General features: G+C 33.8%; 17 protein-coding genes and 2 non-coding genes across 38 annotated transcripts; 11 read left to right on the forward strand and 8 right to left on the reverse strand.

Annotated features, from left to right (window-relative positions):
- The first annotated feature begins 1,491 nt into the window (after nucleotides 1-1,491).
- Nucleotides 1,492-7,073, forward strand: RGLG2 (RING domain ligase2). Of its 5 annotated transcripts, XM_022034670.2 has the most exons (13): nucleotides 1,492-1,607; nucleotides 1,704-1,810; nucleotides 2,622-3,030; nucleotides 3,936-4,020; nucleotides 4,113-4,253; nucleotides 4,337-4,450; nucleotides 4,543-4,640; nucleotides 4,804-4,883; nucleotides 4,960-5,065; nucleotides 5,152-5,279; nucleotides 5,370-5,553; nucleotides 6,573-6,629; nucleotides 6,724-7,073. In XM_022034670.2, the coding sequence occupies exons 3-13, from the start codon at nucleotides 2,707-2,709 to the stop codon at nucleotides 6,802-6,804; spliced, it is 1,398 nt and encodes a 465-aa protein (XP_021890362.1). In that variant the 5' UTR covers nucleotides 1,492-1,607; nucleotides 1,704-1,810; nucleotides 2,622-2,706; the 3' UTR covers nucleotides 6,805-7,073. The 5 variants fall into 5 exon arrangements, with proteins under 5 accessions (XP_021890362.1, XP_021890365.1, XP_021890364.1 ...); XM_022034673.2 differs by lacking the exons at nucleotides 1,492-1,607; nucleotides 1,704-1,810 and adding an exon at nucleotides 2,216-2,340; XM_022034672.2 differs by lacking the exons at nucleotides 1,492-1,607; nucleotides 1,704-1,810 and adding an exon at nucleotides 2,230-2,368.
- Nucleotides 7,074-7,795: 722 nt separating this feature from the next.
- LOC110808999 (uncharacterized) lies at nucleotides 7,796-8,533 on the forward strand. The gene has a single exon (XM_022034696.2). The coding sequence runs from the start codon at nucleotides 7,938-7,940 to the stop codon at nucleotides 8,376-8,378; it is 441 nt and encodes a 146-aa protein (XP_021890388.2). The 5' UTR covers nucleotides 7,796-7,937; the 3' UTR covers nucleotides 8,379-8,533.
- A 638-nt stretch (nucleotides 8,534-9,171) lies between these two features.
- On the forward strand, nucleotides 9,172-17,609 carry LOC110808987 (Pentatricopeptide repeat (PPR) superfamily protein). The gene is made up of 13 exons (XM_088214538.1): nucleotides 9,172-9,326; nucleotides 9,471-9,606; nucleotides 9,700-9,862; nucleotides 10,610-10,675; nucleotides 10,797-10,894; nucleotides 11,548-11,665; nucleotides 11,769-11,972; nucleotides 14,651-14,727; nucleotides 15,707-15,800; nucleotides 16,394-16,459; nucleotides 16,555-16,632; nucleotides 16,795-16,896; nucleotides 17,180-17,609. Exons 1-13 carry the CDS (start codon nucleotides 9,299-9,301, stop codon nucleotides 17,294-17,296), a joined length of 1,347 nt encoding a protein of 448 aa, XP_088070664.1. The 5' UTR covers nucleotides 9,172-9,298; the 3' UTR covers nucleotides 17,297-17,609.
- A 3,239-nt stretch (nucleotides 17,610-20,848) lies between these two features.
- On the forward strand, nucleotides 20,849-24,746 carry LOC110808972 (RNA-binding (RRM/RBD/RNP motifs) family protein). Its single transcript, XM_022034656.2, has 8 exons — nucleotides 20,849-21,193; nucleotides 21,626-22,411; nucleotides 22,512-22,575; nucleotides 23,198-23,265; nucleotides 23,575-23,664; nucleotides 23,744-23,874; nucleotides 24,304-24,453; nucleotides 24,556-24,746. Exons 2-8 carry the CDS (start codon nucleotides 21,628-21,630, stop codon nucleotides 24,571-24,573), a joined length of 1,305 nt encoding a protein of 434 aa, XP_021890348.2. The 5' UTR covers nucleotides 20,849-21,193; nucleotides 21,626-21,627; the 3' UTR covers nucleotides 24,574-24,746.
- An 848-nt stretch (nucleotides 24,747-25,594) lies between these two features.
- GB2 (GTP-binding 2) lies at nucleotides 25,595-28,278 on the reverse strand. Its single transcript, XM_022034643.2, has 6 exons — nucleotides 28,092-28,278; nucleotides 27,829-27,968; nucleotides 27,189-27,271; nucleotides 26,624-26,828; nucleotides 26,449-26,517; nucleotides 25,595-25,813 (listed from the first exon to the last, which is right to left on the reverse strand). The coding sequence occupies exons 1-6, from the start codon at nucleotides 28,135-28,137 to the stop codon at nucleotides 25,721-25,723; spliced, it is 636 nt and encodes a 211-aa protein (XP_021890335.1). The 5' UTR covers nucleotides 28,138-28,278; the 3' UTR covers nucleotides 25,595-25,720.
- An 820-nt stretch (nucleotides 28,279-29,098) lies between these two features.
- Nucleotides 29,099-33,903, reverse strand: LOC110808959 (proteasome subunit beta type-7-A). Of its 4 annotated transcripts, none has more exons than XM_088214563.1 (10): nucleotides 33,675-33,903; nucleotides 32,380-32,397; nucleotides 32,064-32,221; nucleotides 30,546-30,687; nucleotides 30,299-30,395; nucleotides 30,129-30,198; nucleotides 29,920-30,024; nucleotides 29,702-29,800; nucleotides 29,511-29,598; nucleotides 29,099-29,383 (listed from the first exon to the last, which is right to left on the reverse strand). In XM_088214563.1, the coding sequence occupies exons 3-10, from the start codon at nucleotides 32,202-32,204 to the stop codon at nucleotides 29,307-29,309; spliced, it is 819 nt and encodes a 272-aa protein (XP_088070689.1). In that variant the 5' UTR covers nucleotides 32,205-32,221; nucleotides 32,380-32,397; nucleotides 33,675-33,903; the 3' UTR covers nucleotides 29,099-29,306. The 4 variants fall into 4 exon arrangements, with proteins under 4 accessions (XP_088070689.1, XP_088070683.1, XP_088070680.1 ...); XM_088214557.1 differs by having other exon boundaries at nucleotides 32,064-32,216; nucleotides 32,336-32,397; XM_088214554.1 differs by having other exon boundaries at nucleotides 32,336-32,397.
- A 585-nt stretch (nucleotides 33,904-34,488) lies between these two features.
- CYP724A1 (cytochrome P450, family 724, subfamily A, polypeptide 1) lies at nucleotides 34,489-41,847 on the reverse strand. Of its 3 annotated transcripts, XM_088214580.1 has the most exons (11): nucleotides 41,760-41,844; nucleotides 38,793-38,873; nucleotides 37,798-37,944; nucleotides 37,087-37,411; nucleotides 36,800-36,952; nucleotides 36,395-36,643; nucleotides 36,110-36,196; nucleotides 35,909-35,990; nucleotides 35,517-35,623; nucleotides 35,186-35,304; nucleotides 34,489-34,675 (listed from the first exon to the last, which is right to left on the reverse strand). In XM_088214580.1, exons 3-11 carry the CDS (start codon nucleotides 37,887-37,889, stop codon nucleotides 34,576-34,578), a joined length of 1,314 nt encoding a protein of 437 aa, XP_088070706.1. In that variant the 5' UTR covers nucleotides 37,890-37,944; nucleotides 38,793-38,873; nucleotides 41,760-41,844; the 3' UTR covers nucleotides 34,489-34,575. The 3 variants fall into 3 exon arrangements, with proteins under 3 accessions (XP_088070706.1, XP_088070698.1, XP_088070701.1); XM_088214572.1 differs by having other exon boundaries at nucleotides 37,798-38,856; nucleotides 41,760-41,847; XM_088214575.1 differs by having other exon boundaries at nucleotides 37,798-38,873; nucleotides 41,760-41,828.
- LOC110808957 (S-adenosyl-L-methionine-dependent methyltransferases superfamily protein) lies at nucleotides 40,720-42,482 on the forward strand. The gene is made up of 2 exons (XM_022034633.2): nucleotides 40,720-41,247; nucleotides 42,105-42,482. Exons 1-2 carry the CDS (start codon nucleotides 40,720-40,722, stop codon nucleotides 42,423-42,425), a joined length of 849 nt encoding a protein of 282 aa, XP_021890325.2. The 3' UTR covers nucleotides 42,426-42,482.
- Nucleotides 41,598-56,552, reverse strand: LOC110808956 (bromodomain testis-specific protein). Of its 7 annotated transcripts, none has more exons than XM_088214590.1 (11): nucleotides 56,409-56,552; nucleotides 55,465-55,786; nucleotides 50,480-50,677; nucleotides 45,208-45,351; nucleotides 44,969-45,058; nucleotides 44,479-44,568; nucleotides 44,310-44,368; nucleotides 43,681-43,831; nucleotides 43,400-43,451; nucleotides 43,204-43,294; nucleotides 41,598-41,844 (listed from the first exon to the last, which is right to left on the reverse strand). In XM_088214590.1, the coding sequence occupies exons 2-10, from the start codon at nucleotides 55,765-55,767 to the stop codon at nucleotides 43,251-43,253; spliced, it is 1,131 nt and encodes a 376-aa protein (XP_088070716.1). In that variant the 5' UTR covers nucleotides 55,768-55,786; nucleotides 56,409-56,552; the 3' UTR covers nucleotides 41,598-41,844; nucleotides 43,204-43,250. The 7 variants fall into 7 exon arrangements, with proteins under 7 accessions (XP_088070716.1, XP_088070724.1, XP_088070727.1 ...); XM_088214598.1 differs by having other exon boundaries at nucleotides 41,598-41,847; XM_088214601.1 differs by having other exon boundaries at nucleotides 41,598-41,869.
- A 627-nt stretch (nucleotides 56,553-57,179) lies between these two features.
- Nucleotides 57,180-60,873, reverse strand: LOC110808950 (protein SIEVE ELEMENT OCCLUSION B). The gene is made up of 7 exons (XM_022034608.2): nucleotides 60,386-60,873; nucleotides 60,178-60,282; nucleotides 59,350-59,798; nucleotides 59,145-59,254; nucleotides 58,893-59,038; nucleotides 58,278-58,781; nucleotides 57,180-58,127 (listed from the first exon to the last, which is right to left on the reverse strand). Exons 1-7 carry the CDS (start codon nucleotides 60,776-60,778, stop codon nucleotides 57,468-57,470), a joined length of 2,367 nt encoding a protein of 788 aa, XP_021890300.2. The 5' UTR covers nucleotides 60,779-60,873; the 3' UTR covers nucleotides 57,180-57,467.
- Nucleotides 60,874-63,241: 2,368 nt separating this feature from the next.
- SEOR1 (sieve element occlusion amino-terminus protein) lies at nucleotides 63,242-71,154 on the forward strand. 4 transcript variants are annotated; one of them, XM_088214642.1, is made up of 9 exons: nucleotides 63,242-63,328; nucleotides 64,668-64,770; nucleotides 65,210-67,427; nucleotides 67,878-67,979; nucleotides 68,126-68,574; nucleotides 68,714-68,823; nucleotides 69,184-69,326; nucleotides 69,595-70,098; nucleotides 70,210-71,154. In XM_088214642.1, the coding sequence occupies exons 3-9, from the start codon at nucleotides 67,062-67,064 to the stop codon at nucleotides 70,867-70,869; spliced, it is 2,334 nt and encodes a 777-aa protein (XP_088070768.1). In that variant the 5' UTR covers nucleotides 63,242-63,328; nucleotides 64,668-64,770; nucleotides 65,210-67,061; the 3' UTR covers nucleotides 70,870-71,154. The 4 variants fall into 4 exon arrangements, with proteins under 4 accessions (XP_088070768.1, XP_088070769.1, XP_088070767.1 ...); XM_088214643.1 differs by having other exon boundaries at nucleotides 63,249-63,328; nucleotides 64,675-64,770; XM_088214641.1 differs by having other exon boundaries at nucleotides 63,249-64,811.
- An 83-nt stretch (nucleotides 71,155-71,237) lies between these two features.
- Nucleotides 71,238-71,309, forward strand: TRNAT-UGU (transfer RNA threonine (anticodon UGU)). The gene has a single exon. It is a non-coding gene; the product is annotated as a tRNA-Thr (tRNA).
- A 5,706-nt stretch (nucleotides 71,310-77,015) lies between these two features.
- On the forward strand, nucleotides 77,016-81,447 carry LOC110808728 (alpha/beta-Hydrolases superfamily protein). Its single transcript, XM_022034318.2, has 5 exons — nucleotides 77,016-77,613; nucleotides 78,321-78,357; nucleotides 78,505-78,741; nucleotides 78,844-78,891; nucleotides 80,804-81,447. The coding sequence occupies exons 1-5, from the start codon at nucleotides 77,312-77,314 to the stop codon at nucleotides 81,281-81,283; spliced, it is 1,104 nt and encodes a 367-aa protein (XP_021890010.1). The 5' UTR covers nucleotides 77,016-77,311; the 3' UTR covers nucleotides 81,284-81,447.
- A 156-nt stretch (nucleotides 81,448-81,603) lies between these two features.
- Nucleotides 81,604-85,276, reverse strand: GPDHP (NAD-dependent glycerol-3-phosphate dehydrogenase family protein). Its single transcript, XM_088214644.1, has 11 exons — nucleotides 84,845-85,276; nucleotides 84,321-84,397; nucleotides 84,160-84,232; nucleotides 83,472-83,689; nucleotides 83,276-83,383; nucleotides 83,045-83,108; nucleotides 82,930-82,967; nucleotides 82,736-82,856; nucleotides 82,605-82,659; nucleotides 82,483-82,531; nucleotides 81,604-82,119 (listed from the first exon to the last, which is right to left on the reverse strand). Exons 1-11 carry the CDS (start codon nucleotides 85,092-85,094, stop codon nucleotides 81,937-81,939), a joined length of 1,236 nt encoding a protein of 411 aa, XP_088070770.1. The 5' UTR covers nucleotides 85,095-85,276; the 3' UTR covers nucleotides 81,604-81,936.
- A 1,170-nt stretch (nucleotides 85,277-86,446) lies between these two features.
- LOC110816022 (Ku70-binding family protein) lies at nucleotides 86,447-88,678 on the reverse strand. 2 transcript variants are annotated; one of them, XM_088214645.1, is made up of 5 exons: nucleotides 88,519-88,678; nucleotides 88,137-88,258; nucleotides 87,697-87,834; nucleotides 87,491-87,574; nucleotides 86,447-86,823 (listed from the first exon to the last, which is right to left on the reverse strand). In XM_088214645.1, the coding sequence occupies exons 1-5, from the start codon at nucleotides 88,625-88,627 to the stop codon at nucleotides 86,689-86,691; spliced, it is 588 nt and encodes a 195-aa protein (XP_088070771.1). In that variant the 5' UTR covers nucleotides 88,628-88,678; the 3' UTR covers nucleotides 86,447-86,688. The 2 variants fall into 2 exon arrangements, with proteins under 2 accessions (XP_088070771.1, XP_088070772.1); XM_088214646.1 differs by having other exon boundaries at nucleotides 88,137-88,283; nucleotides 88,519-88,662.
- A 1,735-nt stretch (nucleotides 88,679-90,413) lies between these two features.
- Nucleotides 90,414-91,047, forward strand: LOC110816001 (uncharacterized). The gene has a single exon (XM_022044000.2). It carries the CDS (start codon nucleotides 90,551-90,553, stop codon nucleotides 90,980-90,982), a length of 432 nt encoding a protein of 143 aa, XP_021899692.1. The 5' UTR covers nucleotides 90,414-90,550; the 3' UTR covers nucleotides 90,983-91,047.
- Nucleotides 91,048-95,095: 4,048 nt separating this feature from the next.
- LOC110816012 (pectate lyase-like) lies at nucleotides 95,096-97,916 on the reverse strand. Its single transcript, XM_088214647.1, has 5 exons — nucleotides 97,743-97,916; nucleotides 97,332-97,667; nucleotides 96,788-97,192; nucleotides 96,547-96,685; nucleotides 95,096-95,816 (listed from the first exon to the last, which is right to left on the reverse strand). Exons 1-5 carry the CDS (start codon nucleotides 97,853-97,855, stop codon nucleotides 95,595-95,597), a joined length of 1,215 nt encoding a protein of 404 aa, XP_088070773.1. The 5' UTR covers nucleotides 97,856-97,916; the 3' UTR covers nucleotides 95,096-95,594.
- A 6,349-nt stretch (nucleotides 97,917-104,265) lies between these two features.
- On the forward strand, nucleotides 104,266-104,337 carry TRNAP-AGG (transfer RNA proline (anticodon AGG)). Its single transcript has one exon. It is a non-coding gene; the product is annotated as a tRNA-Pro (tRNA).
- A 950-nt stretch (nucleotides 104,338-105,287) lies between these two features.
- Nucleotides 105,288-108,319, forward strand: LOC110816033 (CCT motif family protein). The gene is made up of 3 exons (XM_088214648.1): nucleotides 105,288-106,197; nucleotides 107,330-107,533; nucleotides 108,147-108,319. Exons 1-3 carry the CDS (start codon nucleotides 105,385-105,387, stop codon nucleotides 108,168-108,170), a joined length of 1,041 nt encoding a protein of 346 aa, XP_088070774.1. The 5' UTR covers nucleotides 105,288-105,384; the 3' UTR covers nucleotides 108,171-108,319.
- The last annotated feature ends 2,342 nt before the right edge of the window (nucleotides 108,320-110,661 follow it).

Consider the following 110,661-nt stretch of genomic DNA (forward strand, 5'->3'; position numbering starts at 1 on the left):
GCCCATTATTTCGATAATGAAAATAAATTAACTAAAATACAATTAAATAATAAGAATTTAAGAAATTTGGTTGTTGATGGAGACCTCAAGCTTAGGGAATTATGACCAAATTAGATGATAATGATATAAATATATGTGTAGAAATTTATTTTTTATTTGAAAAAATTGTATGAAAATTATTCAATTAGACCAAATTGACATTCTTTTTGTTTGTTGAATTATGGCAAAAAAAAAAAGTCAATTAGCACATTATTCAATTAGATTAAAAGAAAATAACTTGAAATTGGAGGTCTTAATTTTCTATTAATTATCAAAATTTTGGCTTAATTATCTTAAATGGTTATATTTAACAAAATAAATAGATAAAAATAGAATAACGAAAATTATATTTAAAAAATTTAAAAAAATTATTAGAATCTTGTTTACAACTTACACACTTGTAAAAAATAATTAAATAACTAAAACCTTGCATGAAATGATAAAAAGATTATGTTATTTACAAAAATTTATATGAAATTCAAATTTAATTGTTATTTTATTAATTTCATGTTTTTTTTAAATAAAAAATTTCAATGACAAATACATTATTTAAAAATCAAATCAAATCAAATATAAATTTCAAAAATAAAATTTCGCACAAATTTCTAAAAATTTACTCTTGAAAATAGTATTGAATGGTGCCAACCCATGTTATATATATATATATGTATATATATATATATATATGACATGATTCATCACGAGGTGATAAACTTTGACCTCATGTGAAAACCTTTCGAAATGGGAATCCTAATTGTCTCCATTCCTTAGGCAAAAAACAAAAGTAGATCTTATCCAAACATGGAATAAAATTGTATTTATACATTAATTTAAAGTCTATTATTATACTATATTAATTTTATAAATTTAAATTGTTAAATAATTACTTTTCTAACTAATTATTAAAATGTTTATAATAATTAAATTATTTTACCATTTAACTTTTTATATTACACTCAATTATTAATATATTAAAAAATATAAAGAATATATTTCTTAATTAAATACCAAACGTGTGACGGTTGAAAGATTTAGTTAATCTATTTGATAATTTTTGTTTGATTTGAATTTATGATATAAAATTAATTTTTGTTCCTTAGGTAAATCATACAATATTAAATATTAAATTTTAAATTTTTTTAAATATTTTAAATAAATATAACAATTATATCTCACAAAGGGTCTATTTTTAATTTAATTTAATACTAACACTTAAAAAAAATAATGTGAATTTATAAGAAAATTGAAGATCATGATAAAAAATACATTTGATGAAATTTAATATATATATTTTTTTTTATTATTTGTCTATTTTAATATTTTTTTTACATCAATTTATGGCATATAATCTTAAATAAAATTACTATTTTGCACTTTAATTAACTTTCTAATCATAATTACGTATGTAATTGATTTGAATTAGATGATAGGAAATATAGTACCCTTCGTGCGTATCTATTAGGCACCAACTCGGGCAAAAGCAAAAAAGAACCCTGCAGCTAAGATTCCATTTTCCATTACCATGAACCTTCCATGTGATACCCATTGAACCAAAATCACTCAAAAAGGTGTCTCTTTTCTTTCCCGTTTTTTCAACAAAGTGTACGCATAAAGTTTTGCTGCTTTTAATCTGAATATTTTTGTTCATAAATTAATTTTAAAAGGGAAGAAGAGGAAACGGATCTGGTAGTTTTCTTGATTCTTCTCCGTTGAAGTAAAGCTCTCCCATTTTGGTTTACCATACTGCTGAGTCCATCTTCTTCACATACAGGTACTCCACTCATTCTCCTTTCAATTTGTGTTTTTGAATACATAACCTTTAATTTTTGGGGAAATTACGATATGGGTCTTGGATTTCTATGAAAATTATGAGAAGGGCCGTGGTTTTCTAGTTTTATCGCTGTTTGAATCTGGTGGGGTAGGGGGTTTGACGGTGCGTTATTAGTTTGGAATGGCTATATCGACTTGTCTTCTTGGTGTCTTGCACGACTTTTTCACGCGGCTGCCAGCGTGAGTTTATTAAAAAGTTATGAAAAATTAATTTGGCGTGTGTTGATTTTTTTTCCTTTTTGAGTTGTTTGGCATGCATCATTGTAACTTACCGAAAACATCAGCATGGAATTACTTGGAGATATGTACACACATATATATCTATATGAAGTATATTTGTAGGTTGATATGGAATTTTACAATGTGCTTAGCGTAGAAGGTTTTGGTATAAGGCGGCGACGGTTTCGTGAACAAGTCTGTTTCTACTATCTAGAGGCTGATGCAGCCTCTTTGATATTTTCTTTGTTTTTGGTAATCAACAAGTCTATGAACCTTCTTGGTAACCTGGGTGTCCCTTCTCTCTTTTTTTTTGGCTCATTCAAATTGTGTATATCACTGTAAATTGTGGTTTTCTTTGGTTGATTGGGTACTGGTTGTGGAAGGAGAGACCTGGGTTTGGTGAATATTGGAGATTTGGGATTTTCTTGGTCGGTGGTTGGTTTCACTTCTTGTATTCATAGCCATTGTCTTCTTGGGTTTTTGAATAGGCTCTTATATTGGTGCTTGGTCTTCTTTTGGTGTTTCTCCTGCAGGTGTTGATTTGGATTTGTTTGATTGAATTTGTTGTCTTGGGTAAGTAGTTGGATTTGTTTTGATCTCCGTTGATTGCTTTATGTGATGGGAGGCAAGAGTTCGCGGGAGGGGAGTTGGAGGCAGACTTCGTCTCTTCGTTCAGATTCTCGTTCAGGTTCATATTCATGGGGATCTCAATATGGGTTTTCTCAATCACCTTATGGTTATGAACATCAAAATTTTGCCCCTGAGACAAGTTATGGGCCACAGCCAAGTTATGCTTCACAACCAAGTTATGCTTTGCAGCAAAGTTATGCATCACAGCCATATTATCCGCCTCCTTCCACTTCTCAAGATAACAGAAGTGGTAATAAAACATTTGAACGGAAGTATTCAAGAATTGCTGATAACTACAATTCCTTAGAACAGGTAAGATCACATGGTAGAGGCACCAAGGAAGGATAGACTATATATCATCTCCTGATTGAGATTTTAACCTTTAATCTTAAAACCAAATGCAATCCTTGCGTTGAAATGGTTGACAATTTTCAAGAATCATGACTTCTATTCAAAAGAAAAAGAAGAATATCGATGTCTGTTCTGCAGTGTCTTTTTACATTCGTGGTGATTCTCACTTATTTTTCCATGGTTTTGAACTTGCGATCACTTTTTCCCCTGGTTGTTCTTTGAAAGTAGTTAATGATTTTATTACTGATTGTTCATGCTTTGTTTCACATACATAACACATTTTCCGTGTTGTTCACTTTATATTTTTAATCATAGTTAAAGAAGCTGGTTTTATGGTATTGTTGAAGAGGTTATCCAGGAGCTCAGGATTATGCAGCCTGAAGTCATCTGGCTTAGTGATAATGACTAATTTTCAACATTGTTATTTTTCAGAATAATTATTATTTTACTCCCACAACAGCATGTGGGGTTGGAACTTAGCCATAGATTTTCTTTTCACTGCAATTATGCCCTCAAATTATAAGAAAACTTATGTAGTAGTCTTTTTTCCTTAGCATTTTATAAGACCTAACTATAACAAAAAGGGAGTATATTCTTTCTCGTTTTGACATCAAATTGTAACAGAAAAGATTGGGACCCCTGTGCAATAGTCCTATAACTATAGGACTAACATGGTCATTAGTTCTTTTCTTTAATACATTAAGTAGTATTTTGTAACATGCTCTCATCTTTTTCAAATGCATATCCACTTTAGCACTGTAAGTTTTTAAGATGCCGCTTCATGTTCCATGTCTTTTTTTTCTGGGCATAATGAAGCTAGCCAAAACATTGAAGTTGAATAAGTTGACTGTTGTTCCTCTCTGCAGGTGACTGAGGCTTTAGCACATGCTGGTCTTGAGTCTTCCAATCTCATTGTCGGCATTGATTTCACAAAGAGTAACGAGTGGACAGGTTAAGTTTTTCAGCCTCATCTTTCTCCAGCACTTCAACCAAGGAGACAATGTTCAATATACTGATTTTTTTCTTTTTAATATTTTGATCAGGGGCAAGGTCTTTTAATAGGAAAAGCTTGCATTACATCGGAAATGGTCTTAATCCATATGAGCAAGCAATATCTATTATTGGTAAAACCTTAGTTGCCTTTGACGAAGATAACTTGATTCCATGTTTTGGATTTGGAGATGGTAAGTTTTAGTTATTATCCTTTTCGTATTTATTTATTTCAAGTATTAGGATGGTAACAATCATCACTACTGTATGTTGGCAGCATCAACACATGATCAAGATGTTTTCAGTTTCCATATAGATGAGAGATTTTGTAATGGGTTTGAGGAGGTTCTAAGCCTCTACCGTGACATTGTGCCTTGTTTAAAACTTGCAGGTTTCAGTTGTTTTCTCCAACCTTGTTCTTTATTATTGCTAAGTTCATTTGGTTGATTCTTGTAGCTTATCCTTACTGATATTTTCTTACAGGACCAACATCCTTTGCCCCCATTATAGAGATGGCCATGACAATTGTTGAGCAAAGTGGTGGACAGTACCATGTATTGTTGATAATTGCTGATGGACAGGTACTTTGCATGGGAATTAGGATATAATGCTCTCTGTTGATTTATAATGTTTTTCTTTTTGTCTACGAAAGCTTTTGTAGTGTAGCCTGTACAGAAGGGGTTTGATTGCTGCAATTTTATTTCCTCTAAGGATTAAGGCTTTTAGAATTCACGGTTGTTTCAGGTAACTAGGAGTGTTGATACTGAGCGCGGGCAGCTAAGTCCACAGGAACAGAAAACCGTAGAAGCAATTGTAGAAGCTAGGTGAACATTGCATCCCTGCTATCTCCTGCAATAATTTTTGTCTATACATGTTTTTTAATTTTTTTTCCGTTAACAGTAAGCTTCCCTTATCAATTATATTGGTTGGGGTTGGAGATGGACCTTGGGACATGATGAAGGAATTTGACGATAACATTCCTGCTCGAGCGTTTGATAATTTCCAGGTGAATGTTACTAGTAATTTTGTTGCTCTGTAACTATAAAGAGAAATGCCGTCATTAATAACGTGTTTTTGGGTTTTTCTTTTTAGTTTGTGAATTTCACGGAAATTATGTCAAAGAATAGAGATCAATCACGGAAGGAGACAGAATTTGCGCTTGCTGCTTTGATGGAAATTCCTTCTCAGTATAAAGCAACAATAGAGCTTAATCTATTGGGGTGATATATAGTTCCCTCTTTTTGTTATTTTTAAAGATTCTTAGATCTCTTTTATCCTGTAAAATCTGACAAATCTCATCATTTGAGCAGTCGTCGGAAAGAGAATATTCCTCAGAGGGTTCCCCTTCCTCCACCTCTATATGGTGCTGCGTCTTTTAGTAGCTTGAAACCTTCTCGCATCCCTAGTTTTCAACCAAGTGTGCCTTCCTATCCAAGTGAGAGTAGACCTGTCAGCAGTGCCCCACCAGCTACAAGTTCTACCTATGATAACCAGGTATTTTGTTTCCAAAAAGACCTCTTTTTTTGTGAGAGCATAATCTTATTCAATTGTCTATTAAGCTGCTAGCTTAAAATGTATAATTAAGATCACGATAGTATCGACTACGGAGCCATGGGAAACTGGAGGCCATATTTGACACTCTGTTCTTAATTTCTGACTAGAAACTGTGAAAGAAAATAAAAACTAGTGACTTGAGCATGCTATGTCTTGTTGATTGGAAGGTATCTTTTATATTTATGACGAATGAGTGAAATGTCAATTTTGATTTCAATTCCTACCATTTTCTAGCTCTGCAAAGTTATTTATACTCTTATACTTGCTAAACGAAGCCTTCCTAGCATTTGCAACCAGCTTATTATATTATCTCTTGGGTTTAGACTAATACACAACCATTTTAGGGCCCGGGTTGGTTGTAGAAAACTACTTTCTATTTTCACTCATTTTATTTTTTTTATGTTTCCATGGAAAAAATGTGGTCAATTGTTGAAAATGAGGACATGATTTGGAAAATGATTATGAAAAGATGGTGTAATTTGGAATACATAATTTTGTTGTCTTTTATTCATACCATATTTTTACTATCTGTTTCCAAATCGTAGCTTCATTTTTAACATGCGTACATATTTTTGTATAAGAACATTTTAGATAGTGGCAACTCAAGAGTTTTCTACAATTAAATGGTGCCTGATAAATTCTGGAGAGATATGATCTAAGGCCGACAATAGGTGTGATCTAGAAAGTCGATCTTTCTCACCATTTCTATTTGGTACACCAACAAGGGGTGTTCTATATTATGTTGACGTGTTCATCCTCCTATCCTTGAGGTTCCATATAGTTACTAGTTCATCTTATCATTTTGAGCGGATATGATCTAAGGCCGACTGATATGTTATATTGATATGTCCTACAATTTTGTATATTTGGTTGCTTATGAGGTTCCATATCGTTACTAGTTCATCTTGTCATTTTGGGTGAATATGATCTAAGGCTGACTTTTATGTTGTTTTTCACAGCTTTGTCCCATTTGCCTAAGTAATTCAAAAGACATGGCCTTTGGTTGTGGACATCAGGTCTCTATTCACTTTCCCTCATTCTTTTATGCTATTTTCTTCCAAAATTACCAAAGACTATATCAACTTATTTGATGATACTTTGTTTTGTCAGACTTGTTGTGAATGTGGACAAGAACTTCAGTTATGTCCCATTTGTCGAAGCCCGATTGAGACCAGAATAAAGCTCTATTAACAAAGCAGCAGCCTCCTTATCGTAACTTCGACCAGAAATTCTTTATATTCGTTAACCTAACAGTGATGGTGATAGATGTTGATATATAATTATCTGAATGGGAAAAAAATGGAATCCATCTTCATCTGCTGTACATTTTGATCCAATTCTTTTGTTTGTTTCCTTATGATCTATTGGTTACTCTGTGAGGGATATGTACATGCAGTCAGCTAGTGCATGGTTGTGAATATGTAGTCATTCAAAATTATCTGGTAGATTTACTTGTTTCAGGAGTTGGAAGTTATGTTTGCTTGAGAATTTTCTTTAGCATTTTGTAGTAATTTAGTTGTTTTTTTTTTTGTACAATCACCTTTATTTAGTAGTTATTATAAAAATTTTGCTAAATTACTATAAAATATATATAAAAAAAGAAGGTTTATCAGAGACATGATGTCTATTATATACTCTACCCTTAAGCAAGATAGTAGTAAATCTGTGTATATATATATATATATATATAAGATAGTGATATTGATTACTAAAGTTATGAGGACTTGAAAAAGTTTGATAACTAAAAATTTGACAATAATAATTGAGGTTCTACCAACATCAACAAACTCCTCAAGCTCTTGAAATAAATTGCTGAAATAAGCTGTTGGGACACCCAGAAATATTCATGACAAGATTGTCCCAAATGGCTTAAATTGATTACCCAGTAGAAATCTTTATCTAACTCATTTAATATATATATATATACAAATTTGCATACTGTGATTAAAATAGGTGAAAGTATTTATTTACACACAAAAAATTAGTATTATTAATAATAACAAGTAAGAAACTTGATTCCATGCCAACTGTGCTAAAAACCATATTGATGAGAATAAACTTTCTCATCTCCCAAACAGACAAATCACAGGCCTTCTTCAGTCTGCTTTGCAATCAATGCACGCACCCAACTGTCTCCATTGCAACCCCACCTTCTCATCTTTTTCTTCATATTCATGTGAGCTTCAGAAATCAACAACTCATACCAATAACAACCAGAACACCCATTTCTCTCTCAAAAAATCCTCAACCCATCTCAATTCTCTTCATAAAAACACAAACCCAGAGAAAAGAAAGGAGGAAAACCCATCTTTTTTTTTTTTGATATGGAAATGACCTGTTCAACCAAGTTTGGATACCAGCGACTGATACCAGAAGCTGGGTGTGATTATGAGCATGATGATTGTGAAGAAGAAATAAGCGAAGCGAGGAGACAAGTGGGTATTGGAAAGGGAACAAGATCAAGCTGGTTCAGGTCCAAGAAGATGCCATCCGTGAGAAGGGTTAGGGTTAGAGTTAGGGTTAGGGTTCCAAGTTTGGGCAGGTTCTTGAGGAGGAAAAGTAGGGTTATGGCGTCCTCTGTTAGGATTTCAATCGGGAAAGTGGTGAAGAGGTTGAAGGAAAGTCAATCTCATTTTGGGGATCTATTCGCTGGGAATTATCTTTTCTTGCAGGTCAATCCAACTTCACTTAAATATTGCATTGAGAAATCTTGGAATCATCATAATTTGGGCTCTAAGTACTCTGTTTCTAGGGTTGCTTCTTGAGCATTTTTAATGTATTGTATTTCTAAGATTTTCTTTTTGGGTTTTGTTTCTTCTCCAAAGTTCATAGTGCTTCAATGCCAGGGTATAAACTTGGCCTTTCTTCTTTGTAATATCAATACACTAATAAATTAAATATTTATTTTTATTAAATTAAATATTATAAAATAATTATAATTAATCTACAGTATATTTAAATACGATACAAAATATTAAAGTATATGATTACTTTTATATTGGTTAATTAATTTCATAACTTATATAGTATTACACTAATATTTACTACAAAATAAACATACATAATAAAGATAAAAATAGTTACAAATTATATTAATATTTGAAGAAATATTTTTCTCGTTTTATAATTAAATTAATATCGAGTTTTATTTTAATTTAAATTTCATTAAATATATATAAAATTATATTTTTCTCGTGTTTAGTTGAAGTTATTTTTTCTGTAATAAGTGAAAATACATATTATATAATTTTATAATTAAGTATATGAATTGAATTGATTTAATTATAAATTATAAATAATTTATAAAAATCAAAGAACTAAAAATTTATGAATTTAATGAAAAAATATAATATATTTAAATTAAATACGGTAAAACTATAAATTGTTAAATAAATTCCACTAAATGGCTACTTTTTTAAAGTTGGGCTTTAAAGGCCCAGTCCATATAGCACACCAGCTACCCAATATCCACGCCGACCTTATTCTGCTCTTTACAAAAAGAAAAACGGTGCGTTTTGGTCTCTGGCCATATTCTGCCATTTACAAAAACAATAATAATAAAAAACGGTGCGTTTTGTTCACGCAATTCAGAGCAAGAACTGGAACTGAAGAAGGGTTTACCAGCTTCTCACTTCGAAGGGATTGCAGTGAAAACCTTCTTCCCTCTCTTTCATTCTCTTCCGCCATGAAAGTCCTCATTCAGCTCGTTTCTGGTACCATTTCGTGCTCATCCAGTTCTCTCCCTCCCTCTCTCTCTCTCTCTCTATATATATATATTTATGTTTGTTTAGACTGTCACAATCTGATATTTGAACTTCTCCATTTTCATGGGGTTTTTCTCCGTGTTCATCACACAGGGAAAAACAGGTCCCTGCTCCGAGGTTTGGGTCGGAGGTACTTTGCCGCATCAACTGAAGACTATGCTAAGCGAAACTACGCCAACAATGTCTCTGAGTACAACACTGTCGTCCAATCTCTCACCGCTAAACGCAGGTTTCCTTCGTGTCTTTCATCATTATATTGACTGTATATGCTGAATGTTTTGGTTCAATGTCTGGGTTAATGGGTGGGTTGTGGGTTTTCCAGGTATTATCTGCTGAGGGATGTTTACGATGATATGATGCTAGACGGGGTACAACCCACGACGGATGTATTCCATTCGCTAATGGTTGGGACCATGAGGGGGGCTTCTTTGGAGGATGCTATGTTCTTCCGTGAGGAAATGAAGACCATGGGGATGCCACCAGATGTATGTTTATTATTGTCGTTGCTTTTTTTAATCTTTCCCAGTCTTCTAAATTGATGGTATTTTATACTGGGAGGTCTAACCAATGATGGACTTTAAATATGGAATTTAGGAATTTAAGGCCCTTGTATTGGCTCTTGTTGGTGTTTCCTAGAAAATCATTTGGATTTCTCAAGTTTAATGTTTTGATTGGTTGCTGGCAAGTAAGAAATAAATACGTATATAAGGGACGTTAGAACCTTTTTTCTCTTTTTGACGGAAAGTTCTGTTTCAAGAACTGTTGGATTATACTGTTCTCGTGATTAATGAGTTGGGTTTTGGATATCTTAAGAATTTGGTGACTGGGATTTCTTTTATTTGCATCTCAGTTTATTGTTTCTTGCTGAAATTGCATCAAAGAAAGAAAAGTTTATGGACCCGGAAAGTTGGATTTGCAAGTATTTTAGTGGCTGTTAGCCAACGGTTTCAGTGTTTTCACACATTTGGTCGTGTTTTTAAATGGGTTTTCTTAAACTATAAACTTAATTGCTTGTTAGATAATACTCGATAAGCCTCGTGAGAAGTTAAGGTAAGTGGAGTTCAATTCTTATTTTTTTCTCAGTTGTAGCTTCTTTCTTTTTTTTTTTTTTTTTGAAATATAGTTGTAGCTTCTTTCCATAGGTGTATGAGAAAAAAGTCAAGTGGTAACTTGATTGCTTTCAAAATAATTTGGTTTTGGTGTCTGGATTGATTGTATATTTGTACGTATAGGTTAATTTGTACAATTTTCTGATCTCAACATGTGGTAAATGCAAGAACTCAGACCTGGCAATTCGGGTATGTTACCATATTCACTTTTCTAGAGCAAAATTGTTTCCTTAACAGCATTCTTTCATGAGCATTACAAACTATATTTACAAGTATTCAAGTTTCAGACTATCCTTCTTGTTCTTTGAAGATTTTGGAAGAAATGAAGAGATATGAAGTAAAACCGAATGGACAAACTTATATTTGTCTACTTAATGCATGTGCAGCAGCTGGGCGATTAGATCGAGTGTATGCTTCTTCCTCATTTGTCTAAAGTCTGCCTTGATTCATTTGCATGTGGACTAAACCATGTCAGCTATGCATGCACATTTTCTGCTGGCTACAATCCTATCTTTTTTATGGATGATTCATAGGTATCCTAAATGATTTGCCAAAATATTAATTGGGAATGGTGCTATAATATTGACTGAGTTGATTGACCTGTGATTTCTGAAATTTTATTACTCAACAAATAATTGTTTCTTTTGGAAGACATATCAATGTCGTTGTAAGATGATCTTGAACATGTAACCCATCTATGAAAGCAAATAATAGGAGCCTGTGTAATCATAGGAACCTGTACTTGTAGAAATCAATGTTGAATGAGTTGACTGACGTGTGATTCTTTCTGAAGTTTAATTGCTCAATAAATAATTGTTTCCTTTTGGGGGATATATAATTGCTTCTTGTGAGGTGACCTTGAATATGTAAACCATCTGCCAAAGCATATCAAGAGGCCAGGGTGATCACTGGAGTAACTGAGCTGATCATATTTCATTTGAGTGAAATTTGGCTTTGTGGTTTCTTACCTCTTCAAGTTGTTTCTGCAAATAAGTTGCCCTAGTAAGCTGCCTGATATATGCAGGCTTAACAAAAATGTCATCTGCCTTCAAATGCTACAGGTATGCAATTGTCCGTGATATGACTGCAGCAGGTGCTGGTTTGAACAAGTTCTGCTATGCAGGACTTATAACTGCGCACATGAACAAGATTCCTAGAACTGAGGATGTAGCAGCCAAAGTAACTTGTAGCTACTTTTCTCTTAGTAAAATGTTTTCAATTTTATGTTATTTGTTTATATCTTTAAAATTTATCTAACATCAGCCTTTTGTTTTGTCCAAAGATAATTGAGCTTATAGAGCAGTCAAAAGGTTGGTCTGTTGACCCTACACGTAGCAATGCTGAAAATGTGATGCTGGGTGTTAGCGAAGAAGAGTTGTATAATATGCCAACTGCTGAATATGCTCACAGGACTCGATTTTTGAATAAGCAGCTAACTGTATATCATGTTGCACTCAATGCCTGTGCAGATCTTAAGAATGTAGAGGTATCAACTCGCCCCTCTAAACCTTGAATTACCTTCCATGAATTGTTCTTGTAGCTTCTTTATTTGTGTTCATGTACGGGTCTCTAAACGTTTGATTTACTTTAATTTTAATAATTCTAACAGTTTTTCTTGACATGTTTGTCGATGCACGCATGTTTTGTGGCATTATGCATCTGGGCATCTGGATGTATGTAAGATAGATGTTATTGACTAATACATGGCAGTTAATGTCAAACCTTCTTTTGTGCATTGGAAAATATAGATAGATATCTTTTTATGTATTAAATTTTAAATGAACCTAAGTAAGACAAACTAAGTGTTCATAACAATAATCTAGCCTTGAGCCTTGACATTCAGTCAGATGCTTTTCCTTGAAATTTTAGTGTATCGTATATATTATATTTATACTCAACCAATTGCCTGCAGTCTCCAGGTTTCTTTTTTTGATAGAAAAAGAAACTTTATTAAGAAAGAGAATGGAACAGTACGAAAACTGTGGATAAGATACCCAACTGAAAAGAAGCTAAAATAAAACAAAAAAACATATAAAATAATGCCAAAGGCAAAAAGGAACCAAGGGTGATGATTACGTGATTATTGTTTCCCAATTCCTGTGAAGAATAGTGAGAGAAACACAAAAGAATAGTCCATGTGCCTTGGCTCATAGGGAAGCCAAAAAAATCATTTTCTCCCACGTCATATCAACTGGAAAGGGTCGATTATCAACAAGCCGAATGACTTCTTTCCAACCAAATAGTCCATAGACCTGTCAATAGTCTCTAGATTTTTCAACTCTTTCTTTACACTCAAAGCTTTCGTTTTTCTTTTTGAGTAAAAGAGTATATAATGCTATAGAGTGTTGATTTCGGAGAGAAAAAATATAAATTTTATTTCTCATACCCTTTGTATTGTTACACTTAGAGTATTTATAAAATTTCTAATCTACTGATTGCAAAATTCTTATTTTAATAGAATTCTATTTATATGAGATTACTATTTTTATGGAATCCTAATTATTTCATAATAAAGTAATTAAATAATAAATTAAAATAATTAAATAATAAAATATGGTATTCAACACTCCCACTCAAGTTGGTGTGGGAATATCACACATGCCCAACTTGCAAACCAAGTTGCAAATTGGAACCAGATTTTTCACGCAGTGAAACGGCTCGGGCTTGGCTCAAAATGGCTCGGGCTCCACCGGAGTACCACACGACCTCTCACGCGCCACCATACACCGCCAGGCGCCCTGCCACCGGACCACCACGCGTTGCCATGTGCCTCCGCCGGAACTACCACACGCCATTGCCGTGCTGGTTCGTCTTCTCTGGCTAGTCATGCGTTCTTTCTCTGGTTTTGTGGTCGTCAACCTGCACAGATCTCGCCGCTCGTCTTTTCCTCTTCCTCTTCAGTCACGCAGATCTAAGCAAATCATCTGTCGCACGATTTCTTTCCGGCCAGCCAAGATCTTTCGTTTAATGGTTTCATGCGGCCGCGCTTGGACAGATCTCCCCGTGTTGCTCTTCTAGTTTCGCCGGTCGACGCTCTGCCTTGCTGGTTGATCACCGCTCGCGCGCGGATCTGGTCTGATCCGCCCGCTCCCTCTGTTTTTAAATGTTGGTCGGGATGGAAGGAAAAATACCAGATATGTTTTTCTTTGACTCTCTCTCTCTTGGCTTTCTAGGGTGATAATGTGTGTATATCTGGATAAGTGGGTACCGACCATTCCTATTGTGCTATTTAAAGGATTTAAGGAAATCCTAGAATTAGAACCCTAAAATAGCTTTATTTGGCTATGATACCATGTTGAATTTGGAGAAAAAAAAATATAAATTTTATTTTTCACACCCTTTATATTGTTATATTTAGATTATTTATAGAATTTCTAATTTACTAACAAGAAAATTTTTATTCTAACAGAATTCTATTTATATGAGATTATTATTCTTATATAATTCTAATTATATCATAATAAACTAATTAAATAATAAATTAAAATAATTAAATAATAAAATATGGTACTCAACATAGAAAAAAGCTGCAAGGTGGTTCTGTCCATGTACAGGAAAGAGAAACAAAATATACTCAGTTAAAATGTCAGAAAGGTCCCAAGATTTTCTCCATTTTGGATTTGGATGAATTTTAAACAAAATACACAAGGTTTGGAACCAAAAGTCTCCAAACCTAGAAACAGTAGATACAAACCCCTAAAACCTCTACTCATTTACGTTCAAACAGTCCATGAGATAGAATGAGGAAAGATGGCAGTGAGGTTCTTCTTGCTTTTAGCGATGAGGATATTATTCCAGGTACTAATCTGCCTTCCCTGGACAAAAGCCATCTATGCTTCACCGACCATACATGCCACTACCTTAAAAATTCTAGCTGCCAGAACCTTTGTCCATCAACATATAGATATAATCAGTTTGGCTGATGGATCTGGAATGTTTCATGTCTCAGGCAACTTGGACTTGGGGATGAGGACCAAAAAGTGATGAATGAATTGTTTCTCCACTATGATCAAAAACTTGGACCTTGTGCTTGAAGCTGTTGAACTTGCATTTGTTTTCCTTTTTTGCTTCCATGAACACTTATGTTTAGCATCTGCTTTGATATGCTCTATTGTATCTCACTACTATTTGTTTCTTTCTAAATGTTAATCTGGGTCATGATAGGCAATGGAGACTATTTTGGAGATGCTTAAGAAGGATGGAAAAGATACTGATGGTTTTATTGCCATGCAAACTATGAGGTATAAAATCATAACAACTACTGCTTAAAAGTGATATTGCTCAAGGGATTAACATTAGTATATGTGTTAGTCAGATGACACTTTTTATGTATACATTTTACGCATCTTCAAGATGTGGATTATCAAAACCATTCTTTAATTTCGTGTATTTGTTCCCAAATAACTTGGAGCTATCTGTAAGTAAACGTTGTGTTGCTTCTTCAGCCAAAATGTGGTGCAATCATGTAATATGATCTTTCTTGAGCATTTTGTGCATGATTTCATAATCAATGACTTTTACCATGCACTTGATTCAAGTGTGCTGTAGACAAACATGTGGTCCATGATTTGCTGTATTTTGCATGGCTCTATGCATATGTGCCTGCAAGTATGCCATTATGGATAAGTTCTGTTTAGTACTTGACTTCTTTGTTTTGGAAGATTTCTTGGTTGCACCAATTAACTGCTGTGTGATTAGAGGGGAGACTTTGCATAATTTAGATGCTTAGTATAGTGTTTGTCTATACATTTTCCTCCAAGCATGCTATTCCTTTTCTGCACATGCTTTGTTATATCCTTTTCTGGGAGACTTTTTATTGCATTAATTATTTTGCTGTCCTGTGCTTGGATGGTAGATTTTGCACTATTTTAAATTCTTCCAGTGGCTGATTGATTTGGTCCGCTGGCTGCAGGCTGTTATATGTTGTCTATTTCCAGTTCATTGCATTTTGGGACTACAAAGGAGTTCTTTCACTAAGATAGAGTGGTGTATTACACAAAATAAGTTTGCAAATTAGGTTTATGATCTAAAATCATGATGACCTCTTGTAGCAACTATATTGGCTACTAGTTTCCAAACTTGCCATCATATTTTGCTTATTCCTGCTTTACTTCATGCACCCAAGAACTTGTTTTGTACTGTCTTTTATCCACTATTTTGATTAATCATTGATTTTGCTTTTTGATGTGTAATCTGTATTCAATTTTCGTTTTCATGAAGATGCTATCTACATTCTGGAGATATTGATCGTGGTCTTAAAACTTTTGAAGACTACATGAGTTCAGGGAAGATCCCGGCTGCAGAGCTATATGTGGTGAGTTTAGTTTCTGATGGTGTCAATTTTTTTTTTTCAGATAAAATTGATGGTGTCAATCATATCACATATCTTATTATTTGGTTGAATAGTTAAGGGTTTTCACACTGCAGTCTGAATTCTGTTCCATTTAATGGATATATTTAATTTTGGTTTTGCGTGGATAAATATTGCTGTAGTATCTGATTTAAGTTGATTTTTCACTTGCTGTTAAACTGCACTTGTCTCGAAGTTAAAAAACCAGCTTTTTTTTTTTTTTTTTTTTAAAAATGTTCTCTTAAATGTTTTAATAATATTTCCATTTCTTGCATAAAAGAATTTAGATGTCTCTAGGATGATCTTTAGGTTTCAATCTAAATGAATCAGTGTTGACCAGTTTCCTTATTAGTTTTTTTGTTTAAAACTTTCTTTAGTGAAGGGGCTAACTCCAACAACACCAGCAGAGTACAGATTGTTCCGTCTTGCTGGAACTTAATTTATTCTGCCATGATTTGGCAACCTTTTCCACTTGCAGGATGTTTTTTTTTTCTTGTATTAAGCTGTAATTTAAGATGATTATAATACTCCGAAAATCTTTTTAATTGTGGCTGTAGACTCTAATTGAGGGAGCCATGGTTGGATACACTCCAAAGGGAATGCAACTTGCTCAAGACATGCTGGTATCTTTTATTCTGTTATATTTGTTGTCAGCTTCTGATATTTAGGTACTCTTTTATCCTTTCCATTAATTATGTCGATTTCTTGGCTAATGCAGGTACAAATGAATTCTAGGAGCTTCTTCTTGACTCCAAGAAGGGGAAGTGATCTACTTCTTGCTGCAGCTGGTGAAAAGGTGAGCAAGCAATTAGTTTGATCCTCGTAAATAGCTTCCAGCAAGAAGTTCTTTTGTCTAGTTTTCGTCTAATCTTCATAATCCACTCTATGACACAATAATAGAGCTTGAGATTTTTTGGTTAGAACATCCATATATCTAATCTTCTTTATAATTTGACAGACTGGTGGATATACCATTGCCAATTATATATGGGACCTGATGCAAGCTCGCAAAATAACCCCAACTCTTCCTGCAGTGGAAGCATATTACAAAGGCTTGAAAGTAAGTTCTCATCTTAAAAATACACTGAAATCTATTAAGAATTGTTTATTACATAAACCAAATTGCACTTTCTCTGCAGAGTGCCCTGCTATCTGCATTCATTTTTGTTGCTGAAAAGGGTGTCGATGTTGGCTTGTTTAGACTCAAAAAATTATTTACCCTCTGCCTTGCAATCTGCATTCAAATGCTTGTTGATATCTGCTTAAGTTGATGAGAAAGATGGCTTCTGCTTTTCTTTCCAATTCTAAACATGTTTTCCCTGATTTGTTGTTGGAAAATGCAGGACCGTGAAATACCTGAGAACGATCCAAGACTATTAATAGTTTCTCGCACATACGACAACCTGCGTTCGAGATTTGGACCAGCATCGAACAACTTTGATCGGAGCACGAGGAAGTAACAAATTTTCATCTGGGTATTTATGGTGAAACTTTGCCATCATAGGGAGCAACATTTCTATTTTCGCTTGACTGATAAATTTTTACCGAAGGATTAAGAAGATGCTGCAGATCTGTGGATTTCTTTATAAGTGAAAGATGGAGGTTAATGAAGTAAGATTTTCTTTTTCTTGCAGAGAAAGTAGCTTTTATTTTCTTTCTTGTAAGTGGAAGTTGAAGGTTCATTAAGATTATGTACCATAACTTTCTGTTTAGGAAAATGTTACAATAAATTTGAGCTTACAAGATTAATTATAAGCATTTTTTTCTAGGTTATATATGTTTTATTATTTAAGTAATAGTATTTGAATAAGCTCAAATTTGTGTAATAGTCTCGAAATTTAGATTGAATTTGCATTAAATTTAAATTTATTGTTATAAAAATGAGATTGTATTATAACTATAATAGATTTGAATTAAAAAATTAATTTTAATTCAATTTTATGTCTAATAGTTTTTCATGGACAGATGTGATTTAATTATATGTTAAATATATATATATATATGTTATAACAAGCTTGACACTTGTTATAATTTAATTTTAATATTTTTTATTATAATTTAATTTTAGACAGATTTTTTATTTATTTTTTATTTACTAACAAAAAAATTAAAATAATTATATAATATTTAAGTTTGTCAAAAAAATTTAAAAATTATTTTAACTAATTAACTAAATTAATAATAATAAAAATACACTTTGTAATACCTCGACTTGGAGAATTTGGTTTAAAAGGATGAATTTTAATTATTTTTTAAATAATAATAATATACAAATTTTAATTTTAATTTTTATTATTAATATTTTTAATATATATATTTTAAAAGTTTTTAAAACAATTTTCAGAAGTCAAAACTAAATTTTAAATTAAAGGGGTATATTTAAAAGAAAAATTTAAAAACAAGGGTCAGATTACAAAAAGAAAAAATACGGGCTACGTGTACTGTAACAACTCCAGAAATATCAAAGGAAATAAGTTATAAATTAAGTGCGGAAGTGTAATAAGAGTTTTAGGTTTACATTTCTTACACAATGACTTAAAGTACCAAATAGTGTTACATAATTCATTTTCTTGAAAGAAATACAATAAATAAAAAAATGAACGGAAAATAAAAAAAAAACTAGCATCTACTCGCAATCTTCTTACGGATCGGGTTTTGGAACCTGGTTCTTTTAATCTGAAATGGTTAAATAAGGGATGAGTTATACTAATTCAGTAAGGATATCACACTATATCACCGACACAGAAATAAAGATTGGTATAAAATCAAAAAAATACTAATGGAGTACTAAATTGACAAATTCATTTATCGATCATAAAAATCATTTACCGTTCACTTACCGTAGTGAGATTCATAAAAACAATCTATACAGACAATAATATTATACAGATCATGGTTCTATGTATAATCAGCAATCATATCACACATTATAAATCTATGTCCATCATAAATAAATCTACAATAACTATCACTCTTTTTACCAGCCTGCTAGTATCTATGAGAGTTCATAGGGATGTCCCCGCTACATGTGAACCTTTTCATTTAACATTTCCAAATAACGGGTCGTCTCTATACCCCGTCCAATATGAGCGCTAATTTACCAAACCTCAATACCTCGTCCGGTATGAGGGTGAAATAATGCCATTTCCATACCCCGTCCGGTATGAGTGTCAAATTATCAAGTCTCCATACCCTGTCTGGTATGAGACAATGTTCATGGTAGGGTTCTTTATGTACCCGGTCCGTCCACCATCTCCCAGAATATCCAGTAAGGCTGTCGTTTCATCTATTCATTTCATCACACAATTTTTATCGTTTAACCTTTAGTTTTTTCGATTCAGCAGTAAACATATAGAATAAATCATACATGCATTCAAAGCCATAAAATCAATTAATAAGGTACTATCATATATTTAAACTGTAAAATAATCAACAAAAAAAAACAGCATAGAATTTCCGGTTCTGGCTCCATTAGCAATCCATAATTAATTATGCATATTTTCTAAATTCACAAAAAATATCATATTATTATTTATTTAGACTTTAGTCTATGATAGGGAATAGAGTGAGGGATCCTTACTCGATTTGATGCCCGAAAAGCTTAGCTGTTCAACTATGCCTATGGGCGATTCTTAGGTTCTATGAATTTTTCTTCGAGAATTAAAACGCGCTAATAGTACCTACAAATGTCCCAAACAAACCCAAAATTAGTCCCAGGGCCTACTTGGCCAATTTTAAAATTCTGGTACGGTGGCTTCACCGTGCTTCGACAACAGTACCGCCGCCCACAGCGGCGGTCCGCCTCGGTTCGACTGTTTTCGGCCAAATTCTACCGATTCTGTATCGATCCCTGCTAAAAAATACATTAAAGGGCATCGGTTGGCCCAAAAAATACAAAAAATCAAAACTCATCGACGGTGAGGCTCTCCGGTACGGTGACTCCTCCGACCTATGTTGCGGTTGAGTGTTTTGATCCAGTCAATCTGTACAGAAGGAAACGATGATCACAATGGTAAAAAAATTACGCAGAACGAGAATTGGGAAGGGCCTCATCGGAGGCGTTTTGTGAAATTTTCTATGGCAGCACCGCTCGGCTTTGCCCATATTTTTCAGCAATCATCTAGTTCTTTTGCTTTGATTTGGTCATGAGTGTGTTTAAAATTGAATTTCGAGCCAAAGAAAATTTTTTTACCTTTTTTGGCGGAGGAAAGGGCTCCGGTGCGGCGACGGGTGGCGGCGGTCTCCTTCCCGGGGGCTGGGTCTTCTTCTCCAACAAGGGGGACTGGCGGGTAGGGTTAAGGTTTGGTGTAGATGGGGGTTATTTACATCCGTCCGCTTTTGATCTAGGCCGTTCATCGCGTTTGATCTAGACCGTCCGATGTTGATTAAATAGGGAGTGAATCTGGACCGTTCATCGTGATCCAATCTGTGTCGTCCATCGCGATCTAATCTGGGTTGTCTGATTGCATTCAAATTCGGTTGTCCGATCGCGTTTGGGGAGGGAACGCATTTGGATTGTCCATGCGCGCAGGAATGGATCTGGGCCATTCGATCACGGGCACGCGGATCGCCTATGTGGCCTCCCACGTGGCACCACGTCAGCGTCTGCTGCCACGCAGCGCGTCCTTATTCATCGGAGCTGCTGACCGTGCATCCCACGCGGCAGAACTTTCTTAAATTGTATTTTGACATCTGATTTCTGATTTTTCTTTCAAAAATACTTCAGTTAAACAAAATATTAAAAGTAAAATACACAATAACTAAAAAATTAGTCTTGTTTTTACTTTCATATTTTAATATTAGTATTTATTTTTTATTAGATAAAAGACATAATAAGTAAAATTAATTTAATACATAATTATTTTACAAAATATATAATTTCTTTTATATATATCAAATATTTATTACTTCATATCATTATAAATAATATTTTTAATAAATTAATTAATTTTCCTTTAAAAAATTATATATTATTCATAACTGAGTCCAGGGGAGCGTCGAAGAAGGGCTTGAAGACCTGGCGGGCTTCCTCGTTTCGGTTCAGAGAAGATAGAGAGAGAGAGAGAGAGAGAGAGAGAGAGAGAGAGAGAGAGAGAGAGAGAGAGAGAGAGAGAGAGAGTGAGCTCAGAGCGGGAGAAGCATTCGGCAAGAAAACCTTAGGCTTTTCTTTTTTCGGTTCAGAGACAAAAAAACGAGGACAGAGAGTGGGACGGTGGTCGCAGGGAAGGAGACTGAGAGCTATTCTCAGGGGAAAGCGGAGATACGTAGAGATAAAAGGATCGACGAGGATAAACAAAGTCACCTGAGTTGTGTTCGGGTCGATTCAAACTTGCAGCGAGAGGAACTTTAATTTACAGGTGAGTGAGTCGTCCTCACCGAGTTCTGTTTTTATTTTCAAATATTGTAGTGTTGAGAAGAATCAGTTGGTTTTGATTGAACGGTGATGACAATGCCATCCAAAGGATGAAATTAGATTGATGTTAGAACTAATCTGTTGATTTGTTGTCGTTTGTTTAAATGGAATTATAATTTGACGTTCTTTTAGATTTTTCTTTTCATGTATATTCCATAGTTGTCAATTTTAGGTCAGGAGAGAAGGTAGTCTACGTTGTGTTTATGCAGGTTTTGTTGAAGAATTTTTTCTCCTGGCGTTTCACTTTCATCAGAATTTAATTACTAATAACTGTGCATGCTTTATTTTTTTTATATCTTTTCCTCACAAGAAATCTTGAACTATTTTAATTGCTTGTGTTCCTTATTGTTGGTTTTCCACGTTGATTCATTGGCAGGGATGGCTGAGGAAGAGCTAAGCGTCAATGGCATCAAGTCTCCACGAGGGGGCAAACAGAAATCAAGCAACAAGAAGGCAAAGAGGCGAGAAAGTAAAAGGGAAAGAGGATTGTTGGATAAAAGTTTAGATGCTGTAGAAGAAGCAGAAGAAGAAATTAAAAGAAAGGGTACCATAGAGGGACAAGATACAGATATTATTGTTGAAATGAGAGAAAATAAGGGAGATAGTGGCAGCGGAAAAAAACATAAGAATAAAAGGAAAAAGCATGTGTTGATTGAAAAAGATGATGTTGAGGAAGAACTAGAGGTTGATACAGAAGGGGTCCCGGGAGAAATGAAATTGAGCTCTAATAATGGAATTTTGGAATGTGGAGAAAGCAAAAGGAAGAAGCAATTATTAAACCAAGCTGCTATTTGTGAAGAAGGAAGAATAAGTGGAGCAAATCCTCTGCCGGAAGGAAACCTGAAATTGAATGATGGAAATGCAAAAGGACAGAAAGATAAAGGGGAAAATCAAGAGGTTGATGGAGAGAATCTTGCAGGAGATAGGAATAAAACATCTATTGATGAGGGTTTGGAAAGCTTGAAAGATCTAGAATCTTGTGGTGGAAAGACAGGTAGTAAGAAGAACAAAATGAAAGAAAAATTATTGGAAGAAGCTACTAAGGCTAATAATCGTGGGGTTTGCTACCTGAGTAGAATTCCTCCACATATGGATCATGTGAAACTTCGTCAAATTCTTTCTCAGTTTGGAGAAATACAACGTATTTATCTTGCACCTGAAGGTGAGCGGACCATAGTTTCACTAATGGTTAGCATATCCTAGCTGTGAATTTGTTGCTTTGTCCTAATAAATGAAAATGCTCTGATGATATTGCATAACAGATCCTTCAAGCCAGGTACACCGGAAGCGAGCTGGTGGATTTCGGGGACAAGTATTCTCAGAAGGGTACGTGTAATTTCTTCATTTTGCTTATAAATTTTGCTAAAAACCATCTGTAATGGGAGCCTGTGAATTATGTGGAGATTTTGTTTCATATTTTCTGAAAGTCACTATTCTTCATTAAATTAGGGGGAGTTATAGTTTTTAGTTCCCTGGGGTTTGAGTTTTCTCATGTTCAGTCCATGTGACAATTTATATTAGATTTTCTACAATTTAAGAAAACTATTAAGTTTAAAAAATAAATTTAAAATACAAAAAATTAAAAAATAAATGTAGACTAAAGAACTTTTAGTGGAGCTTGTATGTATTAAAAGTGATACACTTTTTAGATTTTTTGTTTAGTTTTTAATTTTGGAAGGTCTACTCTGAGTGATCCATGCTTCAAATATTTTAACATCCAGAAATTTCCTGTGTTTGAACTAACAGTATTGTGCTACCTTATTAATGTTCAAATCATGAATATTGAAACTGTTAAAATTGAACGACAAGTATTGGATCTGAAATGACCCAAATCACAGGGTATCAAATTTACTTGCTCTTAAATTTATTGTCTCATTTACTTGCAAAGATGCCGGCATCCGTTTATCATCATTTAGTCATATGGTTTTCTCACTTTGTTTCACCGTAGGTGGGTTGAGTTCACCAAGAAAAGCATAGCGAAAAGGGTTGCTAACATGTTAAACGGTGAACAAATTGGTATGAATCACTATCTTGTATGTTACAAGCCATAATATTTCCTTTTATCCTTTGCTACTAGAATTGCAGCTTCTTTTTTTTTTTATTTTATTAGTTTGGCTTTAATCATGGCGTAAAGTATTTCTTATGCTTGAGATAATGCAATGAGGTAATAGGTGGCATGAAACAAGCATATTGTGCATTCTGACAAATTCCGCATTGCTAAATGTTATCAACTTCTGGTGTCTACTTCATTGCCATTTCTTTTATTTTCACATCGGGGTTCTTATGATTTCTGTGTTATAACCTTCTAACCTTCCCCATATTCAGGTGGGAGAAAGAGGTCAGCATTCTATTATGATCTCTGGAATATCAAGTATTTGAGCAAATTCAAATGGGATGATCTTACTGAAGAAATTGGTATATAATTGATAGCCTTCTGTTGACTCTTTCTACAAAATGGTAAATCACTTGCCTAATTTCAAAATCTTTGTTGCAGCTTATAAGAATGCCGTCAGAGAGCAGAAACTACCCTTAGTACTTTCTGCTGCAAAGAGGGAAAAGGATTTCTATCTATCTAAAGTTGAAAAATCCCGAGCTTTGAGTGCTATAGAAGAACGAATGAAGAAGGTGAGCCATATATACAGTGGGGTTGAGGGGGTGGTGATATTATTGTCAAAGCCAACTGCTTCCTGAAATGTATTTTTCCTGGACATAGTGAAGTACTTCCTGAATTAAAGAAAATCCATCCCTCATAGAATTAGCTTGGTTAAATTGATAGTACCAATACATTCGAAGAAAGATACTAGGATTTTCTCACTGTGCAGTTATTTCTTTTCCGTTTTTTCATAGTGTATAGGATGGGTAGATAACAATTAACAAGTACCTTCCTCTCTTTCTTCCTACAAGGAATCTTTCCTTTGATTGGTGTCTTATCGTTCGAAAAGTTTGTAGTTTTTGTTTCTGCCCTTATGATTTTAAGGAGATATTCAGTTCTTGCTCTCAAGTGGCACTGTGGCCCATGACTTTAAATGTTTTCTTTCTATGATGTATCAACAGAAGCAAAAGTCTCAACAAGAAACAGGAACCGACAATGAACCCCCTGTCGGCCAGCCAAAGGTGATTCGACAATTCCCGCAGACAAAACCAGTTAAGAAAGAGGATCCATCACAGGGCAAACCCAGGCTCTCCAGAGATATCCTGGCTGGGGTGAGTGCCGTTTCTCATTGGATAGAACTTAGCAGTGACTCCTCAAATTGCATCCTTAGATGCTTATTCACCCTGAACCTTTGGCTCTTCCTTCCTTCGCAGATATTTGGTGGATCTTGATTACCACATTATGAAGGTACGTTTTCTTAATGAAGAATTGTTTCTATTTATGGAAGAAGAGCTTCTTTGTTTTAGTTCGCGAGATAGTAGATTTGTAATCTGAATATTACATCACGGTTCTAAGCTCTACCGAGCTTTAGATATTTTGGTCTGAAACGATAATTGCTTGAGTACGTACCATCCATGGTAGTGAGGAGTATATAGCATTGACCATAGAACTTATAGGTTTCAGTTCTTCCGTCGAAACAATGCCATTGACTTCATTATAGTAACTCTGGGAAGAGAAGCCTCGGTCTTGTCTTTTTGGACCAAGTTCAACTTTCTTTATCTAGAAAAATTTTATAAATTGGATCAAAACTTCCTGATTTCAAGCCCTTTTATTGTATTTAAATCCTGTGACATCTAATTGAAAAGTGAGTAAATTATGGTGTTTGGAGAACTAAACAATAATATTAATAAAATTACAACTTTAAAATTATAAGAAAGTGGTCTACAATGGTACTTCAAAATTTTAAAAGACTGTAAGAAATTAAAATTTATAATTCATTTAGAGTGGATTTTCTTAATCCAATGTATAAAATATATTCTTAAAATTTATGAAAAAACTATTTTTAGGATAATAACTCTGAGATATTTAAAATTAAAAATCTTGAAAAAGTTTATCTTTACATTGAAATCAACAATTTTGTATAATTCTTTTAATCTGTTTCAACCCTTTGTGCTGACATTTTATACAACCAATGTACGCACATATATATATATATATGTATATATTGGAATTTTAACATGTTTTTTTAGTCAATGGAACTCAAGAGAAGCATAAAACTGTTGGTTTTCTATCTAATGATTCTTTCAACTTTTCTAATTATAAGTATTTTTTGTTATAATTTATAAATTAAACATTTTAAGGAATACAATATTTATTTTCAACTAAATTTTAATCTCCACTTATAAACTAAAACCGAGCAGAAAGGTGGGCGGACGATGTGAAGGAAGAACAGAAACTCATCCAAACAGGGAATGAGAAAGGAAGAAACTAAAATTAGATTTTTACAGTCAATGTTGTTCAGAAGTGGCACAAAGATTCTTCTTTTTTTTTTTTTTTTCTTCTTCTTAATAAGCATCAGGAGATCAAGTCTGTTCAAGTTCAACCGCAGCAGCCACTTCTCTGAGCAACTGCTCCATCTCTTGCACCCGCTGTACCTTGAGGCCGCCCATAACCGAACTTGATGCCAGACGACTGAAATAATTGCCAAAAAACGAAAACAAGAAGGTTTCTGTAAGTGGATTACATCGTGACTTTCTTAAAATCTCTTGTCATCTATTCATTACCCAAATTAATTTCTCAAATCAATTTTTCAGTGCACATTTCGAAATCTGTGCTTTTTTTTTAAATAGATCCAATAATGACCACAACACCTAATATTTTAAAACTCCACTCCTAGTTATTATGCCATTTTCGAGTTTTACTTGGAATGCAAATACACGGTTCTAACAAGCGGGACATCAATAGCTAACGCACCCATTTGAGAACTAGAAGGACAATAACTTACAAGTTCCTAAATACAAATAGAGATTACGAAAATAAAAATTTAATGTGTGACATATCCAAAAGCTATAGTCTCGGAGATGTTATGGATGTTAACGGTAAAAAGAAGACATTCTACAAGAACTAATAATTAGTTGCTTCCACAATTTGAGAAGGAAACAACCTTGTGAAAGTAAGGATTTGTCAAAAAGGTCAGGCGTGCTTTCCTAATGCAGATTTATAACGGATGACTGACTAGAACCAAGGACATAAAGGTAAGAGCTAATGATGCAGTGCTTCCTAATGCTATAAAGTGTCCTTACAACAAAGGGATAGATGATAACTACCTCGTTGGATACATCAATCACGCCTTCCTGAATATTCTGAAGGATCTTTGCAGCAGTCCTGATGAAGGCCTATAAGATAGTTTTTACTATGTTAGCTGAAGGAAAAATTAAACATGTCAAGAAAAACCTTAAGCCAAACACCAAAGGCCTAGTCATAAGTTGTTCACGTATATACCTCCTCAACGTTTTGAGCTGTTCTTGCAGACGCTTCCAAGAATAGAAGCCCATGTTCCTTTGCAAATTGCTCACCTTCCTCTTTGCTGACAGCCCTCCGATGAGAAAGATCAGACTTGTTACCGATGAGCATGATACTCATATTGGGGTTTGCGTGCTGCCGAGCATCCTCCAACCAGCTTGCTAGATGATTGAATGTCTCTCTCCTGGATGAGAAAACCGTTTTTAACTTCAGATGAACCGAGACAAAAATTACATGGGTAACAATTAATAGGTACTTTTTTAAGTAATCAATGAGGTCAGCCTTCAAAATTACTGTAAACTGGTGATTAAGCTTAGTGGTTACCAGACAAATTCACACAAAAGAAAGAGCTCAAGCAGGAGAGAAAAATGGTAAGAAAAGCATTACATGTATATATAATACACTTAATTACTGATACACATTGCCTTAATATCCTAAGGATTTCTATTTCCACATCTACCAAGTTAGATGAAGTTTACAAAGCTCAAACTCGACATTGTGGCTTTTAACATTAAGAGAAAGTGGTACAGAGACTTGCACTGACCTAGTTATGTCATAAACCAGGAGTGCTCCAGCTGCTCCTCTGTAGTAAGATCTGGTAATGGATCTGAATGATTCTTGACCTGCCTAAAAGACGACAAATGTCATATTCTTAATGGCACATTGAACTTAGAGGGCGAAACCGTATTTAGTGAAAATCAGAAGGAAGAAATTATTAGGGAAATGATGGAGTGAAATACTGGTTAGAGATGCTGAGATTTCCCGACCATCAGAATATGAAGGAAAAGTGAAATAACATGATTGACTAATCAAATTTTTAGCTCAATACCAGAGAGTCAGAACACATTAAAATTAATACAAAGGAAATTAAGTAAAGATTTGAATGAGATTAGTGTCCTAAATATATGTTCCAGTTCAAGCTAAATCCAGCAAAATGGGAACAGAAATACGTCACAGACTCAATATAGGAGTGGAAATCCGCTGTGAAACAAATTCCCTAAAGTACATATTTCTTGTAATTAAGGTTAAGAAATAGCATGCGAATCGAATACGAACTTAACCAAAACCTAATCAAAGCAAACAGCAGACAACATTAAACCTAAAATTCGAACAAGCAAAGCAAGTATATCATGTAAGAATATAATCAGCAGACAGATTCCGCAGAAACAACAAAATAAGCTTACTGTGTCCCATATCTGGAGCTTGATGGGCCTTCCATCTATAGCGACCATTCGAGCACCGAATTCGACGCCAATAGTGAGATCATGCACAGGCTGGAACCTCTTGTCAGTGAATTGCAGGAGCAGACATGACTTTCCAACACCTGAACCGCACACAACCAGCAATCCACTCCATAATTGTAAGAATTCTCGACAGAACTACTCCCTAGGGTTTAGACAAAACGGCAGAGGGAGCAAGAAATAAACAGAGAAAGGGAGAGAGGAACCTGTGTCGCCGATGATTATGTACTTGAAGAGATAATCGTAGGACATGTCTAGACAGACGACGACGTCGCTTCAGGTTAGAGGAAGGTAGAAGAGGAAGATAATAAGTTCTGCGTTTGGAGTTGTGGGTGCTCTGGTGTTTGTTGTTTATGAAAATGGGGAAAAGCGCCGGGAGATAAAATGGAAGAAGAAGAAAGGTGAGGTTTTTATAGAGCGACACGCCCGAAAGCCAACGCGGCGACGTTACGGTTACGTACTTTCACCGACACGCTATTAAATAATAATATAATAATATTTAATTTTATGTTTTAAAAATTCAGAAAGAAATTAAAAAAACACTTGAGTTTCTAGTTTTTATTTTTTATTTTTATATAAATAGATATGATTTATTTTCTTGTTGTATAAGGTTTATAATTAAAAAAGGCGGATACCCTCGTGACATTGTATTTATAAAAGGAATATATTAATTAATGTTAGCTTAGCACGGAATAACACTAATAACACTCAACCTTATAAATAATAATAATAACACATTTTATATTTTAATATATATATATATATATATATACATATACATACTAAAATATGTAGCTTAGGAATGAATGAAGGTAGACTTGGACGCATAAAAGAACTCTTCTCCCTAGTGTCTTCTTGGAAAAGATTAGGTACCAAGAAATATGTTTTTGCATGTTGGTTCTTTGGAATCTTTCAAAATCAGACCATAAGAATTTCTTCTTTTTGAAAAATCAGACCAACTAGAGCCACACAACACAGTAGAATATGGCTCAAAGCTTGATGAGAAGCCATTGTCTAGCAAATGGTTATAAACCAAGATCCAGAAAGAAGGTAAAAAAATGAAAAAAAGAAACACTAGTAAGATTCTATTTAGTCCTACCGAACACAACCTTTATCATCCTTCCTGCAAAAGAAAGACAACTAATCGACACAAACCTTCCATAATTTGCTAATCAGCTTAACATTATCGGAAACACAAGGACCCATCTGGCAGTTCATTCAAAATAATTCTTAAACTGATAAGATCATTCGGCAAGGTTGAATACATATTCCTCATGAAAATGCTAACAAAGAGCCATAATATCTCCATCTAATGAACACAAGGCATTTGTGTCGAATAAAAAGTAAGGTCCTGCGGGTCTTGATAGTGGACATCGTAAGATATACCAATTTCAACCGTGTTGCTCTTAAGACAGTGATCTCTACTCTTCCATGGCATCTCCTGCTTCAATCACTTCCACTTTTTCCTTCAACGGAGTGATCTTCGTTAGGAGGACCTCTGCAATCACAGAGAATAGAGCTGAATGAAATAAGCTCATACAATTCTCAGGCTATTGTTTTAGATGTTAAAGTTGAAATTGGTAGAAGCAAAAGAAAAAAGGATAACTAAATCGGATAGCACTAACCAGTCTTCTTAGGAAAAGAGTAGCCTTTAGCACTGATGTAAGTGCGTGGATTTGGCAACATATGGTTCCTCAGGTACTCCTTCTGGCCCTGTGCCATTGTACACCAGATGAGAAACTGCTATATAAAAAATGGAGCGCAAAAGGTTTCTCATGTTCTTTCTGAAAATAACAAAGGCAGAAAGGTATCGAACCTTGGTTATAACACAAATATCAACATTGCTTCCACTTCCCAAGTCATTGAATATACCAGAGCATATAGCCTCGGATACGAGACTTATTCCTTCATCTCTCTGGAAAGACAACATAAAGAATAAATCAACGATATGCAGAGACATCTTTTAAGGTATTGATGATATCCATAACTAACACTGAGGTTATTATTTCTTCATGATAATGCAAGCAAACTTACAGTTAGACCTTCTCTGTACTTTGACTCAAATATAGCCATTGCAGCAAGAGAACCAGAACCCATAGTAGCAAAGGGTAATGTGTCCGTTGATCCATGAGGATATATCTGCAAAGAGCCCATTTCACACATAAGAAGTTCAGAAGTGGAACGACTAAACTAGCAAAAAGAACCTCGTAATGCCAAAAACATATGCAAGCAGAAAAACTCACTGTATGCAAATGGGGCCCAGTGACATCAACTCCACCAAGAACCAGAGCAGCTGAGACATAACCTTGATAACTTTTAAAAACATTTAACAGTCAGTTTCATATGCTTACCACAAAGAGATGTTGCTTATCAGCGAAGAGTATCTACTATAAGGGCAGAAAAAAACCTTCACCTGAAAAGGTGTCTCTTGAGGAGAGTCAGTGCTGTAACAACCCTAGACTCTCGGCCAGTGTGATACCTATGTAACTGCAGCTGTGAGCTGACCATGTCTTTAGATAAGCAGGCACCATAACAATGCATTAGCTATACTTGATAAAATGAAATATACAAATAGCCTGATTCACATGTTCTAGCATGAAGAGCTAAGTTCAACTGCAAGCTCACACTAATACATTAAACATAAAAAGAGAAGTTGATACCTGTAACTGCTTCTGTATCAGCAGCAGTTCCTGCTCCACAGCAATATATGTTTGGTGCCATATAATGAATTTTCTCACAGTTCTTATCACAAACAATGGGTCCCTCGGTTGCCCTAGTATCTGCCCCGAGAATGACACCATCCTATACAAAATCACAGAGTTTAACACTTTATGTAAATCCTACCATATTTGCCAGGAAGAAAGACAAGCAATATCAAAAGGGAAAAAGGGAAGGAGCAGCTAGATGGATCAATGTGTATATTTTCTGAACTTAAATTTTGAAAATGCAGCAATGCATATCAGTAGAGTTCCTGCTCCAAAGTAAGTGTTGAAAACTAAGAAAGATGTCAAGGACTTCTTTTTATTAGGCAATTCCCATAACTCAAAATATAGACAGAGAACAACTGATTATTTTCCTGAAAGTAAAAAGGAACATTTATGGTTAAAGCCTGTTAAAGGATCCAGATTATCACCACTCTTAATCTAGCTTTTCCCAATTTATACCGGCAGTTTACAAGTAAAATCCACCTCCATTGCAGCACTAAGTCTGTTAACCTAATTTTTAACAACACCATATGCTTAAGAAATGAGCATTATGCATTCTTTTAAAAGCAAAAGTTGGCATGAAAAATTACAAGAATATGTAGGGCAATCACCTCACTTTGGCTGCAGAGACTAAAGCAGCAAAGCGGCTATGGCGCCCCAGTTTTAATGTGCGCCTATCGCACTATTGTGCGCCACGATTTTTTATTAAAACCTCTCTCGTGGAATACCACGCCACCCCTAACTCAAGAGGGAAGCGCTCGGCCTTAGGCGCTCATTTGTTGATTATTTACCATCTATGCTTGTCATTTGGACCGGATTCAAGTAAATGGATAATCTAGAAAAACAAATATTGCATATGAAAACAATGATAGGTTATATAGTACCTGGGACATGAAAAAAAAAGGAGGCAGTGGGATATCATGCCTGGAAAAGCAACCCGGAAATGGTTTGTCTTCTGAATAAAACTTGTCCTTTAAATAAAATTCGGCATGAAATATTAAAATGATGTGTAGGGAAATCACCTCACATTGGCTACAGAAACTAGAGCAGCAAAGCGGCCATGGAACCCAATTTTAATGTGCGCCTATCACACTATTGTGTACCACGATTTTCAATAAAAACCTCTCTCGTGGAATACCACGCCACCCCTAACTCAAGAGGGAAGCGCTCGGCCTTAGGCGCTTATTTCTTGACCGTATACTACCACCACATGCCATTTTGACCAGTTTCAATTACCAGCTAGTCTATTCATATGATTCTATAGCATTACCTAACGTGTCATGATATTATAATTTCTAGCGCCCTGCCTTCACACTTTACACATCAAAGAGAGTATATAACTCGGTACAGAAGCAGCTAATTATTAAGTTCTACAAGACGTCAGGCTCAGAATAGCTCAAGCCCATATAGAAGATATTCAATGTAGAAAGGAAAAAAGGAAGATGATGGGGGTGGGTGGCAGGGGTGAAGTACCTGGAAAATCAGCCCAACAATTGTTGTACCGGTTTTCCGATAAGATGGGGGTTTGGCACCCTTCTTTGCAAGCATATCATTCCTTCTGCAGAGATCAAAACTAAATCCACCCTTGGGGGGAACTTCAATTGCTGCAGGCATTTTCAAACTAAACTAACCTACATCCAACAAAACATTAGTGGCTTCCTGCAACCAGTAACCATGTTCTAAACCATACAGTTTAAACTAAAATTATTTTAAAACAACAATAGCAGAATTGTAAAAAGACATGCCAAGACAATCGTGTTCACAAGAAACTGATGGTCACTCTGAACACCTGAAAAAACTTCAACACCTGTGAAAAACAAAACAAGAAATTGCCACAAATTAGGCATTAGCAAAACCATAACTCAACAATATCCAGCATCCATAGAACAGAGAAACCTGACAACAAATAAATCAACATCCCTAACAGATTAAGGCATTGAAATGAAACCAGAACAATGGGAGAAAACATGAAAAGGTTTACATTAGGTTTCTGTTCATGTTTACTATATTCTCCTTCCGTTTTTAGATCTTAATAATTTGATACTTCATGTAGAATTAAATGAAATTGATTTATATATTCAACCTTATAACAAAAAATTTGTATTTTCACTTGCCAAGAAAATAATCACAAAGCCATTTAACTTAAATTTTTACATGAACAACTTAAAATTAGAATAATATTTGTATTTTGTTTTATTTGCATTGTTTTCCCATTTGTATTCCATGAAATTAAAATTTGAACCAAAGTCATCACTTAGAAACTGATGAAAGGAAATCCCTCCTTGTTTGTGTAAATCCAACATTCAAACAGATAACAGGATCTAAACACATTTACAATTACGGATAGAACCAACCCATACAGGATTCAGGAAAATCAAATGCTAGTGTGAGTATAACTAGGCATTAGCATCTAGCAAACCATCCTCATTTACCGAAAAATTTTCAGTTGCTTTACTTCATAACAAAACCCAAAACTTTTGGAAGCAAAATTCAGACTATACCCAAAAACCAAATAACACCAGATACAATAACAACTTTGAAAATCAAGGAATTATGATCAAACACCACCCTTATCAGTCAAAATCTCAAATCTTTGTTTTTTTTTTTTTTTTCTGAATGCGTAGTTGTAAAACAATTTCCACCATAACCGGGCAGAACAAGGTAATCATACTTGAAACCGCCAATAAGAAAAAAAGAAAGAAAATATAATATGCAAATAAAACGAAAGAGCAGAGAGAGAATTAATCATTTCAAGATCAACAACCCACATAAAACGAACAATTGAAACGAACTTCAAACTTGCTCATTCAGGCACGGAGATGGAGAGAATATTCATACATTCACTTTATTTCGACAATAAACCATTGCAAACAAACAAACAAACAGATCCGTGGAAAGGAAAAAAACGAAAGACAGAGAAAGAGAGCGAGAGAAAGGAAATCGATACCAAAGCGAAAATGCACAAGCCACCGACCAGGAACTCAGTTTGAGTACAATCAACACATAAGATCCCTAAATAAAAGAGAAGCTAACAAATACGCGTAACAGAGAAAGAGGATCAAGTGGATGAGGCATTAACTTTACCTGGCTGATGAAGACCGAACCCTATCTGTTGGTGACGTCGAGAAGCACGACGATGGAGAAGAAAGCTGGAGATATTTCTTGCTTCTGAGCAATCCAGATGCTGTAACCCAGAACTGGAGTATTCGGATGAGTAAAGTAGGAGGTAATGGAGAGGGGGATGAGACGAGGGCTTGAAAAGGGGAGAAAACCAGAGAGACTTGGCGACCAAGAAGGCTCCAAATGAGAGAAGAGAAAATTAAAAAAAGAAAATCAAGAAAGGGGAAGAAAGTGAAATTGGGCTTTGGCTTGGGCTTTGGCTTGGGCTTTTCTAATTGAGCTTTATGATAAACATACATATACATATATATATATATTAAAATCATTTTTTTTATATCAAACATTAATTAATTTTTTACCGAGAGGTAATTTAACAACGGGAGTTACCATAACTTTCAACTTATAACATTAATTATAAAAATTGTTATTATTTTTTTTTAATTTGGAATTTTATATTATTTTTACGTATACATTTATCAGTAATTTTAATTTAATAATATATTTACATTTCCATTTGTTAAGAAAAATGTGGTAAAACATATAACTATGAGTTGAAATAAAATTAATTTTAATTAGTATATTATTTCATCTAAATATTAATATTATTTACATATAAAATATTTTTAGTACGAATTAAAACAAGACTTAATTTAATAATTAAATCACACTAATAAATTAAAAATTTAAATATTACGAAATTAACCATTGTTGATATACTAATAAAATGGTGAATTATTTTGGTTGCAAATAAGAAATTAAAAAATTAATTAAGAGGAGAGAGGGGTACGAATTAATATTTAAATTTTGGAGAATTAATTTTATAATAATAAGGTTAAATTACATATTATTGAGTAGATAATTAAATTTAATTAAGGTTTGTTGACGGTTCAATCTCCAAAAGTAAGCCTTGTCGAAATTCCACGTAAGGGTATGCAAGCGGGAAGTCATCTGATTTTGTTTTCCACCTTGTCAAAAAAAAACAACACATTTAACTTAATTAATCACCATTAAATATATATATATATATATTAACGTACTTACAAATAAAATACAATATTCAGATTTTATATTTTAAAGTTAAATATTTAATAATTTAAATATTATACTACCGTAAAAATGTCATTACCTATGTTTTAATGACATAAATTATAAACTATGTTGCAAGTATGAATATGCATATTATTAAATTTATATATATATATATATATATGTGTGTGTGTGTGCATGATGAAGGACCATATTAATTAGAGAGAACATTAAAACAATTAAAAGAAACATATTGGGTCTAATTATGTTGGTTCCTAAATGGGTTACAATTTCATATGTAAATTTGTAGGTTGGTCTAAATTAATTAATAATTTCTAATCGCACATATATATATATATATATATATATACACATATATACATACATATGCATGATGTATAATGAAGATTAAGTATTAGGCCATCATATGTGTGTGTGTGTGTATATACCTATAAGTTAAGACAAGATGATGAAGGAAGAAGGCAATTTCAACTTTGGCAAGTTCTGCCCCAGGACATAGCCGCGGTCCACCACCAAACGGTGTCACTCTTTTGCTCATTCCTTTATCCTGTCTCAACATCAATTTACACAACTATAATTAAAGCTTAAGTAATATACATATATATATCTTTTCACCAAAAAAAAAAAGATCAAACGTACACATAAGATGCACAATTTGACTCACAATACGCTATTATTAATATGTATTATGTGCATGTATATGTGTGTGTGTGTGTGTGTGTGTATATATATTTTGTATGGATATGATGAGGCACTAACAGTCCATCTCCAGGGATTGAACTCTGAAGGATTTTCATGAAGAAATGGATTAAAGTGTGCTGCTGTGAAGACAGGAAGAACCTTCCATCCAGAAGGAATCACAAATCCTGCAATATTATGATAATTAACCAAAACTCATCTCCACTGACTATGAACATATATATATATATATACATATAAGAAACTTTTCAATAAATTAATAATTAATTTAGAATATTTCTTAATGAATCTATTATAATTTCGGATAAACATAAGATTACGTAATTTTTAAATTTTTTTAATTTGACTTATGATAACACGTTGAAAACTCGAATTAATTTTTATTTTTTGAGACAGAAATAATTATATATATATAATTACAAGAAAAAGTAAGAAGAAGAGAAATAATTAACCTTTGAAGTTGATGTCTTGATCAAGAGCTTTTCGGTGAACGAACTTAACTACATTCCCACATCTCATGGCTTCACATATCACCTACATATGTATACATACACACAACATATATATATATATATGAAAACAGCTGGTTATTAATTAAATAAAAAGAAGATATATATTAAAAACAATTGCTGTAAAATGGGTATAGTACTTACATAGGAAGTGAATTCCATTTGCTGGTAATCTTCCCAGTTTAAGGGTTCTCCATTTTCTTTCTTTTCTCTTATTGCTTGGTGTTCTTCCTGCATATATATATATATATATAGACTCAATAAATTATCAAGTGTTTGATAAAATTCGAAGTTGGAGTTGAAAATTTGATGAAGTAACATAAAAGAGAATCAATATTATAATGGTTTATTTATATGAATGCATGTAAAAACGAAGGAAGAGTTTTGTGTGTGTGTGTGTATATATATTATATATATGTATGTATATACCTTTAGTGTTTGAAAAGCATTAGGAGATTGGGCCAAAAAGTAGACAATTAAAGCAAGTAGAGTAGCAGTTGTTTCATATCCTCCCAGTAAGATGTCCAACACAATGCTTACTGTCTCTTCATCACTTAGTTTTCTCTTGGACATTAGCACATCTAAGAAGTCTTCTTTTCTTCTTAATTCCATCAAATCCATCTTCCCTTCCCTTTCTCTCATTACCCCTCTTACAATTGATGAAAGCCTTCTTCGAGCCTACGTTTTAGAAAACAAAAGCGGGGATGAAGACAACGAGAATCGATTTCTTCTATAAACGTGTTATTTTGCCGGAATTGGCACATACCCAATTATGGTGGGATCAAGAGAAATGATCAATATAATTTATATATGTATGTCCATATATATGTATACCTTGACTGCATTGGAGTAAGCTGTCCCAGGGATATTTATTGGCAATGACACAAAACCATTCATGTAAGTTAGGAAATCTTCCAATATGTTTAAGGCTAGTGGATCTTCTGGTTCAATGCTCAACAGAAGCTTCACCATGAGATTGAGAGTAAACTGTGTTTTGATCAAAATAAATAAGTTGTGTTCTGAAAGTACTAACTGTCTTCTATATATAATGCACGGATAGAAAGAAACTAAATTTACATATGAATATATAATTGATATTATATAAAAGATTATATATGTACCCTTTTAATTTCTTTATGGAAGGCAATTTCCTTGCAATCTTTCCAAGAGTTCATCATTGAGATTGAAAGCTTTTCGACATAAAGAAGGAAGTCTTGTGTTGATTTGGCAGTAGCAATGAAAGATACAGCAATGTTTCTCAGCTTCTTGTGAAGCTCTCCTGAAATGGTGAGTAAAGAGAACTTGCCAAGAATGCCATGGATGGGCTTGGGATAGCTCACCTGAAACAGCTTCTCTTCATTCTGGAGTATGAACATGTTGAACTCATGGTCACAGGAAACTATGGTCGGGGAACCAAATAGATGTGACTTAAAAATCTTCCCATACCTATACATATATAATACAGATAAAGGATTAACCTATATATGGTCCGATAAGTTACATACTGTATCCTACTTTAATTGTTTCCACCACTAAAATCCATTAACACATAGTCCTTTCAAATTTTTTTGAATGTGATTTACGATAATATTACAACCAAATGGATTAAATTCTCAACAAAGGAATTACAGCATCATCTGATTTAAGCGTTACTAAATAAAAAAGATAAAGATACAAAATAATAAGCGAAAAGAGAGGAAGTAGTATATATACTTTCTGCGTGGTATTTTTGAAGCACTAGTGTCCGAGCTATATATATATACATACATACTACCATGTTGTTTCGATTTTGTGTAAAAAATGAGGGAAATAAGGGGTGAGGAGAGAATTACCTAAGGCAGTGGTCTTGCAAGAAATAGCCAACTGAATTTGATTTATGAGGCTTGAGGAAGGCAAGAGTCTCTCCAAGCAAGGGCCACCCCATGCTTCCATGAGGTAAATTTTTAGGTTCTGATTCTTGCTTCTTGGCATAAATGGTTCTGGTAAATGTAAGAAGAAAAGCTAGACCAACTAATAATAGAAGAAACAATAATCCTGCCATTATCTCTGCAGAATACATATGTATATCTATTGTATGTATAATATCTATGATAATATAAACATATATATGACATGTATTTACAATGCTCTCTCCTTCGGTTCTCTGTGATCCTTATGCCCACAATTTATAGAAAATCCATTTGACATAATCATTCTTATAAAAGGGCAGATTTTTTTTTTCTTTTATCTAAACAAATCTACTAAATTTTCTGGGTTACATTTAAAATTGGATTTCTTTTTTTTTTTATTTTTTATTTTTTCTGAATAGAAGTGATACTTTGTATTTATTTGTTAAAGTTTGCACATTATACCTTTTCCAGGATTGTCTTTTATAGTAGTACAGCATTTTTACTAATAGCATAATAAAGATTTCATTCTATAAATTATATTGATTAATTTAAATTTCTAATAAGTTATTAATGAATATGTACTCAGTAAAAAATTAATCATAAAAAGTTAAAATAAAAAAATAAGCTTAAGAAATATAGTTAGAATAATTACTTATTGTGTTATTTATTACTAATAGTAATATGTTACATATAGAGATGATATTGGAACCAATATTTCACAAGGAATGGACTAAATAACTATAAACACAATAAATAAATTGCTTAAATTACTAAATTTATCTTTGTATTATTTATTTTTAGTCTAAAGAAAAAAAGAAAACTTCTTTTTTGTGCACAGAGCATATGATTTTTGTCTTTTATATACATGATATATTTACAATATGCATGTTGAAAAGAATCTGAAAATTATGTAACTATTATGGAATAATTATGATTACCCGAATCGGTATCATTATATTGTCTTCTTCAGGAGCACGAACATATATAATTGTGATACTGAATCTGATATGATCAAATCTCTAAAATTAAATCAATAGATAGGTGAATATGAAAAGTATATCACGAACTAAAAGATCAAAATTTTAAAAGAGGCAAGTGGATGACATGCTCAATTTGTCACTCTACTAAACACAACAAGCAATGTTGTCTTGCAAAATCGAATGAGGTTAAACAACTTTGTTTATTTTTTTAAGCCAAGTAACATGGTTTTGGGTAAGATTTTTTATATATCTTTTTAGCAAAATTCATGTTTGGTGTACTGTGTAGATGATATTAAACACGTAAAAATTATTTAAATATTTTTTTTAAAAAATACAAAAGTAGTGTACTTAGTCATTTTTAAATAAATAAATAAATAACACACAAGTTATCTTCCTTCACAATGATAAATAAATAATAAAATTTTTTTCTATGAAGTCAAAATTTTTTCCTTCACAAGTTATATATTAATTTTATTGTGTTCGATCATTTTTTTTAATAGACAATGCATAATTATGTATATATATATATATATATATGTACACAACAATTATAATAAAACATAAATAATTTTCAAATGAGAATATAAATGAAACGTAGTGCGACTTTGAAATAACAATATCTTCAGCAGGAATTATAAACACACATTCACGTATGACAGAAAAAGAAATGAACTACTACTGAGTAGTCTCACCAAAAAAAAAAAAAGAAAGGAGAAAAGGCAACTTTAACTTACTTTGGATGTCCAAAAGCAAAATATGTTTAAGCTTAAAAATCAATTAAACTCCCAACACCGACAAAAAATTTCTAATGATGAGTGACCCTCCATGTCCAAAGAAACTTAAATCATGTGTTTACATAATGACAAACACTAGCCTATAATTAGCAATGCAAATGGGTTCCATAAAGGAAAGCAAAAGGGGAAACACAATTGGGCAAACTCTTCCTTATTCGGCAACTTTTGAAAGTTTATAGAGAAGAGAAAAACAAAAATAAGGTTTTGATGAAAGGGAAGGGGGTCTTTTACTTTTTGTTTGTTTTGATGGGGATGGTTGCAATAGAAACCCCGACCCAAATTGTTTTCTTCTACCACAGGATATTCTATTTAATTTAATAACTCATGATTTCATCTAAAGAAAAGCTTAATCCTATCAACTGAAATAAATGGGTTTTATGTATAAAATGTGTTTAGAAACTCGTCCACAACTACAAGAAATCTTTAGTAAAACATTTCAAATTGATTTTACGATTATGATGAAACCAACCAAATTTTGTTCTTCGTGGTTTTCCTAAAGAAAAACACACATACATATATATACATCAGACAAGAAAAAGTAATAAAAAGAAAGTACGGCCATTTGATAGAGGCAAAATACAGGAGAGCAACAAAAGAGTAATTGGGCCTGTAATTATTATGCACGTGCAATGGGTTTGGGACCCCGAAACAATAAGTTTGTTGGCATCTAGAAGAAAAGGAAAATACCAATTATCCTCACCTTAATAACTTTTTTTATTTTTTATTTTATTTTTCTTTTTGTTTTTTTTTTTTCTCCTAATTTTGATCTATTTACTGTTAAAACTTTTACGTGTTTATATTTAAAATTCCAAAAACAATTCGTGTAAAGAAATGATAAAAGAACTAAATCAGACACTTCTCTTTCCATATTGAGCTGAAAAAACAGACTCCAACACGGCCCAGTTTCCCACTTTTTTATCTTTCGGATCCCACAAAGGATTCAACAAATGCTCGGTCATCAATCCTGGCCCGCCAAAAGAACCAGCAGAATAGGCACAACCACTAGTAACTCATCTAAAATTTGTGATGAATGCTTATGGTTTTCCTTCAACTTCTTCTAGCATTATTGTGACTGGGGACATCAGAACCACATGCCTTCTGTTCAAACCAAACCCAGCCTATGGCACCCGTCTATTCGGCCACCTTCCTTTCTATTCAAGACACAATCTCTTCCACCAAAGATTCTCAACACCCTAAATGGAAACGACGAGACCAAACAGTCCTCAGCAGGCAAAATCAAACGCCTGGTACTCACCAATGAAGGTAGAACAAAACTCAATACATACCCAGATAGAGAGTTCTATGAATACCCACGGTTCGTGACTCATGTTGATGACAGATTCATTTCGACATTGACCAGTTTGTATACAGAGAGGTTGAGGCCTGGCTCAGAGATTCTTGACCTCATGAGCTCATGGGTCAGCCATCTACCTCCAGAAGCTGAGTACAAGAAAGTGGTGGGGCATGGCCTTAATGCCCAAGAGCTGGCAAAGAATCCTAGGCTGGACTACTTTCTTGTTAAGGATCTCAATCAGGATCAAAAGCTAGAATTGCAGGATTGCTGCTTTGATGCTGTGTTATGCACTGTTAGCGTGCAGTACCTTCAACAGCCCGAGAAGGTTAGATTAGGTTACTTTGTTTTTGCTTCCCGAAGGATCTAGTTAATTCCTAAACATGATAATGCCTGCTAGGCATGTGGTTTCATGCTAGACTACAAATTTAAGTTGTCTTTTGATTCATTTCATATTCAAAGTTTAGTTCTCATTCTCGTATTAATCTTAAAATGCATAATTCTAACATAATTTTTTGTATTTAAGTTATCATCGCACCCCATTTTGAATTTTTTGACAGTAAGGTGAACCTAAACTTTCACATTAAGAAATTCAAAGTCGGGGTGGAGTTAACTCAACCACAAGAAAATAAAGTTCTAAGCATACATGATCAAGTTCATATAATTAGAAGTACAAACTGAATGAAAAATGAATCAAACACAACAACAGTTAATGGGGGATTTGAGGTGCACTGAGACTTTGGTTTAGGTAATCAACGGAAGAACATCTTTTGACAGTAACAGCATCATAGTTATGGTTCTACAAAAATGCTACTAGCGTACTGATAAAGCTCAGCTAACCTGGCTATGCACTTCACTAGATAACCCTTGGAACTTATATGAAATTTGTGGAGCTGTCAAATCGACATCTTCAGCTAGGCCTCACCTGCTGAGCCCCACCAAGAATCAAACTTAAAAAGCCAGAAAATGCAACATAACTTAGCACTTTGTAAGAAAAAGAAGAGAGAACTAACAAGTTCTTGATTATAAATGCTAAAGAAAAGCAGGAAAAAAAGTGAGGTATGATAGTGCAGCAAGGAAAGATGTGGTCCTGGTTCAAATTAGAATAGCAGAAAATGATTAAAGCAGTCAATTTATCATGCAACTAAAATTTAACAATTCTTCATTGATTATAATAATCTGCAGGTATTTGCAGAAGTTTTTCGGGTGCTAAGACCAGGAGGTGTATTCATTGTGAGCTTCAGCAATAGATTATTCTATGAGAAAGCTATTGCTACATGGAGAGATGGGACTGCATATAGTCGCCTACAACTGGTTGTGCAATATTTTCAGAGTGTAGAGGGTTTCACTCTACCAGAAATTATACGCAAGTTACCCAATGCTGGTGGCGCTCAAGAAGAAAAATCACCATTTAATCAGATCATGAGTATGTTGGGATTACTACCCAGAGCAGACCCCTTTTATGCAGTGATAGCTTACAAGAACTTTAAGCCTGTATACGAATAAACAAGAACTGAACCCCCCCAAGTTTGAAGATTTGGTGCATTTATTGCATTTTGTCAATTCTGGAGAACGTCAAATTATCTACCACTTGTGCACACAAATTTAAAACATTTTATCCTGTAAAGATCATATAACTACCCAAATCTTGGTCTTTCAAAAGCCAAAACAACAATTACTAATCATTTCACATCGAGTACAACATTGTATAAGAACTTTGGGCTTAAAACTTTTAAAATTTTATTCAAATCATGAAATTCGTTTAAGATTTAGAACTGTTCCAAATATTAAAATTTAATTGCAACTGAATTCAAGTCTGACTGCAACAATAATATATATCAAATTCTACAAAAATTGATAAACTTGAGAAGTAAAAAGTAGGTCAGTTTAAAGAGAAATAAGTATAAACCATAAACATATATGATATACATATTTTTTTTTTTCTAATAAGAACCATAAACACATACCTTGACATACCTACTGGACTATAAATGCATAAAAATATGTATTAAATTTCGTAGAATGTTTAACAGGTCCGTGGCTCATTGCAAATGAAAATAAAACATTTATAATGGAACTCCCTGCAGAATTCATCTGGAAATTAGATGAATTCAATTGTTTATTTCTTCCAAACAAGCCTTACTCTAGGCTTTGCACATCATACTGTGCAAAGCATCATGATGAAATCCATCAATCAGCAAAACCAACAACTACCAAACCATTTGACGTCAACAACAAAATTAAGTAAAAACTTTGGGCACAAAGCTTTTAAGGCTTTACTTACTCTACAACATATACATCATACTGCACAAAGCATCATGACCAACCCCGTCAATCAATCATCAAAATATGCTTCAAATAAAGCCTCGGGGTACCTAGCCAAAAAATGCCGTCCATGTAATTGCTCCAAATATCACGTGTTAGATCTGTCCAAAATTTTTTATATTTAATTAAATGGAAAGACCATGTCGAATTAGTACCTTGAGGAATCCTGAGCCACAATAGACTGCTTACTTTAGGCAAGTTGAGGATCTGAGACAACCCAGACATATTAAGGTTACAGGACTTGTATAAATTATAGTAAGGTTAAGATGTCATCATATTGAGATTCTCTAAACACGCGAGGGTACAAGTTTAGCAGCTTTCTCAACTGCTTTGACATAAAAATATAATCTCCAGAGTGTTACATTATCCTGAAAAACATATTCCAGATATAGTCAGAAATCCTAACAATCTTAAAAAAGTTTATGACTGCCTCTACCTGTTGCTCCAAGTCAACAGAAACTTCATCACAAGATCCTTCTTCTGCTTGCTTATGACGTTTAATGATTTCTACTACCCGGTCAAGGCTTCCAGATGGTAACTTCTGAATCAAAGTTTTAAGATTCTTCTTCTCAGCAAGAGTCATAGGCCTGTCAGTTGGGGGTTCACATTAGGAAGCAATAGACATGATAACCAGTACAATGAAGAATCTCAATGTGATGAATTTTTCCTTATGTTGACAACACTGTGCCAGTATTACTGTTACTGACATGACTTAACCACATTCCTCTTCTCCTACCAACAGAAGTTTAATAAAAGTGATGATATTATGACTAAGATGAAAATAACTTAACAAAACTAGAATTTCCAGATAAATTTCATAAAATTAGTTTCATTTTTTTTACTTTCCATCAAAAGTGAGATATTTATTTGTGAATCCGCATTTTTTTTTTTCAGAACATGGATAAAAGTAGAAATTTGCAAATGCATTTAGCATTTTTTGGGTGGAATTCACTTGTTCTAAACAAAGCCTAAGTTTAGCCTCATCATAAACCATATACTTACTAGTTAATAGTTTGCTTTCATGCAACAAATGACAGATCTGATTTCCCACAAAACAAAGAATACCTGCACTTGGACATCACAGTATTAAGAAGTTCTTCAAGTTGCAGTTCCATGTGCCCTAGCTTGAGGAAAATAATCACAAAAGTTCAGTAATCCACTGAAAATGAGCCAACATGACACTCAAGAATTCGGAAATTCTGTTGCTATAGGACAAAGGCTTTCAGAGAATTACTGTTGCAGAAAGCTCAGCAGAATATTTCTTCATTGCCTCCTCAACCTGATGACCATCATTCTCCAGGAGGAATTGCAAATCGTCATCCAACTAAACAGAATGTTAAGAGAGAAAAAGCCACATGTGTTGGTAATATCAAATGCAAGCAACAACAGAGTCCATGAAAAAGCATACAAGACAGTTATTAAAATAACAAATAGAAGAAAACCTAATTATATATACAACAATAGGCATTATAGAATGCTGCGAAAAGGAAAACTAAAATAGCTTATCATGGTCATCTTGTAGTTAATGCTTGTCTGGTATATTCATGTGCAAGTATGGAGTGTATGGTTGTCCTTGCATGCATATTATGCATGACTGCATGCATGAGAGCATCTAGGATTTCTTCAACTTTTTTCTTCCAATAATTGCAATAATCAATAAACACCAACTATAGGTCCAGTTGCAACAATGTTGTCTTGAAGCAAACTACATGCGTCGTTCTTACCTCTCCATTTTCTTCATCAGCACCAAGGTGCATACCGGAATGAAATGTTTGTTCCTTTCTGTAATCAATTCCACAAGCATCACAGAGATACTGGAAAAGGGAAGCATCAAAATTAAGATGTCAATAACTTGCACTGGCATGCATGTGAGAGATCAATGCATTGAAGAGAGGGTGTGTGCGTGCGTGTGAATAACATACCAATTCACAGAAGATAAGTAACCCACATATAGACCAGTTACCTTAGGCCCATCTGAACCATTCCCCAAATGGAAGGTTTCTGTCGACCGACAATGAATGCAACGCTTCTGAACAACATTGGATCTTCCTTTGTTTGACAAGGGTACATCTAAAGATTTGAGATCACTGTGTTTGGAAGTTGAAGCCTGTAGTTGAAAGTAAATTCAAATGAAATTGTTCAGCATGGAAGATAAATAATATGTGCAGAGACATGGTAGTTGACGGAAAAGAAGTTCAACCATAACTCTCCTATGCATATGATGCAAAATGATTACTTGGGATTTATGGATTTTCTGTAATATTTTTTAATTTCTTTCTGTTTGGGAGTACTAATTGCTTTTCTCTTCCCTAGTTTCTTTGATGGGGGCCGAGGCTGTTACTTTTACCACTAATCCCTAAAATTGAGCATCAGGAGGCAAGTTAAAGAATCTAAAGCATGGAGTGTCATTTTGAGCTTGTCATTGCTTATTTAGCTTAGCTAGGAGTTTTTCTTGCCACTGTGGAGGCATTTAAAATCGGAACGTGTGTTCTTTTAAGGCAGTTTAGCCACTTGGAGAGAGCAATGTTTTTTTAGTATTTTGTGCTATGCACATGCAGCTTCGCAGTTAACCGTTACAACAATAGTTATTAACTATGACCCGATGGAGGTAATTTTACATTTGGAGAGTTTTCATAATGATTAACAGTCTTCACTTTAGAGTTCATGGATCTTTTGGCCCTTCAGCTAAAGGGGATGGTTTGAGGACCTCGCCATTATAGAGCTAGTGGAGTTAGGTGGTGGTCGTTTAAATGTAAAAGTTCCTGTGTAAATTTTTCTTTGTGCTAGTGAAAGGTTTGTGGCCCTCTTGTTGGATGAGCATGTCTTCTTTCTCTTTTGCTTTTGACTCATTCTTTCTATCTAATTTTTTGCATTTACTGTATACTCTCCTTTTTCCACTTTTGTTTGCTTGTACGCATCTTAGATTCTCAAGTGCCTATAAACAAATATTGCAACCTATTAATAATTTCCTTTTACACTCATGCCCACAACAGATCTTGATGTGTTGCAGCCCACTGACAGCTGTGAAGATACCAACTAATCTTCAACTCGACTAATTACATCATTAGAAACAAATAAGAAAGTTAAGCAAATAGAATTGGCATCAATTACACCTGGGTTGAAATATTTGCTATTGTCTCTCCTCCTCAGGAACCTTGTTCTCAAAGTTGAACCATGCTTTCTGTTTGAGAGTACATTAAAGCTTTCCTCTCACCTAGTTTCTTTTATGGGGCCCGAGGCTGTTACTTACACCACAAGTCCCTAAAATTGAGCATCAGGAGGCAAGTTTGAGAATCTAAAGCATGGAGTGTCATTTTGAGCTTGCCCTTGCTTATTTAGCTCAGCTAGGAGTTTTTCTTGCCACTGTGTGGGCATTAAAATTGGAATGCGTGTTCTTTTAAGGCAATTTAGCCATTCGGAGAGAGCAATGTTTCTTAGCATTTTGTGCTATGCACATGCAGCTTTGTTAGTTAACCATTACAACAATAGTTATTAACTATGATCCAATGGTTGAGAAGCAATTTGTCATTTGGAGAGTTTTCGTTATGATTAAGAGTCTTCACTTTATAGTTCATGGATCTTTTGGCCTTTCAGCTAAAGGAGATGGAAGTTAGAGGACCTTGCGATTGTAGAGCTAGTGGAGTTAGGTGGGAGATCGTTTAAATGTAAAAGTTCCTTAGTAAATTTTTTTTTGTGTTAATGAAAGGTTTGTGGCCCTCTTGTTGGACAAGCGTGTCTTCTTTCTCTTTTACTTTTGACTCATTCTTTCTATTTATTTTTTTGCATTTTCCCATATACTCTTCTTTTTCCGCGTTTGTGTGCTTGTACGCATCTTAGATTCTCAAGTGCCTATAAACAAATATTGCAACCTATTAATAATTTCCTTTTAGACTCATGCCCATAACAGATATTGATGTGTTGCAGCCTACTGACAGCTGTGAATATACCAACTAATTCTCATTTCAACTAATTGCATTATTAGAAACAAATAATAAGCAACAGAATTTATGCTAGATTTAAGCAACAGAATTTATTCTCTCCTTGGCAGTGAGAAGGAATTTGAAACTCTCTAAGTTCTAGGGAACATAATTGTCTATCTAATTTTCACCTCTTGGTATGCTAAGTTCAATTTTTCTGAGTTCAATCAGTTTTTTGCCTTTGACCTTGTCCTCATATTTGGTGAATCGTGGGTCTTTGACTTTGCAGCTTCTGATAAGCTGATTAACAATGAGCGTGGAATCACTTAAGACCTTGGCAAAAGGAGGTTGGATCCTTCTTTATTCCTTAAGACTTATGAGCAGTGGTTCAAACTCAAGTTATTTGTAACCAAGAAGGTGATATGGATGGTGACGTCAATCATCTTTCCTAAGGAACTTGAGAAACCATCCATATAAAATTGCCATGTATAGGGAGCGTTTGACTTGATCCAAGTTGCAGTGTGGAAAATCATTTTTCTCGCCACTCCCTGAAGAGTTGAATGGAATACATGACACGGGACGATATAGGGAGCCTCATGGAGTAGCATTTTGAATTTGAAGTTTTCCATGCAGTCAACAAGATATGTGATCTCACCATAGTTAATTTTTTTTGACATTTTTAAAGTCTGGGGAAGGAGATAAAAAAGGGTAACAGGGATAACTAGGGGATTAATGGCCATGTTATCTTGTTTGAGCTTTGGCAATGTCATCAAGAGTCTTTTTTTCATTACCACCTCTATTTTGTGATCCCATTCCTCTCTTGCTTGAGGATAGGAATGGTCCTATCTTGTTCCCCTTGGGTCAAGCTTTCTATCATCTCCATCAGTTTGCTGACTTCCGCCAAGCCTTATATGTGATTAAATTTTACACTGGGTGACATAAATAACTAGGGATGTCACTCGAGTTCCCTAGTGTTCGAGGTTACCCATTCACGACTCACTAGGACCGAGGTCCTAGCAAGCCCCGTGGTGACCGGGGTATTCATCTTGCTCATAACCAAAGTATTCCTATGGATTGTATGAATTTCCTTCCTGAGACATGGTAACCAGGTTATCATATAAGATCCTCACCTCAAAAAAAAGAGACAGGGGCAAAGTGCGATGCCTAAGATGTCTCCAATAGGAACTTTAGATAATCAAGTGGTGGTGGAAAGAAAGAAATTAAGGAAAATTTAGTAGCTTAAAGTAGTGTAGGTAGCAAAAGATTTCATTTATCTTACTCTAACAGAGCATTTACAGGTACTTGATCATCGGGCCATGGCTATTCAATAATAATTTACACTAGTCCAAGTAGCTCCCTGTCGGCTAACAGGACACCCGATAGGCGGTTAACTTGATGTGAAGTCAAGACATCATGCATCATGGGATATCACATGTTTGTGGATGTGTGTAGGGATGTGTGTGGACTTGTCAGTTGATTTGAGGATTGAAGCTTTGCCAAGTCTAGAGCATACCTCCAAGAATTTGGCCATGGGATGGGAAGGAGAATCATCAAATGATTTTAGCAATCTGGGTACGTGGATTTTCAAGGTGTAATTCTGATTGGATGGTGGATCCGATCTAGACGGTTGACCATCACATAGGGCCAGGGATGGTTGCCACTATTGTTTTTCTTTTCTCTTATAGAGAACAGTTTCTCTTTTGCTTAGTATTTTTTTCCCAGGGTTAGTGTTAGGGCACTATAAATATGTAAGGCTATGACCAAAATTGATTCAATTTATTTGAAGATACAACAAAAACTAAAGGATTTTTCTCAATAAAATTCTGAGGGGTTTTTCTTTAATTTCTTGCTGCATCATAAGATCTCTTAATTGATACTAAGAAATATTCTCGAACAATATCAAACTTTTGTCTTACACCACAGAAATTTGCAGGTAATATGTGCACATAAGAAACCACAAGAAAAAGAAAAGAATAATTAGTAAGGTTTTACATCCCAAAACGAACTTGCTTTCTAATCTGATAAATTCCACACTTATGTCAAATCCTAGAACATGATTACACCTACATGGACCTCTAAATCTCATTCTCGATCATGAGGTGATAATGAAAAATTTCCGTGAAAAATAATGCATTAAAAGTTCAATTCAGACCTCAGGGAAGACAAACAATAGATATACTTGTAAATACAGTAATTAACTTAATGATCATCCCTCCTTAGACAGGAGCAATAAAATTCTAGAGCATCTTGCCCTGATAAGTATAACTGTGAGTATTCTACACGAGTTTACAACACAGACCACAAGCATAACTGCAGCGTATCTAGGCCACTGTGATTTTACTCTAGCAGTTAAGGGTAATTAATGGGAACACGGTTTGAGTCATTAATACCAAGAGGAATTTGAATGATTGGGAGGTTGCTGAGTTTGGAGATTTGATGTCTACTCTTGAGTCTGTGCAGGTGTCGAATAATGATGATCAGGTGGTTTGGAATCTGACAAAGAATGGAATATTGTCTGTGACATCATATTATAAGTTCTTAACTGAGATGGGTGCTGGAAACAGAAGAATCTTTCCTGCTAAGCTGATTTGGAAGACAAAAATTCCTCATCGCATTGCTTTTTTCGCATGAGAGGCATATTGGGAAAAAATCCTTACTTTGGACAGGCTGAAAAGTAAAGGCAAGATTATTGTAAATAGTTGTTACTGCTGTCTTAAGGCAGAAGAAACTTGTAATCATTTACTTTTGTGGTGCTCTACTGTGTATAACCTATGATGCAGGATTTATGGTTTGTTAGATATTGATTGGTTAATTTCGGGTTCGGTTGGGGGAGAGATTTGGGCTTGGGATGGTTTATATGTTAAAAAAAAATTGTTAATCTCATCCCTTTAACTGTATTTTCGGTCATTTAGAAAGAGTAGAATAGAAGGGCTTTTGATAGTATAGAAAGTAGTTCTAATAGATTAATTGATTGGTGGATATATTTATTTGGGTCAATTGTGGTAGGTCATGACATCATTAACGATGGAGATTTTGGGGATGTCATTGATACATTAACTTCATTGTAGATGTTTTTATATATGGGTAGTACCCTCTTTTTTTTGGTACCTTGTGAATAATACTTTACACTTTTTATTTCAAAAAAAAATTACTACCAGAAAAAAATTTCAAGAATCATATTCACTAGTTTCTTACTCCTCATGAACTAATATACATATATATGTGCGTGACTCTGTTAGATACTTTTGAATATGACAATATACTGAAACACAAACAACAGTAAGAAAGATGATAGGAAGGGAATAGTAAAATATTAACCTCTTTACAAGATCTAGACTTGTTGGGACTAGCATGTTCAGGATTGCTGGTTGAAGACAATGATGAAGAAGTTGTCTTGAGTTTCTTAGATGGAACCTGCCTATCACTGTTAGATGCTATACTAGCATGACTTGAAAAACCAGTTTTGCTTCTGAGCCGAGATTGCAACTGACGAATAGACAGAACGGGATCTAGCATCTGCATTAATCACATGAGAGCATTATCCTCCTTTCTAAAATCTGGAGAAACCAAAAGATATCTTCAACAGATTGGCTTGCTCCCAAAGATACATGCAGCAGGAGTAAAGAACGAACAAAAAAAGCACATAGCCAATTAACAGAATGCATCTTACTAATAAGATACATAACACCAAATTGAATTTGGAAAACAATGACCTCACTTTTTTTTTTTAAATTAAAAGTGTAAAGTTTATATTAGCAAGATACCAAAAGGGGGTACCGCCCATGTGTAGCTTTACAATGTAGTTAGAGAATCAATGACATACCCAAAATTCTCATCACTAATAATGTCATGACCTAACAAACTAATCCTAAAATAATGAAACCATCTATCCCTTAATTTATACAAGTTCAGGTTAATGTCATCAAAGGGTCTAGCATTCCTCTCTTTCCAAATAACACAAAAGATGGTCAAAAGAATTAAATTTGCTATTTTCCTGTTGACACCAATCCCTTCCCAAGCCCATAACTCCCTACGAACAGTTCTAGAAATTACCCAATTTATTCCCAAAAGTTCATAGATCATGCTCCAAAGTTTGTATGTCACAGGGCACTAAAGAAGTAAGTGATTACAAGACTCTTCCACTCTCAAATAGAGGTAACAACAATTTACTATGATCTGCCCCTTTTTTCTGAGTTTATCAATGGTGAGTATACATTCTCTGCAGGCTTCCCACGTGAAAAAAGCAATTATTGGAGTTACCTTCACATTCCAGATTTGTTTCGTCGGGAAATTTGTAAAACCTCCTCATTGTCATCCACCAGTTGTCTGTAATACGAACCCACAGAATATTTACCACTCTTTTCCAGCTTTCACACCACCTTATCCTCACAATCTTTTATTTCCTGGGCCTCCAAAAGTGCTAATAATTCAGCATACTCATTTATTTCCCAATCATTTAAGTTCCTTGAAACATTTACCCGCCATTCAACATTATTGTTGCTCCTTCGATAAGCATCACTAACCAGCATCTGTTTAGATTAGGCAATCTCATAAATCCTTTGGAATTTCACCATAAAAGGATCAGTCCCAATCCAAACATCAAGCCAAAAACAGATTTTGCTACCATTACCAAGTTGCCATTTAATACATTGCCTGAATTTTGACCATTGCAGCAGGATTTTCTTCCAAAGACCTCCATCGTGCGGTCTGCTGGTGTGAGATCTGATTCTGCCAGAAGGCAAAACTGCAGTAGACAATTCTCCCCATCTTGCAGCAACAATGCTCTTCCATAATCTATTACCATCCACCAAAAACTTGCATAACCATTTCCCTTGTAGGGCGATATTCATGCTAGCAGTAGATCTTAAGCCCAGTCCACCACTAGCTGTTGGTTTTTTAATTTCCTCCCATTTCACCAAATAATACTTCCGCTTGTCTAACTCATTACCCGAAACAATGACCTCACTTTAACTAACACTAAGACTAACACTTAGTTAGGATAGAGCCTAGTAAAAGAAATGAAAGGAAATATGTTTCCTTTGTTTGAATAGGTAAACTTGAGAAAAAAAACAGGATTCTTATAATCCTCTGTTTGGTTTAGGAATGAGAAGGAAATGAAAAGATGTATTATAAGAAAAGTTCAAACTATGTTTTTTATTTAAAAGTTCCTGATCAATAAGGACAATTAGTCTATAGTGGACAAATTATATCAAAAGCTTCAAATCAATCGTTTTCTCTTCCTTTTCTCATGTTTAGAGAGAGGCAAAAAAATGAGTATTTTTCAGACGAAAGTAAGCATGCTCACCATCCTTTCTCTTTCTCTTTCTCATCATCCACTTTTCTCCCAACTAAAGAAAAGAATGATGAGTAAGAATGCCAAACCTGCCTCTCTAGGAAAGTAAATTGTAGTCGACCAATGTCATAGACTTCATCTATATTTACTTCATAAAGAAATTAAAACTTCAAGAATAAGAAATAGTCAAGAGATCATTGGTGAAACAGGATGCTTCTCTTCTGTTGTCTCTCTAAAAATAGGGTGGCATAGGTGATAGGGTTGCTATGCTCGAGGCCCTCCAAGAATCAATCCACATGAATTTCATTCACTCCTTTTGGTATAGACTTGTTTTAAGAGGGCTGCTCCACTAGACCTTCTTGAATAAAGCCACATGCTCCTTTACTCAAACTAAGGCAACTCCATTTAGCCCAGAAACATAATTAAAAGAGTAGATCGGATTTTTAACCCGTTGTGCCCACCTGAATTGGTCCACCCAAACTAACCACCAAAGAATGTTCATTTCATCCCAAAACTTAATTCGCTCGCTGAAATTTAGTTCAACTTGATCATTGCAATCCCACAATGTATCAAATTTCATATTGAAACTATTCATTTGATGGATCATTTAACCATCTGTAACAGGTAAAAAGAGTAGGTTTGGGACAAATGATAGTTTTTTTTTAGATAAAAGATAAAAGTATTATTATGAATATAGATATCAAGTGGGTACCGCCTGTATATAAAATAATTATATGTCAATCAAGTGGTCAATAACTACCCCAATATATTCTCAATCTAACATGTCATGACTCAACAAAATAGAACCAAAAGTGTGCATCCATTTATCCCTAATGTTTACAAAGTCAGTTTTAATTCCCTCAAAAGCTCTTGCATTTCTTTCCTTCCGCACTACTCAAAAAATGGTAAGTGGAAATAAAAGTAATTGCTTTTTCTTTCTACAAATACCTACCCACACCCACAACTCTTTACTTACATTACCCGCCATGACCCAACTCATCCCCATTATCCCAAACACATAAATCAAAATACTATGCACAGCCAGGCACCAAAGTAACAAATGGTTGCAAGATTCCTCATCAGCTTTGCGCATGTAGCACCTGTTAATAAGAATATTGCCTCTTCTTCTTAGCATATCCATGGTCGAGATACTTTCTCTAGAGACTTCCCAAGACAAGAAAGTCATTCTAGGTGGAGCTTTGGACCTCCATATTTGCTTGAAGGGTGTTGCCATACCATCCTGCCAGAATCTAATTCCCCGGCCATTACCCAGCTGCCACCCTATGCAATTCAAGAATCTGCTGCTGTCACCACATATTTTCTTCCACAAACTCACCCCATATGACTTATACTTCCCTCTTCTCCCCCCATCCCGCTCCCAATCACCCCATCTTGCCTCCACCACCTTTCTCCACAATTTTCCTTCCTTATAACAAACCTCCAAAGCCATTTGCCACGTAGTGCAGAATTCAGCTCCCCAATGGATCTTAACCCAAGCCCTCCCCCGTAAAAGGGTTTATTCGCAGCCTCCCACTTCACTAAATGATATTTTCTATTCCCCTCTTCATCTCCCCAAAGAAATCTACATTGTTCAGATAGAAAGGTGATAGATTGGTAAGTTTGTTAAGGTGCTTTTGATCAAAATAAGCCTCCCTTCTTTAGATAAAAAATTTCTCTTCCATCCCGCAAGCTTTTTCTCAAACATTTCCACAATAGGATGTATGGGACAGGTGATAGTACGTGGATAAAAGAGATAAATCATCTCCTTAGGCCAGTCCATTCTATGTGGTCAGAAAGCTACTCAAGAGAAAGAGTAAAATCCACCTCTTGGAGGAGACAAAAATTGAAAAAAAAAAAAAAAAAAGCTCAAAAGCACTTCTGAAAAATTAAAAAAAAAAAAAAAGAAAGTTCTGAAAAATGAAAGCCAAAAAAGCAAAATTTAAAAGTATCCAAGGTATATTAGTACGCTTAGGTAGACAGATATAAAAAAGAAAAAATAAATTAAATTAAATAGCTAATAAATGTTTTACATAGTTCATGCTCAAGAAATTGTCGTCCTTCAATTCCTTGGAACTTCATTAGTCAAAGCAGGAACATATGACACAGCCAAAAAATTCAAGATGTGTTGAAGAAAACCATGTGAAGCATGTCCCACAGAGCATATGGCAATATCAACCTAGGAAAACAAAAGTTCCCTAGACCTTAAAGAAGGCTGGACCATTCATTCCTCTACCATCCGTAACTTGACCATTACCCTACTGGCAGTTATTTAGAGTCAGGTCATTACTCATAGTTGTTACAAAGCATTGACTGTTAAGTTTATCCAATGTGCTGATTAACGCTAAAGTAGTTGTATATTAATCCTGAGATGATGCAAAAGGTTGCCTTGAGGATTTTTAGGTTACAAACTTTTTGCAGTTTTCAATTTTGTAGTTACAGGAGTTCTAATACTTGTACTGTCTTTAGCAGGTTTCTGATACTCCCCTGGTTCTGTGTGAAGATACTGCATTCTCAAAGGTGTTTTCTTTGGATGTTATCCAATGCCAATAGAAACATACCATTATGCTACGCCAGTGGGCATAGACTTCTATAAATAGGAAAAGAAAGGTGTGGAAGAATCACTTTCCACTCTTGAACACTCGAGTTGTCAGTAACCCCTCACTATCTTCTCTATTAAACTGAACTTAGTTGTACATTGGAGTAACCTTTAGAGATAAAAATCATGGTTGTGTTTGTTTCTATGTGCATGCTACTGGACCATGATGCAGAAGCTCTATTCTCAACTAGCCATCCTCCAATAAAAACAACATCACCATATTCTTTTCAAACTCCAAGGTCATACGATGTGGAAAGAAAGACATTAACAAAAATGATAATACAATGGGAAAAGTGATTAATAAAGAATAATTGAAATTTGAGTAAATAAATCAAAAGCCACTGAGAACTGGTGACCATAGATGTGATTCACCCATTAATGGGCAAATAAGATGCTTGAGAAATAAGTAAATACTTCATCAACTTCTGGTGTAAGGTCATTCACACTCTGCTGAAGTAGTGTCTTCAATCTATCTCTTGTGACATCTGATAACCCAGCTCCTATAGCGTTGCAAAATGAACCATCACCACTATAACAATAGTCATCTGCCTTCTTTTCTCTAACCTCCACACTTTTTCCCTTGGAACACCCAATGGTTCGGGAGCTGGGAAGTGAATTCCCATCCTGCAATAATAGTTCTGATATTGCAGATGTATAGTAACCAAAATAATCAGGTCCTATTTTGCTGTTTTCAGTCGGAGCTGGAGCTTCTGACATAACAAAGCGCGGAAGCAAACTGCATATGCCAACAATAATTCACGAGCATTCACACGGTAAATTGAACAAAAACAGACTCTTTTTCAGAAGTATGAGAAACAAATACAGAATGTCAAAACATAATGTCATAAACAAAACACAAAATGTCTTAAAAAATAAAGAACGCAGGCTACTTATGCACATGAATATAAATATACGTAATCATATGATATATGTATATACCTAAATTTGAAAGCAAAAATAGCATGCTGCTAGAAAATCCACTTTAATTTAAACGCAATGAGACGATATGTAAACCTTTTTCTTTATTCGCAGTTAGCACTAGTTCCTTGGCAACTAAGCAGAAAAAGAAAGAAACCATATCCAAATCCGAGAAAAAACACAAACAATAGTGACAACTGTGATATTACAAGTGAGTTAGTGGAAGGAGACGACATCTAAACTCCATCTCAATACCTTCGAAATTTAACAGAATGAGACGACATCAAAAAACAGTTCTCTCTATTTACAGCTCGGATTAGTTTCTCAGCAACTAAACAGAAATTAATGAAAAATCGAATTCAAATCCGAGAAAAACCAAATAATGAGCGAGTGTTACACGTGAATTTGTGGAATGAGAGTATCGAGTTTGTTTGGAATACCTTCAGTCCCGCAGCAAAAACACCGGAGATCGCAGATCCAGTACGAACTCTGGTTCTCTGGAGAGAAGAAGGGCCGGGAACTGGAAAGCTTCTGGATATATTTAACCGCTCCTGGGAATCCCCGTTATTTAGATAAAAATGGGTTTTTTTTTTTTTTGCGTTAGATTCTTTTAAAAAAAAAATAAAAAAACTTAAAACATAAAAAATATTTATTATAATTTAATTCTTTATATTTTTTAATAAAAAATAAAATAATTAAATTAAATTTAGATGCTCTAAAAAAATAATTTTATTATTATTAAAAAATTAAAGTTATTAAATTAATATTATTAATAAGTTAATATCTAAATTGTTCAATATAATAGAATTATTTTAATTTTTTTATGAAGAAATTTTTTTATTAAAAAAATAAATATTTAAAATAATTAAAAAAAACATCCAACATTAAATTATAATAAAAAATATTAAAAATAAAATTATAATAAATGTTAAATTTTCAACACTAATTTTTAATTTCTTCTTAAATTTTTAAAAGATTTATATTAACAAATTTACCAGGCACACTTTATGCACGAATTTATTTAAAAACAAAAAAAAAAGATAATTAGTAATAAATACTAGTGCACCAAATCTAAATTAATAAGGATTATACTTGTGTCAATAAAAACTAAATTATAACCAATTTAAAATATTTATACCCAGAATTAAAAAAAAAACAAGTAATATAAAAAAAAACAGAGAATATATGGAAATCAAAAGATGCCCTCAGTGTGTGTGTATATATATATATATATATATATATTATCAAATATGCATCATCATCATCATAACGTATACAAATGATATAGAATCTGTCAAAAATGGCTCATAACCAAACAAGGTCTTATTACAGCCATTTGCAGATTTATCTTAACATTCTCATACAAGACATAAAAGTAAAAAAAAAAACAAGCACAAAACAGAAGTAAACCCAGTTCATCTTTATTTCATTCAAGCAAGTTTACCATAAATGGAAACTCTGTATGCAGCATCACCATCATCATCATCATCTTCAGAGTATCAGTATTCAACATTGGTTTCTGGAACACCCTCATGATCATGGCAACATGTGAAAGTCACGTGCTTCACCATCATCCTATTGCACTCAGCACACTTCATGCTCTGAGGAATCCTCCCGGTGCCGGCCGTCACAGGAAAATCAAACCGGCTGCAAGGGTTCGCAATGCCGTGGAGCATGCTGTGGTAGTCTTTAATGGACTCGTCAAAACCTTTAATGATTACTTCTTTCTTCCATGAATTCTCGTAGTCTAACAGAGTTGGCAGAGCTGTGCTTCCATGGCCGACGATTATTAACTCAGACCCTTTGGCCAAGACTGCCCATCCGCCTACTTTGTCGTAGCTGAGGAGCTTCTTGATTCCTTGCATGACGGCGTCGTGTTCATCTGCTTTGTCGAGCTGGATCTTGGAGAACAACATGCTTTGTAGCCTGGTCCAGAAGAACCAGACCATGGCAGGATCTTGCCAGCAATGGCTGATTTTTTCTGCTGCGATCGTCGTCGTTACTTTCCTTACTTGCTCTCTATGGCTGCTCTTCCCTACATAGACCATCTCTAGTGGAATGTTTGAGTCTCTGGCCACAAATCGAGCTGCGCTGGTGAACTTTCTTATCCATTCTATGTCTTCTCCTCCATAGAGAAATATATATCTGCCTTCTCGAATCTGATCAGACCAAAACAAACAAAGACGATTACCCATATATATATATATATGTATAAGTATAGAGTGATTGGAACAGATTTGAAGGTTTTAGGGATATGGGTTTTGTTTCTTGATGAATTTAGAGTAATGGGTTTTTTTTATTTTTCTTACCCAGTTGAGGATGACTTGATCAATGCCATTAACAAGAAGGTCAAGCCTCCATGTTTCTTCTCTCCATAGAGTTTCTTCTTTCAAGCTGGTGAAAGGGAAGGCTGCACTTCCCCAAATCCACATCATGTGGATTGCATTAGGGCTAACTACTTTGCCTTGTGGGTCAAGCACCACAAGAATTGCCTTGTTCCTGAAGTGCCATTCCTCCTTGACGAAATCAATTACCGGCTTCTGAATTATCTTCGGATGATAAACTGAGTACCATGGCATTGTTTGTTGCAGAGCTTCAAATCTGTTCTGTAATGACTGCTTTTCATTCCATTCGACTGCAGGATCAACAATTGGAATCCAGACAAGTTCAAATAGTCCATCCCTCTCTGGCCTGGTTAAGTGCTGTCTTGATTCGGTATAAATGTGTTCAAGAATTGAAAGCTCATCTTGGGAGATGTTTAGGCCTGAAATAAGCAGCAATACATTCTTCCTCCTCAAGACTTCAAGGTTAACCTGTTTAGAAACTCGATTATTAATTTTGACACCGATCTAGAAAAGAAAATTCTGATAGAAGTTACGAATATGTTAATACGAATTGAAGGCGAAAGTAGAATTGTTCTTCACCCTTTTCATATTAGCTCCACCATCTACAAGAGGCTGTACGTCATCCTTGGCATAGATTATAGCCTTGAGGACTCTCATGTTATCGATATGGGTCATACGAAAGAGATCATGAAGCATCTTTAAGGCTTCGAGATTCTTCTTCTCCTCTGCAATATCGAGTAATGAATTACTTACAAGGATTCTTAGAAGTCACTTGTATGATCTTTATGTGTAAATCATGCTTATATACAATTGAACTGGGAAGAAACGAACCAATGAATCGATTGCAAAGCTTCAATCTCTCATTTAGATGATCATGTATGGTGTTGAGCTTGTGAGCTAAGGTGGATAATTCCCATGATTCAGTTGGTGAATAGGCTAGCCTGAAAAAGATTGATGCAAACCAAATTCGATCATGTAAAAATATCTTTATCAACTGCAATAATTGAGTGAAGTTATACAGTAACAAGCTGCATACTCATGGCTCATGCTGGTGATCATTGTGATCTGAGCTGCACAAGCCACAGCACTCCTTATAGTCCAGTAGACAGCAGTTGGAATATGAGCCATGGCAGTGGAGAATTCCGGGACTTCTTCCGAAATGTAAGCATCTGGTAATTCTCTGAACTCGACAATACACCTGGTTACATCCATCATGACCTTGATCAAAGTGTTAAGTGCGTTGAACTTGGATCTCAATGCAGCCGAATGCTCCAAAATGTTAGGCACTTGTTTCAGGATTGCCATTGATTTTGCAAGCTGGTTCGATGAGTATATCTGGGCAAGCAGCCAGAATTCTCCGTAGTTAAGAGCAAACGCTGCAAGAGTCAGGACTAGTTTCGCATCCCATTGATAGTTTGATAGGAGATGACATAATGACATTGTTGTTGCATGAACATCTGATCCACTCAGTGCCTTGTATGCTATCTGATCATTGTCAATCAATACGTACACAGACGTACACATTGTTAACATCATATATTTATGAGCGAATACAAATATACAACTGGGTTTATGAAGTAATGTTAAAAGTAAACAGCAAAATAAGAAAAAATACAAAATTTAATATTATTTCGATAAATATACTTACATTCATGAGTAAAATTGAGAAAAAACTTTTTAGTATAATAAAATAAAATTATATCACTAATAAAATTATAAACTCTTTTATAGATAAATTATTAAAATTTTCTCTCAATATATTTTTTAAAATATATATAAAATATTCTCTAAAATATACACAATATTCTTATAATCAAGCTACATCAACTAGTAATTTGCTCAGTAAAATTGGAAACTGACTAACCTCACAAGCAATCCTGTCAATGGTGAAAGAAAGTGCCTCAAGCATATCAATGAAGCTGGCTTGGTCGGACTTATCCTCCAAGTTCTCCATGTGTTTCTGAGGACCCTGCAGCATATACATACACATATATATATCAAGTAACTAACCAAGGGGTAATATTAATCATCAAATTTTACAAGAACATTCATTTCAGAATCAGATCATATACCGCAAGAACAGCATCAATAGGAAGGGTAGACCGATTAAGGATATCCTCAACAAGCCCAAAAAGGGGACGGACTTCAACTTCCCGGCCATCCGGAGTATGAGTTGCCTGAATTTGCTTCATCATCATCGTGTCATCCGACATGGTTAACATGCTCCTATGATCAGTACTCTTCACAAGTTTCTGGCTCGAACTCGGATTAGACCTGATCAAACCGAGAATATCCCTCGGAGGGGATACAATCTTCCTGTCACTCTCCATCAGCTTCTGGTCAGCTGCAGCAGTTGCAGGCTTATTGGCAAGGTTTTCATTGGAAGCTGTTAACATGCTTTTGCCATTACTGGTAGCTGGTTTCTGTTGGCCTGCAGTGGCAACAGATTTCAAGAGAAGATCCATTAGAGAGCAGACACGGGAAGAGTTTTCCTGGCGGTTTTAAGAGACAGAAGAAAGAAGATTTAAGAAAATGGTTTGTGTCTTTGTTGCAAATTTGACAGGTATATATATATATAACATATATGTTTCTGTGGATGTATAATCATATGAAGGCGGAATATTACTTCCTTGTTTCCAGTTAAATTGTTGGGACGTTTACAAGAAACTTAAAACCTTTATGCCCGTCCTTCTCTTCACTTTAGTGCACCATTTCTGTGACCATGAAGCTTAATTTGTCTTACTCACCAAACCATTCCTTGACTGGATACTTAATGTCTATACTTTTTCTTACAAGAATATAAAGGTTAATTGTGTTAATGTTAGTGTGCAAATATGTAGTATTAAGTGTGTTAGATATTATTCTTGAGAGAAATAATCTGATTTGGCTTTATGTCTTTCAAAAAAATTCGTCCTTTTTTTCAGACAATATATACAAAGAAATCCTCACTTAATTATAAATAATTATGAATTTTCACTATAAAAAATTTAAATAAATTTATATTAATATTAATCTAAATAATTAATGGGTTAAAAAGTACCAGTAAAAATTTAATTTATTTAAATTAATATAAGATGAGCTTGAGTTCTCGTTGTCTATCAAATAATCAATTACTATGAGAGAAGTAATACCTCAAATATAACAATAAGATTAATGGGAAGATTATAATAACCTACAAGATAATATATGTTTGATCTTTATATCAAATTAACGAGTTTTAATTCATTGGTTAGCTCATTTTTATTAGGAGTTGAATGAATTTTAGTCCTAACTTCATTTTTAGTACGTGAAAGAAGTGATTTGTTCGATTAGTTAAATATGTTCTGTAATATTTAGAGACAGATATTAAAGGGTAATTATTCGCTAATCTATCTCAATTTATTCTAAATAAAGAAAGTAAGAACTCACATTTATGAGATATTGTACGAATAGAGACAATTAGTACAAATCTAAAAATGGGTATACGATAGATATGAATTTAATGTACCTCATACCTACTTTGATATGCTCTACTATGTATATGATTAATAAAATTTTATTTTTTATGTCTAATTCTAATTAAATTTTATTAAATAAATATTTAATATTATTTTATTGGGTATTATTATGTTTAACCTTTATTTTAAATTATATTTCGCTTCGATTGGTATTGAATTTTCTAATTAAACTATAACTAAGGTGTATAAAGGATAGAAAATTCTACCCGCGAGATGGATGATCGGTAAGAAACTTTTTTATCCACTTTAATACGGGACAAGTATGAATTTACATTTTCGCCAATAAAACTTAGGTATAAAAAATTTACGTAGCCACTTCATGTTTGTTTCGTACTCACGTCGTATCTATCCGTAGTAATTTTTATCAATAAGAAATTATCAAATAGTATAATATTACTAACAAATCTAGAAAATTTGAAGCATAATTTATTAAAAATGAATTAAAAACATGTTGGGTTAGAAATAAACAATGAGAAGCATGTGTTTGGTTCCTATTTTCCTTCTTTGATTCCTTTTCCTTTCTTGGGACAATGACTAAGAATTTAATGTTGCCACCAGACAAAACCCCCCCCAAAAAAAAAAAAAAGAAGGAAGATTTGATTCTTTGCTTTTCAATGTAAACCTTAACATGATGTGTGTTTTATTTTGACAGTGAAGCAAAATAATATTAATTAAATTAATTAATCAAGGGGGGGAAACAAAATCACCTTTTGTAAGATTTGAGCTTTCATTGTTTATATATTTATGTTTGGTTGAGATTTTCTTTAAGAGTTATGTTTGAAATTAATTCACAAATAATGGGAAATTTATTTGTAAATTTCATAAATTAAAGAAATTTAATCGACACAAAATGTTTATTTCGCTCGAATATGTCATGATTCGTTAAAACTAAATTCAATCTGGTCATCGCAACGGCAAATTTTATGTTTCCATTGAAGTTTGAGCTTATGACTGTTTACTTAAGTAAAGGGTACGGATCTTAACTAGTAAACTATTTATACATTCTCTTAGCTAAACTGATTGAAATTTGATATAAATTTAATTTTGAAATATTTTAGATGTAATTTTTATGATTTTTTAATTAAAATAAGTATAGATTAAATTAGACGGTCTGTATATTATTTTTTTTATATCAAAGATCACGTGACATTTAACAAAACCAATAAATAACTAAAAAAATATTATATGTGGAGATGATGTTAGAGGTTAATAACAAGGAGGAAGTAGTTTTGAAAATACATGAACTAATAATTTAGTGTAAAATACAAGTAAAGATTAAATTTGAATAAAAAATAAAAAATATTTAAATTAAAAATATATTTTAGTCTATAAAATATTATTTTTAATTATATACCTTATTGATTAATTTTTTTTAAAAAAAATGTTTTATTTATATGATATATTTATACAATTATTAATTAGTAAGTTTTGTAATGGTCCCATTCATCACTGTACGTTTACCGTTGGGTCCTTCTTCCCCGTTTCTGTTCGCTCAACGATTCAAATCCCTTAAATTTGGTAACTTCGCTCTTTTCTTCTTCTTCTTCTTCTTCTTCTTCTTCTTCTCATGTACTCTCTTTTCTTCCTTCTACATTTAATACGCCTCGAATGATTCACTAATTTTCAAGTGTGAAGTAAATTCTAGGTTTTATTTGTCCGTACGGTTTTTCTGTGAAAAACTGAAGTGGAAATGGCCTTTTCTTGGTGCAAATTTGAATGAATTATTAGTGTTGTCGATTAGGTTTCATTGACAGAGTAGGAATTTGATTCATAGCTGAGAATGTAAGTGGAATCTATAGGCGTGCAAAGAAAGGCTGTGGAGAAGTTAATTCAAATTAGGAATACCAAGGGGTTTTTATGAGTCCACTCTGTTTCTTTTTAGAGAAGAAAGTGAAAAAGAAAAGAAAGACTACAGTAATAAGCAATATTATTTTAGAAGGATTTTGTCAGCTTTTGTGCTTGATAATGTAATTGGAAAATTCACAAGGAAAAATCTACTCCTACTAGCTTTTAAGGAAATCAGATTCAAAAAGTAGCATATAAGTGGATGCTTACTTGGTAGCGGACCCGGTATTTTTTCAAATACTTTGAGGATTATTAAGTTAACAAGAACGCACTTACATGGATTGATTGGTTTATGTTTAACAAATAGAGCTTTTATCTTTAGACTTCTGTTTCTTAATATGTAAAATTTTATGATAAACTTCGTACTTTACTTTATTTATACTTGAACTAACAGTTCTGCTGTTTTGAATTGTAAAATGATATGTTGTTGTTACTTTTTGTATCAATGTAGATATTACAAATTTATGTCATTTAAATTAAACATGAAATTAATAACTATTTTTGTTCAAAAAATTTTCTCAGTTCGATTGCATTTTTATTTCCATTTTAAGAAAATTATCATTTCAATCCTATGTAATTGCTTCAGGGCTTCTGGCTGTTGTTCTTTTTTGTATTGGATATTGGTCTGCCAAATCCACAGAAAATTCTCTCTCATTTTATCCTTTACTTGTCTCCTTACATTGTGTTTCACCATTTTTTTCTCATTCTATCAGGAATGAAGCATCTTAGGCTTCATTTAATATAGGAAAGTTTTTACTCTTTGTTTTTTATTTTCTAATCCGTCTATTTTTGTATTCGTTTATTTAGTAAAGTATGTAAGAAGTGTGTTTTTGTAGAATAACCAATGGCTAATAACAATTAACTTTTTAGAAAATACTATTAAAGCAACATTTTAAAATGTTCTTACTTCATCATTGTTTTTATTGTTATTTTCTTGATTACTAACTGATTTAAGATTTGTTATAAATAAAATACATATAAATATAGAAAATGAAAATTAAAACATTTTCAGTATCCAGTTCAAAGAGCTTGCCAAAGACTTCTAAGACAGGAAAAGAATGCTACAAGAAAGACTAAGTCACTACACTTTGCTGTGGCCCAGCCAGTCTTCCAAGGTTGTTCTCTATTTTGTTTCTTTTCGTCTTGTTGTTAGCAGGTATGTCATTTATCATGAGTGTTTACCTTTGAATAAATCTCACTTGTCCTTGGATCTAACACGAATATTTACATGATATGCCAGTGGTATTCTTTAGGCAAAAAATATTCATGCCAATCTGGCTATAATTATTATGTTCCTTTGTCTCATCCTATATGCCACTCTTATTTTCCTGTATGCTTTCATCCAAATGCCACAGTTTTTCCCACCCAAATTATTACATTAAGTTTATTTCAAAGTATTATCCTGTGAAATAGGAATGGAAAATAATAGGATACAAATATAATATAAATTTTAATGAAAATAAACTAATTTCAAGTCTAATTTCTTGCCTTACTCAAATTGGATGATCTTTTAATTCGTTACTCAATAGGTTGAAAACAATTTCATGGTTGTAGGGCTTGAAAAGATGAACTTGATTCAATTATGCATATGTGGATACTTGATCAAGAATGAATAAGTGGATAACAAGTTTCCTTTCCAACAAATATGGAGAGTGGATGCTCCTCCAAGAACCTCTTTCTTTGCTTGGGAAGCAGGACATGGATGTATTTTGACCATCGGCAAGTGATGAGAAGGGAAAATATTTTGGTGAACGGTGCTATCTTCGTAAGAGAGCGGAAGAGACATGCGATCATATTTTATTATGGTGTCCCTTAGCGTATAGTTTATGGTTTATGGCATGTGGGTGGTTGGGCATCAGCTGGGTAATGGCAGCTACTGTTAGGGAGGAGTTATGGGCATGGAAGGGTGTTTGTGATAGGGAAAAAATATTTAAAATTTATTTCTCTTACTATCTTTTGGATGGTGTGAAAAGAAAGAAATAGAAAGACTTCTGAAGGGTGAAAGAGGAAGTCGATAAGGTTAAAGTTAGATAGTATCAAACCTTGGACTTTTTGGCTACGGGTAATTTTTTGTATTCCATGGAGGATTTAGGTAACCTTATGGATTGTATGATTGACATATAAATATTTTTTGTACATAGGTTGACATCCTTTTGGTGCTTGTAATTAATAAATACATATTATACTTTTTATTTAAAAAAAAAAAAATTATGCATATGTGGAAATTATCACTAACATCTGCACATCAGATGATTAAGCTAGACAAATTAAATGGAAATAGAATAGGATAGAACATAATGTAATGTAAAAAGAAATAAATTTGGTCATTTCTTACTAACTTAAGTGTTAAAGAGAATTATAGTTTCTCTGGATATATGTCTTCTGTTTATTTGCTCATCACGATAATTTGGTTATGTTTTTCTGTATTCTTGCCCTGTGCAATTGCATTTGCTTGAGCTTTCTTTTCTAGACTAAATTTTTGGTAGAACTCGTCACAGCTTATTGTTTAGGAGTCTTCAAATATTCAATTACTTTATGAGATTATGGAATTGATTCGACTCGAGATGGTAGCTATTGTCCTGAAGCAAAGATGCGGATTTTGAAATGTTGATAGCCTATCTTATGAAGGACTTGATTTGTAATTCATAATGATTTTTTGTTACAAATATATTTTTATAGATATAATCTGACTGTTTTATTTTTCCAGGTTCATTAAAGAGCAAAGAATCTGTTCATTTCTTCGGGTTCTTCCCTTTGGGACTTAATCTTTTGTATTTGAAACTCTACATAAGGATAACCCGTTGTGAATGATATTAACTTTTGAAAATAAATATAACTTGCTTTGTTGTTATTTTTGTATATTATTCAAATTTCTGTCATGAGATACATAATGACATACAGTAACATATATAAAAAATTTGAACGCTAAGTGGAACAAAAGACTCCCTAGTGAAAGTCTATAGCTACTTAGTATGGATCTATATATGTTGATAGTTAGCAATCTATCCATATAGATTACAAAAGCAAGGCTTATGAGCTAAACACATACTCCAATAGGCCTTTTTGCCTGTCAATGCAAGGCTAGTAAACTCGACGCTTAAAGGGTTACACCAACGAATTTTGAGCTTATATAGTAAGTCTATAAAACTGTCACTGTATATCATTTATTCTACAATGGGTAGAGTGAAGTGAAAATAAGGTGAGGCATAAAGGGGACACAAAATAAAGCAGAAACTTCTTCTAGACGTTCCAGTAATTTAATTAGAGAAGCAAGGAAGGTGATCCTTTATTCCCTAGGTGATGACTATATAATACCCATCAAACTTCCACCCAAGGCACAAGCAATCTTAGCCTCTCCTCTGTCCCTTAAACTCGTTAAGAGTTTCCCATAATTCATACCCCAGAAATGGAATTTCTGATGAAGTCTGCCATGGCTGCTAGTCAGCAGAACCCTGCTAAGAGCGATGGAAAGACATTAACCACACCAAATGATGCTGTCAGCAATAAGTCTGTGTTGGCTGCAGCTGACAAGAAGATGATCAGGAATGATGAGGAAACTCTCAGCTTGATGAAGCCTAACTTGGATTCTAGCCGGAAACTCATCAAGGGTACTGATAGGAGCATGTTAACCATGTCTGATGACACTTTGATGATGAAGCAACTTCAGGCAACTCATACGCCTGATGGCCGTGAAGTTGAAGTTAGACCCCTTTTTGGCCTTGTGGAAGACATAATCAATTGCTCCACTCTTTATATTGATGCTGTTATCACGGTATACAATACTTCTCCATATCTAAAATAAGTATAGATGTTAATTTATTAAGAAATATTGTAATATCACGTTAACAAGTACAAGGACTTGAAAATGTTTATATATTTGTTGGATGACTCTTTCTAACATCATATAATTTAGAGTTAGAATTTAGCACCTTATCAGCATTAATTGTCTTTTTTGTCTCGTAGCTTGCCGTGCTCACATGTACCCCGTGTGAAGACATATTTTATACACTTCGGGCTCAGACCTTGATAATCTTCTAGTTTATTGAAATTCTACTTGCATGTGAGGGAAGCATTGAAATACAATATGAATAATGAAATTTTACTTGGGTGTAAAGCTGACTATTAAGATAGATACAATGTAAATAATAAAATGACGCTTTTTTACTAGCTTATAATACTCTTCAGGATTGTTCATGATTATTTTGTGATATATATGCTTCAGGGGACCCAGAAGCAGAAAGAAAATGTGGAAGATAAATACCAAGCCAATTTCATGACCACACTTGACACGCATTCGTTCACCATTGAAAGGATTGCCTGTGAGGTTTGTACGAACTTGATTTTGAGATTCTTATTGCATTTGATATGTTTAAAAAATTATACATTAATCCAATCTGTTATACATGTACTTATTTAGTCGTTTACACGGCATGTTAATGGTGTGCATATATATTGATTGATTATGATCAGATAGCATACAAAGCATTGAGTGGATCAGATGCTCATGCAACAACAATGTCAATATGTCAGCTTCTATCAAACTATCACTGGGATGCCAAGTTGGTGCTAACCCTTGCTGCATTTTCTGTTAACTACGGAGAATTTTGGCTGCTTGCCCAGATATACTCCTCGAACCAGCTTGCAAAGTCAATGGCAATCCTGAAACAAGTGCCTAACATTTTGGAGCACTCAGCCGGGCTAAGATCCAAGTTCAACTCACTTAATACTCTGATCAAGGTTATGATGGATGTGACCAGGTGTGTTATTGAGTTCAGAGAATTACCAGATGCCTATATTTCGCCAGATATCCCGGAATTCTCCACAGCTATGGCTCATATCCCAACCGCTGTCTACTGGACTGTAAGGAGTGTCGTCACCTGTGCAGCTCAAATCACTTTACTTACAAGCATGAGCCATGAGTATGCCTTGTTACCATCTTTAAACAATGATTGGAATTGAAGTACATATTGTCTGTAATATTTATCTGAAAGATTATATATCTACTTGAATGGGTTTTGCAATGTTCAATGTCAACCTAATGGTTACAAATGATTTCAGGCTTGCTTATTCACCAACGGAATCATGGGAACTGTCAACTTTGGCTCATAAACTCAAGACCATACACGAGCATCTTCGTGAGAGATTGCGTATCTGCCACCGATTCGTAGGTCTGTTGCTTGCTAATTCTAATCTTGTATTAGCATGAATTGTTGTGAAGCATAAATAATTTGATTGAGTATTTCTTGTTAACTTAGTTTTGAGATAATCGAGTCAGTTAATTATTTAAAATAGTACCAGAATCAGAATTCAAATATTAGAACCTTAGTTGTCCCATTTTTAGTAATAATTATTATTTTATGTTACATAGAATTTGGTGAATTTGTAAGTATATACTTGAAAAGAAGTGTTAGAATATATATATATATATATATATATATATATATATAATTTGTTAAAACCTTTTCTATCAGCTTAACAATTAACATGTAAGATTTTGCAGAAAATAATTTATAATTGATTGTTTCCAGAGGACAAGAAGAACCTTGAAACCTTAAAGATGCTTCGTGATCTCTTCCGTATGACCCACATCGACAACATGAAAGTCCTCAAGGCATTGATCTATGCCAAGGATGACATACAGCCTCTTGTAGATGGTGCTAATAAGAGAAGGGTGATTAATTACCTCCTATTGATGTATTTATGACTTTCACCAATTTATTTTTTTAAGCAATTGTTAGTTGTTCTACGAGTACAAATCAGTTCACGAACTTATAAATTAATTGGCTCGCTTCAAATATTTGTCAAAAAAATATACAAATAAAGTTTAAATTGTATCAATTATATTAATGAGTATTTCAATTCATTTGTACTATTGGGGCCCGAATATTTTTTCATTTGATAAATCCTAATGCATGTTCTTGATTTAAATTTCTGAACAGGTTAACCTGGAAGTCCTTCGGAGGAAGAATGTCTTGTTGCTCATTTCAGGCCCAAACATCTCCCCAGATGAGCTTTCAATTCTCGAAAACATTTACACTGAATCAAGGCAACACCTAATCAGGCCTGACAGGGATGGCCTTTACGAAATTGTGTGGATCCCAATTGTGGATCCCACGGTTGAGTGGTATGAGGGACAGCCATTGCTAAAGAGCTTTGAGGCTCTTCAACGAACAATGCCATGGTACTCGGTTTACCACCCGAAGCTGATCCAAAAGCCAGTCATTGACTTCATCAAGGAGGAATGGCACTTCAGGAACAAGCTCATCCTTGTTGTCCTTGACCCTCAAGGAAGAGTACTCAGCCCCAACGCCATCCACATGATGTGGATTTGGGGAAGTGCTGCCTTCCCCTTCACCAGCTTGAAAGAGGAATCTCTATGGAGGGCAGAAACCTTCAAGCTTGATCTGCTTGTTGATGGCATCGATCCAGTGATCCTCAACTGGGTAATCAAAACCCATTACTCTAAATTCATTAAGAAAAAAAAAAACCCATGTCCCTGAAACCTTTAAATTTGTTTGAATCAATTGTTGATCACTTTGCTGTCTTCTTATCAGATTTCGGAAGGTAGATACATATTTCTGTATGGAGGAGATGACATTGAATGGATAAGAAAGTTCACCAGCGCAGCTCGGTTCGTGGCCAAAGACTCAAACATTCCTGTAGAGATGGTATATGTGGGGAAGAGCAGCCACAAAGAACAAGTAAGGAAAGTAACAGCCACGATCACGGTAGAAAAGATCAGCCATTGCTGGCAAGACCCTGCCATGGTTTGGTTCTTCTGGACCAGGCTGCACAGCATGCTGTTCTCCAAGATCCAGCTCAACAAAGTCGATGATCACGATGATGTGATGCAGGGGATCAAGAAGCTTCTCAGCTATGACAAAGCAGGCGGATGGGCAGTGCTAGCCAAAGGGTCTGAACTGGTGATACTCGGCCATGGAAGCACAACTCTGCCTACTTTGCTAGACTATGAGAACACATGGAAGAAAGAAGTAGTCATTAAGGGTTTTGACAGGTCCATTAAAGATTACCATAGCATGCTCCATAACATTGCTAACCCCTGCAGCCGCTTCGATTTCCCGGTGACTGCTGGAACTGGGAGGATTCCTCAGAGCATGAAGTGTGCTGAGTGTGATCGGATGATGGTGAAGCACACAACTTTCACTTGCTGCCATGATCATGAAGACGTTCCGGAGACAAATATTAACTATTAGATCATGACTGCATATTATATATATATATATATATACACATGGCCGTCCAACATGCAACAAAGTTGCCTCTAAATAAATGATGGGCTGGTTTGCCTCTGTTGCGTGTGTTGGTCATTTTCTTTTGATTCTTCTAATGTTGCCTTGTATGCGAGTCTTTGAGATATAACTATGGCTATTATCAGACCCTTTGGTTTGGTCACTGGCCCAATGCCATTGATTTGGTTTATTTGTTATATGTATTTTTTACCTATGAATGATTATGTTATGAAGAGCAGTTTCAATGTAGCAATCCGAAAAAAATTGCATTTTGGATTTACTCCAATTAATATTTATTTTATAGAATGCGACAACACCACGCACGTGTGTCAGCCCCTATAGCTCAGTGGTAGAGCGTCAGTCTTGTAAACTGAAGGTCTGTAGTTCGATCCTGCATGGGGGCAATTTTTTTATTCTGCTTTACATTAATTACAAATCAATAGTGTGGTATTTTCTCCTTGTGGGAATTTAGAATACCTTTTTTATATTGTTTGCATCATTATAGGGATAGATTTACAGTATATTATATAAATTTATTTTAATTTTAATTATAATCTTAAATATTTGTAAAAAATAAAAAATAAAAAATAAAAACAAATACATAGCTTTTATTAGAAGAGAAATGTATTTTTATTTTTTGTTTTTTGTTTTTATCCTTAAAAAAACATGAATTTAGTGAATAAAATAAAATATAAGCGATTGTACACTGGGACTCACTTTGATTTTGGTAGCCCACAGGCAAGCGAGCAAGAAGACGATCTCCATACATGGCGTCCTCTCTCCAAAAACTCCTTCGAAAATCAGTACCTTCAAGACTTTTCCCCTCAATACACAACCCTAAACCTCCAAACACCCCACTACCTCCTCCATCCTCTTTCCGCCATCTCATTGAATCCTCCAACCCAAGCAGTCAACATTCGGCCAGTCTCCTCAATCCCATTCTTGTTCCGTTCAAGGACGAGAACTCCACAACCCATCTCCAACCTTTGCTAATTTACCCGAGTTTCCCATTCGGGTTTTTCCTAAACCCGATTTCATCCACTGGGTCGGTCCAATCCGAGGAAAGCGACGACGTTTCTGGTGAGTCCGCCGTGGTTTGGGCTGATAGTGTGAAGAAGAAGAGGAAGAGGAAGATGAACAAGCACAAGTACAGGAAGTTGAGGAAGCGTCTCAGAAGACAGACTTAGGATCCATTGTTGTTTTGGTGAGAGTGTTTGTTTTATTTTATTTTTATTTTTATTTTTATTTTTATTTTTATTTTTATTTTTTTAAAGTCTAGGCTTTTTACTTTTTAGTTCTCCGAATTTTCTATTGTCTTGTAGAATTGAAATTTAATGTTGCTTCATGGTTGGGGTGATTGTTTAGAGCTCAGCTGGACCTTTTTGTTAGTGAATATAAACCCCTTATGGAATTTTGGTTCAGCTTCAATTTCTCTGTGCTTTGGTAAGATGGTGAGTTGGTTCATGGATGTGAAACTTATACGATAATTTTGACAGGTTTACATTGTTTAGATTTGATAAAATACCAGAACACTGAGCTTTTTGAGGAGATAACTTGATGTTTCCTTGGTATGGAAGAGATAAAAGGAGCTTTCCTGTAAATTTTGCTCTTCTTTTGTGGTTTTGTCTTTGTATGTTAGTTTGCTCAAGAGGCAGCTATTAAAGTGGTAGGTTTTATGCCTTTTCTAGTTAGCGAAAACTTTGACACCATGGAAACAGCTTCCTTTCTTTTCAAAGAGTAAGACTGAGGAATGATTGTCGAGTTAGCAGAAGTTTTTATTTTCATACATATTATGCTCTTTCTGGGGAAAAAGTTTTTCTTTGGACAGTAACTGACTTTTTGTTCCATTGGATAAAGTTGCATTCTTTGGTCTCTCTTCCTCTCATCGACCACCAATGTTATGGATTCTGTCCTCCCTGAGTATCGTGCTGCACAAGGACTGGCATGCAAAGGGGCTGCATAGCTACTAATTTCCAAACAAGAGTTTTGTTTTGTTTTATTGAATTTTTCTTTTGTTTCAACATTCTATAGTCTTGTTCAAGGAAGCATCTGTTTAGAGTATCAAAGTCATTTAGAAAACTAACTTGAAAGGAGAGCTGTTGCTTCTGATTTAGATTTGTCTTTGGTTTTTATTGTTGAAAGATGGGGATTGTGTGAGAAAGGCGTATATATGCAGGAGTAAATAGCTATAACTTCTGGTTCCATGTTATATTGTCATATCAAAATCTGGAAAGTTGATTGGAGTTTATGAAAATTGGGATTAACGCAAGTGGTATGAGATGTAGAATTTAACTTAAAAGATAATTATTTCTTATTTTTAGTTAGGTGAAGATGTGGAAATCCTGGAGGTTGAAAAAGACCACAAGGATGAGCATGTAGTTGATGCTACTGAACCCTAGGGCAACTTTGTTACAACTTGCTGCAGGACTTGCATTTATTGGTTTCTTTGGGAAGTGGTCTTGACCCTAGTTCTGTTAAGGCATGAGATCCACCCTTAAGGTGTTGTTCACAGTTAGGAATATTAAAATCACTTCAAGTGATATACACCTGAAGAGGTGGATGACAGCATATCCTTTTCACCTACAGTTAGCAGGGTTGATTATTATTATTATTATATCTAGACATGGAATTCCTAGTTGTAGAGATATAGCAAGGAAGATTACAGAAATGATCTCGGAGCCTGTAATTTCCATATGTTTGTCTGTAATCATCATTAGAGAAAGAGAGGTGCACGATTATTCACATATTCTGCATAAAATGAAAGAGAGAATATTGAAAGCGGTTGCATTTGCTGATGGCTTACTTCTTGTAATCGAAGATTGATTTAGGAATTCATAGTTTGGAAGGCTTTTGACAAGGGTTATGTTAAGGAGGTGGAAACTTAAAGAGCTTTATGGGTCCAACTCCAGCAGACTATTGGAACTACACTCCACAAATTGTTGGAGCAAGGATTACAGAAGGAATCAGTTATGTTCTAACCAATTTGGAGGTTGAAAGTGGTAGTTTGCATTTTGAGTTATTTCAAAATTTAGATAAATTAATGGAAGACCGATTGGATAATGGAGAAATTCTTAAATTTGAAACTGTTTTGCCTCTAGTGGCTGTAGCGTCGAAATATCCATCATCAGGTTAAAAATTGATGGTTAGGAGATCAATCATCATAGTCAGAGTAAGAGTTGATTGCCGTTAACATTTTAGCTTTTCTTAAGAAAATTATAGCTTATCAATTATCTTGGTGGATGGCTATCTCCAAAGAACAACACTGAGAAATACTAGTTTGGTGAATGAAGTTAGGAACTATTAGTATATATCTGTGTGATTGTCATCAGTCACCAGTTCTGTTATTTATGTTCACACAAATTTTGGGTACAGTGTTAGCCTGTTTTATGACTTGAAGATAAGTAATACCACCCTGTTTCCTCCTACGGGTTTCATGCATCTTAGTTATGAATGTTTATTTATTTATTTACCTTGATCCCACCGTTTTACAGAAGGGGACAGATTCTCTTATTATCAGTCAAGTCAAATTTTGCAGGCTAAGCAATGACCAGCATAACAATAGCCACCCATTCTAAATTATTGCCTTCTCCTGCCATAAAAGCAAGAGGTGGAAGGGAAATGTGAAAGTTTGTACTCTTCTGCCTTGTGTTAGAACATGACATTTGGGCTACTGAATGACATTTGTATGGACGTTGCATTATGCATCTTAAATGACTGTTGATCTATGGATTGATATGTATGGCTTGGATCTAATTATGGGTTTATTGTGAAAAAGGGTAGGGGCTTGTTAAGAGAGAATTCTCTGATCTCTTGATAAGGAATAGAGAGAACCCTTCTACCTCTGGGGATAGAGCAAGAACTCATAGAGAATAGGTAACTCGAAACTGTTTGGAATAATCTCTTGCCACATATAAGGAAAAGATAAAAACTTCTACAGTTTACACATAAACTGTCTAGGAACTGCATAAAATATAATCTACTTTTTCTTCGTGTCGGTAAATCTTTAAAAGCCAAACAAAAATCCATTACTCTTATGGGTCTGGTGTATAACACATTAGCATGATGCTGGTATTTTAAAAATTGATTGAATGTCTCACATCGAGCTTTAGCTGTTGTTCCTTGTCTTAATCTATCCTTGCTTGTTCTGTTGCGCCATTAACCATGGGCAATCATATATGAAATTGTGAATCATCTTCTTAAAATCCCCTGATGCAGGCAAGGGATGTCTCTCATCAATCCCATCAGAATAACAAGACAGTAGAGTCAAGGTGAGGAAGACCTACCAATATCCTTTCCATTTGCTCAATCATGGACCCCATGAGGGCACCAACATCTCTTTATTCTCTCATTAGCCTCATTATCATTTTGATTATTTAAGTTGTTATTGAGTCATTTTTTACCATGATATTGGGACATATTTGTGTAACCTGGATTCTGAGATTAGTCCTGGAAAAGATGTGGTTGGTGTGCTGTATTATGAAAGGAGGAGGGGCCATGGAGTTGGTCCCATATGCAGCATTTTGTAGACTTTGATGCTAATGTAGTCTTTTTTGACCAAAACACATCGACAATGAGCAGATTGATCTTAAAGATCTCTCGTGAACCTTTCTTGCGCAAAAGGTTGTCTGGGATCTAAGGAAAATAGTTGTGCTTATGCTTTGGTTCATGATGAGTTTGATATTAGATTATTACTATTTTTCATTTGCTTTTCTTATCTGAGGACAGGATTCCTTCACAAGATCTGCTAGATTACCTTAGTTTTGATTAGCTCGTGATACTAAATTGGCATGTGGCTAACATTCTTTCAAATCCTAGAGATATTTCTTGTTGAACTTCTTGGTTTTTTTCAAGGCAAGAGCACTAGCTCTTTGAAATAACATGAAAAATAAACATAAGAAGAGAATAAAGCTAGTTCATCTTTCAAACTAGAAGTCTAAAATTCTCAAAATCAATTGAACATGTTTTTTGTTTTCCCCTTTTTCAGATTTTTAAATTTTGTTCTTGAGTGTGGTGGGCACACAAAATTTGTTCCCTGTTTTACCAGCTGTCTTAAGCACTTAGGCTCTAGAGCACATGTATATATTATACCACTATATTTAATCACCCACTCAAGAAAAAAGCAAAAGAATATATAAATACTAATATTTTCTTTACCTATTGTAATAATTGGGGATGCAAGATAATTTTATTATGTTTCTTCAAAAAGAGGGTTTTACTTATTCAATTTGATTATACCCTAAAAGATAAAGATTTCTTTAAAAACAATCAAAGATCTATCTTCAATTGAAATCCTTTCTCCTCAGAATTCAAAGACAGAATCAAGAGCCTACAGAACCATCCTCCACAGGCCTATACATATTATTAGTTTTGTTTTGAAGAAGAGAAGAAAAGTAGAACCTCAAGTGACAACCAAATTTATGAATGAAGATGGTTCATGAATCTCTAAATCACAATCAACTTTATCCACATGGGAAGATTTCATGGCTTGTTAGGTATTTGTATTCCCCACAATTTTTTTGTTTAATTTTCTTGTCCACTTCTCTTTGTTTCACTGACCCTACACATTAGGTCCAACTCTACTTTCATTTGTATTATTAATCCCACATAATATAATCTCTATTTAGTCAAATAATTCTCATAAATTTTTTTAAAAAATAATAATAAATCAATTATATTATAGTTAACATATGAAAAATAATAATTTTATCTTCCAAATTAAACTTAATTACGGACAAGAGTTAATCTAATTTACAATGAGAAATGATTCTTGTCTTAATTACCCAAGTTGGGTTTGTAATATTCTAACTTTATCGAGTTTTTTTTGTTTAATTTAATTCGAATTGAAACTGTAAATTTCGATATTCGAACAAAAAAAAAATAATAAAATTTATAAGCTAATTATATTAATAAATTTAGTTTAAAATGCTCATGTTTTTTTGTTTTCTAAATAAATTTATGGCAAATTTTTCTTCTTATATTTGAAGAAAAAAAAAATCATTCATTTAATCTTCTCTTTTACTTAAAGAAAACAAACCCATCTATATTTCTTCTTTAAAAAATAATATTTCTTTTAAAAAAGAATTTCCTTTTCCTCTCTCACTCATGGTAACTACGTAAATACCCCATTAGAAAGAATAATTTTCTCTCAATCTCTCTTCAAAAAGAAGAAGAAGAAGAAGGAAAAGTTCCTCTCAATCTCTGCCAAAGAGCTTCAAAAAGAGAGGATACAGAATGTTCTTCTAAAAATAATTAAAGCCCAATAATCAATTACCTATAATTTCTTTATGTTCAAAAAAAAAAAAGAAAGAAAAACAGAGCAGGAGAGAGAAAAACAGAGAGAGAGAGAGAGAGAGAGTGCGTGTGAGTGAGTGAGTGAGGGAGTGAGTGAGTGAGGAGTTTGTGGGAGATGGGAGGGGTGACGTCGTCAATGGCGGCAAAGTTCGCTTTCTTTCCGCCGAACCCACCATCGTATAAGCTGATAACCGACGACCTCACCGGGCTCTTGTTGCTCAGCCCTTATCCCCACCGCGAGAACGTTGAAATCCTGAAGCTGCCGACTCGGAGAGGGACGGAGATTGTGGCGGTCTACGTGAGGCATCCGATGGCCACCTCCACTCTACTTTACTCGCATGGTAACGCCGCCGATCTGGGTCAGATGTATGAGCTCTTCATCGAATTGAGCATTCACTTGCGAGTTAATCTCATGGGGTACTCTGCTTTTTCCCTTTAAAAACAAAATTTGAGATGTTTTGCATCTGGGTTTTGGGGATTTTGTGCTTTTCGGTTCCATTACTTTTCTAATTTTATGATTTTGAGGATTTTTTTTTCATGTTAATATTAACTTGACTTTACTGACCACGGATTTTTTTTTTTGGGAAAATATTGTGAATCTGACTTTCAAGAAATTGGGATTTGCTGGAAAATTAGCAGAAAATGGTGGCTTATTTGGTTGCCAATTATTTTCTGCCCCTTTTGATCAGATCACTGAGTTCTTCCATAATAGTTCATATATAGCAGTTGGGTTCCAAGGAAATAATCTAATTAAAATGGAAATTTAGTCCATCTATTAACGTCCTCTCCCCAATCCCAATTGCAAGTTTAAGACTTAAACAAGATTTGTTCTTGGTCCTTTTGCAGGAGTTGTTTAGTTAAATTTCATGTTTAATGCAGGCTTTTTTGGTAACTCCAGAAAATTGGGATAGCTTTCTGTCAGTAGATTTATAGCTTTTGATATTTTTATCAGATTGCTGGTTCTCACCAATGTGAAAAAACTAAGGGGAATTCAGTCAAACAAGTTTGACTTGCTTGTTTAACCTTCTTCTAAGGCATATTTGTAAACCTACATAAACCCTTTTTGCTGCTTGATTTATCTCCTGTGTAGGAAAGTAAACCAAGAACATGTCTCTTTATGGCAGGTACGATTATTCGGGATATGGACAATCAACTGGAAAGGTGTGTTGTGATTACTGTTTCTTTTCTTTAGAAAGAGAAAGGATGGAACTTTTTCGAAGAGAGGATTCGTTGTCCTATAGTTTGTGTTGATAGTGGTCAGTGTTCTTGTATGACTACCTAAAGCCGCTATCTTTGCTTGTAATGCAGCCGAGTGAGCAAAATACATATGCAGATATTGAAGCTGCATATAAGTGTCTTGAAGAGAGTTATGGAGCGAAACAGGAAGATATCATCCTTTACGGCCAATCTGTGGGAAGTGGCCCTACTTTGGATCTTGCTGCTCGGCTGCCTCAGTTGAGAGCTGTTGTTCTCCATAGTCCTATACTTTCCGGGTTAAGAGTCATGTATCCAGTGAAGCGTACATACTGGTTCGACATTTATAAGGTAACATATATGTTCATAAGTTCACTTCTTATAGTACTATGCTTAAGTGAATAACTGAACTTTTTCACATACTTGAATGCTTTTTTGTGTTGTCTTGTGCAGAATATTGACAAAATTCCGCTTGTTAGTTGTCCCGTGCTTATTATCCACGTAAGTATGGTATTCTAATTTCTGATATTGATTAAAAAGAAACTCTTACAAATGCGACTTTCTCTTATAATTGCTGTATCTTCCTGTTCTAGATGGTTTAGCTATTGATTTTGGTTAATGTCATACAATGACTCCTGTTTGTTTCTTTCTCTTCTCTTTATGTTTCTTATGGTGTGTAGTTTAGTTGTTATTGAATACTTCCTTTTTCATTATCCATGCTGTTTATCATATCCTTGTTTAGATAGATCTTCACAATATTCTTGCTAACTCTGAGGTTCCATGTTGCACTTGGAAAAAGCAGTATTATAAATCTATGTTCCGACTTTCCTTTTTGAACGTCATTTGCAATGTGTAGTACTATCTGTTATGACCATCAATTCGACTTTCTATGATTTTCCCTTGTGGGTTTCAGAGCAAATCCATTTCTTTCGAATCAAACCTGAGACACCCAAATCCCCATTGGTATGTTGCCTTTGGTGCAAAGTGTCTTGAATCCAAACAAAACTAGCTGTCATGTTGTGACTTAGAATAATTACCAGTGTTTTGACAATTCTCAATCCAAACATGAAGTAAATTAGTCTTGAGGGCCATTCTCTGTGGAGCTACTTCCATTCTGTTATCTCAAGTTCCTCCATATAAACACCAGGCATTAGCTGGGTGATTAGGTTTGGCCATTTCCATAGAGCTAGGCATTTTTAATCTGACTCCTGAAGACTACAAGCACACTATCTTTGTCCCCAAGAAAGTTTTTCAATGTAAATAAGTTTGGAGGTTCTTCCACTTTCTTGAATTATTTGCTTATTGATAATGTTCTGATGGTTCAATTCAATTCCTGTTCAAGTTTTAGTTCTAGTTTTCATTTTAATTTGCTTTAATATGAATAATTAGAAGATAATTTATTGTATTTGTGTTATTACCACCTCATTTTAATTTCCTCCTTAATGAAGGAAATTTGGTTCCTACCCTTCAAGGCATGGGTTAAAATCCCATCATCAATGAACTTGAGGTGGATACTAATAATCAAATACAATATTTAAAAATAAAAGAAAATAAAAAGTGTCGGAAGTATATTAAATCAACGGCACTAACAGGATGCTACCCATTTATAGAATATTTACAAATCTGTTAGAATATCTACTATATTTTCAAAATCCTCCATCCTATATATGTCATGTCTAAAAATCAAATAACTAAAATAACGAAACTATCTATTCTTAATTTTAGATATTTCTCATTCAATCCCCTCAAAGGCCCTACTATTTCTCTCTTTCCATACTATCTAAAAAATAATCAATGGAATAAGATTTACAAATTTTTTCTTCATAAAATCTCATCACATGCCCAAATATCATCCCTCACTAATCCCACTAGAACCCATTTTAACCCTAACATTTTATCCCTAACAAACTATAAACCATTGTCCACATCTTATAAACCATCTCACGCTAAAGTAAAATATGATTGCACGACTCTGCAGTATTCTTGTAAAGATAACATCCATTCATCCTTGTCCTCCCCTTTCTCATCAACTTGTCAATAACCAAACACTATATTATAGTAAAATTACGCGTATTAAGGTTAAGGTGAGAACTAGAACTAGGATCAAACGAGAATTAAACCAAACACAATGTAAGTGTTATCTATCGTGATTATGCTTGGATATTTCCTTACAATATTTCAATTTCAGCTTCACTCTGCTTCACTTGTAGTCCAGAAAAGAAGAAAAAGATTTCTTCAATGTGAATATGTTTGGAGGTTTTTCCACTTCCCATAATCTTATTCCTTTATAGGTAAAAATTATATAGGGTATCATTTTCAAGACTATAAATAGATATTGGATTGTAAATAATAGCAAATCACTTTGTAATTCTTCTCATATCTTGATATTCATATTATGATATAATCAATGTAGGGCACTTCAGATGAAGTAGTTGATTGCTCCCATGGCAAGCAACTCTGGGAACTGTGCAAAGAGAAGTATGAACCACTTTGGCTTAAAGGAGGCAACCACTGTGATTTAGAGCATTACCCTGAGTATATCAGGCATCTCAAGAAGTTTATATCAACAGTAGAGAAATCTCCATCCCAAAGATACAGTTCTAGGAGAAGCACAGATCAATTTGAGCAACCTCGGAAGAGCACAGATGTGTTTGAGGTTTCAAGGAAGAGTACTGACCGGAGAGAAAAACCGCGGAAGAGCACTGATAGACCTGAAAAACTAAAAAGCCACTCTAATACTATTGATAAACTAGAAAAATTGAGAATATTTGATCAAATGGAAAGATCCCGGAGGAGTGTTGATTGCCATGAGAAGTCCCGGAAAAGCATCGATCACCAATTGGAAAGGGCAAGGAAGAGTGTTGATCGGTTGGAAAGAATACGAACAGGGTAATAGTAATTACATGAAAAAAGAAAAAACTGCACAATTTTATGCACGTGGAATTTTTTTTTTTGTCCTTTTAATTTATTGTGGTTTGCTGGCTCTCTAGTTGGCTTGTGATATCCCTGTAAAAACTATGGCATGAAATGAGAAAGGTTTTGGTGTTATAGTGACTATTTTCTTCCCTTTGAATTTTTCACTCAATGTTTGAGTTCAAGTTGCAGTCATAGCCAAAAATCGAGTTAAGAGTCATAGCCAAAAGTCATAGTTCAACAGAAAAAGCTTATGGTACATGCCAATCACAATTCAGAACATAAGATCTGCCAAGTCAGTTCACTTAATTTACTTATCATTATCAGAAAGATTGAGACTAGGAAGCAAAAGTTTGTTCTGCTTCTTTATTGTATGGCTTGTATCAAAGTAGGTGTTACACATTAGTGAATGAAGAAAAAAGTGCAAGAAATAACAGGAGTTCTACAATGGTTAATTTCAATTGTCCAAAGGTTCTACCGTAATCTGTAAACCTGTTTTCTGATCGTGTGAATTGCATACTGTTTCTGTGTTCTTCTCGTTTCTGCTAAATGCACAACTGAAAGAAGCTATATATAAGGAGTTCAAACCTGAAAACAATAGGGGAGACAAATTCTTTGTTACCCTTTAGTGAATCAAAAATATTCGGCAGATCCGTCAACCAGAGAGAAATTTGGCTTATGTTCGCTGTATTCAACTATGGCTGATGGTGGAAGATGACCAATGCAGATCTTGTGCACTGTTGCAAAAAGCGGAAATAACTCCAGCCATCCCCGGTGGCTCAGAACCTCATAAACCTCTCTTGCTGTTGAAACACCCTTCACATGTAGAAGTAGATTTCATAAATATTTGACGCCAAAAAAATTGAAAAAAAACTCCCATGGTAGTTTCTTTAAACCCACATGCTAAATTTATATACTGATTCTAACAAGTGGTTTCTTCATATTTGCCAGTGTTTATTCAAGTCAGTAAAATTGCAGAGAAATAAAGGTTTTATTTCCTATGCAAAAATATTCTTAAGCTTTTATTTTCTAAATTAATTCGTTTTTATGCAAGATTTTACTCAGCAAAAATATACAAAAGTTGCATAAGTAAAAACAAAAGCAAAACTAAAATAATTTTCTAAAAAAATTTTAGAACAAAATTTTAAAAATTTATAGCAACCTAGTTAGTGTATCTACCTGTAATTTCTGGCCCTGCAGCATCTCGGCTTCAAGCTCATCGAAAGACCTGTTAACAAGAGAAAATAACATTATGCAAAATAGAATTCTCGCCAAGTCTGCCTACCGGAAAATAACTTAACCTTTTGCCTCCATTCCTTGCAAAAGCCTCAGCAACTTTCCTATTTCTTCCTCCCACTGCCACAAATAAGTTACAGTCAAACCAAAATCACCCCATAAGAGAAAAGAAGAAAGCAAACTGGGAGTGCCTTACGGCATGTGGTGATCAGATCAGCTACGCCACAACTCTCAAAGAAGGTGCTGTCTTTAACCGATGAAAACAACAACTTGGAAAGTGCTCTCATTTCTCTCAGCCCAATTCTCATAATCGCAGCCTGGCAGTTTCACGAAGACGATCAAAACGTGATCATTAATGAGAAATGAGCTATTAGGTTTCTTTGTACTAACCTTAGTGTTATTTCCCATTTCAAGTCCATCAACGAAACCTGTTCAGCTACCAGTTTAGTCTCTATTCATCTGTCGGAATTTGTTAATAATATGAATGAATTATTGAAATTCAAACCTGCAGCTAAGGCCACGACATTCTTCAAGGTGCCACATAGTTCAACTCCCTCCACATCTGGGACCTATTCTTATTCAGCGCAAAAAGTTAAGAACAAAGAACCTACTTCAAAGCCATTTTAGCTCACAGGCATAATTAAAAGCTGAATAAGTTGTAACTAAAAAAAACTACTCTATAGAATTCAGTTAAACTGTTAATGAACAAAAAGTTATATGAACTGCAAGTACTTACAGGTGTGACCATGAAGTAAGGAGTACTAAATAACTGAACCCATTTCTCTGCAATCTCTCGGTTGCCTCTGTATCCAACCGTTGCTTCACTAAACTTCTCCACAGCAATCTGCATATTATGTAACTAATGGTGAACACTGCAATGAATTCAGTCAAAACAGGTAAACGAAGGAGAAAAGAAAATTATGGGTAATCACCTCGTTTGCAATATTTGCCCCCATCAGTACACAACAGTTAATGCTGAGCTCCTTGGAGATGAGACTGGAGATCATGCAGGGGCCTTCCTTCTTAACCTCCATCCCTTTGATAAGCGAAATGGCCACAACATCTCCCTCTATCTTCCCAACAAGACTCTTGCATATCCCCTCCATAAATTGATGCGGCGTAACAAAAACTAACATGTTTGCATCCTTCACTGTATAATTCCTCCAATTACAACAACCAAGGGGATCACAACCTCTAGCAACTAAATCATTTTTTTAAATTAAAAGTATAAGATATATATTAAGAATATGGCATCAAGAGAGGGTGTCATACATTTACAAATATTTATATCTCGCTAAGTAAATCAATAACATTCCTAAAATATTCCATCCTATAAATGTCATGACTCAAAATCAAAAAACCAAATTAATGAATCTATTTATTCCTATTTTAAACATCTCACACTCTATCCTATCGAACAATTTTCTATTCCTCTCTATTCAAACAATAAAATTTACATATTTTTTCTTTTTACATATGCCTTCCCAAGCCCTAAGCTCATCCCTTACCCACCCTGCAATGACCCAATGAAAATAGAATATCGCATATGCCTTCTCATGTAAATATCTACCAATCAAAATTTAGCCAATAAACAAAAGAGATAAGGTAGAGATCAAACACCTGCACTTTCAAGGTTGGGGTCTGCAACAACATTTTTACCAAGCTTAATCCCAGGAAGATACTTGACATTTTCCTGTAAGATCATAAAGAAAAGGCATGTTCTAACTAAACTAAACAAGGTAATTCAGAAAACTAAATGCTCAATAACATTAGTTCCTTACATTAGTTCGGTTGATGACATCTGTGAGCTTCTCACCACTTGGCAATGTCTCCTCAAAAACCCACATCCTCACTTCATCTGAAATTTTTCATGATTGGAAATGTTGTAATTCAAAATGGGTTCAAGTTTCCATAAAGAACAAAGCCAAAAGACTCAAGCTTTTATCTCATTCATTTCTTCAAACAGTAAGTGGGCACCCCAGAAACCAAAAACTCTCAGCTTAATCCAGTCTGATAACAACTAACATTGGATCACCTTGATATAAAACCATTCATTTATTATAAAGATTCTCACTTTAGCATCTCTCTTCTTATTTTCCTCCTCACATAACCAAAGGAATTTATACCCACATGGTCGAAACAAAGAATCAAAAATCTCATTGCCACCCATTATTTGCAAGAAAAAGAAAGCCCCAGAAATCATACATATACGTGTTTCTGTATATATATATATATATATATATAGAGAGAGAGAGAGAGAGAGAGAGAGAGAGAGAGAGATAAAGAGAGGGATACGGGTAGGTACCATTAAAAGAAGGGAGGTTGAGAGTATTAGAGGCAATGAGCTTAGCAGCAACACTGCCCCAATTGCCACTTCCCACAACGGTAACAGTCGATCTCTTATCATCATTCTGGTTATGTTCTACAGCGGGGGCCATGAAGGAGGCGGAGAGGAAAGAAGGAAGGGACCGGGGAAGGGACAGAGATTGAGAAGAAGTGCGCCGGGGAAGGGAGGAGAGATGGAAGAGAGAATAAAAGGAGGAGAGAAAGCGCATTTGGGCGGAGATGGCAGACACGTTTCGTCACAAACAAAGCCCATTTGGGCTTACATGTTGAATCTTGGCGATCTACTCTATGCTCCTCTCTCTCTCTCTCTCTCTCTCTCTCTCTCTCTCTCTGCGGTGCAACTATGGTATTTCTCTCTCTTTCTCCCTATCTGTCCGGGTGTCTGTGTGGCAGGCTCCTGTTGAGCTAGATACTCGGTGGGGACCCATCTGGTTTTGATCTAGATGTATGTGCATGAATTTTAGTGCATCCGTATGTGTGTCTATATATATATATATATATGTGTGTGTATGTGTATGTATATATCTTTTGAATCAATGGCATGTTATATTGCAATCATTGCCACAATTGGGAGGTTTTAATAATTCAATCCTGAAAATGTAGGAGTTAAAAATTCTACCTTTAGAAAAAAGTTAAAAACTTGGATGAAGTTAGATTTGTAGATTGATTATTGATATGTATTTTGATTAAAAAAGATAATCAAATTTAATTAAAAACAATAATTTTCTTTTGAATTTGGTTTAGAATTGAGAAAATGCATATTAATTTTATTGAATTTGATATTTTTGATTTTATATGGGTTAAATTTTTATCATTTAATAATAAAATTTGTATTTTTTAATTAAAATAAATAAGAATGTTTATCGGATCATACTAAGTTGTAGTATATTGTATATTCCATATTTAGACTAAAAACTAAAACCTATAAATTTCAGCAAGCAACTTATTGGTTTGGATCCATTTGGTTTCCAAATCATATATTATTGTTTCTTTCCATATTTTTTTGTGTATAATTTATAATTTAAATAAATAGATACTTTGTTTATTAACAAAATCTATTATCTACGTATACATATATATTAAATTTATCTCAATTAAATAAAATGATATATAATTATATTTTATTTCTCTTAAGTTATCTCTTTTCTAGTTCAACTAATCCTACCTTTAATTACTCTTCTCGATTCAAGTTTAGGATGGTCCAACTGCGCCAAGAAAAAGAATAGAAGAAACATCTGACTCTTTCATGTATGTTCTCCTTGATTCGATGAATATATTTCAGTTGGTAGAGCTCCGTAAAGCCTTCAAAACCTCAACCGGTTTTTTAAAAATAAAAATGAAAAATTTAACATTATATATATATAATTACCAACAGAATGCAACCTGTATACAATTCTTTATAGATATTTATCAAAATATCAAACAAGTCCATTAAATTTTTAAAAGAATAAAGAGAATGACCTCCTTATTTTTTCCAGAAATCAAACTACAATGTTTTGCTCTTCAATCACTATCCACTCATCATAATCAGAATATAAGATTCTAAAAGGCTAGAAGGAAAAAAATGAATGATTAGTTTCTTATTTTCTCCAAAAAAAATGGCCAGAGAATCAAATTAATCATTGTGTTTGTGGCAATATAACATCTCAGATCCTCAAAGGACAAACAATATTGTTGCAGAATTGTATGAATGTGACTAAAAAGTTTGAAGAAATTCCTAACTCCTTCAAAAGCCGTTATCTTCAAGGAGATCACCTGAACTGAAACTTCAGAATGGAAGTTGGTTTGCCACTAGAAAGTATTTCAGGGGGCTCTGTCGAAGGGCTGTGTGTCGTTATAACACACATCCCAGACTGCTTCCATGGCCTCCTTTGCAGCTGCTTCAGAGCAGTAAGGGTTGGCAATCACTGATTTCATTACTCTTCTTCTGACACAATCCTTTGATTGCAATGGAGAAAACAAGATAACAATTAGTAGAATTCTGCTTTGAGTTTTACAAAGAAAAATTGAATATCATGTATAATGTAGATTAAAGAAGATATTCACACGATTTGGGAAGGTTAGATCAGATTCCTATGGAACTATTTTGCCAAAAAGAAAAGATTTCTAGGCACAATAACTTTAAATCTACCCATTGCAACGTTATTTTCTGTAGCAAACCCTATATTTAGAACAAAACATGCAACGATGAGTTCCTTTTGTCTTACATTGCAAAAAGTTTTGTTGGTGTTAAAATGATCCTTTGATTTCTAACATTACACTGGACCCTGAGCATGCAATGGGGACTGGCATTAGCTCAACAAGCATTTCTATAGTCAAGGACAACATACATGCTGTGTCCAATAGCACCGGACACGCAAATACCTTACTAGGAATATTTCATCTCTTAAGATAGTGCCTTCAAACTAAACTAACAAATATCCGAACCACTAATTCATTGTTTTCCTTTTCTTGGTGAAGATAACATATTTGCATATGAACTTTTTCCTGCATTTTCATATGGACATTGACATAAACTAAAGGATTCCAGTTACTACTAAAAAGTTCTATTCCGAACAAGTGGGAGAAATGTTACATCTGAATTTTCTCAAAGGGGAAAACATACTTGTTCATGGCCTCTTATTTTCATGTAACCCCGCAGCAATTCCCGCTTATAGTGGCAATCACCACTTAGATGGCCAGCTCGGATCTGTTTCACATCAATTGGAAGAATATTCAGCATCAAACTTGGGTAAAAAGACAAAAAAAGAAATCTTCCAAACACAGGACTTAAAAAATGTAAGAAGTTCCAGCCAACAAGTCAGGGCACACCTCACTACAGGCATGATGAGCACAATTGCTCCAATCCAAATTTGCAGCACGACAATCATCATAGGCGTGAATGAGCTCATGTATGACCACTTGATTGACCTCATCTTGAAGGTTCATGTGATTACTACACACCATTATCTAAAATAGATAAGCACAAAAGACGAAAGAAAAAGTATTAATCACAACATGCAGACAGATTTATATGATGCCTGTCGATTCATATATACGATTAACAAGCCACCAAGGCAAAAGAGAAAAAACTTGAGCCATATCGCTAATCTAGAAATTTTCAGATTATTCAACTGACTTAAAACTCCAAGGAATCAACTTATTATGAACCAGAAGCCATGGACAGAAAAACGGGAGCTTAATTTCCAATTGCAAAACCAGACCAAATCAAGAAATTCAAGTTCCAATATGAGAAGAGAAAACCATCATACCCCTTGGCCACGAACATAGCCACCACTAATCTGCTTATCACAATGAACTGCCTTGATGAAATTTTCCCCCACTACACAACCAGCTTTCTCCATTTGCTCCTTCAAAAATTTCACCATCGGAGCTAAACCCAGAAAGAAAAATGAAAACTTTGCAGATTCATTAACATAGTCAACATTACAAGCAGACAAAATTACTGTTTGCTTGTTTGATTCCCAAGAGATTCTAGAAAAAAGATAATGCGAAAACCCTAGAGATTTCTGAGGAGACATGCTTGAAAATGAGTATAATCAGCTACAACAATCCCAAATCTCAATAACGGAAAAACCCTAAACCCTCAAACGACCCGTTAACAATTGAATAAGAAAAGGGAAAAGAATTTACTTCGCATGCTTCTTCGGATCATGTCCTGGCATTCCTCATCAGTTCGACCGCCGGCAAAGCTGGAGGAAGAGCCGCCGGTGCCGTTATTCGGGGCGGCTTCCTCCGCCATTTTTCTTCACAGGTATTCTTTGTTCTGTTCTCTCTATACTTCACTGCCTCGCTTCTGTGGGGTGCCAGCAAAGAATCTCGGGTCAGGCCTCGGGTCATCCTTCACCTTGCGTCAGACGGGCGAGACCCGAATGGTAACAAGCAACTAAAGCCCACCATTTGAATTGACTGAAAAACAAACAAAAACAAAAACAATGATTTGGTACTTATTTTTATTCAAATTAATCCATGTCTTAATTAATTCTTATACTTTACAAACAAATTTATTTACTTCCTTTCCTTAATCCACCATTAATATTATTTAATATGAGTACAGTATATCATATCTGACACTACGTGACATTTTTTTATTAGTTCTTGTGCAAACGAATGTCGTGTTAAATATTATATAATATCTTATGTAATATTAAAAAAATTTATATTTATATCAGTTTAAATCGATTCACAAATAAAAATTATTAATCGATTTTCACCTCAACCCTTCATTCTTTGAGTTTCACTCAAAAGTAAATTTTTTTTTTCTATTAAACACACATCAATATTATTAGTGGATTAGCTTGTAAAATATTTACAAAAGAAATCTAATACTATTGCAACTAGAGAATATGAAGAGTAGATCTTTGTTGTTAGAGAAGTCATAATTTGTGCCAGCCATTAAACAAAGAAATGAGTTATTGGTGGTTGGAATGAAGCAAAAGATCAATTGTCTGTCGACCACCAAACCCAAGAATAGTTCGATTAGAAATCGTAACTTATACAGCAACAAGGATAATCATTATAGGGAGTGTGTTCATCTGGTACAATGAAGGATACTTGAGTTATAGGACATGTGGTGTTACTAGTGGCAACCCATGACTAATGTTGACTCGGTTATAGGGTTAGAAGGTGCACAAGGAGGTCGAAAAAAGAGGAAAAAGAAGGTTGGGGGGAGAAAAAGGATCTACTCATAAGGTTTGGTCATAGATTTGGCCTTGATGTTCTCTCTACTTTTTGTCAATTTAAGAGATGATGGGAAGATGAATAAGAAGAATAATAAGAAGAAAGGTTTAGTAATTTTATAACATTAGAATTTATAATTTTAATGGATTGTTTTTTCCTAAAAAAAATATAAATTAGTCACGTAATTTTTTTTAATGTCATGTTAGATGTCACGTGATATTTAACATAATATTCACTTACATAGAAATCAATCAAAAAACTTCACATGGTATTAAATTTGACACATCACACTTAGCTTAATAGCTTTAATTCGTGGGTTAAGAGAAAGATTGAATCAAAAATATTTCGGAAATATAAGATCGGATTTGACTAAAAATTAAAATAAAAAATAATTTGATCAAAAATTATTTGTACAATAGCTAAATTATTATTTTTGCCTAATTTTTTTTTTTTTAAAAAAAAACCCACATAAGCCTTTGATTTCAAATCAATATATTCTTGTTCAATTCTTAATTATTTACATATTTAATGTACAATTAAATCGATTTATTCGTATTTTAATTTTAAAATTATAAATTTTTACAAATAGAAGTAAAAAATTAGGGTAATTTTTAAAAATAAAAACACCCCAGAAGATAATTTTATTTAACTTTCTAAAAAAAAGAAGTTTGACAAAACAAAAAAAAAAAAAAATTAGTGAGATATAAAAAATTAGAGCCATTAAAATTAAAAGCAATGAAAGAAAAAGGGCAAGAACGTCGGCTAACCACAAAGAAATGATTTTCTCTGCGTTCATGTCTTCATCTCCTTCCTCAATTCAAACCCTATAAATCACTCCCACCCAATCCTCCATTCTTCCCTCATCCTTAAGCTTTGCAGTATTTCTCTATATATATTTCATATAGAGAAACAACTGCATTCTTAAAGAATCAAAATTTATCTTCTCTGTCCGCAAATTCAATCAATCAAATCAATTACTGCAACAATGGCGATTCGTCAATTTTGTGTTCTCGCATTGATTGGATTGCTCATTGCTGGTACATTTGCGGCAGATTCACCAGCTCCTTCTCCTTCTTCTTCTCGTAAAATTACTCCTTCAAGCCCTAAAGTTTCTCCGACGACCGCTCCTGCTCCCAAATCCTCCTCTCCATCAACCAGTCCAGCTCCTGAATCTTCCACTCCATCTGAATCTCCTTCCGAAGAACCTGTGGTGAGTGAAGGTCCGTCACCGGCTGAAGGTCCTGTCTCTGATTCTCCTCCGGCTCCACCGTCCGATTTCTTTGCTCCTGGACCTGAAACTGAAGTTGGATTTGGTGATATGGTGCCCGTGCCTACACCTAGCGATGGTTTCTCCACTAAGGTTTCCGTTCTCGGTGTTGCTGCTCTGGCCGCCGTCGTTGAGTTGTTCTTATTTTAAGCTTTGAATGAATCAAGTGATTGAGATGGATGGATTCATGAATTCAAAGGCTAATTAATTGATTATTTATGTGTAGAAATTAATTACACATTCTGATTCTTATAATTAATTATATATATAACTCTCTCTCTCTCTATATATATACACACACACGTATATATGGTATTCGTTCAGTACTATATTATCTCTCTATAACAATTCTATCCATTAAAACAAAGAAGAAGCTTCATTTGCATTAAAATACAAGGTTATATCATGCTATATATATATAAAATATGTAATACACACACATATGATGCACCTGTAAGGCAAAAATTAATTATTTGCTATATATTTTTATCTTTCTTCTCATTCTAAAAAAAAATGTAACACCTAAAATATAACTTAATTTGAACTTACGATTTCTTATAAAAAACGAGATGTATCAACGTTATAGTTGTAGAATTCTTTTTGTTCTTTTTATTTTATCAATCATCCCGTGATTATTAGCTATGTGTTGATCTAATCTTTTTATTCTTTTACTTATTTTGTGATAATAATTATATGGGGTATATATATAATCTAATAATATTTATATTTTCAATTGTGATGATTACTGTTATTATTGCTATATAAAGAGTAAAAGTTTGGCATCTAAAAAAAGATAATTAACAAATTTTGAAACCCAAAATCAGTAAATTCAAACTCTTTATATCATTTTAATTAACAGAACAATTTAACTAAAATAAATAAAATAAAAATGTTAGGACTCAATCCGTTATATTTAACTTTCACAATATAAACTGGTATCGTAATAAAGCAAAAGGATGGATAATTTAATGTTCTTAAGCATTGTATAGCTACTCTAATAGTAAGTATATATGCTCTAAAAAAAAGTATATGATTTGTTAAGAATAATACAACTTTAGAAATATCAAAAAAGTAAAGATTCATGACTTAGGTTTGAACCATTTATCTCATAATCAAAATACAATTTGTTAGAAATAAAACTTAGGATTTAAAAAAAAAACCTCAAAGGATAAGTTTATAATTAGACAATTTGAAAAAAACTCGTAATCGAAGAAATCTTAACGGGAAGATTAAGACGAAGTATAGGAATGTTTCATAAATAAAAAATAAAAAATGATATCGATTAACCTAAGGTCAAAACCATTTAATATAAAAGTTATATTTTGTTCCATATTAATCTGATGTACATTTAACTAATAATTATTTAATTTAATAAATAATTTTATCACTTTTTTTTTTAAAAAATTACATATTCAAATCAAATTGTTCTTTCGTATGTTATCATAATGAATTACATATAATTTTTTAGAAAAAAATTTGAATTAGGTTTAGTGAATTCAATAATTTAGAAAGATTTATAATTTTTGTTATTCTCGATTACTGATACGTCATAACAATCATTTTTAAAAATTAAAAATTTTCATAGTTAAGCCACTTTTAATTAACCATATCGGAAAAATTAATCTCTACCTTAAAATTGAAAACTTGTTTTTTTTATTTTAAGTCATAGCTTATGATAAGATCCCAAGAATACAACGTTGGAGCTTGCTTAAACCTAAATCTACTCCTTACAATTTCCACCTCAACTAAGAAAACACCTAAGAGAACCCTTATATGATAATATATATATATATATCTATATATGTATATAACTAATTAATGAGTTGATATATTAACTTATCAAAATCAATTTATAAATTTTTGCTAATATAATTAAAAAATTATAAACTAAATTATGTTGATTTTATATATGATGCAATATTTAAAATATTTTCTAATATTTACATATATAATTATTAAATCTTTAAATATATATATATATATATATATAATACAATAAATTTTTTTAACAAAAATAGTTGCTTTACAGTATGTAGCCACCATGCTACAATGCTGCATTACAAGAAAAATTAACGACGGAATAATGATCGTAGATTAATGTTTCTGGTCAAAATTTTTCGTATGAATTTCATTTTTTTGAATTATCTTGATATTTTTTTAGTGTTTAGGAATTGTTCCTATATATAAATACATATATATATATATATAGATATAGATATATTAGCCTTAAAATATATAGTATATCGGTCAACCGATGAATCCCGAAATGACCTCCCTGCCTTTCTTCTGTCTCCATTCATTTCTCTATTTTCTCTCCCTCCGCACGAACGCCTTTAATCTTTTCCCTCCTTTTCTTTCATAAGTTTCCACACTTTCTCTCCATAATTTCACGAAACCTTTCTCCAATTTTCCAACCTAACAATGGCGCCAACACTACCATCTCGCTTCCTTTTCCTCGCTCTCTTCCTCTTTCTAACCCTCTCTGCTACCACTGACTCGGCAAACGACTCAGCTTCTCCACCCACCAATTCAAACTCGGCCACACCACCAACCTCCAGCCAATCCAAGACTAACTCTACAGCTTCTGGAAATGGAGATGGCGGGTCCAACAATTCTTCTTCTGGTTCGTCTTCTTCTTCTTCACCGTCATCGTCCCCATCACCACCTTCCTCCTCCACAACCACCTCCCCACCACCATCTTCCTCCTCCACAAACACTTCTTCTGGTTCTTCTTCTTCCTCTGGAAACTCTACCACTCCGCCACCGTCGCCAACTCCACCTTCCAATGCGTCAACCGCTCCATCTCCGTCAACCACTAAGGACTCATCCCCTGCACCAAAATCCTCCGACACCGGCGACGCTGCTACGTCTCCCCCGCCGTCAAAGGGTACTACCCCATCATCTCCTGCACCTTCTTCCAATGAGGGCAGCGACAGTAGCAGTAAAACTTCGCCATCGCAGGCACCCAAATCCAGCAGCGATGACAAGTCCGGCGGAGATTCCTCCCCAAGTCTGAGCCCAGAAGACGACAGCAGCATCTTTGGATCTCCCCCATCGCCGCCTGCCGACGGCGAGGCGCCTTTCGCCAGTACCGATGGTTTCCTGAGTGACGCTGTTCCTGCACCGGCGCCATCGACGACGGCCGATAATCCATCGGAGTCCACCGTCATCATATCCTCCTCCGGCGCTGTTCTCGCCGCGACGGCATCCAGTTTGTTTGCTTTGCTGTTTTAAGCCTCGCCAACAAATCCGTACTGAAGAACGTACGTACGTAACCAGAGCATGCATGCAAGGAATAATTTGATTCGTTTCTTTAGATTTTGTATCATGCCGATGGAGTTGGCAAACCAATCGGTATTATCGGGCGTTACTACATTGTTGTCACTTTTTAGTTTAAACGACGTCGCAGAAAGCTAGATGGTGCATTGAAATTTAAAATTCTTCAATTCTTTAATTCTTTTCTCTTGAATAAATATTAAATATGATTTTTCAAAAAAAAAAAAAGAATTTACAGTTTCATTTAATTTAATTTTTAAATAGAAATTGTACATTGTAATCAAAAAATAATTTTTAAATAAAAAATATACATAAATACATATAAAAGACAATACATGTGAATGATCTTTTTTAATTTAGTGGCAGGTTATAATTAATTTTTTAATTATTCTTAAAAAAATATTAGAATTTACAATTGTAAACAAAATTTAATTATAAAATTGTGTTATTAATAATATATATATATATATAATTAGCATATAAATAATCATATTTTTTAATTGACATATGATATGATATGATATGATATGATAGGCACAGTTCTACTTGTGGTTTTGTACCCAACAAGCTATCAATTTGTCATGGTGTTTCTGCATGATTGACGCAGAAAATTATGTTGTTTTTGTACCCTTTTCTCTTTTATGCGAAATATCATTGTATATACATATACATACATATATATATATATATACATGCAAAAATCACACTGGATTTTTTTATTTTTAATATTCAAAATATTTTAAAGAAAAAATTGTTTATTCATGGCTGTAACAGTTTTAGAAAAAATTAATTAAATTAAGCAGATAATTTCGGTGGTTGAGGATGGTCAAAGCGAACATCCCAAAATATTCCCATTGATGGGAAGTAACATAAATATACATAATGAAAAAATATATATACATATATATATATGTGAAGTCTGAATAAAATGGAAGGAAGTACATTTCTTTATCAATGTGTGAATTGAAAGTGAAAGAATGCGGCTAATATACATTAAATAATAATATTTCTGATTATTAATTCGAATGTAAAACTTTCATAATTAAGCAGAAATATATATATATATATATATGATATTATACATATATAGACACACTGAATGTAGAGAATAAAAACTTAGAGTTGATAACTTAAAAGTCCAACACTGCTGCCCTTTTCGCGGTATGAACCAGAGCAGAGGTTGTCAATGTTCATTAATTTAGAATATTTAACACTAATATATAACATATAAATATCATAATTTCTTCAAATAACACAAAATTAATTATGGAAAAACCAGAAATCCCGGCAATATGCTTATACATATATATATATATATATAAGCTTCCCGGACATTTCTTCTTCTTCTTCTTCTTCTTCTTCTTCTTCTTCTTTTTCTCACTACTGAAATTATAAGTTCCTGCTGCTAGCTTTTACTGATTCTTTGTTTCTGCAAATAATAATAATTCATGGGTGTGAATTATTATTATTATTCTAATTATAATTATCAGCAACGGGAGCCTTTCCTACAGTTGAGTGCGCCGGCTGTGGTGGTCATGGCGCCCACAAGCGACGACGGCCGGGCACTGAGGCTGGAGGCTCTAGCGTAGCTTGACGAAGCTCCTCCGCCGGATTGCCTGAAGTATGCGCCGTTCAGAAACATGTCGCCTTCCGACTTCCAGTTCCAATGTCTCCACTCACTCTCCGGTGCATCCTCGTGCTTTGTCACCTATACGTACACAAATTATACTGACATGAGTCCAACTGTGTGTAGTTTGCATATATGTATATGTGCATGTAGGCATTTATATATTGAAAATAATAATTTGTGAATTAAAGAGATTCTTTGTATAAGTGCTGAAAATAATAATTTACAAAATTAAACCAACTTTTTTTCTTATTAAAAATTTATGAGTTTTTTTAAATTATTTATGTATTAGATTTAAAATTATATTTTTCAATTTAATGATTTATTTATTCGACTTAAACATATATTTTTTAGGTTTTTCTATATAATTTATGTATTAAATTTAAATATATATATTGAGTTTTCTAAAATAATTCATATATTATATTTGAATGTATTTTTTGAAATTTTCTACATAATTCATCTATTAGGTTTAAATATATATTTTTTTAATTTTTTTTAAATAATTCATGTTTTAACCTAATTATTATTTATGAATATACTTAATTATTGTACATATATTTGAAATTTTAAGAATTATTTCAATGTTTATATATAATCATGTATTTAAAAAAAAATTTATAACAAAATTATAAATTCAAAAATTAAGTTTTCCATCGAGTATCTCATTCTTCTTGTACTATTTGAAGCAAAATATTACCTAGAGTTACTATATCTCTTAAATGTTTTTTTCTAAATGTAGCAATATATGCATGCCTGTGTGTGTGTATATATATATATATGTATATATATAGGATGTCATGATTATCACCTCTTTTCTAAATCTAACATCGGGTGCAAGAAATCTGTTGCCTTGACTGTAAATGGTAGGATCAGCACTTCCACCAATTGCATACATTTCCCAATGAGTATAATCATTGTTCACCACATGAAAATACCCGTGTCTACACCTGCACATTAATCCCACATATATAAACAACAAATCCAATACACATATAAATACGTACATAATGACATGGATGCATGCATGTATAAAATGATGAATTAATTACCTCGGCATTCTTTGAACCAGACCTTCTCCAAAATGGTTAAAGGCAATAGTAACCTGCATGTTCTTGTCCTGTGTGTAGGAATCACTATGACCCAAAAGCATGACCTTGTCATGATGGGTCATGTAGTTGTTGGAGATGGTGATGGCGGTGGAGCCATGGATGGCATCAATGAGTCCATCATGGCAGTTTGAGAGTGAACAGTGATCAACCCAGATGTGTCTTCCTCCAAAGATGGAGATACCATCACCGTCCGATATGGTCCACCATCCGGAGTGATGTGGGGAGTCCCGTATGTTAGCATTCCCCGCCTGCTTGCAGTCATGGACGTGGATGCCATGGATGATGATGTTGGTTGCGTAATGGATGGTGATGCATGGACCCCCTGCAATGTGAACACTCGCTCCCCTGTATGATGTTCAAGAAAAAATCTAAGAAAACGCTACTTGTACGAAATACTTTATAAAAAATAAAAAATAAAGAGAAATTAATAAAAATATTCAAATTTTCATTTGCAGTTGCTGCTAATTTTTTTTTTTTTTTTTACCTGCCATCAATGGTTTTGAACGAGTTCATGACGAGTTCGTTCTTGAGCTTGATGACCATGTCTCGTTGAAAAATGATCCAGAGCGGCTCGTCCTGGATCACGGCATGTCGGAGCGTTCCCGGCTTTGGATTCACAGGGTCATCGTCTCCGGAATCCGTAACGACGTAAATCCGACCATTTCTTCCTCCAATGGCGTTCTTACCGAACCCAATAGCACAGTCAGCTAACCTCTGCCGGTTCCTCTCCCAGTTCGGGTCACAACGCCAGCAATCATCAATCGGATTACCCGTTCCACACGAGAAGTACCTCAAGTTTCTCCGAGACACATTTATACTTCTGCAACAAAAATATTAATATTAACCCAAGACCGACATATAAATATATAGATGTATGCATATATGTAATACTAACCTTTGAAGTTCTTGAAGTACAAGTTCAGGGTCTTGGAGTGGAGAGGTGGAGAAGACGAGATGTGGGAAGAAAAGGGAGAAGAAGAGAGTATAAAAGAGTAAAATGATTGACATGGTTTCTACTTCTTCTTCTTGTTTAATTAGCGTTTTTTGAGCTGTGTCAATGGAGGAAGAAGATGATGAGGTTTGTAGGGGGTCTAGTGGGGTTTATAAAGGAGGATTAAAGCCGAGAGTAATGGCGTGATTAATCGTCTACGTAGGGACCACCTGAATCGTAATTTCAGGTCTGTAAGACTTTGATGATCATGATGATCGTAGGGTGGTTTAAACCGTTAATCAAGCGTACAAAGCTTCAACAAAAGTCAAACTTTTTGACTTGATCTTACTTTTCATCTACTTATATAACCCACAATGTAAAATTAATTTCACATTATTCTAGTTCCATCAAATGCATGTAACATATAGATACACTGATATACATATATTAATGAGTATAACTCGAATTTAGAGAAAAATAGAAATATTAACCATCTAAATATTTATTTATATATATATATATATACACATATACGAGATTTGTGTAAAATAAACATTTGCATCATAAAAATTTTGAAGATTAAATAGTAATTGTAAGGTGGGTTCACCTTTGAAAACAATGATTGTGCTTGTTGACTTTTTCCTCTTCTTCATCTTTTACAGTGAAAGTAAGTAAAAGAAAAAAAAAATTAGATGTCTTCTTTTGACTTTTGCAAATAATTATATATATATATATAAAAAATAGCTATACATTTCTATGTATTAAATTATTCTACCATGAGGATACTCCTCGAGGTATAACAAAGTAAATAAAAATTACTGAATTTAAATTTTATTAAAAACATAAAAATTATTATAATATCCTTAATTTATTAATTTTAATATAATAAAATTAGTGTATAAATATAAAGTTTAAATTTTTATTTAATATAAAAATAAAGAAAATTAAATGGATTATTAAATTGAAAATAATTTTGAAAAAAAAAAAGTGAAAATTTAGCTTCTCATAATTTTTTGAAAAAAAATTCGAAAATTAGGAGCTCAAAATGTAATTTAAAAAAATTATGGCACGTAGGATGTCCAGTCAGCAGACCCGACAAACCGAAACGCGCCGCGTGGCAAGGAACGCTGACACGGTGCCACGCGAGAGGCCACGTTGTTGATCCGCGTGCCCACGATCGGACAGTTCAGATTCGTTTATGCACGCACGAACAGTCCGGATCTATTCCCTTCCTAGATGCGATCAAACAATCATATTTAAACGCGATAAACGGTCTATATCTATTTTTTATTTAAACGCGATTAAACGACCCAAATTAAATCGTAATGAACGGCTCATATAAAAAATAGACGGATATAAATAACTATTTTCACACTAAACCCTAACCATAGCCGCCAGACCCCTCCCACCGGAGAAGAAGACCCAGTCGTTGAGAAGGAAGCCGACCGTCGTAGTACTGAAGCCACTTCCGATCGCCAAAAGAGGTAAAAAATATTTTATTTACTCGAAATTCGATTTTAAATACCCTCATGGTCAAATCAGAGCAAAAGAATCAGTAGATTGGCCGAAAACTGCAGGTAGAGACCTGTGGTGTTATTGCGAAAAAATACAAAAACCACATCCGATTAGACCCTTCTCGATTCCCGTTCTGCGAAATTCTTCCACTATTGTAATCACTATTCCCTTCTCTACAAGTTGACCGAAGCAAAACATCCAACTGCGAATGTGAGCCGACGGAGCTGCCGCACCAGAAAACCCTGCCACCGGTAAGTTTCAGTATTTTCGACTTTTTTGACCAACCGAGTCCCCTTAACATGTTTTCTCACAAAAGATTGGTATAAAACCTACTAAATTTGGCCGAAAGCAGCCGACCCGAGGTAAATCGCCGCCGCGAGTGGCGGTGCCGTCACCGTAGCATGACGAAGCCGCCTTACCGGAATTTCAAAATTGGCCAGAAAGAGTTCCTAACACTGATTTTGGATTTTTTAGAATATCTCTAGATATTTGAAGCATGTTTTAATCCCCAAATGAAATTTTAGAGAACCCGGGGACCGCATTAAACGTAGTCAAAAGTTTAGCATTGCGAAGATCAATTTGAATAAGAATCTCTCACTTTATTCTCTGTTATGGAAATAAAGTTTAATTTTAAATAATATGGTATTTTGTAAAACTTAAAAAATACTCATAATTAATTACAGGTTATTAATGGGTACAGAAGCACTTATTTACTATTGTTTACTATGTTTAATCGATTGCTTGATTTTACAATTTTGGAATGTATGATAATACACTGAAATTGGTATGATGATGCGATTGTATTCCTTTGATACATGTTTTGCTTGTTTTATGTGATTACGGTTGAATTAAGAAACTGAAAATTAAAGGTAAACGAGAAATTATTTGATTAAGTGAATTGATAAAACGGTAGTCTTACTGGATATCCTGCGAGATGGTAGACGGACTGGGTATATAGGGAACCCTACCGTGAACGTGTCTCATACGAGACGGGGTATGGAGACTTGGTAACTTGGCGCTCATACCAGACGTGGTGTAAGGACAACCTGTTTCACCCTCATACTGGACGGGGTATTGAGAAATGATATCTTTTAGCACTCATATCGGACGGGATATGGAGACGGCCCGTTAATTGAAAATATAAAAAAGAAGATTCACGCGTAGTGGGAACATCTTTATGGACCCTTATGGATTTTATGAGGCTGATAAAATGGAAGGTTGTTATTCCGACTCATTGTACATGATATTATGATATGTATTATGTTATTGACTCTATAAGTTATTTTTTATAATCTCGTTACAGTAAATATGCAGTAAATGATTTTATTTATAACAAACGAATTTATTTAAATTAAGATATCCATTAATTATTTTTATGATTTCTATCAACCTTCATTTCTGTGTCGAGGAGTAGTGTGATATTCTTACTAGACTAGTATAGTTTACTCTTTCATTAACTGTAACGCCCACTAATTTTATAATTTTTATTATTATTATTATTAATTTTTTTATTTATTTTATAATTTTTGAATTTTAATTGATTTATTTAATTTAATTTAATTTAATTTAATAAAAATAAAATAATAATAATGATAAAATTGGATAAAAATATTATTTGAATTTAATTGAAATTGATTTTGGGAAAAAGGGGTGAAAATTTAGATTCTGGGGGTATTTTTAAAAAGAAAATCAGAAATCGGGGGGTCAAAACGCAATTTAGAAAAATTGTGCCCCGTCAACGTCGCGTCAGCAGCCACGTCAGCGGCCCAGTCACCAGCCCTGGCCAACCAGGACCTGTCGCGTGGCAACCATGTCGGACAGGGTATGGGGACGGCCCTGTAATCTGATTACAAGTGTTATGGGTTCGCGGGTAGCGGAACCCCTATAGATCCCCATGGATACTAGTAGGCTGGTAAATGAAGAAAAAAATGTTGTGTAATGATTGAATTGCAAAAAGCGTGATAAGTATTATGTTATACAGCTCATATGATTTCATGATGATGATAATGTTATTGTTTTCGTATATTGTTTTATGAATTTCACCGAGGTAAGTGAATAGTAAAGGATTTTATTATTAATAAAAGAATTTGTTGCAAATTATGCTCCATTGGTCTTTTTGTGTTTTTAACCCATCTTTACCTCCGTGACGGTGAGATAGTGTGATGTCTTTACTGGGATAGTGTAGCTCATTCCTTATTTAATCATTTCAGATCAGGAAGACATTGTTCCCGAGCCCGTTCCGCAGGAAGACGGCGAAGGGGACGCCTGAAGACTCTGTAGTTATATTTATAGCTTTTATTTTTGAGTTTCTTTTTTAGTTAGTTTGTTCTTTTATACTTTGAGCACGTTTTTGGTTTTAGTGTAAGGGATGTTAATCAAAATTTTTATTACGCTTCTACATTTGATTTTTTTAATACACATATTTCATTTTAAAATTCCGGGGCCGTTACATTAACCATTTCAGATCAAGAGGATCAGGATCTAGAATTCGATCCACAATATGATTGCGAGTAAAACGTTCAGTTTGTTTACTTTTAAATTATTTACTCGGTTATTAGTTATTATTTTAGAATTGTTATTCTCGTAAGTCATATTTGGTACTTTCAGTTATTGTATAATGAATGTAAACCCTAATTATATATTTTGTTTCCGCACTAAATTTATAATTTGTCTCTTTTGGAGTTCTGAGGTCGTTACAATTATTACAGTTGATCATTTTATAAGCATAAAGATTTTTACTTTATGTACATTATCAATTAGATTTAATGAACTTATTACTCAATTTATTGATGTATTAAATGGTGACCAAATCAACTTTTATTTCCTGATGAGTTATTATAATTCTATAAAAATAAACATTATATAGTGACAGTAGTTAATACCCAACTCACCTTTTGTTGTTTCTCTCCAAATATATTATTTTTGGATATATACGTATATATTCTCTCCAAATATATTATTTTTGGATATATAAATATATATGGACCCATCCATTTTGCCGAATTTTCTGAATATAATTGACTTAGTTTTTAGAAAAAAAAAAAGATATTTCCCAACTTAAAAATATGTAGTTCTAACAATTAAATATTTAATGTAAATATTCAATCATTTATTTTATTTAGTACGTCATAATTATGTCATGAATTAATAAAATAAATTTAATTAGTATTAAACAATACATTGAAATTGAATACATACATATATTATATTTAATCAAATCGATTTATTTATATAATGGTGTAACAAAAAGGTCAAAATTATCAGCAATTTGAATTTTTTTTTTATTTAGGATGTTTTTATTATTAGATTTAATTGGTGGAAAATAATGTCATAGATTTATTTTCTTTGTCCATTAGAACAAAGAAATTAAGGGCATGTTTGGATCCGGATTATTAATTTGCTTTATTGGTCAACAAAAGTATATAATTTGAATTAAAAAATTAAACCAATCTATAATTAAAATACATAATATATATGGCCTGAATCTCAGTATATAATCATAGTATATAGTTGTCTCTTCCTATACAACAAAAGAATCGGGCCTTCCCCTATTTAAAAATTGTAGCATTTAATGGGCCTAAATTTAGGCCCACTAAGCCTTAAAATTATAGCTTCTTAAAAAAAATATATATATATATAATTTAATTTTTCTGTTATTAATTTATTAATTTTGATAAATAGTTTTTTATTTTTAAAAAAATTAAAATTGAATCAATAAATTAAAAGTAATATTCTTTATTATTAAAAATTTAAATAGCAATAGTTTAATATTAAAACATAGGCCAAAATATTAATTTAGTACCTGTACTATTTTAAAATATTCAAATTTACTTCTACGTATTTTTTTTTTATTACTATTTTTAATTATATACTTTAGTAAAAATTTTATTTCAATCATTGGCCATTAATAGTGTTAATACATGTGTTGTTTGAATCCAAATTTAGCACGTGAAATATTTTGAGTAGATTGTCTTATACGTTAGATATCACGTGTCTAATGATGTGACATCTGACATGTTAATGTTTAACTTTTTATAAATAAATTGATTAATATATATTAAAAGTGTGTGTATATATATATAAACATGATATATTCTGAAATTTTTAACTATAAATTTTATTATTGAAATTTAATATTGTAAACGCTATAATTTATTTGGATTTTTTTTAATGGTCTAATGACCTTTATCATTTTCGACTCTCTCTTGTGGCTCCATCTCCTCATTCGTCGTCAAGTCCACTATGCTCTTTTTACTTATTGGTGGTTGTTTCTCCAAACTTACTTGGGTTTTATTTACCATGCGGCCAACGTAGATCTCCGTCATATTCTTATAAGCTAGTGGCATACTCATTCATTACGACACTTTCTCATTTGTTGATGGCTCCATATCCTTATGGTATTTTATATTATATGCACCATTATTTTAGATATTTTTTTTCGTGCTTGATTATATATCGTCTTATTTACTGGTTGTTGCTTGTCGCATTTTTGTTCAACATTAAAAAAAAAAATGTATTTAAACAATTTAAATTCGTATTTAATTATATTTAAATATAATAAAAAATTTATAGTCTCAAACTTTAAATAGTTAGAATTATTATATTCAAAAGGTTAGAAATCATTCAAAATTTTAATGAAGGTTTATTTGTGAATAATCATAACAATTAAAAACACAATTTTTGTACTTTTTTATTAAAAGAAAATTATAATCACTTTTAAAAATCAATTCAGATGCCATGAAATTGTTTTGGCTCCCCAACACACATTTAGACGTGATGATATTAAATATTCATCCACCGACACCTTTATTCTCATGCCACTTGCCGTACTTAGATGTGCGGGTCCCACTAGCCTACAACATCCCTGCCACGTGTCTTCATTTATTCAACTCTCAAATTTATGAATTATGATAAATTTATATAAATATCTTGTTAAAATTTTTTACCCTGCCAATAAACGGAAAACAACAGTGGGCATTTGGTCTAGTGGTATGATTCTCGCTTAGGGTGCGAGAGGTCCCGAGTTCAATTCTCGGAATGCCCCCTTTCTTTTTTCACATTTGATTCCTTTTCTAAACTAGAGATGATGACGTCAACCTTGAGAATAAGCGGCTCTTGTTTGAACACGTGTTCAACGTATACCGGCGCCAGAAATCTCCACCAAAAAGCGCGGACGAAAAGCGCAATGCGGGCCCCACGCACTACGCTTTTATTATTATTATTTTCCTTATCTCGTGTAAGCGTTTGAAATAGATTGCCCGATGGGGCACGGATCATTTTTATATGTCTACGTGTGTGTGTGTGTGTGTATATATATGTGTATGTATATGTTCGAGAAGACTACTTTTGTAGTTACGCGTATGAACATGATGATGATGGTGGGATTCGTTAGACAAACATGCATGACATGACATATGAACATGATTAATTAGTTAATTAAATTAGTTTAAGATTGTCAAATATTTAATTAATACCCACAAGTCAAATCTTTTTTTTTAAAAAAAAAAAAAAAACATTTATAGTATATAATATGGTTTTACCTATTTTTCTCTCTTAATTTTTTGTTAATTTAATTGAATGTATCATTTTATTGTTATAATTATTTTTTTTGTTGCTATTTTAATTGTTAATTGTGATTATGATAGTTGATGTAGTATAAGAAATTACTATTAACAAATAATAGTTAAATAATAAGTAATAAATGATAATCAAAATAATATTATAAATATAAAATATTAAATTTTTTTACTCGAAATTTAATTAATTTAGATTTTTAAATTTTTGATTTCTTAATAACTTAAAATTATATATATACATATATATATATATATATTTGTTTAAGAGACACAAATAATCCTCATCTATCCATCCAGACAGTAGCAGAGGCGAAATCTAGATAACAATATAATCCATTCCCTCGCCCAATCCCCTCATTCCACGTGTCCAAAAGCAGACTCCTGTCACCGTCACTCTCCCCTCTCACTGAATAGTCAAGTCTTGATCTTTCCCTGTTAAAACTCCTTCACCATTCCTCCATTTTCCCTCTGTTTCCTTCTCTTCTTTCCCAATCGACCAAACAGAAAACGCAGAGATGTGCAACAAGAAAAGCCCTCCTCCAAGTCACGATCACTCATTGCAGAGGAAAAGACACGTTAGTCTTCGAAACAAGAAGAAACGAAGAGGAGGAAAACAGTCCCTAAACAACGCCGTTTTAAAGAAACCAGCTCGTAAAGCAAGAACCAAGACGAGGAAGCCCAAGTACCTCAGTCTCAAGCTTCAACTCTCTTCTTCTTCTTCTTCTTCTTCTTCTTCCTCTTCATCCCCCGCACAAATACCCGAAAAAAACATCCAAGGTCCACAAGAAAAGCAGCAGCTTGACCTGTTTCCTCTCCACCCAGAAAACCTCGTGGAAGAGAAAGAATACTACTACAAAGACATTAACAACAGTTCCCAATACGACGCCGTTCCAGCCTACTGCATCTTCGCTTCCTCCGTTGATACCACCATTAACGACTTCCTCGATTCCACGACCTCCTCAACGACGTCGTACGAGGGCATACAAGTAACAACATACGGGGCGACGTACGGAGCGGACCGGCAGCTGGTGCGGGCGGCGATGAGGGGGAAAGAGAGGCAAGTGAGTGAGGAGGAGAGGTGGGTTTGTTACTCTGAGGTGGTGGCGGAGGACGCGGGAAGTGATAGATTAGGATGTGGCGGCGGTGCAGGGGAGGATGATGGGGAGGCGAATCGGACGTTGGAGAGTAGGAAGAAGTTGGGTTTGGCGTTGAAGCTTGATTATGAGGAGATCATGAATGCTTGGTGTGATAAGGGCCCACTTTACATTGATGGAGAGGCCCCACAGACTGTTCCTGATCTTCATGGAAATCCTGCCGTTGATGCCAATGTAAGATGCATCTCATCATTTTCCTTCAATAATTTTTTTTTTTAATTTTTCGACATATAAATATTTTTTTAATAAAAAAAATTATATTAAATTCGGAGATATTGCTTGTATATTTGTGTCAAATTGGCTTTTATTTTACTATTAATTTTTAAAAATAGACCATGTGCTAGATAAATAATAACTTACAATATAATAATTTAATTCAAATTTATTTATTTTTTTCATTTTTCTACTTAATTATATATAAAAAATATTTTTAATATAAGTAATTTGAAAATTAAAAAATATCAAATTTTAATTTTAATTTTATTTTTTGTGGGTAATTATTATTTTTATTTAAAAAAAATGTGGACAAAAAAGTGGAATAATTAAGGGTGTGTTTGGACTGGTGGTTGTGTTGCACTTTTTTGTGCCCTTTTTTTTGTAAGGGACCCAATTGGGGAGCTTTTGTAGTTTTAGCCAGCTGTGGCATTGGTCCATGAAAAATTGACACTTGACACCAGCATTTTTGTTGGTTTTTGGAAATCAATTCATAATTATTTTAATCTAAGATGAATGTATAATTTAGCCAAACAGGACTTATATAATATATATATATATATATATATTTTGAACTTCTAGCTACTTTCCTATATACCCTTTTTGTCTCTTCCCTTTTTTAGGATAGCAGAAAGAAAACCCACTCTATAGATACTCCTAGACTTTCATTTAGTTGGTTTCAACTAAAACATTTGTAAGTATGTAATCAAATACATCTATCTTAACACAACTTTATAGTAACTAAACACTTTAATGTGTAATTTAATTCGAATTTATAATCTATAGTAAAAGTAAATCGAGCATATTTTTATTTGAACCCGAAGCAACTACGCATTCTAATACTCTGAATTACAGGCCTTATCCTATCTTTATTGACCCTTATCTTAAAAATATTTTATAAGAAAGAATCTTTTATTTGTTCAACTATTTCGAATTAAAAAGATATGAAAAAAAACGTATCAATCATACAACTAAAACTTTGATGGTCATCTAAATTGGATGTAGTGATTGATGGATCCAAGAATTTGATGTGTTTGGAAGTTATGAATATATATATATATATATATGTAATACAAATGTGTTTAATATGCAGGTTGTAATGGATGGCTATTGGGGAAACAATATATGGAGGGTGCCTGAAATGGGATTGAGGGTAAGTGAAGAAGAGAAGTGGAGAAAAGGACAGAGAGAGGCAAGTGTATTGAGGTACAAGGAGAAAAGGCAGAGCAGACTCTTCTCGAAGCGGATTAGATACGAAGTTCGGAAGCAAAATGCCGAGAAACGACCTAGAATAAAGGTATATACATCTTTCTTATTTAATTCGTACACAAAATATTTTTAATTTGTATTTTTTAAATTAATGTATTTACGCCCGTATTTCTAAAAAAAATACGTATGTATCAATGTGGTTTGGGAAGTAATTAAACATAAATTTTGAAAAAAATAATGGAAATAACTCGATGTACTAACAAGTGTTGATTTATAACGGAGGTCATAGATTCGATTTTTTCGGATGAGGCTAGGAAGATTTTCTCCGTGAATGTATCCTAATTTTGGTGGGATACATTAGAAGTTTTAAGAAAGTATGTCTAATATATTATAGTATAACGTGTATATACTATTGTAATTTAAAGTTAGTTTAGATATTTACTCGTTATGCTTTACCGAATTCTTATCACGTTTCTCATTTATAGTATTTTTTGCTATATTTAAATAATTTTTAATCAATTATGATTATCATAATTGAGATAAACTAATTGTTATAATATATATACATTCAGAAATGTAATAGGTTTGTTAATACTAGATTTGTTGTTGGTACCGAATTGTTTCTTTAGGGTTTATTATTGCTAGATATATAATATCTCTTGGATGTAACATATTGCTCTTTATGTTTTCCATTTTTGCAGGGTCGATTTGTGAAGATAGGCTGAGAAAGTATACATTTTTTTTTTTATAAATCTTGTTGGTATCTTTTTTTATTATTTTTTTGGAGTTTATTGTGCGGGTGAAATATTTTTTTTCTTCTAATATTTTGTTTTAATTTATTAGAATTAAAAAATAAATTATTTTTCAAATTAAATCGCATGTTATTACACACGCAATATTGAACATAAATATTGATCCAATTAGAATATTAACATATCTTAATTGTGTAAAGTTTCGAAATTTAAATAAAAATAAAGTCATAAATTAAATGTGAAAGCGAAATAAAAAAATTAAAGTTTATATTTTTTACTCAATATTTTAGAATGCTCAATAGAATTACGTGAATGTTCATTCTAAAATACTAAATGAAAGTCAAATAATTAAACAATCTTATAACGACTTTCACTAGCTCTTGAAAGGAGTCTGAGTGATAAATTTTTTACAACTCCCTTATTGATCAAAATTTCGATTTTGGTCATCTTGATTTAAAATAGTTAATGCAGGGATGAGTTACACTACTTCAGTAAGAATATCATACTAATAACAGATACAGAAAATTAAACATTGGTAAAAAGAAGAAAAAGAACCAATGGAGCGATTAATTTAATTTAAATTGATTTACTATACATAAAGTCATTTGTTTTATATTTGTCTAACAAGTCAATTCCAACAATAATTTATGAAAATTCATGTTCATACATTATTATTTATCACATATAGGATGACAAAAAACGATCATTTTATATTTTTACCCACTTACTGGTGCCCCTGGTAGTCCATAGAGATGTCTTCCTATTCGTCAACCCAATATCCAATTAAATAATTAATTGATCGTTCTCATATCTCGTCCGGTAATGAGCGTCAAACATTCTACTGCAGTTTTCACCTCACCCGCTGTCCTTTTTGTTCCGATTTGGCTATAGGGTGCTCATAATCAAATTCGGAGCGGGTAATTTTTTTTTATCTTTTTTAGTAGCCGGAGGTGGCTCTAGTGCGACGACAGTCGACGGTCGGCTCTCTTTTCCGGCGATTGGTTCTTCTTCTTCAGTGGGAGGTTGGTGTATAGGGTTTGAGTTCAATGTGATGCGAAATATTTATACTCGTCTCGCATTAATCTGGGTCGTTCATCGCGTTTAATCTCAAACGTTCAATCGCGCCTAAGGAGGAAATGAATTTGAACATTTCATCGCGATTTGATCTTGACTTTCCAATCGCCTTTAAAGAAGAAATGAATCTAAACCGTTCATCGCGATTTGATCTCGACCATCTGATCGCGTTTAAACAGAGAACAAATCAAAAACTTCCACGCGAGGGGAATAGATCCTGAACCGTTCGATTGTGGGGTATGCGGATCGCCAACTTTGTATCACGCGTGGCACTGACGTCAGCGTGCCTTACCAAGCGACGTGCTCCGGTTCGTCGATAGTTACTGACTGCGTGGTCTTACGTGATAAAATTGACCCATTTTTCTTAAAATTATTTTTAATTTCATCTTTAACCCTTTTTTTTTCACAAATTCAACAAAAATTAAAGTAAATTAATTTAAAAATAAATTTTTAATTATATATTTAAAATATTAATATTAATTCCAGACTAAATTCTGGGTCCGGATATTATAATTGGGTCTATATAATATTTTTATTAGTAGTGTTCATACGTATTAATAGTCTGAGATTATAATTAAAACGTTTTTAAAAATATAAGAATTAAAATTATAAAAAAAATAATATAAAAATGTAATATTTGATTCCAGAATTTGGCTCGGGATTAATTTTTATATTCTAAAAATGCATAAGAATCTATTTTTTGAATTAATAAATTTTAATTTAATGTAAAATTATGAAAAAAAAATAGGTTGCTGATGAAATTAAAAATAATTTTGAGAAAAAAAAATTAAAATTTGGGGTCAAAAAATGTTTTTGAAAGAAAAGTAAGAAACTGGAGGTTATAATGCAATTAAGAAAAATTTTGCCACATTGGACCGCCCAGTCAGCAGTCTCGACGAATCAGAGCGCACCACGTGGCAAGACACGCTGACTCGGTGCCACGCGGGAGGCCACACTGCCAATCTGCGTGCCCTGCAATCAAATTACCCAGAAGCATTCCCGCACACGTGGCAGACCGTATCTGTTCTCTCCTCAAGAGCGATCAGACGGTCGCGATCAAAAGCGATTAACGGTTCAGATTCGTTCCATTTTTAAAAACGATCGAACAATCGAGATCAAATTGCGATGTACGTTACAGATTTATTTTCTCTTTAAATGTGATCAAACGGTCGAGATCAAATGCGATGAACGGCGAGACGGGTATAAATATTTCGCATTACATTGAACCCAAACCCTAGTCGTCAGCCTCCCGTCAGAGAAGAAGAACCAGTTGTTAGAGAAGGGAGCCGACCGTCCAATGTCGCTGCAGTGGAGTCACCTCCGACCGCCAAGAAAGATAAAAATTTTTCTATCCGCTCGGAATTTAATTCCGAGCACCCCCAGGAACAAA

The sequence above is a fragment of the Carica papaya genome, chromosome 1 (assembly GCF_054855325.1).
Source record: "Carica papaya isolate Zhongbai chromosome 1, ASM5485532v1, whole genome shotgun sequence".
Taxonomy (NCBI): Eukaryota; Viridiplantae; Streptophyta; class Magnoliopsida; order Brassicales; family Caricaceae; genus Carica; species Carica papaya.

Bases quoted from the DNA above. Each gene is read 5' to 3' on its own strand.
- GB2 (XM_022034643.2), bottom strand. From the start codon at position 28,137: ATGTCCTACGATTATCTCTTCAAGTACATAATCATCGGCGACACAG. The intron at 27,969-28,091 runs GTTCCTCTCTCC...TGTGCGGTTCAG, and splicing joins CATAATCATCGGCGACACAG to GTGTTGGAAAGTCATGTCTG. The intron at 27,272-27,828 runs GTAAGCTTATTT...GTCGTCTTTTAG, and splicing joins AGCTCCAGATATGGGACACA to GCAGGTCAAGAATCATTCAG.
- LOC110808957 (XM_022034633.2), top strand. From the start codon at position 40,720: ATGCCTTCTGTTCAAACCAAACCCAGCCTATGGCACCCGTCTATTCGG. The intron at 41,248-42,104 runs GTTAGATTAGGT...AATAATCTGCAG, and splicing joins ACCTTCAACAGCCCGAGAAG to GTATTTGCAGAAGTTTTTCG.
- LOC110808956 (XM_088214590.1), bottom strand. From the start codon at position 55,767: ATGTCAGAAGCTCCAGCTCCGACTGAAAACAGCAAAATAGGACCTGAT. The intron at 43,452-43,680 runs GTAGAGGCAGTC...GGGTTGTCTCAG, and splicing joins CTGTTGACTTGGAGCAACAG to ATCCTCAACTTGCCTAAAGT. The intron at 43,295-43,399 runs GTACTAATTCGA...TTTTTTGGCTAG, and splicing joins GTGGCTCAGGATTCCTCAAG to GTACCCCGAGGCTTTATTTG.
- LOC110816022 (XM_088214645.1), bottom strand. From the start codon at position 88,627: ATGGCGGAGGAAGCCGCCCCGAATAACGGCACCGGCGGCTCTTCCTCC. The intron at 87,835-88,136 runs GTATGATGGTTT...TATCTATTTTAG, and splicing joins GCTATGTTCGTGGCCAAGGG to ATAATGGTGTGTAGTAATCA. The intron at 86,824-87,490 runs GTATGTTTTCCC...TTGCAATCAAAG, and splicing joins AAATAAGAGGCCATGAACAA to GATTGTGTCAGAAGAAGAGT.
- LOC110816033 (XM_088214648.1), top strand. From the start codon at position 105,385: ATGTGCAACAAGAAAAGCCCTCCTCCAAGTCACGATCACTCATTGCAG. The intron at 106,198-107,329 runs GTAAGATGCATC...TTTAATATGCAG, and splicing joins ATCCTGCCGTTGATGCCAAT to GTTGTAATGGATGGCTATTG. The intron at 107,534-108,146 runs GTATATACATCT...CCATTTTTGCAG, and splicing joins AGAAACGACCTAGAATAAAG to GGTCGATTTGTGAAGATAGG.
- RGLG2 (XM_022034670.2), top strand. From the start codon at position 2,707: ATGGGAGGCAAGAGTTCGCGGGAGGGGAGTTGGAGGCAGACTTCGTCT. The intron at 4,254-4,336 runs GTAAGTTTTAGT...GTATGTTGGCAG, and splicing joins ATGTTTTGGATTTGGAGATG to CATCAACACATGATCAAGAT. The intron at 5,280-5,369 runs GTGATATATAGT...TCATTTGAGCAG, and splicing joins ATAGAGCTTAATCTATTGGG to TCGTCGGAAAGAGAATATTC.
- SEOR1 (XM_088214642.1), top strand. From the start codon at position 67,062: ATGGAATTTCTGATGAAGTCTGCCATGGCTGCTAGTCAGCAGAACCCT. The intron at 67,428-67,877 runs GTATACAATACT...TATATGCTTCAG, and splicing joins ATATTGATGCTGTTATCACG to GGGACCCAGAAGCAGAAAGA. The intron at 68,575-68,713 runs GTATGCCTTGTT...AAATGATTTCAG, and splicing joins CTTACAAGCATGAGCCATGA to GCTTGCTTATTCACCAACGG.
- LOC110816001 (XM_022044000.2), top strand. From the start codon at position 90,551: ATGGCGATTCGTCAATTTTGTGTTCTCGCATTGATTGGATTGCTCATT.
- LOC110808959 (XM_022034642.2), bottom strand. From the start codon at position 32,204: ATGCCTGCAGCAATTGAAGTTCCCCCCAAGGGTGGATTTAGTTTTGAT. The intron at 30,688-32,063 runs GTACTTCACCCC...GATTTTGTATAG, and splicing joins TTGTTGGGCTGATTTTCCAG to GATGGTGTCATTCTCGGGGC. The intron at 30,396-30,545 runs GTATCAACTTCT...GCTTATCTAAAG, and splicing joins TGATACAGAAGCAGTTACAG to ACATGGTCAGCTCACAGCTG.
- LOC110808972 (XM_022034656.2), top strand. From the start codon at position 21,628: ATGGCTGAGGAAGAGCTAAGCGTCAATGGCATCAAGTCTCCACGAGGG. The intron at 22,412-22,511 runs GTGAGCGGACCA...ATTGCATAACAG, and splicing joins TATTTATCTTGCACCTGAAG to ATCCTTCAAGCCAGGTACAC. The intron at 23,266-23,574 runs GTATGAATCACT...CCCCATATTCAG, and splicing joins GTTAAACGGTGAACAAATTG to GTGGGAGAAAGAGGTCAGCA.
- LOC110808950 (XM_022034608.2), bottom strand. From the start codon at position 60,778: ATGGATCTTCTCTTGAAATCTGTTGCCACTGCAGGCCAACAGAAACCA. The intron at 58,782-58,892 runs GTGAAGAACAAT...GTTTCTAAACAG, and splicing joins GTGGAGCTAATATGAAAAGG to GTTAACCTTGAAGTCTTGAG. The intron at 58,128-58,277 runs GTAAGAAAAATA...TGGTCTGATCAG, and splicing joins ATCAAGTCATCCTCAACTGG to ATTCGAGAAGGCAGATATAT.
- LOC110808999 (XM_022034696.2), top strand. From the start codon at position 7,938: ATGGAAATGACCTGTTCAACCAAGTTTGGATACCAGCGACTGATACCA.
- CYP724A1 (XM_088214572.1), bottom strand. From the start codon at position 38,024: ATGTATTCTGCAGAGATAATGGCAGGATTATTGTTTCTTCTATTATTA. The intron at 36,644-36,799 runs GTATACATATAT...TCTAAAACGTAG, and splicing joins CTTACTCCAATGCAGTCAAG to GCTCGAAGAAGGCTTTCATC. The intron at 36,197-36,394 runs GTATATACATAC...ATATATATGCAG, and splicing joins ATGCTTTTCAAACACTAAAG to GAAGAACACCAAGCAATAAG.
- LOC110816012 (XM_088214647.1), bottom strand. From the start codon at position 97,855: ATGTCAATCATTTTACTCTTTTATACTCTCTTCTTCTCCCTTTTCTTC. The intron at 96,686-96,787 runs GTAATTAATTCA...ATTAATGTGCAG, and splicing joins CTGGTTCAAAGAATGCCGAG to GTGTAGACACGGGTATTTTC. The intron at 95,817-96,546 runs GTGATAATCATG...GTGTACGTATAG, and splicing joins ATGTTAGATTTAGAAAAGAG to GTGACAAAGCACGAGGATGC.
- GPDHP (XM_088214644.1), bottom strand. From the start codon at position 85,094: ATGCGCTTTCTCTCCTCCTTTTATTCTCTCTTCCATCTCTCCTCCCTT. The intron at 83,384-83,471 runs GTGATTACCCAT...CATAATATGCAG, and splicing joins GGGCAAATATTGCAAACGAG to ATTGCTGTGGAGAAGTTTAG. The intron at 82,120-82,482 runs GTAGATACACTA...CTACATGTGAAG, and splicing joins TGCAGGGCCAGAAATTACAG to GGTGTTTCAACAGCAAGAGA.
- LOC110808987 (XM_088214538.1), top strand. From the start codon at position 9,299: ATGAAAGTCCTCATTCAGCTCGTTTCTG. The intron at 9,607-9,699 runs GTTTCCTTCGTG...TGGGTTTTCCAG, and splicing joins TCTCTCACCGCTAAACGCAG to GTATTATCTGCTGAGGGATG. The intron at 16,460-16,554 runs GTATCTTTTATT...TGGCTAATGCAG, and splicing joins AACTTGCTCAAGACATGCTG to GTACAAATGAATTCTAGGAG.
- LOC110808728 (XM_022034318.2), top strand. From the start codon at position 77,312: ATGGGAGGGGTGACGTCGTCAATGGCGGCAAAGTTCGCTTTCTTTCCG. The intron at 78,358-78,504 runs GTGTGTTGTGAT...CTTGTAATGCAG, and splicing joins ATGGACAATCAACTGGAAAG to CCGAGTGAGCAAAATACATA. The intron at 78,742-78,843 runs GTAACATATATG...TGTCTTGTGCAG, and splicing joins ACTGGTTCGACATTTATAAG to AATATTGACAAAATTCCGCT.